The sequence below is a fragment of the Maylandia zebra genome, linkage group LG18 (genome assembly GCF_041146795.1).
Source record: "Maylandia zebra isolate NMK-2024a linkage group LG18, Mzebra_GT3a, whole genome shotgun sequence".
Taxonomy (NCBI): Eukaryota; Metazoa; Chordata; class Actinopteri; order Cichliformes; family Cichlidae; genus Maylandia; species Maylandia zebra.
Genome location: NC_135184.1, coordinates 12,710,642 through 12,836,966, shown reverse-complemented (window position 1 = coordinate 12,836,966; position 126,325 = coordinate 12,710,642). Strand labels below are relative to the sequence as shown.

The following is a 126,325-nucleotide window of genomic DNA, read 5'->3' as shown; positions in this document are numbered from 1 at the left end:
ACCCACAGAGATGCCAATGCCCCAACAGGGCACAATATATTACCGGTAGAAGGACCTTCACTAACTTTAATTATGTCCCTATAGAACGTAATTATATATACTACTATATAGGCCATCACACAACTAACAGTGAGCAGGTCCCTTTCAACTGGTACAGACCAGGTGAAGCATTTTTATCGTAATATATATAAAAGCTGTGTTAAGTTTAAAGCAAACCAAACATTTTCTACTGCTCGAACTTCACACCGAAGCTTTAATCTGGGAAAGCATGGGCTGGCTTTTACAGCCACCAGAAATGCATCCCTATAGAAGGCTGCTGCTGTGACTGGCTGCACCTCCATAAGATAGCCTAGAAGCTCTTTTATATTTAATTTCAATGTGTGAATTGCATCATATTGTTGTTAAATCAGGTTCATCAAACTTTATCTCAAAGGAGAAATTTTTATCAACAAAAAAATGGCATAATTTTAATTGGCCCAACTATTTCTATTATAAGTAGATTAATCTCTTAATCTCTTGGACTGTTAATTATCGTGTATGACTGACGTAGTTCTCATAGAGCACTTTAGCTTCTTACTTTAATCCATTATCACAATCCTGTTTCTGTTGACTAATTGTTTTAGCTCCAAACTAGATCTCCTCAGACTTTGTGTTTTACTGTGAACCAACATGTAAGTTATTTGGTGCTAATTGGCAGAATGGAAAGAAAAGGTAGCTACGTGGAGCATTTATCTCCCTATAAATAGCAGCGTTTAAGGTTTCTGCAGTTGGTTTTTAGGTTGTTGAGGTTGTTTTGCCCCACGTTGCCACATCATACGTCCTCACCTTCCTCCTGCTTGTGCTGCTCCACTGGAACGGCCCCCAGAAAATCTGTAAAACACAAGCAGCAGCCACATTAGCAGCAGCAGAGACGTTCACTGATTAGGAACAGATGTTCCGCTTTACCACAACATCAGGGAAAATGCTGACCCACTAATAAGCCCCCGGGTGAAACACGGCAGGTGCTGGAGCGCCAGGCAACATCCTGCAGATTAAATTCCCCCCTCAACACCAAGCCCCCACCCAGCCCCTAACTTGTATATCGTATAGCTTTGAACCAGCCCAGTGAAATTAATGCAGGTACTGGGGGCCTTCTTAAAGTTTACCTGTAAAACTACAAAGTCAGGCTTCACACAAACTAATTACAGATACACTGTAAAAATGTCTGGTGGGAGGGGAAGGACGTCTCCGGGTCTCTTCTGCTCCTGCTGAGGTTTACAACTACAAGAAAACAGCCAAGTCAGCTGATTATCCCTTAAACTTTCATTAATGTGGAAAATCTTCCAAAGGGGAGGCAGTGATAGATGTGTTTTTTATGACTGCAGAAAGGTTTTGTAGTACTAAAGGGCATCATCATGACAAGCCATTTTACTGCTAAAGAGAGAAGGGTAATGGTGTTCTTATGACTCTGTGGCAGAGATTAACGTGCCCGGGGTTGGACTATACTACCAGGTCAAAATGCTTCTAAAGTATTTTTGCTTAAACCAAAAATAAGGAGAAAAAAAATCAGTACTCAGGTCTTTAATTGAAGTAAAGACACAGAGGAAATCGGAAAATGTAATTTATTTAAACCAAAACATACTTACAGTATCAAAAGTAAAAGTATCGTTATATACATCAATAGACTGTCGGTGTGATAAATAGTTAAAGATATGCTGATGTTAAAAGAGGTCTTTTAGTTGTGTGATCTCTGTGAGGAAAGGAACTATATTTGTCAGACGTTCAGTATGTAATAAAGTAGATGACATCAAGCTTTAGGAGTTTAAAGGGCATCTAGTTCACCTTCACTGGTCTAATTGAAAAATGTTGTATCTGAAATCTCAAAATTAAAAAAACAAAAAAACAAAAACTGATGTAAATGGTTCCTCGACTCATTAAATTCTCAGTGAAATATTTCCTAATATCATAGATGCAATTTATGAAAACTCTCACCTGGTAATAAAACAGCTGCTAACAGGAATCCTGTGCGGATCAGGGAAAGCGACGGTCGCCCAACACGTGCCATTTTCTGTTGTTTCTTTGTGCTTCCTGGGGGAAAAGGCAGTTAACAATATTCAGAGTGTTTGCAGGCTGAACTTCTGGAGACATAGTCTATTATTTCAATACGACAAGAGTCTTATAAGAATTTTATTATTTTTGGGAGGTTTTTTTGTCTTTTTTAAGGCAATTTTTCATGTAACTGATAGATATGGAAATCCTTGAGAAGACAATGCACTTGGAACAAAGAGAGCGCTTTTATTTAACTTTCTGATGCCAAGACAATGGAGAGGATTGAGGACATGCTGTAATAGAGCTTTTCAGAGATTAACGAGAGAAATAAGATGTCACTTCTGAATATCAGAATATCAAATAAAGCAAATGAACTCGACAATTCAAACAGCCAAAAGCTTGAGATGTTCTCTTGGATCGATGCGTGGAGAGCTGCTTAATTACATCTGTTGTTCTCAAAAAGACAGATGGCTTCTAAAAGTTGGACAACCTCACTTTTCTAACAAAGACAAGGCAGATGAGACTACAAGCGACCACTCCAGAATTATGAACTCCAGGGGTTATTATTGGCCCTTACCTGCAAAAGGTGTTGAAGTTGTGGCCTCTTGGTCCAGCAGCTGTCTTGGGAAAGGGGAGGGGGCTCTCTGCACACTGGTTATCTGAGCTGTCTAAACCTTCTACCTCTTTGCTCTCTGTACGGGCCGGACACACACGAAAACATTTTAAAGGCGCTCTCTCGATCATTAAAAACAAAAAGGCATGTGATACAGTTTGCCCGCTCCAGGATTGGCTCCTGTGCTGCCACCCATCCAACCAATAGGGGTCCTGTAATTATGAAAGGTGAGAAGTATGACAGTATAACTGCAAGGTACCATTTAGAGCTTCTTTCCTCACAGTTTTGGAATTTATTTTATTTTAAAATAAAATAAATGGGAAGGTGTGAATGTGAAAGGTAGTGTAAGTGGGGCACTCACAGAGGTAAACCTTAAGAGACTTTAGAGCTTGAGGCACTCCTGGTTTTCCTGGTACTTCCCAAATATACTCTGGAACTAGTAGATAAAATCATCCTCCACTACTAAGGGAATGAGTCTCCTGTGTTTTCTTTTCAAGCTTTCTCTCCCCAGGAACAGCTTTTCCTGCAGAAAATTGACTGCAAATAAAAAATATTTCTACTCTGTTGCGTCAGTGTATTGACTAATGTGTGAGCAATATTTGCAGGATGACAGAACATGACTCATTTCACCTCAGTGACGCAATGCAACATCCAAACAGCAACAGTTGCAGCTCATTTGATAATGTTTGTGAACCTCCCGTGAGTCTGTGGTGTCAAAAGTCTGCACCCAGTCAGCTGTTTTATACTGGATGTGAAATCTGCTGCTGGAGAGAGAAAAAAAAAACCCAGAACCAAATTCCTTCTGCCAACTCTGAATGGAGATTTTAAATCTTACCAACCAGAGTGATGGTAAAAAGGGTGGTTTCATATGTTAAATACACATCTTTTAGATGATTAAAAATGCTTGCTTTTGTTGCACAGGCATATTTTCTGCTCTGAAACAGCACAGAGGAGATGTAAGCCATTAGGACAGGCAGGTCTCATACAGAGAGCTACTAATAAAGTAATCTGCTTCTGCTGTGGAGACAGAGCCATCAGGGCCAGCATGCCAGCAGCACTGCTACATGATCCTGATGCTTGGATCATGCCACGTAGCCGGCACAGCCTGCAGCCTGTGTCAGTGGAATATATATATACTGGATTTGGGAGCTATGGAAACGGGAAAACTGAGCTTAAAAGAGTCAAACAACATAGGAAGCTAAAAAAACAACACAACTCATTGAACTCAGTGTACTTAATTGTACTTTTTAGAAAGCTTTTTAAATAATTTGTGTGTATCCATGACTTTAGGCCCTTTACTTCAATCATTTTTCTGTTTTAGCTAACCCTTAAAAACTGTGACCATCTTCCATTCCAACACATCACTCAGGTGCTCTACTGGATTTGCAATCTGGTTGCTGCTGTGTTAACCTGCTGGAAGCGGCCATTAGAAGATGGATGGGTGCACTGTGGTCATACAGGGATGGACATGATCTGCAGCAATACTCAGGTAGGCTGTGGTGTTTAAATGATGTTTAACTGGTGTACCAAGAAAAGCCCATGGATGCACGGTGGGATCAATCCATGCTTTCATGCCTTTGACATTCAGTTCTGACCCTACCATCCAAACGTGACAGCAGAATTTGACACTCCAATTAAAGTCACCTAAATCGTTTTTCTTACTCATTCTGACATCATATATACATGCTGAAGTGCTATGATTTGCCACCATGTGATTAGATATTCGCTACTTGATATTTGTGTTGAAGCAATTGATTAGGCATACTTAATAAAGTAGCCTGTGATTATATATACATACATAAATATATGTTGACAGAGAGACAGACCGAGACTAAATCAAATTACTAGGTTGCCATTTATTTTCTAAATATTTTCTGCATTCGCACAGTTTGTTCTCAAGGACATGTGACCATCTCGCATGACTGACAGTGACTCAGCCTTGGCTATGATCCATGCAATTTGCACATTTCTGAATTACCAGGTTTGTCACAGTGGGAGGCAAATTGCTGTCCTCTTCATTTTAAAACAGATCTGCCATCACAACAAGTCAATCTCTGTGTCTGTGTGGAAAATATACAGCAACTTAAGAGAAATTTGGGGGGTAGGGGGGTGGGGAGCCAAGAAAGTGCTTCTTGTGAAGAAAAAGCTCATTAAAAAACATAGAGCCATGTTAATGATGATGCCTGTCAGAGGTTTTTACAATACTTTAGCTGTGCTTTGAGTTACTCGTCACACTTAAAGAACAACAGCAAATTTTTGCCATGGTTATTACCACATTTCAAACAGAGTTCATACGTTAATGCAGCACAAGAAAGAAGCACATTAATGGATGAGACGATACCAACAGCTTCAGCTGTTTTAAAGTTATAGCTCAAAGGAGTCGGCGTTTAAATCAAATGAAAGTCTTGAAGCAGTTTTTGGTTAAAACCTTTAACAGGCATTATGTCCGGTTAGAACATTTCTTTTTGCTTCAAATCTATGATTTACTGCGAACATGTAATTTCAGCTTAAAGTATCTTAGTAACGTGAAATCTTGCACAAACATTCCTTTACTGGATGAGGAAAAACATAGATGAGCCCCTTAATTTTTTGGTTTGGTTAACCTTTGGCTCCAGGCACAAATGTGGAAAGAAGGCTTCAGAGGGAGCTGTGAGCTCTCAGCTATTGAATGTAATATACATTAAAATATGACCTTTCGGTCTACATCATCCTGCACACTCTGAAATTCCTAAATATGTATATTTTGCAGTGAGTGGGCAGGATAATCACAAATGTGCAAAGGTGTTTTAATAAAGCTCATGATTTCATTCTGAGACTTTTGTTAGTCACTGTGCCCCTTAAGCCTGTGTTTCATTTCATTTCATTGGAAACTTCTTCAAGCTTGATGTATTTTGCTGCTTAATGCACAATTACCAGTGTCTTGTATATAACTATTGGACATCCCTCTGCTGACAGCACACTTCTCTGTTTTTCTGAATCTGTACAGCCAGCTTTTAAAAACCTACAGTTTGCATTTTGTGTTCTTCAGAAGCTTCTTATCAGTCTCCAACTTGTGCTGAATAGTAATAAAACCACATCATGCTGCTGCCCACCACTGAAAGCATACAGTAGGTGACCTTCAGATCAGCATTCTCATCCATGCTTATATTGAGGTAGTCTCTCTTTATACAGCTAATTTTGGAAATGATAAAATCCACATGACATCCACACTGAGAATAATAACTGCTCTGTTCTCTGTTGCATTGCAGACATTTCTCCAGTCTCTCTCATCTTCTCTATAAAGACTGTAAGTACACACACAGCAGTCTGTGTGTGTACATAAGTATACATGTAAGTGCTTCTCCAAAAGATATCATATCTCTGTGTCTTTATTGGTGTGAACTTTGCCTCAAGCTCCAGTCTCCTCAGATTAGTGAAAAACCTCAATGAAGTCCATTTAGTAAATTGGGTGTCTTTATTAATTAATAATAGAGACACTTGATGATGCAAGAGTCCCAGAGCTTTCATGCTCAAAGGCATGACGTTGAAGGTAATTCATTGCCAGAGTATGCTTTTGGTTGCTGGATTCATTTCAAAATTACAAGCTCACATAATGTAAGTTGATGTTAACATCTGACGGCACAGACTGTTCCTGTTGAGTCCTGTTAATATTTGCTTCTTTGACCGACAGTCATTAGGAGAGGGGATGTCTGATGTGAGAGCTTCACCAAATGTGGAAAAAAATGAGGTGTCTTACATGGATAAACTGCCACTGCTGGAATGAAACAGCTTGCTACATGCTCAAACATTCATTTTGATCGTTCATATCAACAGCTCACCTTTTCCTGTGAAGCCAAAAATAACTGTTATCTGCAGCTGTTGTAGTGTCTGGCTGAAAGTATTGAAGCCATCAATCAAAACAGATTTTTCTAAATGTCACTACAAAGCAAGACGGCGCTGGATACTATTAGACATTGTTTGCTCAGATCTCAGAGCAATCCAAGTACAGCTCAGGAAGGTACTTTTTAAATGTTACTGGTAAAATGTGCACTCAAAGCTTTTTAGTTTGTCAAAACTGTTTGCCATGTACTGGGATGCACTTACACAGTAACATCTCTGGGTAAAATGATGTCAGTATGTATGGAGAAGGTTAACAGTGGGTGCCAATGGCCAGAAAGATGCTTTGGGATATCTTTCAAGAGGTCTAGATAATGATTCTTGGACATAGAACTGTACAAACTCTGTTTTTGCCTTATAAACTGTATTTCCATGAGTGTTTGCACATCTTTCAGTAAACCGCTGCAACTGTTTTTCCTGTTTTCATAGAAGAAATGAGGGGCGCAAGACTGCACATTCCTGTATTAGCTATCCTTGAAAGTCGGCATTCTACTACATGGATTGTGCTAACAATCCAACTTGTGACTGAATACTTTAAATGTGCATCTGTTAAAAATGCCAAGTGTGCCATCAGTACAAAGAAAGAAATCTCAGGGTTGTTTTTGATCAAACAAAGCTTTGCATCAAATGCCCTGCTGATGTTGACTCTTGTTTTTCACTTATGCTGGACCTAGCGTTACTTCACCAGTTCATGTTGTTCATAACCCAGGCTGTCAGCTAGCTGGTACACCTGTTTACATTATCAATACAAAACTACCACCTAAAGTCAAATCCAGTTTTATTTTTTGCCCTAATGTGGAGTACATGTTGTGAGTCTTTGTTGTGATAAGTGCTTAGGAGATGTACTGCATTGTGATTACGTTAGCAGAAGACACAAAATGAGCTCTGGAGTGAGCACAAACGTCACATCATTTGAATTTTCATAGACAGTTAAGGCTTTCTTTTTAAACTTACATTACAAGCCATTCACACATGGGCTGTAAAAGCTGTTAAACTGAGAAAACCTTCAAACATAACCTTTAAACATAATACTGCAAGAAAGCATGTTTTCATTTTTTAAGCACTTTAAGCATCTAGAAAGGCACAATCAGTACTGCTACAAAGTTAATCGTATACGCTGATGTATATACTGGTTTGTATGACTAAAGTTCTACTTTAGAGGTTTTTGACTGTGTTACACCAAAGCAATTGCAGACAATAGGAGACAGATTTAAAACAAGAACAGAATATGATGATGATTTTCATCTTCTTCCTGCTCCTTTTCATGCATGGAAACAGTGTTACTTTAATTGAAAGGAAGGTTGTGTATGGGAAATGAATTACTGCTGTACCATGTGTGAAACAAAAAATTTAATAAATAAATAAATAAATAAATGACACATTGTCATTCAAATCATTTAAGGCATTTTGAACAGCTCATCATTTATTACATGCCATCTGCAACATGTTTATGGGTAACAGCGATTGGTGCCATTTCCTTGTATAGGTGCTGTGTAATTACACCTCTAACAGGTGTTCTCAAGCGCAATGAAACCTGCAATCCAGCTCAGAAGCTGTGAAAGGCATGAACAACATAGAAGCTCATAATTTTAACATACCATATCTCTGCAATGTTAAGAATTTCACAACATCTGGAGGTAGGGGGGTGGGGGGTATAAGGAAACCTGAAACTAAGAGAAATATGGAGGGAAATTATATGTCTTTTGACTGTAAATGGTTGGTTTGCGGGGATAAAACAGTGAAAATATTATCTATTGCTTCTTTGGAATCTGTAATCTCTCATGAAATTACAGAACAGAACGTGTCTCTTTATCAGCCCGGTTCCATGAAGCGAGCTTGCAGATTGATGTTGGTTTGAAGGACTTCAGGGTGATAAAAGTGAAGGATCTGTTAGGTCGTGTACAAAGTTGCCTTCTGGTGGATCTGATCGTTTGTGAGGGCAGAGGTCGGCAGGAGAACCGAATGAGCAAGAACAGGAATATTTGTACATCCTTGATTTCTGCAGGCCAGCCATCCTTATAGTCAACACTCACTAGAACCCAGGTGCTGTTTAGTGGTTAGCAGTTAATGCAGGCAATGCTAAATCTGTCATGAATCCTGGGGGTTTGTGCTTGGGTTTGAGTTTTGTATTTAGAACTCTTGTGTTTGAGGTATTTTGAGTTTTATATTCTCTCAGCAGTTGTTCCTGGTTGATCCATATGTGGGTCCTTGAGTTTTAAGTTTATTTCTACCTCCCCTTTGTACATCTGCTATAATGTGAGGACATTTTTCTGACTGGCTCCACTTGCCTCCTTTAAATAAAGGAGCTAATTCTGTACAATAGAGATGGAAACTTGACAACAGGACACAGTTTTGTTTTTTGGGTTTTTTTACTTTAATTTGTCACCTGCTTATACTTCAAAGTAAACTGGACATGTTTTTGTTCTGGATTCTTAGTTCAAAAACAAGAAATTTACATTAATCTTATGTGAATCTAGATTTTTTTTTTCCTGTAACATCGGCAAGTATCACTAAACTCATAGGCAAAATGAAACCATGACAAGGTTTTTCATACACTGGGCCTTTGTGTGGTTGTTTTGATAAATTAGCCCTACTTCAAAAATCCTATTGTTCAATCCCTGCAAAAAAAGAAAGAAAGAAAGAAAGAAAGAAAGAAAGAAAGAAAGAAAGAAAGAAAGAAAGAAAGAAAGAAAGAAAGAAAGAAAGAAAGAAAAAAAAAAAATCAAACCTTTCCTTGCCCAGAAATTATACTAGACCAGGACCAGGGCTGTAGCTGAGTAGCTTGTATGATTTTTTCTCATTTCAGTCAGGTTTTCATGAACTGCACTTGACTGAAACTACCCTTCTTTTAGGGTAGCTTTCTAGGCTTTCTTATTCAAATACCTCATGACTGCCATCAAGTCTTTGTTAAATGCTAATTCCCTACAGTTAAATTCTGACAACACAGAGATCATCATTGCTCCAGATAGTGAAAACAATGCTTTGGGTCTCTAGGCTCCTTAAATCTAGCTTGCATCATCATCCTGGACAGCTCTGTCTTTAGACTGACTCTCCTCTTCTTTAAGCTGACTCATTCCTCAGTTTTTCATATAGAAGGAGGACTTCAGTGTTATTTTTAAGGTCAATTGATGCAAGCGTTGATTCTTTTTTTCTCACTTGGAATATTGCAGCTCCATATTTACCTGTCGTGTCTTAATGTTTAAAGCTTTGAATGGCAATGGGCTCTAGTGTATTTCTGAACTTTAATTGACCTACTACCTCTTCTAACTGGTCCCTGAGGTCTTCAGAGCAGAGATTTCTGCTGGCGCCTCATACTCGCTTTAAAACACATGGACATCGGGCCTTTTGAGCGGTGGCTTCAAAACTCTGAGTTGCCCTCATTTCGGCATTTTATTGCTTCAGAGGTAGCTTTTTAAAAAAACTGTTAAAGGCATTTCTATTCAGACAGGCATTTGAATAATCTGAGTCTGACCTTCTTCGTGACCTTGCTCATTTACCTGTTTTATTGTTTTTGTTTTTTCCTTTTGACCCAAGTGACCCAATGCCCCTGCTTGTGAAAGGTAATTTATAAATAAACTTTACTTACTTTACAAAGTTTTGGACTGAGTTTCTTCTTTTTTAATTTCTGCCTTGAGAGTCTTACATTTGGTTCCTACCATTCATAATATTGAATTTTTCTGATGTAAAAATAAGAATACCACAGATTTACTACCTTTTTTGGCCTTTTTTCTGACTTAAAGATAAAGAAAGTTTGATTACCTGAGTTTTTGAGGCATTGTGTTTTGTCAACACAGACCTGAACAATTTGCTGTTTTCAAGCATCTCATCAAACAGACACAAACACTGAAATCTTAGAATAAGATGGAAAGCAGTTTTAAGCTAAATCACAGCCATCATAATATAGACAAAACACATGGCCTACAACAAGAGACAGATGACAATGTTTTCCCATGGCCAATGCACCAGTTGCACTACTTGCCCAAAGATATGTAGACAAATTTTACTACTATACCTTGAGTCTTTTCCTTTTTCAAAATAACTTCATACGCTATATTGTGCAAAATAGCTCTGCAAACTTTTCACCTTAACTGGAACTAAAGGGAATCACCAAAACCATGAAAACAGCCACAGGCAAAAGCAGCTGTACACTGTCAGACTGTATCAACCTTTTTCTTAACGGATTAACACGAGCGGCAACAACAAAATTCTATTCATTTCTCCAACCTGTCTAATTCAATTTTAAAGTTGCCAACACAATTTAATCATGCAGGATTAAACATGCGAGAACGTTGCTGTCAAACTAGATTTCTTTTCCTCAAAGAAATCTTTGATACTGCTGTTTTTTAAATTACTCAAATAAATAAAAGCTTCTTGAAAAAAAAAACAACAACTTTAAAGCTTTACAGCAACTACAGCGCAATTGAGTTATTTTTCCACGGAGCTCCTGTAGACTGGATATTTCCTGGCAAATTAGCACAAACTGTCAAAGCAGTTTTATTTCTATGAATGTGAAAGAATGGAGCCAGTGTGACACTGATTGTTCAAATTAATGAACATTTAAAATCCCTTTATAAATGTAGGCTGCGGATTGGGAGCTGCTTCAATGGGGCTGGAGACAGTTAAGTGGAACACGTCTCTATGAGAGGGGAATAAAGACCGCCACACGAAATGAGCCTCATGCAAAGCACATCCACAGAGCTCCTGCTGTGAAGCCTGCGTGGAATCTGTGTCGCATATGGAACGAAGTCGTGGCTGTTTGATGTAGCAGCGCCCCGGGACAGAATTCACGTTAAATTATAAGCCACAGTTTGTAAAAGGGGAAGGCGGGGGACAAGGAATGTTTTGAGGCCAGTAAAGAGATTTCCTGCCGTGGAACAAGCAGCACTCTTGATGCCCAGAGGTGAACGAACATCATGCGCTGCCAGATTCAGTCGGCCCTGACTGACGTGCTCCTCCTCAGTTCTCTTTAAATTACATGACTGGCAAATGCAAACAGTTTTCTGAGAATCGTTACACTAGAAGGTTATCTAATATATTTTTCCAGAACTCCAGACTAATTAAACCGTTTTGGATAATCAATACTGTAATCAGAGGTTCACCCTAACAAATTCTCCGTAAGATCAGACTATGCACTAATCAGAAAAACTGCACAAAATTCAAGAGCTACATCTTAGATTCTATAGGTCTCATTTAGCAGGTTAAAGTTCGGGATGGTACCATTAGAAAAAGACTAAACAAGTATGATTTGTTTGGACAGGTGGTCAGGAGAAAGAAGACAGCAGCACAGCTTTGATTTGCAAAGCTGCATCTGAGTAAGTTCCTTTATGCAGATGAGGCCAGAATGGAGATGTTTGGCCATAATGCACAGCACCACATTTAGCAAAAGCCAAACACAGTATATCAGGATAACCACCAACTGTCTGGGGTGGAGGGGTGATTATTCAGGCTTGTTTTGCAGCCGCGGGGCCTCGGCACCTTACAGTCATGTAGTGGACCATAAACTCCTCTGTAAACCAAAGGATTCCAGAGTCAAATGTGAGGCCATCTGTCTGGCAGCCAAAGCTTGACTGAAATTATGTCATGCAACAGGACAATGATTCCGATCAGACCAGCAAATCAACAACAGAATGGCTGGGAAAAGTAAAGCATCAAGGTCTGTGTGACGCTGAAGCCTGACGTGCCTTTCTGTGAATCTTCCCTTAGCCACTAACAAAAATGTAGTTTCTGGTACAGAGAAGAACCAGTCTGCATTTCATTTATTTCATATTGTGTTATTTTACCACTTAATATTGAAGTGCACATTAAAAGCAGATTTGTTTGCTGCACTGTCTGATACAGAAAATAAGTTCTTTGTTTTCTATTGTCCTCTTCCTCATCCTCTGGGAGTTGCACAGTACTTTATCTAGAAGAATAAAAACAGCATATTGATTTTGTAAATGTTGTATGGGTGATGCGCAAAGACACAGCTAACTGTTGACATATGAACCATTTAAATGAGCAAGTTGGTTGGGAGACAGGAGATGAAAAAACATTTAATATTGATAAACTGTAGTCTGTTCCTTCCACCCACAACATGTGCGACTGGAACAGTGTTGTGAAATATCCATATTTTAGAATTCTATAAATGGGTGGATGCTCGATATAACAAATAAATCAAACTTAAACTATGCATATTTCCAGTTCTTTGACTGATATCATAGTACAGCATGAAGGGCAAAAGGCCTCCTCAGTATCTGGTGGTATGAATTCAGTTTGTCAACCACACACCTCACTGGCCAGGAGGAGATGATTCATACCCTGCAGTCCACCAGGAACAGAGTGCATCATTTTATCTTTTGATTCCAATATAAGCAAAGATTTGTGTGTGTGTGTGTGTGTGTGTGTGTGTGTGTGTGTGTGTGTGTGTGTGTGTGTGTGTACACAAAAACCCACTAGAAGCATGAACTGCCTCTTTATTGGCAGCCAGGTCCATCAGCAGTCCTGTGGTTCCCCCAGCCTGCCAGACAGCAAACATGCAGCTCAGAGGCACAAAGTCAGCCAGCAGCTCACCAGCTGGGCAGCCGCTAACGCTAACAAAGTGTTTAGCTAATGTTGTCTTTATAATTCTACCGTGGTAAAAATCTGCCAGCACAGTCCTTTCTTTTAGTTTCTTTTATATGTGATTATCAGCAAACTAACAAAGCTTTGTTGAATGTTGTTGCTGGATTTCTTTAGTTTTATCACACTGAGTACAGCACAGAGTTTCAATGAAAACAGTTGCTTTTCTAACTTTATTAGGACTCACAGGGATGGATTGTTCATCGATCATCAGCATTAAGCAGTCATCACAAAGCTTTGATTAGTAGTTAGCATTAGCCAAGCTAGCTGCCTGTTCACACACAGCTAGCTGATAATTAGCCACAGTGACCAGCAGCTACATTTTGATGCCACAGTGCACAGGCAGCCAACTCCCAGACAATGTTGGCACAATGGTCGCACTAGAGCATTTGACTAAACACAGTTTGATGCTTCTAAAAATTAATTTTTGTCAACTTTTAGCATGAGCAAAGTAAAGCAACAGGCCTACAACTAAATTTGGCAAAGTGTGACCCCAATGTGAAACTGAATAAGAAGTGAGAGTGTAAATTGCATCCCTGCAAATTCTGCCTTAGCCATTTAGTTCATCTTTTTGCGCATTACTAAAAATGAAGGCAATGGTCTCAATCGTGGTCTGAACGAGATCTGTATCCATCTAATATTGCAGGTACTGCAGTTCCTGGAGTGGCCACTTGAGACTTGCTCCAAAACGGATTTCTGCGGTACAGTCCAACTTCACAGCATTTTTAATAGTTTTTATTATCTGTAGTTAAATTCCCCTTCAGTACAGGGAGTGATTATTGATGTATTTATTGGCTAACATCTGTTTAGATACCATTAAAGATGCAGGTGTTTGATTAACACCTGTATATCGGTTTTCAGTCTGCTAAGCTTCAGCTCTATAGTTCGCGTGACAGAACCAAACTTTTTGGCTGCCAAATTAATTTCCAAGTTCTTTCTGGTTCTGATATTGTTTGGCAGAGCAACTTAAAAAGCTAAAAAAGCTTTTTAGCTTTTTAAGTTGAAGGCTGGAACTGAATCAGAATGGATCAAGGGTGAGAAGAGGGTTCATCTCGTGCTGTGGGCAGAGGTCGTCTCATGTCCTTCGTTCTTTAAGGGCTGCACAAGTGTTGTTCTTTCACTCTTCACAGCCGAATGACTGTAATAAAGAGCTTGAAACTAATGCAACACACTGCTGTCCCTCCCTGTACCTTGTGTCATCTTTATTTTCTTAGTTTCCACTTCGACTCAGTCTTTAATGTATATTGAGCAAAAGACCGAGGGAGCCAGAGGCCTCTGTCAGGACCTATTAGTTATCGAGACACAGCACAAACACAGGAAAAAGAATGACAGTGACTGCGTAGTTTGATTCATGGTATCAAAAATGTAGATGTCCTCCTCGCACAGGCAGGAGAAAGAAACCCCCTCTTTCAACATAAGTCCCTGATCTTTAACAACAGGGAATACTCATTTTAATGTCTTTATTTCCTCAGTTATAAGACGAAGAAAACAGCCAACAACTTCTTCAATTCTACTAATTTTTAATGATTAAAATAAAAAACAGAATCTCTGCTACTGTTCAGTAGAAAACTTTCGTACTTCTTTTGCACATCACTGCTAATCTCATAAGGTTCCTTCGGCCCTGGTTCAGGAAGAAGCAGCAACACCTTGTCAAAGGAGGCTCTTCACCTTTGAAAAGGGTGCCCTTTACAAATTCTCTGACATGCCTGTGCGACACTTTTCACATTTAACAGCATTTTTGTTCTCTCTTTCACTCTGAAGTCAAATATTTCTATGTTCTTCTCAAGCTTTTAAGTGTGTGTGTGCATGATGTTACTGCAGCGATTCAAATGAAAGCCGCTGCAGTGTCTGACCACATAAGCATGACAGAGGAGGAAATGTATATTTTGTGAGGAAGCACTTCAAGCACTGAGAATGAGACCACGGGGAAATTTATAAACACATCTTTCTCTCTCAGTTTTGACCTTCTGCAGTTTTCTCCTCAGATTTTTTTTTAACTAAAATGGGCTTCAGGGTTTGTAAATCTGTAAATCTGACAATGGGGTAAATGGTTTAGTAACAATTACAAAAAGCTTTGCAGATTATGTTTTAATTCTATTGTCTCCTTGGTGCTATAATCTGTTGCATTAAATGTATTCAAATGGTAGAAGGTTACCACAGAAATCTGGTTATGATCTTCATTTTCTGCAGCGCTCAGGCTCTCATGGACCCTCTGCATAATTCTTCTAATTCTTCCCCACAGGGGAACATTTCAGTTATATTAAGCTCATGTCAGGTCAGCACATCAAGCACTTTTTTACTTAAAATAAAAAAGGTAGATATTTACAGAAATGAATCAAATTGAATTGAATTCAATATAGAGAAATGCCTGCTATAAATAACTCGTATTGCTCATCCCTATGCTATTTTTGCTATTTTCACGATTTTCTAAGGCAACATTTGGATAACTTACACTGAAATTTTCCATGTGACACAAACACATTAGGCCTCATTAACTATTTCCTATTTATTTAAAAAGGAACACTGCCGTTTAACATAGTTCCAGTATGGAGCATGCTTCACAGAGAGTTTATGGTCATTGTTTTCAGCCCTTGTTGGGCTTATACTAACACAGCCTGTTCTTACCCTGCTCAAAAAAATAACTGAACTGGTGTGGGAAAATAAACTGAGCATTGAAACCAAAATAGATTTTCTCATATTTAATCAAAGTGGAAGAAATAATAGTACACAGAGGCAACTGACTTCCACAGCATGAACACTAAAAATCACAGTTTAATTCCTTAAACATGCACACTGGCCTGTTTTGTTCTTACCTGTCTTTTATAGCGCTATTCTACGCTGTACATCATAAATTTGCATGCTAATGATTTAAAATGATTCTGAATCCACAGGTTGTGTCGGGTGCCTGCAATCTTCATAAAACCACACACCTGTTTCTATATGTACTCTAGGAAAAACACATTGACTTGTAGCCTCCAATCCTAAGCCCAAAAAGCAGGAGAAAATCCAACTGAAGAAACTGAAATAGCTGAATATTGTTTTCCCTGAGATGCTCAGTGTGGCTCAAGCAAAAGACTGAGAGACTATAAGAAAAAAACAGAATGGTAGAAGTTATTTGTGATAAATGATCGTGTGAAATGTGAAAGTAGCAATATTAAAAGGCAGTCTCTTAAGCAAGACCCAGGAGAGAGCGCTTCACAGTACAACTCGTTTATTAACTCAGGAGCAGATGTCTGCGAGGAGGGCTCAGACAGACAGAGCAGGCGGCAGAGAGATGAGTCACTGGGCGAGAGGTAGATTAATCCAGGTAAGTTGGTTCGCAGATATTCTGCAGACAAAGGTGAGCTTGCAGAGAATAAGAGAGAGCTTACTCACTATGCGCGGGGGGGAGGCTGTGGGAGGGCCAGTTGTTTGCTTTGTGACTGCAGCTGAGGTCATGGGTTGCTGGGTGGGCAAGCAGAAGTTGTGAGTTTTTCAATGAGGGATTCCAGAAGTATTGGACCAGCTCATCAAGGACAGGGAAATGGATCTGAGGATTGAGCCGCTCCTCAGCCACGGCGAGAACGTTGTAAAGTGGAGAGACAAGGACATTACACTCAGGAGCTTAAAGACCACAGGTGAGGCACATTGAGGGATCAGGAGAGCCTGTTTTCCACTCTGATGATGCAGACAATGTTGATGAGGCAGATGTGGAGCAGGTGAGCTTGCTGAAGAGCAGGAGCACAGGACAACACCCAGAGACGGAGCATGGCTGCTCAACCCAACCAAGCCTAGCGTGACAAGGAGCTGGAACAGCAAACCATCCCAAAAGTGTTTAGTTCAAATTCTAAGCATTTTAACTTTCTTTGTGTGTGTTTCTAAGACTGCTAGGACTTTGTGTCTCAAGACTGTGGGTGTGAACTATTTTTCAGGTAAGAAAAATGTTGCTGACAGAGCTGTCCTAATAAAAAGCTCTTACACACCGTTTGCACACAGATTTGTTTGTGTCCAGTGTTTTTATGATTTCAGTGTGGATGCGTTTCATTTTAAAATTATATCAAAGGTTTATCAAACAGCCTCTTGGCAGCTACATAGATCCACAAACAGTGAACATAACTAACGGTTTCATCTGTTGCACAATAAATGTGGTGACTCTGGTCACGTTGAGTTCTCCAGGCTGGCGTCTCTTGTGCCAAGAATTCAGAGCTACTGGGCAGTTCACAGTACAATCATCTCAATGTGCTTGAGATGATTGTACAGTATTAGAGGAGCCCAACCATCACACAGTCCTCTATAACAGGAAAAGTCCTTTGGCAGAACCAGGATCAGGGAGGAGTGCCATCTGCCTCGATTGGTTGGGGGTGATGGGCGGGGGGGAAACAGAAAAGAGGAACACAGAGAGACTGGGAACAAACCGAGAGCAGACAAAAGTTCTCCAGAGTGTCGTTAAGGATCCAACTGCTATAAATAGAAATGGTTTACTGAAAATAACACAAGATTCAACAATAATTTCTGAATGCAGGCCGCAACATGTGCGGTCAGCTCCAAATGTAAGAAATGTTTAAATGTGTCATCAGTGACTTTTACAGAAAGGCAACCGTAAAACAGAAACAATAATTTTATTTTCCGTTGGGTAGTTTAATATTTATTACTGTCCTGTGAAGACCATGTAGGTTTTCCTCCTTCCTCGGCTTGAGTGCTGCACGATGTGCTTAACTTACCAACACTTTAAAAGCTACTTAACACTACATCCCGAAGCCTTGTCGTCACAAAACCTTGATAATGAAGATTAGACAACACGTCTGTTAAGATTATGAATCACAGTCTAATTTGTTTGTTTCCATTTTTCAATTCAACTTGGTTTTATTATTATTTAGCATCAATTCAATCCAACAGTTGCCTCAAAGAATTTTACATTGTGAGGTAAAGAGCCTACAATAATTGTCCACATGCATCTGTGCATGTGTAGAATTACTGTAGTTGACGTTGAAGCTGACTAGCACACTTTTCAGCAGGTAGTGTTGCTTTAGTCTTTAATTGCAAAGAAGCAATAAGAAATCTTTTACAGGATGGGATTTCCACTGTCTTGGTGCTAAGATCATGGATATAGTTCAAGCAAAAAAATAAAATGTTCTCGTGTTTAAAAAAAGTTTCTTGGAGTTTTCAGTGGTTTAGTGGGTAAATTGTGCCTGCATGGAAAAGAAACATGACAATAATAAAAAGAGAGACAGAAAAGAGCATATGAGGTCTTGAATAATCAAGCCTGTCTTATCTTAATGACCTTATAGTACCATATCACCCCATTCTTCAGGATTACTGCTTACCACCCATTATGTATTTATTTATTACTCATTATTAATCTCTATTTTTCTTCCACAGCAAGTCTTTTGTCCCGTCTTCCTCACTGCACCTCCAACCGGTCGAAGCAGATGGCCGCCCCTCCCCGAGCCTGATCCTGCTGAAGGTTTCTTCCTGTTAAAAGGGAGTTTTTCCTTCCTACTGTCGCCACAGCACTTGCTCAAAGAGAGTCGCTTGGGTTTTCTCTGTTTTCTTTGTGTTACTGTAGGGTCTTTACCTAACAAAATAAAGCACCTCGGGGCAACTGCTTTGGTGCTGTATAAATAAAATTGAATTGAACTGAAATGTTCCAGTAGAGTGCAGTAAGTATACATACATGCTTCAGGCAGTTTTTTCAAGTCTTGAAGCTGGCTTGAAAAAAATGCACTAATCCGCAGTGTTTACATATCCATGTGAGTGTCTTAGGCAAGAATAATTCTTTTCACGAATGTTTTTGGAGTAAAGTCATCCTCACTTGGATCCTGGGTCTTGAGATTTGGGGTGTGATTAAAGACTTTGTAGTTCGTATTTTCTTTATCTTTTATCTTGTATTCTGTTTTTTGTTTTTTATTCCATATTTCTTATTTAAAATTTACCTCTGCCCCACCCTTATTGACAATAATTATTACCATATTTTTCAGACCATAAGGCACACTGTCGATCAACGGGTCTGTTTTCATACATAATGCACACCAGATTATAAGGCGCACTAAGGGAAACAAAACAGTCAAATACGTCAAATTTTACTCAACTCATTCTTCTTGCTTCCTCCACTTCCGTACCATTGATTCTTTAATGTTGAATTCTCTCGCAGCTGCTCTATTCCCATGTTGTTGCAGTATATTAATGACTAACCTCATATTGTGGGTGGATGATCTCAGTTATTCTCCTGACTTAACTTTGGTCCATTTCCAGCATCCCGACATGCAATTGCATTTGTCCCTAACCATCACGTTAACTTTTATCAAGTGAAAAATGTTAGCGTTCATCCTCCAGCTTCACTGTGTTTATGTTATGCTAACATAGCTGTGTCGCTAGCGATCACATAGCACATCATTATATACCAGCTAGTCCAACGTCAGTAACCCTACAAATGTCACTGCTGTTTAGTTTTCTGTCTTCATTTATGTTGGAAGAGATGGCAGAGCTGTACGTTTTTATTTTTTCAGAAATCTCTCAGTCAGAACGTGCCATATCATGTTTAGGTGGAAACTAGCGAGCTAACTTCCTGCTGACTTCTAATCCTGACATCCTTTGATGGCTCTTTGATATAGCCCATGATGGTGGAGAGGTCAAAGAAACTGATTATGTTAAGTGTACTTTATACATAAAGCAAGTATCTGTAACTGATTGACTGATTGCTTGATTGTAATCACCTGTAATCTATGGGTGGATGGTTGGGGATCCAGTACTTATTTCACTCAATGATGCCAAAATCAATTTAGATTTTAATGTAATGTTTTTATTCTGGATTTTTGTTGCCTCCATAAAAAATGAATAAACCATAAAATTTAGAGACTGTTCATTTCTTTCTAAGTGAGCAATAATTATTCCCCAAATGTAGATTAGACCTCAAAAAAAAAGCTAAATTTGAATCCAGCCTTTGCACGGTGGAGTACATGAATGTCTCCCCAAGCCCAGTGAAGTTAAATTGTTGTAACAGCATGTGATAGGCATGTTCCTATGGTAACTGAAAGAGTGTGTGGATTAGTTGGATCTTGCACATATTGTATATTGTATATCAAAATGAAAAAGTTCTGTACAAAACTAAAGCAGTATTCATTTAAAGGACTTGCACTACAATGTAAAACCTTCGGTCCTTCACTACACTTAAGAAAGTAAGACCCTTTGAACTCACAGACACAGCAGGGTAAACCACGCTGGTCTGATGCAGACCGTTTTAATTCCAGCACAAGCACAAGAAATCTCTCTGAGCCAACTTTCTGCTAACTTCTGAAATACATTAAATTTAATCAATTCTGTTTTCATGGATGCCTGGATGTTAAACTTAAATGTTGCACCTGGTAAAGCAGCAACCCTGATCATTTTATTAAAGATGAAAGAATTTAGACAGTTTTTAACTCTCAGTGATGCCACAGTGTTTGTTTGACTTTATATATATATATATATATATATATATAGGGATGGGTATCGTTTAGGTTTTATCCGATACCGGTGCCAAATCGGTACTTTTGAAACGGTGCCGGTGCTCAAACGGTGCTCAAACGGTGCTTAAAGAATGGAGAACACAAAATTGGTCCAAAAACCTCTCATGTTCAGCAGTTTTTTGTAAAAAGATAAAAATGTTAGCCTTTTCTGCAGCTATGGGGCATATATGGTATCACTCTTGGCTGGAAGCAATGCTTCAACAATGGAAAAAACATAAACTTTGTCCAAAAACCTCTCATGTTTAACTGTTTCCCACTTTTTCTTTGATCATTTTAGCCTTTTTGGCCAGGGTGAAGGGAATATCTGCCATCAAACAAGAAGACAGCCGCATGTAGCTATGATGATGTTTGCTAGTTCACCTTACATGCATTAATGTAATAACGTGGTTAGCCTACTCAACGTAAATTACACACGAACAACATTAAGCTACTCACGCAGAGAAGAACGGCTGCTGCTGCCATCATCATCCGTCATCATTTCTGCTACACTGGCAGGGCTAGGGGCCAGGACTCTTCTCTTCGTGTTTTTGGGGGATGTTGCTAACTCCGGGTCCGATAACAGGCAACCCACCGCAGTAGATGCGCTCGTGTGAGGTCTCGCAGCAAGCTATCAAATACGGTGCATTTCTGGGCTTTTAAAAAAAACGCTATGCGTCGCCAGGTGTTTAATCGGATTTGAGGTGTTACCTCCTTTGACAGTATCAGCTTAAAGCACTTGTTGCAGGCTGCTGAGTTTGCATCTTTTGCTGTGAAGTACAGCCAGACTTTTGACCGCTTCGCCTTGGGCATTTTTAATCTGTAGCTCTGCTCTAAAAGAACGTACGTACCTGGACCCGCCTACTATCCTCGGAAACGTAAAATGATTGGCTAGAAGTCAGAGGTGTGGACTCGAGTCACATGACTTGGACTCGAGTCAGACTCGATTTTATGACTTTAGACTTGACTTGAAAAAATGTTCTAAGACTTGTGACTTGACTTGGACTTTTACACCAATGACTTGGGACTTGAATTGGACTTGAACCGGTTTACTTGAAAAGACTTGATATTTTACCCCAAATATAAAATTTAACATGCATATTATATAGAGATTGAAAATGTGACGTCATTCACGGGTAGAACCGCAAAGGATTCTGGGAACTCGTGGCAAGCGGTACTAGCACACGCAGGCTTTCAATTAAAATCAGTTATACAGCGATAAAAAGAAACACAAAAATGGCAAGATGCTGTTGTATTATTAACTGCAATAGCCGGTCGCATGACAGCCACGGGAAGCCGACGGGTAAAGAGATCGGTTGTTATCGGATTACGTCGTTGAAGAGAAATTGTTCAAGCCATGTTTCCGAAGTAACACAGACGCGACTGGATTGCAGCCATTCAAAGATCAAATATAACGTCCCAGAACACCCCAGCTCACAGGTTAGTCTGCTCCAAGCATTTACACGAAGGTCAGTGGTTTTTAGTAGTTAATACGTCATTTTCATAACATAATTAGTGATATAGGTTACAAGCAAGTCTGGCGCTGAACAGAAATTGTCGCGCTATGCTCCTTTGTTTATTGTGCATAAATAGTGAATTGTCCTGACACAATATTGCGTTTCGCTTCTGTTATTATGGTACATTGACAAAAACATATACTTTTATTCACAGGATAAAACAGGTTTTTTGTATCACTAATTGCCCAGTACGATTACAGCATACAATATTGTTGTCACTGCTACATTTCTGTGATGCTACCAGAAATTATTTCCACTACTAATTAATTACCGTTGAGCTCAAAGGTCCTATTAATAAACGGTTAACGAATGTGTATTTATGACGACAATTTGTGAGACTGGTAAACTTATGATACGTACGATGGTCTTTACTTTCTACACGGTGCATTTCAAGGTCCTGTACCCATCCGTCGGTAAACTGTACCTGGGCTTGTTGCAGTGACCTGAAGTTACTAAACTTCATGAGTGTATGCACTCACTCCAAGAACCGTATGATTATAAATATGCATATAAATATGCTAAGATGAGATAGCTGACTTCATCTAACTAGCAAATGTTGTCCAGGCTACGTTGGTGATACAGTTTTTTTTAATGTGTATGATATTTTTGTCATGCGATTTTAAAGCTGGTCCTACAACCGCATCCAAGAATAACATGCAGCTTATCTCAGAACTGTCGGTGAAAATTATTCTTGGAGCTAGGTTAAATTGAGCTGCATTTTAAAGAGGTGCAATTTCACAATTTGTGTATATTTTCTAAGTTCACTATTTTGTCATGTGTTGAGAAAAACACAGATTTTAAAATTACATGGTCTAATATTTACATTTAGCATATAACTGCAACATTATTTTTTCACTATTTTTTTTTTTTAAAGACTCGAAAGGACTTGAAATTCAAAGTTTCAGACTTGTGACTTGACTCGGACTTTTACACCAGTGACTTGAGACTCGACTCTGACTTGCCTGACATTACTTGAGACTTGACTTGAGACTTGAGGATAAAGACTTGAGACTTACTTGAGACTTGCAAAACAATGACTTGGTCCCACCTCTGCTAGAAGTGTATCACAGCTCAGGAAAAAAAAGCACCGAAATAAAGCACCGAAATGTGCGCTGCTTTTCGGTCTGGTTACTACCGTTTATGTCAGAACCGGTGCCATGATCACCGGTACCCATCCCTATATATATATATATATATATATATGTATATATATATATATATATGTGTGTGTGTATATGTATATATATATATGTATATATGTATATATATATATATGTATATATATACAGTGGGGCAAAAAAGTATTTAGTCAGCCACCGATTGTGCAAGTTCCCCCACTTAAAATGATGACAGAGGTCAGTAATTTGCACCAGAGGTACACTGCAACTGTGAGAGACAGAATGTGAAAAAAAAAATCCATGAATCCACATGGTAGGATTTGTAAAGAATTTATTCGTAAATTAGGGTGGAAAATAAGTATTTGGTCACCTCAAACAAGGAAAATCTCTGGCTCTCACAGACCTGTAACGTCTTCTGTAAGAAGCTTTTCTGTCCCCCACTCGTTACCTGTATGAATGGCACCTGTTTGAACTCATCATCTGTATAAAAGACACCTGTCCACAGCCTCAGACAGTCAGACTCCAAACTCCGCCATGGCCAAGACCAAAGAGCTTTCGAAGGACACCAGGAAAAGTATTGTAGACCTGCACCAGACTGGGAAGAGTGAATCTACAATAGGCAAGCAGCTTGGTGTGAAAAAATCAACTGTGGGAGCAATCATCAGAAAATGGAAGACATACAAGACCACTGATAATCTCCCTCGATCTGGGGCTCCACGCAAGATCTCATCCCGTGGGGTCAAAATGATCATGAGAACGGTGAGCAAAGATCCCAGAACCACACGGGGGGACCTGGTGAATGACCTGCAGAGAGCTGGGACCAAAGTAACAAAGGTCACCATCAGTAACACACTACAACGGCAGGGAATCAAATCCCGCAGTGCCAGACGTGTTCCGCTGCTGAAGCCAGTGCATGTCCAGGCCCGTCTGAAGTTTGCCAGAGAGCACATGGATGATACAGCAGAGGATTGGGAGAATGTCATGTGGTCAGATGAAACCAAAGTAGAACTTTTTGGTATAAACTCAACTCGTCGTGTTTGGAGGAAGAAGAATACTGAGTTGCATCCCAAGAACACCATACCTACTGTGAAGCATGGGGGTGGAAACATCATGCTATGGGTCTGTTTTTCTGCCAAGGGGACAGGACGACTGATCCGTGTTAAGGACAGAATGAATGGGGCCATGTATCGTGAGATTTTGAGCCAAAACCTCCTTCCATCAGTGAGAACTTTGAAGATGAAACGAGGCTGGGTCTTCCAACATGACAATGATCCAAAACACACCGCCTGGGCAACAAAGGAGTGGCTCCGTAAGAAGCATTTGAAAGTCCTGGAGTGGCCTAGCCAGTCTCCAGACCTCAACCCCATAGAAAATCTGTGGCGGGAGTTGAAAGTCCGTGTTGCTCGGCGACAGCCCCAAAACATCACTGCTCTCGAGAAGATCTGCATGGAGGAATGGGCCAAAATACTACTGTGTGTGCAAACCTGGTAAAGACCTATAGTAAACGTTTGACCTCTGTTATTGCCAACAAAGGTTATGTTACAAAGTATTGAGTTGTATTTTTGTTATTGACCAAATACTTATTTTCCACCCTGATTTACGAATAAATTCTTTACAAATCCTACCATGTGGATTCATGGATTTTTTTTTCACATTCTGTCTCTCACAGTTGAAGTGTACCTCTGGTGCAAATTACTGACCTCTGTCATCATTTTAAGTGGGGGAACTTGCACAATCGGTGGCTGACTAAATACTTTTTTGCCCCACTGTATGTATATATACATATGTATATATGTATATATATATATATATATATATATATACATATGTATATATATATACATATGTATATAAAACACCCAGCACGCCCCTGCGGGCGGTTCATCCTTCAAGCTCGGGTCCTCTACCAGAGGCCTGGGAGCTTGAGGGTCCTGCGCAGTATCTTAGCTGTTCCCAGGACTGCGCTCTTCTGGACAGAGATCTCCGATGTTGTTCTCGGGATCTGCTGGAGCCACTCGCCTAGCTTGGGAGTCACCGCACCTAGTGCTCCGATTACCACGGGGACCACCGTTACCTTCACCCTCCACATCCTCTCGAGCTCTTCTCTGAGCCCTTGGTATTTCTCCAGCTTCTCGTGTTCCTTCTTCCTGATATTGCTGTCATTCGGAACCGCTACATCGATCACTACGGCCGTCTTCTTCTGTTTGTCTACCACCACTATGTCCGGTTGGTTAGCCACCACCATTTTGTCTGTCTGTATCTGGAAGTCCCACAGGATCTTAGCTCGGTCATTCTCCACCACCCTTGGGGGCATCTCCCATTTTGACCTCGGGACTTCCAGGTTATACTCGGCACAGATGTTCCTGTACACTATGCCGGCCACTTGGTTATGGCGTTCCATGTATGCCTTGCCTGCTAGCATCTTGCACCCTGCTGTTATGTGCTGGATTGTCTCTGGGGCATCTTTACACAGCCTGCACCTGGGGTCTTGCCTGGTGTGATAGACCCCAGCCTCTATGGATCTTGTGCTCAGAGCTTGTTCTTGTGCTGCCATGATTAGTGCCTCTGTGCTGTCTTTCAGTCCAGCTTTGTCCAGCCACTGGTAGGATTTCTGGATATCAGCCACCTCCTCTATCTGCCGGTGGTACATACCGTGCAGGGGCCTGTCCTTCCATGATGGTTCCTCGTCTCCCTCCTCTTTCTTGGGTTTCTGCTGCCTGAGGTATTCACTGAGCACTCGGTCAGTTGGGGCCATCTTCCCAATGTATTCTTGGATGTTCCTTGTCTCATCCTGGACTGTGGTGCTGACACTCACCAGTCCCCGGCCCCCTTCCTTCCGCTTAGCGTACAGCCTCAGGGTGCTGGACTTGGGGTGAAACCCTCCATGCATGGTAAGGAGCTTTCATGTCTTTATGTCAGTGGCTTCTAACTCCTCCTTTGGCCAGCCTATTACCCCAGCAGGGTACCTGATCACGGGCAGGGCGTACGTGTTGATGGCCCAGATCTTGTTCTTACCATTCAGCTGACTCCTCAGGACTTGCCTGACCCTCTGCAGGTACTTGGTGGTTGCAGCTTTTCTAGCGGCCTCTTCATGGTTCCCATTTGCCTGCGGGATCCCCAGGTACTTGTAACTGTCCTCTATGTCTGCAATGTTGCCTTCTGGTAGTTCAATCCCCTCAGTTCTGACTACCTTCCCTCTCTTTGTTACCATCCGACTACACTTCTCCAGTCCGAACGACATTCCAATGTCATTGCTGTATAGCCTGGTAGTGTGGATCAGTGAATCGATGTCTCGTTCACTCTTGGCATACAGCTTGATGTCATCCATGTACAGGAGGTGGCTGACAACTGCTCCGTTCCGTAGTCGGTATCCGTAGCCAGTCTTGTTAATGATCTCACTGAGGGGGTTCAGGCCTATGCAGAACAGCAGTGGGGACAGAGCATCTCCTTGGTAGATCCCGCACTTGATGGTGACTTGTGCTATGGGCTTGGAGTTGGCCTCTAGTGTTGTACGCCACATCCCCATTGAGTTCCTGATGAAGGCTCTTAGGGTCCCATTGATCTTGTACAATTCTAGGCATTCCAGTATCCAGCTGTGGGGCATTGAGTCATAGGCCTTCTTGTAATCAATCCAGGCAGTGCACAGGTTGGTCAGTCTGGTCTTGCAGTCTCGGCTGATTGTTCTGTCTACCAGTAGCTGGTGTTTTGCGCCTCTGGTATTCTTGCCAATTCCTTTCTGTGTCCCGCTCATGTATTGACCCATGTGCCTGTTCATCTTAGCCGATATGATGCCTGACAGGAGCTTCCATGTAGTACTGAGGCAGGTTATTGGTCGGTAGTTGGAGGGGACCGGTCCCTTCTTGGGGTCCTTGGGGATCAGGACCGTCCGGCCTTCGGTTGGCCATTCCGGGTGTCTCTCGTTAACTAGCAGCTGGTTCATTTGTGCTGCCAGACGCTCGTAGAGTGCAGTCAGCTTCTTCAGCCAGTAGGCGTGAACCATGTCGGGCCCTGGTGCTGTCCAACTCTTCATACTGGAGACCCTTTCTTGGATATCTGCCACTGTGATGGTTACTGGACCCTGTTCAGGGAGGTCGCTGTGGTCTGCCCTCAGATCCTCTAGCCACTGAGCATTGCCGTTATGGGTTGCGTCCTTCTCCCATATGCTCTTCCAGTATTGCTCCGTCTCCAGCCTTGGTGGTGCTGTTCTCTTATTGTTCCCTTGCCACTGAGAGTACACCTTTGCTGGTTCTGTGGAGAACAGCTTGTTTATTCTCCTGCCTTCTCTCTGGTGTACCTCCTCAAGCGGCTGGCTAGTGCACACATATATATATATATATATATATACATATATATACATATACATATGTATATATGTATATGTATATATATGTATATATATGTATATGTATATATACATATATATACATATACATATATGTATATATACATATACATATATGTATATATACATATATATATATGTATATATATATATATATGTGTGTGTGTGTGTGTGTGTGTGTGTGTGTGTGTGTGTGTGTGTGTTTGTGTGTATACATAAGGTATATTGATAGGTGTCCTGCTCCTGTTTATTATATGTAACACCAGCTACAGATCGAGACATCAGTCACCTTCTATTGCATCATTAATCGTTTTATAATTTGTATTGACTTCAAAAAATTCTACCTACCTTTCAGTTCGCTAGAATCTCTTTTAAGAGGGCAAAACTCACCTCAGTGAAACACACAAAACCCAAGATAAATGAGGACAAACACACAAAAATCAACAGTCTTCAGTCTTTTTAATGGACACCTGGATGTGGTGGGGGATTTTTACATTTGTGAACATGTTCATGCGACCTTCCCAAGGTCAAATTACTCTTAATTTTTTTTTAAGTGTGTTACTTTTTTAGTTAGAGCTAATACCTTTTTCCTTTCAGAGTGCAAAATCCACCTCAGTGGAACGCACAAACAAAACATTCAAGTAAACATTCAAGGTCACCTGAATCACCAGGGTTTAAAACTTTTAAGAACATCTTGATGCAAATACTTTGAATTTCCAGGCCTTTATTCTCATGTTTAGCCTGAAAAAACCCTCCAATGTCTGCCAATAGGAATCTTTAAAACTTGGACATTTTGAAGGTTTATTGAATTGAAATGAATTTCATGTTTTACTAAATAATAGCGGTTTTATTGCTGCTTTTAGTTGAAAATGCCTTTCAGCACGCTTATACAGAACATGTTAAAACACTTAGAAAGCATAAACAGATGGTAAACTTCAAACATCGACACTATTTTAAATATGTAACCTTTAGTTGTCGTCGTTTTACAGATAAAGTAAGACACCTTTCAACTTTCAAATCCGTTTCTGTGTGTATAGAAGGCTTCAGTGCAGCACGCTGACGATTTCATTAAAAACACAGTAAAGATCACATGAAATGAGATTTACTAACTTTTTTTGACACTAATTAGATCCTTCATGTTTTGAGTTTGTGTTCAGATTACTCAGAATCATCTGCTCGCAGCGAATACAACATTTCTCTTAACACGGAAAGTATTCCTCTCAACTTGTACTGTCACAGTCGGTGTTGTGCAAAGTAAAAACTGGAGAAAACAGAGAAACTAGTTGAGTTTATCCTGCTGGAAACAATCACCGTAAATTATTAATCGTAGATTCATCGAGGCAAACAAACACTCGGATAATTTACCCCCTTCTGTCGACATCAACATTATGCTGTGTTGAATTTGTGTTGCCGTGTCGCTGCTCACAGCGTTTTTTCACAGCCCATCTGCCTGCTGGGGATCATCCTGCTCACGTCGATGTTGTTGTTTGCAAAGATCTCTTTGGCTTTCTCAATGGTGGATTCTGGCAGGGTGCGTGTTCGCCCCAGGATCCAGGCGAAGTCGACGTGGAAGAGCCTGAGGATGTCAGTGCATGAATACACCAAGGCCGAATTCACGTAGTCAGTAGACAGGATCCAATAAGGGGAGTAGGGAAGGACTGTGATCAAGACAAAAGTTGTAAGAGTGAAGAGACAAAAGTATCACAGTATTTTATCCTGAAGCTACACATACTGAGAGAAAGTCGTATATCTAATATGTGGCTTATAGAGGCTGATTAACTCATTACATTTCCACTTCATTCTTAACAACTCATAACACAGCCAGTCATTCTCAGTGTTGTCACCAGATGTTGCTCACCGTAGGAATAACTTATTCCCAGCTTGGCTGGATTCTTTATATCCTCTACGACCCCGATCCCTTCGATTTTCTTCATCTCTCCTTTTCTGTTTTATTCCACACAGACAAACTTTATGTTAGACTAAAACGGCTGCACGACATGCAGACATTACCTCCTGGCTCCACGTTTGCACAGATAAATTCAATGGGACTCACAGTATTTCAGAGCTGACCACTCGAATGGAGTTGCTCGTCGTCAAAGTGAAATTGGTTTCAATGCAGCGGCCTTTCTCAAACTGGGCTGGCAGTTTGGCAATTTCAAACCATCTCCCCATGAACTGTGAGGGCAGAAACACGCACAGGTTCAAAGACAACTCAGAGCAATGTGAGTGCAGACTATGAATAAATCTACATACTCTGATATATGGTATGTGTTTTATAAAAACCTACTCTACACCAGTTGAGGAAGTAATTAAACACAATGTTTTGCCAAGTTTCCCCTCTGGGCAAAAGTCTGTCTTCATTTATTCAGTTATTGTACTAATGTATGCACATTTCTATGCTATTAAAGGTACTGAAAAGCTTTACTTACACAATACTTTGGGTACTGAGTTGACTTACAACTATGATTATGCTGAAAATATATATATATATAATATATATATATATATATATATATATATATATATATATATTATAAACTATATAAATAAAAAGTACTTTTAATAGATTAAATTATACTTTTTTCACGTGAAAACAATATATATATTAATAAATTCTTGTTTACCTGTGGTGTAATTATAATTAGTAGTAGTTGTATTTAATTATGTCCATATGCATGTGTCTACCAGCCTCGACTTTTTGGTGCCCACACGATACAGAGACAAATATGATGACAAACACTCCTATCTGCTTCCACCACACACTATTCTGATCTATATCACAAATGCCAGCAATTACTAAACATGTACGTTTTGCTACTTAATAAGAATGTATCATAAACAGTCAGCAAATCTTTGCCATATGAAAATATTTAAACAGAAATCTCTGATAATGTTTGTGGTGTCAGCTTTTTCCTTTTCAAACTGTGCGAGAGAAGAAGGATCTCATGACATTCACGCCTAATGTGTTCAGCGTATTCTACACAGTCTGCACCGTCACTGGTACCTGTTTAAGGCTGAAGGCGGGTTGAACAGCAGGCTCTGGACACGGGCCCCAGTGGGGAACCTGAGCCCTGATGATGGGGAGGGTGAGTGCAAACACCAGAGCCAAAGGTAGCTTCATGGTAAAGATGTGGCTTTATTACCTAAAGAGAGTATGAAAGAAAAGCAGGTAAGGTAACACAAACCAAAAAGAAACATGGCCAACGCAAACAAGATTACTGCTACATCAACTCAGGTAACATTTTTCTTGGCAGAAATAATCTAATATTAACTAATTTATAGTTTAATCCTTCGCATGTATCTCCACAGATTTCTCTTACCTCTGTGTTCCAGTGGTTCAGATATGTGCTCTGTCTTTATCGACTCTGCTGTTTGAGTTGGAGACGTAGTCCTCTGCGAGGTTTTGCAGTTCTGTGTCGTCAATGGGCGTCTTTGTTTAGAGCCAGCTTTATTTCAGACATGAAGTAAGCTATTAGCAAATTGGAGTCATGGGGGACATACCAGGAGAAACGTAATGAATGTAATAAAATAATCTGGATGCCCTCCTGCCCCAGATGGACACAAAAGTATATATTTTGTTTTGTTTTTTATCAGAGGATTGCTTTAAATGACAAGTTCCAAGGTTACATGATTCTGTACACAGACACACAAGTACTTTAAGACAGAAGTGTTGATCCACAAAATACAAGCATGCTATACTCATGTGTGTTTATATGAAAAAAATGTACAAAATGATTAGATTTGATCTGATTTAATAATATCTTGTCTGGCAGAACTGAAACCTTCAGATTTGCTGCATGGCCTCGCAAATGGTCGATGGTTTACATATTTACATTTCCTGCTCTTTAATGACTCTCTGTTTCTCTATAGCACCAACAGCATATAATAGCATTCATGGTTTACACCAAGGGTGTCGAAATCACTGTAATGATTTTGTGGGTTACATTTAGCCTGATTTGGTCTTAAGTGAGCCTGATCACTGAACCTATTCCCTAAAAAAAGACACCTGCAAATTCCTTTTCTTTTAGTGTTAAAAAATTCAAGTACGCATTTTATGAACCATTTATTTATAAAACTGATGATGAATACCCCAAGTGTAATTCATCTTCATTTCTTCTGCACTAAGAAATGCTACTGCCATCAGCACGGCTCTTAGGATGTACACAAAAAAGAAATATTACAGAAAAGTTGCTTATTTCCAGCTTTTATTCTCTTGCTAAAAGGCCAAAATTTTCTGTTGATTCAAACAAGTTTTACTCTCTGAGGTGTTTTATGTTGTTGTTACTGAGACGGCTGTTCAACCAAATCTTTGCCTTTCATTCCTTGTACATGCAGGAACTCAGCAGACACACTTGACACACGGGTTCATCCCACCAGCAAACACTTAACAATGGGCTAAAATGACCTGTTTTGGGCACCTATGCACCTGCAACACCTTCCAAAAAGCACTGAATGATTTTTATTTCATGACAGTAACTTCTCCACCAAAGCTGAATTACATATAGTATCATCATGTTGCCTAGCAACCACCAGCAGTGGGGTAAAATGACCCCTTTTATGTTGCATTTGTGCACCTACTTTATAAAAACCTGGAATCATTTTCATTTCATTGACTTTAATATTAATTTTATCTCTTTATATGCTCACTGGTGCAGCTGGTGCACAATAGTCCCCGTTTCTAATGTGGCTCCTTGGGAAGATTAAGTGCCCACCTCTGTTCACAGCCTCCAGGTGGGCCAGATTTCACGCTTTGGTGGATTGGTTCTTTCCCCCTATGTTTGACATCCCTGGATTAAACTGAAATATCTCAGTGTACTGAATGGATTACCGAATTATCAGTTTGGTGTTATTTATGTTATTTCTCTGTTATTTATGTTATTTCTCTAATTCCTTTCATATTTTATCTATAAAATATCTTGGCTGTATCTTGGTTCTGATTTGCTCAAACGGAAAAGTTGGAACTACTAGACCTCAAGCATGACCTCATGATGATGTCATCATTAGGGAGACCCCTAATTAAAAAGGGGGAAAAAAACAATAGAAAAAGTCTGTGAATATCGACTCCCATCTTTTTTGCTTTCTTACGGTTTCCGTTCAGGCTACAAGCATGTAGCATGTAGCCTGCAGCGTCTAAGGAGGAGTGGACCGTCGAGCTAAAATCTGTTAGAACGTGTTTTGACAGCTTAAATTAACTCGTGTACTTTTTGCATTTTCTTGGTAACATTGACAAACAACTTAAAAACTTAAATCCTTCTGAGTTTGTCTTTGTAACAAAAGATCAAACATACACATACACCCAAAAAACTGGTATTAATAATAATAATGGATTGCATTTATATAGCGCTTTTCGGGGCCCTCAAAGCGCTTTACAATTCCACTATTCATTCACTCTCACATTCACACACTGGTGGAGGCAAGCCACAGTTGTAGCCACAGCTGCCCTGGGGGAGACTGACAGAAGCGAGGCTGCCATATCGCGCCATCGGCCCCTCTAACCATCACCAGTAGGCGGCAGGTGAAGTGTCTTGCCCAAGGACACAACGAGCGAGACTGTCCGAGCTGGGGCTCGAACTGGCAACCTTCCGGTTACTCTTTGAGCCACGATCGCCCACAGTATTGCTGTTATTGTTCTGACTTTCTGAAAAGGATTAATTTTCTCACATGTGCTGATAAAGTAAATAATTTGGCATCTTGACAGTCAGCGCCAAGCCTCTGCCAATCCAGTCAATTGATTTTAATATACACAAGCATCTATGCGGACTTGGTAGGGCTTTTTCTTTATGCTTAAAACATGACGAAAGCAAAAAGAGTTTATCATGAGTATCTCTGGTTATACCCTGACATCTAAATATTTAAAATGCTGCAATATTCTGTTTAAAATTCAAAATAGCTTAAACCAAAAGCTGACAGTTACATCTGATGACGGAAGGCTCCCAGACACGGCGTTCTGGCAACCAACAAGGTTAAATTAAAAAAAGGAAAAGATCAAAAGGCTCAATTTCCAGCTAATACACTTCAGAGAGGAATGACTTGTTAGCTGCACTCAGATGCATCAAAGCCTGTTTTCCCAGGATCAAGGAAATAAGCTCGACTGGTCAGAAGATCAAGGCAAAGAATCAGCCTCACTGGCAAACTAGCAGCAAGACAGAGAGGGAACGCTTCAAAAGGGTGCATTAAAGATGCAGAATGTAAACACTGCAAAGGGACAGGACGTTCTGGATTTGATTGGGTGCACGTGATTTAAAGTTTTTGTTCTGATAATCTGTGGAGGATAATCCAGTTTCTATTTTCTGTCTTGAGTAAACTGGATTGTCTTGAAGTTTTTCTCTCCCTTTTCACTTTTCACTGTTTACTCATCCTAACACATGCACCTTAACCAGCCACTTAAAGGTGGAGACAAACTCACCACCTCTGTGGAAACACCGACCTCACCGACCGACTTCAGCACCTATTATCCCACATACCCACACACGGGTTTTATAGTTCAGCGGGAATTGAAGCATGTTCCTGACACTGTAAAACTGCATGGTAAAAATGTTGTTGCTAAAGCTCAAATTCAAAAAATAAACTTTAAATCAATAAAATACATTTTATGATATTTTACACATGTAGTTAAAACAAGCATCTTGGACTCAGTTTTGAGTTTTGTGGGTTTATGATTTCTTTTGGGGGTTGAGATGTCAGGGCTCTGTGTGCGGGCAGGTGGAAATGTGGATCCAAATGCAGGACTCCCGAGATGAAATGTAACTGAAAACCACAGCTTTTATTGCTGGCATGAAACAAACACAGAAACCAAGCAGGAACACACAGGCAGGATCTGAGGGTACAACACGACACTGGGTTGAGGAAAACACAGGGCTAATACAGGGTGGTAATCAGGGAATGGGTAACAGGAGGGAGACACAGCTGGGAGAAATTGTGGCTAACGAGACAGGAGGAGCAAAGCTGGACACACTGATATAAGACACAATCCTTCAAAATAAAACAGGAAACAATACACAAGGATGCAGACTAGGAAACACAGACTTAACACGGGCAGAACTAAAAATAAACCAGAATAAGCTGGAACATAGAACATCATCATCAAATAGATCAAGAAGATACCCAAAAAATACAAAATCAAACCAAAACATGAAAACTCAAAATACTGGGTCATAACTGACCCAGAACCTTGACATGAGAGAAGGATTTATCATCATCTGTTTAAGATTTCATATTCCCTGCTGCAATTAAATCTCTTTATTAATTTTACCATTAGTCCTGCACTTTAGATGGTGATAGTTTTTTTCTTTCTTCTTCTTTCCCTTCATGTTTCCTTCTGTCTTTCCATGTCTAGGTCACATGTGTGATTCTGTCTTCTGTTTAGTTACTCCCTGCCTTTCTTTGGCGGTCTTTTGTCTCTTGCTCTGTGGATCTAGTTGAACATACACTGTCTCATCATCTCTAATTCGTTCCCACTGTGTCTTTGACCTGTTGTCCCCTGTGCTCATTACCTTGGAGCAGCCACATACTGAACCACCAGCTTACCGATTAGTAGCTGACAGCTTTAGCCACACAATCTCCCGTCTGCATGCCTATCCTATATCCTTGGGCATTATACTGAACCCCAAGTTGCTCTTGGATGCATTCATCGCAGAGTGAATGTTAGAAAGCACTTAGATAGAAAAAGCATTGAAAGAAAGTGCTTGTATAAATGGGCGAATGAGCCATGTTGTATAAAGTGCTGTGAGTGCCCAGGTAGATTAGAAAAGCGCTGTATCAGAACCAGTCCATTTACCATGTTGTGGGAGTTTCCTCTTGTCCTTTGTCATGTTGTCAGTCTCAGCTGCGTGTTGCCGTGGTTCCCGTTTTCACTTTATTCCCTGGTTCAGGCTTTTGGATTATCCTTTGGACTTCATTCTGAAGTACCGGCATTAAAGGCTCGCTTTCTGTTCGACTGCCACTTTGCTTTTACTGTTTGCTCCCTGTAAAACTGAAAGACAAATTTAGTTGGACTTCTTCCAAAATAGATGAGATTGAAATATTTGAAAAGGTAAACTGCTGTTTTTAACTGTGAAATATAATTGGCACTAGTTTTGCTAAAGTTGCAGTTGAACTCACACTGATGTCAGAAGCCGAGCAGAGATTCCTGCTTATTTTATTTTTTTTATTTTTTTATTTTTTGTACACTACCTGCTTTGATGATAATTATGGTAGATTTAGGGCCAATACTATTCCTGAACCTGCTCTGATTGATATTTTGGCCACTTGAGGGCAGCATGAGGAGCCATAGTAAACAAACAGCTGGGTTTATATACAGCACTGACTGCAGAGCTGGATGGTGATGTAATGTGTGGCCATGGTCACATGAAATACTGGCTTACATCTGAGGACGCATCAGAAATGTGCTCAAGCTCATGAGTGTTCAGTGCTTTTAATGTGTTAAAAAGCTGAGCAGTAGACTTGTTTTATAAGAATTGTGTCTTTTATTTTGAAAGGCATTTGTTGTGATGCCTTTTGTGCAGATCTTACAGTTACAAAAGTGAATTTCCGACAATATAAACAATAAGAAAAGAAATCCAACATGACTGCTTTTTTGCCTCTTTTTCTTCTAATGTCATGAGTGACAGCATTACTTTTGTTCATTGCAGAGAAATGCGCTTCTTCAAATGCGTAAGCGTCATCTTCAAACTGCTCACAAATAAATATATTCAGCCCAGAAATTATAAGCTAATAAAAAATTATAATTTGTACCGCATGTTGCTTCTGACGAAGCTTTACCAGAAGCAACATTAATATGATCTGTCAGCATTGCGTGACAGCCGCTGTTATGTGCATTTCATGTCACGCTGGGGCTCCCGCAGCTGTGCACACAAGCATGCTGTGGGTTAAACATGTGGAAGAGAACACACTGCTCTAACTATAGTGCAATGTACATATGCACTATAGTTAGAGCTTGAGAAAATGTCCTTCTGCTGAAGAACAACAAAGCTCACAAATTTACGTGCAAACTTTCACTGCTGTGAAGCCAGTGCTGTATTCAAAAGAGACTTTGTTTTTAAGTTTGGCAACACATCAACATGACTGGGGACTTTTGGTCTAACAGAAAGAGTATTTATTGAGAGGGGACAATATAGTGAGGGAACACAAAACTGAAATCATTTTCTTTGCTTTAATTGACTGAGTTTGTCTAATAGAGAACAATTATATGGTGTGACATTCACATTCAGGGAAGACTAAAACACTGTCAGCCTCCAGGAGAGTTTGGTGTGGGATCTATGTCATGCCTCAGGGCCCTGCATTCAGAGCCTTTGTATGCTTTGACTTCACTCTTCTAGTCTGAAAATCAGTTGAATGATAGAAAACAACCACAAAGAAACACAAATTCAGTTCTGTATATGTGTGACCGAATACGACTGTGTGTGAGTGGGTTGTGGATTAATCAAAGTTTTAATGGCAGCTCAGTCCAAAACCTCGAGCAACAGAAGAACAAACCACAACAAAATCTGTCAGACACACCAAATATTCCTTTGCTGTTGGGCGTCTGTTCTGCTGCAATAAATTGTCTGTTATCATTATTGTGTCCGACACTTTTTCTCTATCATTAATTTCATGAAATAATTAGAATACGGTCACAGAACATGATCTCAAATCTTCCTGAACAATAATTTAAAACTGAAAGTGGTTGCTTCCCGTTGCCGTCGGCTAATTAAGAAATCTGCATGTTTCTTCATGTTAATGAAAATTAAAACAGGCTCGTCATTTCAGGGATTTAATTGGCCTTAAAAAGACTTTTCTCTTTTTTTTTAAGTCTCATGAAGCAGATTCCTTTCATGAAAAATGACCGAATGGAGCATTCACGGCTAAATTAAATTAAACACAAACACCTCGGGGCCAAGTGATAAAAAACTTAATATGTGATATAAGAAAAATAGCAAAGCACCCTTATTTTTATGTATTTAATCAAATGAAAAACAGGATTTTACCAGCACTTATGGTTATTTTGCCTTTATGCAGTTATTAAACAAATGTGTTGTTCACTGCAATCGACACTCCAGAATTGGAGGAATTTGTCTTTGTTATGTGGAAGTGAAATTGTGGAGCTGTAAAGCCTATATATGATAATGTTTAGTGTTTCAAATAGGGAACAAATTAGAAATATGTAGCCTGTTGTTATTCAGATTCCCATCAATAAAGAAGCTGGAGACATAACAGCTGATGACCTGTGGAGATGAAGTGGGATTAATTAACTGTGCACTGCTTCCCACTTTTATTCAAATATGGAAAACCTAAATCATCAAATGTTAATTTTTCCTTTTTTCTGATATACTTTATGTGCAGTGTTGCCAAGTTTGAAAACAACTTATTTGAGACTGGGGAGTGTTTGGTTAAGCTTATACAGTATGTGGTGTCTTTAACATATCAAACATGGCTGAGATGATGATGATGATGATGATGATGATGATGATGATGATGATGATGATGATGATGATGATGATGATGATGAGTTCCACTCTCTGCCAAAACACAAACTAACACAGGTTCACAGGTTATACAGAAAAAAACATCACAGGATCGAGCTTAACTGAACTAAATGAAAACCTTTTTTTTTGAGTAAAGATAAGGTAAATCAGTTAAACTGTGTTTCTTTTATTACTTTATGGAAGAATATCATCATGTTTTGTGGTGCAAGTGTGTAAAAAATCCACCTGTTTTATAACGTTTCCAGAAAACTAGAAAAGATGAGCCCCAGTTTGCTCTGACTTTGGAGAATATTTTTTCAACTCTTGTGTAAAATACTCTAATATTCACCTCCCTCTCAGGTCCGACTGTCATGACAGTAGATGTTAATAACACAGGTGACTTTATTCTTCATAATCAGGTCAAATTTCCTCCAGGACAAGAACATCTTAAATGTGCCTGCTGGCATTAGCACTTAGCTGAGAGAACCACTGTGCCGAGCATCACCAGCTTTTGGACTCTGGTTGGATTGCAAAGAATAAAAGTCTCACAGTTTGATCTTTCAGTCTCAGACGATTTAAATGAACAGCTCTGAATCGAAGTGCAGCTCTGCTGTAAAATGCTTCGGACGGCGGTTTGCAAAACACTTTCTCCAGAGATGTGATGCAATTTTTCTGTCTGAAATGAGACTTGGAATATCTCGAGACAACAGTTTTATTTTCTACAAGGCCAATCACAAAGCAGACTGTAGATAAAAGTAATAATTAATCATTTAATATTCCAAAATGAGCGCAGCAATTTATCACGATACACTGCTGTTTTCAATCATTCTTCTGCTCCATGTAATGATCTCTAAATTTTAAATGTTTTTAATTAGTTTTTCAAGCCCTGCTGCTCCCTGTCTGATTCTTTTATGTAAATCCCTTTTATGACAAACCCGCAAAAACTACGTCAGCCTCAACCCACTTCCTGTCTGAGTGCATTTCAAGGCACTCAAAGCCCTTTGTTAAAGAGATGAAAAGTGAGTCCAGAAGCAGAGAGAGCTGCAGTGGGAGCAAAGCGTCCAGAAAAGCGGGGACACCTGAGCTCGGGTCGTGTTTTTCACACACCTGTGTGTGCTTGGCGAGAGGAGATGCAGTAAGCACCGACCTCATGCTGCACTTTTGTCTGAAGGTGGAAAGACTGACGCTGGCTGCAAAATCTGTTTGATGTCGGATGAGGACACAGACACGCTTCATCTTACACGTCATCTCAGGTTACCTGAAAATAGCCTCTTTAGAGTCTGGGTCATTTCATGATTCAGTATGATGATATGTGTTTTACAACATCCCAGAGAATCTCTGTCAGATGTAGTTCAGTAGATGAAACAAATGTCTGCCTGGACAGAGCCACTCTATCACTAAACCTTTAGCTCCGCTTTAAGGGTGTAAATAAATTTGAATCACTGGTTCTTTTCATACAAATCTTCATTGTGTTTCCTCTCCTTGTTGCATGTTCCCACACTCGGTCTCCTCATTTATGACCTTTCAAGCTGTTGCTGGTCCATGCCTTTGTGCCTTTGTCTGCCACCCTCATAATAATACATATACTGTATTTTGAGCAGTGACTGTGCCCCCCCAGTCTCCTGTGTCTCGTTCCTCTTTTCCTGTGAAACATTTGCAGTTGTGCAGGGCTGCAGTTAGCAAGTATGACTTCCTGGATATCAGTTCTTTTCATTTTTATTTTTATTTTTTTAGTGCCAGGCAGCCTGTTTCCTCTGCAACTGGAGAAGTTTATCATCAGTTTTCTGTCAGAAACAATAATTTCACAGACATGATCTTTTCCATACCAAACCACAGGGTTGTGCCTCTTTTTGTCTGGATTTAATTAAAGTGAAAATTAAAACAGCTAAAAGTCAGACTTTCTTTGTGTCACAGTCACTGGGCCATTGACACACTTTTGGCTTCATCACTGTTTTGTCTTGAGTTTGTTTCTTAGTTGCTGTGTTTAGTTTTTGTTCCCGTTGCTGCTATGTTTATTGTTTATAATATTCCTTCTTTCAGTTTACCTTGCCTCCTTGGTGTTCCCCATGTGTTGTCAAGACTCAGTCAAGGATGTTCCCCTGTTTAGTCACTTCCTGTTTTATTTTTGTAGCCTTGGTCTCGTGCTTTTTCTATTTAATTTTACTTTCCTGTGTCTCATTATCCCTGATTTGTTCCCGTTGTGTCTGCCACCCGTTTGCCCCGTGTGTCACCCTGTGTCAGGGATCCTTTGTTCCCTACTTCCTAGCTCCCCCACATTTATTCCTTCAACTTGAATAAAAGCTTGTTTTCTTTTGACGCCTACCTGTGAGTCAGCATTTGGGGTCCTTTCCTCCATTACTAAATATGCATGAAGTTTCATGCAGGTTAGTGTCTTTAAGGTGCCTCACAGATTAGGAAGGCAGAAAAATATGAAAAATATATATATTTGAGGAACTAACAAATGAAACCATGTTAAGTAAAATCAAGTTTAAAATAACAGCTCAGTTTAAAGTCCAGGTTTGTGTTGTCTCTGTTTCTGTAAAATGTGCAGGAAATTAGGTTTTATGATCACATTTTGGGGAATAAATTTTTTAAAATATTTATAGGTGCAAATATAAGCAGCTGCTAACTTATCATTTTTTGAGTGTAACTTCAGTAATTTTGATTTTCATCTTCATATTTGTTGTCTGTCTTTCAGGAAAAAATAAATGTGAAGGAGGGAGCAGTGATCCAAGAGATCCAACAAACCCAACGATGTGATTACATGACCAACCTGTTACTGTTTGAACAGAGTATTTATTTGAACAGGTGCCAGCGCTCACACTGGCCCCCTATCATGACACAGAGGTGGGACCCATGATCGATAATGAAGTGATGCAAGCATCTGAATCTTTAAAAGAACCTCAGAGGCTGAGTTCTTTCACACAGCTGATTACCTGCAAATAAACAGTCAGTGGCCGTGATTCTTTGTTTCTTCTCTACATTTATTCATTCTTTTCACATCTCAGGCTCTTTCTGTCACTAACTGACACTCACATCATGTTTTGCTCAGTGAACTCCAGCATGAACTCTTGCTGTTTGTTTTTTATTCTCTGCAGGTTGAGGTGAGAAGATGAAGCCTGCACAGGTGGTTGCATTGACTCTACTGTCTGTTGTTGCGATCGGCGCTCAGGTCTTGAGGTTGGGCAAATGTCCCCAGCCTGCTGTTCAGGCCAACTTTGACGCCAACAGGGTGAACACTAAATTTTTTCCTCTTCTACTGTTTATGTTGTGGGACATACAGATGATATCTATACATCTGCTTTTCCTACAAACACAAAATATTAATTACGGGCTCTCCGAATCTCGTGCTTCCTCTGCAGTACATTGGAAAATGGTATGAGATCCATAAGTTACCCACAAGCTTCCAGAAAGGCCAGTGTGCCACTGCTAACTACACCCTGTTGAGTCCTGGAGTCATCGAGGTCCTGAACACTGAGCTTCTGTGAGCAGCTAAAATATTTCCGTTTAGATCTGACACTTTGAAAATGTTTTAATTTTTAAGAAAACTTCTGCATAAACTCAGAAGGACACATGGTCCTTGACATAATTGTAATAATCAGAGGGCTTTTTATTCTTCACACCAACGCTTCATTCTACTAAAAACAGCATTACCGTACAACTGCTTGCTTCTGTTTTTTAAATCCTCGTTCTAGACGTTTTTGCTTCAGATGTTTTCAACGTCCCGGAACAAAACTCATGCCTCATGAACGCGCAGGGTCACTGGCTGAACCTTTGTACTGTTCCAGAGTTATACAAAGAGAGCATTTTGTAGAAAAAAATATATAATTGAAGGAAAGTACACGAGTAGAATTAATTTCTATTTCATGTTTCATTTTATTAGCGATAATGGAACCGTTAACGCCATCGTCGGCTCTGCCAAAGTCAAGAACCCCGCTGAGCCTTCCAAGCTTGAGGTCTCCTTCAACAGTAAGTTGTCATAAATGACTTTCAATTTCAGTCATGACAGATTCAAGTGAGCCACATATCCCTGCTGTTTTCACCTCTCCTGCAGACTCTCCTCCCGGCCCCTACTGGGTTCTGTCTACCGACTACGACGGTCACTCTCTGGTCTACGGCTGCACCGACTACGGCCTGTTCCGTGTGGAGCTGTCCTGGATCCTGAGCAGGAAGCCCACCCTCTCTAAGGAGACCCTCGAGAAGCTCCAAGGCATCCTGTACTCTGTCGGAGTAAGCGTGGAAAACATGGTCCCCACCAACCAGGACGAGACTTACTGCAGCCCAGTTAACCAGTGAACCAGTTAAGGTACGCTCCTACTTCAGCCCACAGGACTGTGAGGCACAATGATTGCATGCAAAGACAATGCAACAATAAAGCTGTGTGAAGAAATTTCATGTTGTCCATTTTGACATTGCAAACACAATCTGCACCTTTTAAAATCTAAAACTAGGATTTAAATTCCAACAATGCCCAGAAGACAAAAGTCCCAATTTCTCTTTCACCTTCAGCACTTTTCTTTTCAACTTTACTTACTGCTGATGGGGCTCGACTCCTTCTTAAAAGCATGTTTTTAGCCTTCTTCCTTTCACTGGTTAATTTCAGAGTTGCAAAGTTAGATGTCAGTCACATGACGTTTTTGTTTTTTTTGTCTTTTTTCCTAATAAAACTTAATGATACACTTTATTTTTATTGCCACTTAAAAAACAAAGTGCTCCATGAAGGAAAACAGACTTTTTTTTTTTTTTAAAAGCCCAATTTCATCTCCATTAAGCAACAGTGAAGGCAAAGAGGATGAGGATGAAACCTAACAAATGAGCAGCTCCAGTTAAAAGATTTAGACATAAAAAAGCAAAAACCTATTCTAGGGAACAAGGTGAAGGAAACTAAAAAAGGAGAGAAAAGTCACTTAAAGCCCAATTTTAAATACTTCATTAATAATGTGTACCCTGACCACCGCTTAAAATCCTTTTTATCCCTTTTTGTCATTCTTGATGTGTGCCACTGACTCCACCCCGGCTCACAGACACAAATGTACCCCAGTTTGATCCCAGCTTCACTAAAGCACAATTTTAAAAATAGAAAATTGCCTTAAATGAATGTATTTATTAGGTGAAATAAAGTTACCCCAAATAAAGTTAATTCACTCTAATGCAGCTGTCCTTAAAGATGTGTGTTGGTTCAGTTGTGTGTCAGTGTCAGCAGCTGTATATTGAGACAGTAAACAAAAGGAATGCAGAGAGAATGGTCCACTTTTATTGGTGCAACAATATAAATATTGACCAAAGAGTTCAAGCAGATATTATATTAAATCAAATCAAATCAAATCAAATCACTTTTATTGTCACATCACATGTGCAGGTACATTGGTACAGCACATGTGAGTGAAATTCTTGTGTGCGAGCTTCACAAGCAACAGAGTTGTGCAAAATACAATAATGTAAACAAGCAAAATACAAGAATGGCTACATCTGAAACTAATAAATATATGTACAATATATAATAGTATATGCATTTCTGGATGTGTATACTAAATATTTTTCTACGTGTGTGTGTGTGTGTGTGTGTGTGTGTGTGTGTGTGTGTGTGTGTGTGTGTGTGTGTGTGTGTGTACACATATTTTACAAATTAAATAGAGTAAACAATAAATAAAATATATAAAATAAATAAAATAAAATATACAGAGTGAGACATGTGCAAAACAGTGGCATTACTGTACAGTATGGAGTGCATAATGTTAAAGTTCCAGTAGTGAAGCTGAGGTGTCTATGACGTGTTCAGCAGTCTGATGGCCTGATGGAAAAAGCTGTCTCTCAGTCTGCTGGTACGGGACCGGATGCTGCAGAACCTCCTTCCTGATGGAAGCAGTCTGAACAGTTTATGGCTGGGGTGACTGGAGTCCTTGATGATCCTCCCCGCTTCCCTCAGGCACCGCTTCCTGTAGATGTCTTGGAGGGAGGGAAGCTCACCTCCAATTATCCGTTCAGAGCACCGCACTACTCGCTGGAGAGCTTTGCAGTTGTAGGCGGTGCTGTTGCCATATCAGGTGGTGATGCATCCAGTGAGGATGCTCTCAATGGCACAGTGATAGAAGGTCCTGAGGATGCGGGGGCTCATGCCGAATCTTTTCAGTCTCCTGAGAAAGAAGAGGCGCTGCTGCGCCTTCTTCACTGTTTTGTTTGTGTGTACTGACCACGTAAGATCCTCAGCCAGATGTACACCAAGGAACCGGAAGCTGCTCACTCTCTCCACAGCAGCGCCGTTGATGGTGATGGGGGTGTGTACTTCTCTGCACCTCCGGAAGTCCACTATCAACTCCTTTGTCTTTGCGACGTTGAGGGTGAGATGGTTGTCTTGACACCAGTGGGTCAGGGCGCTGACCTCCTCCCTGTAAGCCGTCTCATCACCATTGGTGATAAGACCCACCACTGTAGTGTCGTCCGCAAACTTCACAATGATGTTGGAGTTGTTAGTGGCTGTGCAGTCGTAGGTGTAGAGTGAGTATAGGAGAGGGCTCAGTACACACCCCTGTGGAGCACCAGTGTTCAGTGTGACGGGGGATGAGGTGATGCTGCCCAGTCTGACCACCTGGCGTCTGTCAGACAGGAAGCTAAGGATCCAGCTGCAGAGGGAGCTGCTCAGTCCTAGATCCTGCAGTTTCCTGTCCAGCTTCGAGGGAACGATGGTATTGAATGCTGAGCTGTAATCTACAAACAGCATTCTCACATACGTGTCTCTCTTCTCCAGGTGTGACAGGTGTAATATTAGCATATTAATTAATCTTGTATTATATCTGACAGTAGGCCCAATTTTTTTTTTTTTTTTTTTTTATGCATTGACCTATCATGGAGACATTCAGTGATAACCACAGCACATGTTTACTCGTGCATGACTCTGCAGTAATCTCTGTCCTGATTGGTGTCAAGCAGCTTCTCCACACTGGCTCCAAAAGATGACAGGATGCTCTGCAGCTCCTCCAGGGTCTCCTTAGGAAGGCTGGGATTTCTGCTCAGGATCCAGATGAACTCCCCATGTAACGATTCGATTTCAGTACAGCTGTAGACCAGGGCGAAGTTGTCGTAGTCGGTGGACAGAACCCAGTACGGGGAAGGAGGGGTGTCTGAAGGTGTGTAAAAGGGATTTTTGTACAATTCAGCTCTCCAGTTTAAAATGTTTAATATGTGTGTAAAAACAAAAAACAAGGGTCCATACTCTCAAAGAAGGTGACCAGCAGCTTGGCAGGCTCAGATGAACTTGCGGCCTTGGCAGTGCCGTTGATGCTGTCAATGGTACCGTCAGGACTTAAGCAGATAAACAGTTAAAAGTTAGAAAAATACTTTTTATATTCAGACTGTTCAGAGTCAAAGCAACATATTTACTCTTCAAAAGTACTTTTCATTTTATTTAGTATTATTTGTTTGTACATGTAAAATTCAAGTTCTCAGGTCTCAAGTCAGCAGGTGATTTGTCATTTCCTTAAAGGGTGGGCTGATAGTCAGAGAACACCACAGCCATTAACAATCAGACAAGGCTGGGGTGGGGGGGTTCTTTATTAAGTTCATTCATGTAGCGCTTTTCACAGACATGAAAGTCGCAAAGCACTGCACAACAATTAAAACACAATATCAAGAGAGAATCGTGTTAAAACAGAACTGAAAAAAAAAGTGTCAGCAGAAGGCTCGATTAAGCACCACTGACTGCACAGAGTCATTTAAACTGAGCTTGAATGGTAAACTTTTATGGATTGGATTCATTTTAGGATGAATCCATCTTCTCTATAGACTTATTCATTTACTGGTTATACATTATGGTAAAACCTAAACTGTGTCTCACCTAAAATATTTTTCAGATGCAGTCTGAGGTTTGAGGAATAACCATTTATTGTGAATGATATTTTAAATCCAAGAAGAGACTGAAGAGCAGGACTGAGAGGACACAAATCTGTCTGCCCTTCCAGCACCACACACAGCACCATGGATATATCCATATCTTTATCTTTTACATGTATTCCAGAGAAATGGTGCAGGACAAAGACTCTGACTTGTACAAACATTTTTCGGATAACGGATGTTATCCAAAGTGCTCTCAGGCACTGAAGTACTCACAGCAGCTCCTTGTTGAGGACACCAACGACTCCTGGGCTTTGCAGGCTGTAGGTGGCAGTGCTGCACTGGCCCTTCTGGAAGCTGTTCGACAGTCTCTGGATCTCATGCCATTTACCAAGATACTGTAGAGGGAGTTGAATTGGTTTTGTTTGTGAGGCAGATGTGCACACTGGACATCCCAGTTTACCTTAATGAAGATAAATTAAAATACAGCTCAGAGTGAGGAGTTTGGTATTCACCCTTGCAGCATCAAATTTCTCCTGAACAGCAGGCACGGGGCATCTTCCTGGTTTTATAGACTGAGCACCGGCTGCCACAATGGACAGCCAAGTGAGGGAAATCACCTGGATGGCATTCATTTTTCTCCACAACCTGTAAAGAACAATGAAAAAAAGTTTGTCAGCTTTTAAAGATAAAGCATAAACAACAGGGGGTACATGCGGGTGTTACTCACTTGCCTGTTTTACTGGGTAGTAGTGACTCTCTGTGTTTTCATTCAATGTTTATACACCTGCCGTGATCAGCCCCGCCTTGCTATTAGCATGTGAGGTTATTTTGAGGAAGCAGGTATGAGATGCTCAACATCTGGTCCCATTCTCAACTACTCCAGAATTGGGGCCTCAGACAGAAAGAGATTAGTTTCGTGTGAAAGTTAGATAAGTATGCAGAACTTGACTGTTGAATAACAGTTAAAGAAAAATATAGTGGGAACCAAAGGTGATTATGTATAATATAAGATGGCTTCCTTTGCTTGTGTGTGCCCCATCTAGTGACTGGAACTGGTGTGCAGAGGAGATAAGAGGGCTGCAAAGGATTGTCTGAAAACAGCAGGTGCTCTTACTGATTAATCATAACTTAATGATAACAAGTCATCATTCATCATTATTGTATACTACAAAACCTTTTTTCAATTCAATAAAAACAAAAATATTCATAAATACATCTTAACTGCTAAAACATGGGATAATTGCATATGACAAATTTTATGGAAATCGTTTTATGTTTCGGATCTCTGAAAGAAATAAAAATGGCCAATATATTAAATTGTTAAATATCGGTGTTGGTTTTAGTCTTAGAAATCTGTTATTTGTCAGGTTCTATTAACACAATACCATGAATCGGTTTTCATTTTTTTTATTAAATTTGCCGATTTTTTTTAACTTCATCTAATTTGTCATTGCAGAACAACACAGTTTTCTAGTGTACATGTGAAGAGACCTATTTTTGCGGATAGCCTTGACACAACATACCTGATGTGTCACACACAAAACTAACTCTAATCTCCAGATATGCTAAAATAATTGAAACCTTTTTCAATGTTTCCTCCAGTCAGACACACAACAATATCTTTTTTGGATTCATTGTTTAAGTTCAAATGTATAAAATCAGCACATCTTCACAGTTTTTGTTCAGGAACTCCAACACAAACTGTTATTTCAGGGAATCTTGATCCTGAAGAATCCTACTATATCTCACAGTAATCAAGACCTAAACAAGATTTCCACCAGCCACAAAAGACGTAATGCTTCCAACTTAGAGGGATTACGGCTTCAGTACAGTCGTCATTTGGTGTGGAGAAGAAGACAGGAAAGACAGGTGATCCGGACACCAGATTGTTGCTGTAATTAGAAGATGGATGGTGTCTGTACTGACCCAGTGAATTTATAGCCAGACCCGTTTCTTGAGGTTAAACCTGCTCTGATCCCTTTGCCTCACTGTGACTCCATAATACTGGGTGCAAGCAACTTGGACAGAAATCCCTTATAAAAAGCTTACCCCAGGAGATTCCTAAATTAGCGGTTTAGATGTCCTAATGCTTTGTTCTCTTAATTCTTAAGTACTTTATTAATGCTGTTGTTTTTATTTTTTTTTAAAAAGAACTTAGTTGTCTCCCAAATCACTGCTTAAACACACAAGAAATATGCTGACCCAATTAAAAAAAAACATAGGAATACTAAATAATGTTACTTCAGCTGGTTCATCTGATACTCTTAGTTTAGTGTATTTTATCACCTAAAATGATGTATAACACAATATGTTGCATATCATAATAATCTGACAATACTATAATATTGGCCATATTATATTTACATTGCCACAGTGAGTTGACTTTAGTCTCATGAACAACATTAACTAATTGTTATTTACTAACTAATCTTAAATGACTGTTCAGCACAGAAATGAAGCCCAACAATCATGTTTTACAGTCCCGTGGTCTCAGCCTCAGATACTCAACTAAAGTGATGTCATGACAAAAATGAATGACCAACAAAACATTTTTCTCCTTCATTTCTGTCAAACAAAGCTGTATGTAACGTGTCTCGCGGTTCGTGTCATGGTTGCTAGGCAACCTGAACAGCGCGACGAAGCGTATACCGTCCCATTTCACAAGCCTCTCACTTCCGCACTTCTCGTACTTATAGTACGCACCGTACGTAGTACGCGTAGTGCGCGTACTTCAAGCGTGCAGTCTCTTAATTGGGACACAGCCGTTGAGGAGCTAATTTAGCCATTTAAATCAGCTGTGTTGGTTCGAGGACACATCTAAAACCTGCAGGGACACCGGCCCTCGTGGACTGAGATTGCCCAACCCTGGGCTAGTCCATGTTATAGTATTTAACGCAAATAAAAAAGTTTAAAGACAGCCCTGAGAACTCTGGCTAACCCTGAAAGAAAGGTGTGATACACCCAGGACAGGTTCACGAGTCTATCGCAGAGCTCAGATGATACTCAGATAATTATGCATGCTCACATTTACACCTACTAATCAGCTGATGTAACATGCATATCTTTGGACTCTAGGAGATAGCTAGAGTACCCACAGGGTTCTCCTGGTGCCCATGCAGGCACAGGGAGAACATGCAAACTCCACAGAAGAAGTGTTATGTGCAGTTTGAGTGTTATACTAATTAGTACTGCTGTTGTGGAGTGACACAGAACCACTGATGCACCGTGTAAATAAAACTGGGTGCCATCTTTTGCCCACGGCTGAGATTGTTGGTCACACCTATGGTAGGATGAAATTCTCTGGAAGAAACCTTCCTTTACAAGGAAAATGAAGAATTGTCACGTGTTAAACTGATGTTAAATCACTTAAATTGTATTTTTTAAAAACTTGTAATGCAGTTACAATCAGGCTTTATAGTGCAGTGCAATCACTGCTGAGAAGCACTTACACTGATGATGTGACCTCTGCAGTATTGCATGGGAATTTGGTTGATTTAGCACTGTTAAATGTGAGTTTACATTAAAAAATAAAAACCTAACACATTAGTAACATCTCATTGGTGGTGGATTCTAACATTTTTGGTCCACTGTATATAAAAATAAATAGTTAAAAGTCTCTACTTTTCCCTTTTTGCCTTTAACTGATGTATTTGGCATGTATATGATGAGCAGTCAGAGTGCTCAGCTCTCTGGAGGCTCATTGCTTCCTTGCAAAGAGATACAGAAGCACCAGACTGTCCCACTCCATTTAAAATGTCCTACCAACCCACCACCTGTGTCCCTCCACCCCCCACAAACCCCAGGCATTAAGGAAAACATCATTCCTAGAAGTGCAGCTCTATGCTGTAAGCGGCTGGTGAGCACAAACTGTCAGATTAAGAGGTCTGAGAGGATGATCTGGCCAACATTTAGTCGGATTTCTGCCAAATTACCACCAAGCATGTTTGGGTCAGCCCTTTGGCACCCTGTGGAGAGCAATACTTCTGACATTCAAACTAGACATGTGAACAAACAACAAAAACTAGAGCAGTAGGAGGTCTGCAACCTGCGCCATGCAGTTTCCCTGCAGGTGGCCACAGAGCAGCTAAGGACGGGTTGGTCACTTAACTACTGGAAAAGGAAGCTAAGCATTTAGGTGTCTTAACTATGGCCTAAAGTGCTAACAAGGGATTAGTGAGGTGAACGTTGAAAGAGGTTTAGCACTCCATGCTTAGGGCCAGTGCTGCTTCAGTAATTACACATCAGTTGCAAGGTGCAGCAAGCAGTTGGATGGGAGATCATAGTGATGTCAGGGCAGGGAGGGCTTAAAACAGGAGATAAGGCCAGCTAATGGAGATGAAATGAATCAGTATTTAACAGGTCTTTTTTAGTTAAGGCAGTTAGCTGGCAGCAGACTGAACTCAAACCACTTGGCCAGAAGTCTAAGGAGGCCATTTAGTTGGACGTGAAAGAGGGAAAGACGAAGATCTGTGAGCTCGCCAAAAACTTTTTGGGAAACATTTTTAACTTGATTTTAGTTTATTGGCTTTTTCATTTTTCTGGAATTGAGACACCGGCATCTTCAATCTCTGCTCAGCAGTGTGAACCTAAAGGTAGGTGGATGAAAACATCCTCTTTCAGTATTTTACACTCATTGATTTTCTCTGTACGTTCCCATCTAACAGTTTTATGTCTTTAATTGTCACAAACTCAGTGATGTTATAGGACGTCCTGTCTTATGTTTAGTTTTATCCTGTTTTTAATGTCCAGCTTTCTATTGGAATTTGCCGTTCTGCTTTTGCTTTTCTGCCAATGCATTTTGTAAAAGTGTCATATATGAGTAAAGCTACTGTTACCCACAAAACCCACAAAAAATACAAAACTAAATATTAAATATGCTAAATATTGCCATGCATCTTTTTTTCCCGTATGTGGATAATCTAGAGGCCAATACGATTAAAGGACAACCTTGAAATCCAAATAATTAACATGATAACTAGCCCAGATTTTGCATATAGCGCTCACTGAGTATTTCCGGATTGGCTTCTTGCATATTTTTTGCGTTTGCACATATAAATTAATACTCATCCTTTCAATCAACACTTTGTCATGTGAGTTTATGACCACAAGCATTTCTTAAACTAGTGATATCTGCAACTCGGCACTTATTGTCACGAAATCTAATCTGCTTCATGCAACTGACAGTATTTGCATGGCTTTAGCTCATGTGTGTTTTGTGAGGGGATTAGGAAAGGCTAGACAATACTTCTGTCTTGTCTGATATGACCTCCTCAGGGCTCCATCTAAGTTGTCAGCAATTTTTCCCTTTAATTCATGCTTGTAATGAGATTAACCAGGCAACAGTAAATCCAAGGAGTCCAATCCCCGGATTTGGCAGCTGCGGTGTGGCCTCTGCTTGTCAAGGAAATATGACAAGAGTTTCCGTAGCTCACCTTTGACTAAAGTTTCACTTAGAAAAACACTGCGACCACTTCAAATTTGCATGTCTCACTTCAAAAGAAGCCAGTTTTGAAGATTTGTTACTGCAGTAAACTCAGTCTCAGGCTACGAATTCACTTAAGAGACTTAACGTGATCAGAGTGTTAGCTGTTTCCAACAGGCCTTATAAAGGATTCCTCTTAATGGCTCAAGTTCACAGACACTCCAGTTTCTGCCTCTGATGCATCACATTTAAAGAGCAAAGCATTAATTTCAGTAAATATCAGACTCACTGTTTAAAAACACTTTGTGCTGTTCTGCTGAGAATCCTGCAGACTTATTTATACGTCAGCTCAAAAGGATAAATATTGGCTGTGTGTAAAGGCGATGACACTTCAGGCGAGGCTCGGAGCTCAGTGCCCACTCGGGATTTACACGGACATTAATGCCGTGTAAATACATTTCTTCTTATTTGCTGATGGCTGCAGTGACATTGGCAGAGAGGGAGGTGAAGGGGGCATGTGTTCCCGCCACATAGCTCCACATAAACCGATTGCATCCCCAGATTTATCCCCAAGGTGTTTTGGGGACATCCTGGGAGCTAATGGAGACTAATAGGCTTAGCACTTAGGGTGTATTGTCCGGGATGCTTACAGGCAAGGTTTGCTGAGGGTAAAACTCTAAACGTGCGGATTACCTCCAACACATCCCTTTAAAGTGCTGTATAGCCAGGACTTAGCTAATAGGATCCTGAGGGTAGCAGGGGCCTGTGAAGGTGGGGACGGGGGTTGGATGGGGCAGTAGGGAGGACAGTGGGCAGGTCAGCAGATGTAGGTGGCAGACTGTTGCAGAACTAACAGAGGGATTAAAGTCGTCAGATTAGATGGGCTTCACAGGGAACTTGAGAGACTGTGGGTAATGCACAAGTCCTGGGTGCAAATCTAATGGCAGCATTTGACTAGGGGGAGGGTGGTACGGCAGAAATAATATGTCCAAGTGCATGTGCACAGCTTACACATGTCCCTGCACTGGCAGGCTCATCAGTTCAATCAGCAAACCTCATATGAAGAGGTGGTTCTGTGGGGTGAGCATCCATTATTCATGTCTCCAGATGCACACCGGCCCTGGATTAGCAGCGCTGGATTACTGTCGTTTACAGTATCATATTTTGTAATGGGATTTCTGCAGTGTGGAAGGCTAATTGGAGGTCTCTAAGTCGATTGCACTTATCTGCACAAGCTGCTGGTTCAGCCGAGAACAATGCGGGTATCTGGGGTGAGCGCACATGTGAGTGCGCCTCTATCCCTGTACAGGAGGACCAGCAGCATTTGCAAGGACAGAAAAGATGAGAAGAAATCGTCCAGCTGTTTGTTCTGGCCTTCGTACGGGGTTAGGATTTGGATTTAACGGTTCGGGATTGATTTGCATTACGGCGAGGTATTAGCGTTAAGGTAGGTTTAAGATTAATACTTAAGGCCAGGTCTGTGGAAAAGGTGAGGTAAGAGTTATACTTAGCTGTAGTTAAAAAGGTCGCTTACAAGCCGTTTACAAATATTTACATGGTGCTGAAATCACTGCTGCATCTTTGCAGTCATAAAGTATGTAATAACAGACACTAGGCAGAATTTACCTGCAATGTTCAGTAATCAACGTGAGATAGAGAACTGCTGCTCTCTAATGGTGATGTGAGGGAATTACAAAAACGCACCCAGCACTGAGGGGTTTGTAGTTGGCTCAGTTTCAGCTACTGTGAGAAATAATCTTGTGTGATTTTATTTTACCTGCCACGCGAAGCGTTATAGGATCAATGTGTCAAGTAAACTGTCTAGTTTATAGAAATCCTTCAATTGGCTCTCTTTCTTAACAGCATTCAGGTGGAGGTCAAAGGTCGTGAGTGTGTCATGACCCCACGGGAGCAGCTGAGGAAGATGACAGCGCTAGGGGAGCAGGGGTCTTTGGATGAGAAGCACTGGTACCGACTCGTCAATGGGATGTCTGCTGGAGGTGAGGAGGATGAACAGCGTAACAACAAAAACCAAGAAAATATTATTTAACTTTTCAGGTTTTATTTATAGACAGAGTTGATTCTGTATTTGGCAATTTGGGTTCTGTATTTGTATTTGGTGATCAAGCCTGTTTTCCCTCACCTTCCCTCACGCCGTGTTTGCACGTTGGTGGATTGCTCAGTAGCACCTGCAGGCTCCAGCTTTAACAGTCAGTGCATGCGCCAGGTGAAGCAGCTAAAACGGCCTCCCGGTGACCTGTGGTGCTTTTTCACTTCTTGCAGAGCTGAGGCAGAGGCAGGAGCTGATAATGAGGAACCAGATGGCTATGGCACCGCAGATCCTTGCCCAGGGGCAGCAGAGGTTACAGGGGGTCCCTGCACAGTTCGAACCTCGGTTCATGGAGAGGTCAGTAGCTGAATTCTGTCCTAAACTTACAACAATAGTTGTCTGAAAAAGGGCAACCACAAGAAAACGAGTAGAAGAAAATGCTGCAAGAGGTGTCCGTGTAAAAAATCTGCTGCTCTTTTCTGTTCTTTTGGACAATTAAAATGTTTATAAGGCTAAAATAGTCCTCGCAAACCAGCTGTTTTTATATGGAGTTCCAAAATTGGCAAAATGATTATGTATACATTAATTTATGTGCCTAATTTCTTCCCCTCCTTCAAGAGGCATTTTGAAAATCTCTCAGTTAAAACTAAATGTATGTGAAACAGAAATGCATAAAGAAATGTCAGAGAAAATAAAATAATAAATAATTAAGGGGAAATAAATATGAAAACAGTAATTCATAAATACAAATAAATTAATTTTAAAAATGAAACATAAATAGAGTAATACACACTTTGTTTTTGGCCACTTTGGTCCTCCACATTTTGATTCTACAAATATATGCTTTTTAAAGTGTTTTCCAGTTCATAATTTTTCTTCTTTGTTTATTCCTCTTATCAGGGAGTTAGTTCCACCTACCGAGATGGTCCCGTCTGAAGCCAGGCAGATGCACATGGGCCCTCACCTCGGTCCACCTCTGCCTCCTCATGCCAACGTCCTGCCAGGAAGAGGTTTCCCTGCACCAGGTGAGCACCACAGAAATATCGCCTGAGATAATTCCCAAACAGCCTGTCTCGTTTTAATGCGCGGTGATAGGCATTGACAGCCTGTCTGTTTCTTCCTATTTCTCAGCTGGATATGGCTTCTTACCCTCAGAGCCCATGGAAACTGTTGCCCGGCGACAAGAGCTCATTCACAAGCAAAATATAGCCAGGTATTACGTGCCGAAAATCATCATCACCATCATCATCTCACAGAAATTATTCCACCGCACGCTTTGCGTCACTGTTTTTACTGAATGCGACTGAGACTTGATCCCCCCACCCATGCTGCAGCAAGGGTTTTATATCATGGCTCCATCACCACTGCTGCACAAATATGTCTAAAATATTTATATGCACTTCTTTTCAGAATGGAAATGAATGCCATCCTGCATCAGAAGGAGCTGGAGAACGCGCACCAGAAAGGCTTGATGGGAATTGAAAATCCCATGTCATACCCTTCCAACCCCATGATGTTTAGAGGTCGTCAGCGCATGCCAGACGGCCACGATGTCTTCGTCCACCGGCCCACCCTGGATGAACTGCACTCCAACAATATTCTTATGTCAGCCAACCCATATCCAGCAATAAGCACGCTGCACAGAGAGCGGGGGCGCAGAGCAGGTCGGAGGCCAACTGTTCACAAGAGTATGGAGAGCCATGTGTCCAACGTGAAGGGTCAGACTGAAGATAAAAGTGTAGAGCAGAGCCCAGGGGCCGCATCGGGGGAGGAGAAGGAGCTTGAGCCAAAGGGGGACATGGGAGAGGAGTGTGCCACCAGTAAGACACATCATCAGGCCAAAGTAGACCCTGAACTGGCCACCGGAAGCAGGAAAAACTACAAAGATGGGGAGCCAGGCCTCCGGAAAGCCTGCGTGAACAGCCAAGATGGGAGTTCAGATGGAGCCAACAGTGGAACAAATGATAAAGACATATCTAGCCAATGTTCGACGTTCCAGGAGAAATTCATGTATCCTTCCACTGGAGGAACTCTAACAGGGATCCCTTACATGTTCCCAGTCCCTGGAAATGGTTTCCTTCCTCCTGGTGAGTTAAGAAATATTAAATAATAACACTTGTGCTTAAAACTGTGAAATGTTCTGCTGCCAGTTATTTAATATACTTGCATTTTTTGTCTTTAAAGGCCCACCAAATCTCTTTCTAAATGGTGAGGAGGTACCCGAAGACATCAGGAAGTGGACAGTGAATGATGTGTACAACTTTATTAACAGTATTCCCACGTGTTCAGAGTATGCCCAGGTTAGTAGCCTCACATTTTTGTAGTTGCCGCCTCTAAATTCATTCTGTTGTGACTTTCTAATGTTGGGTTATTTTTAATAGACTTTCAAGGACCACATGATTGACGGAGAGACGCTGCCCCTCCTATCAGAGGAGCATTTATTGGATACACTGGGACTGAAGCTGGGGCCAGCTCTTAAGATCCGCTCACAGGTACAAAAACACAGATTCTGACTGGAAATGCAATCCCGAGCTACCAAAGACAGGATTTGAAGGGATTATCTGATGTACGAGGATAAATCTTGAATAAAGGTTTATTTACATGACCGCTTATTTATACAACTCCATGTGAGGAGGTTTTATAAATATCCTTGATGAGTGTTTTATGGGCTTTGTGTGGAAGCTTATTTCCACAAGTGACAAAAGACCATTTTTGCTTTGGGCTATTATCCTAAAATTCTGACTCAATAACTAGAAATTTCAAATTGTCTCAGAAGTTTGAGTCAGTAAGTCAAATTTTTAAGATAATAACCTGAAATTTTGAGTTTTGGCTAACATTTCGTTGTAGTTGTTGTTGTTGTTGCAGAAACAAGCTTCCACAGATTTGAACTGAAGTTACCTCACTTTATTAAAGAGATAAAGTAAAGTTTGTTTAACCAAACATGTCCTTAGTGGAGTACAGCCCCTATTAAAAACCCCAGTTTTTTCTTTACTATGAGAGCTAAAATGTCTACTGTGAAAAAGTTTATTCACTAATTGTATTTCATTCATTCTTATACGCCAATGTCTCAGTTATAGCACAAATTATTTCAATTAACATCTACGTGCTCCTTCCCTCTTGCTCTTCTTCTTCTACAGGTGTCCAGACGTCTTGGTAGCATGTTGTACATGATGAATCTGCCACTCTCCACTGCCCCACTGCAGACCACCCCTGAGAAGCCCGGGGAGCGCTCATCAGAGATCGGCTCTCCCATTAACTGCAACAGTGAGGAGATGGTGGCAAGTCCAAGAGATCCCGATGTCATAAAATCCGCTGACCACCTCCACGACGCAGAAAACAACTCGCCTCCATCTGCCAGCAGTGAGACTGCCTGACCAGTGGAATAATGTAAACCAAAGCAGGGTACAACAGCACGCTTTGGTGAGCTGCTGCTGCCGCTGTGGTGGATTTGTTTACACTGTGCTGAACTGGACTGAAGATCCACATTTCAGGTTCCTGTTGAACGTTTTATACATTTAACAGCAGCAGCTGCAGTGGAGTGAAAGTGATGTGGATTTTAAGATACAGTATCAGACGCTGATAAGGTCCTACATCACTTTTCTTCGCTAGTCTGATTATAGCTTCTTGAATTATTCTTGCAAGCTGCTAAACGCTCCTGTAGGCTGACGTGCAGAGCATAGTAATCATATTTTGGAAATATTTTATAAACAAAATAATGACATATTTAAATATTCTGGATTTTGATGCTTGATACATTTTTTTGCATTTCTTATACTGTAAATAAAGTGGGGGTTTTTCTACACAGGAATCTGCATCTTCTTGTCATCACATGGAATCAATAGGTTGGGCTCAATGAGAATATTGTGTGAAGTTTGCATACATTCGTCATGAGTATTAATTTAATATGTTACTTTGGGGCTTTTTCTTTGATCTCTTTTTTTCAGTTTTAATGACTTGTTTAAAAACAAGAACTGGCTCCTGTAACACCCCAGAGCTACTGAGTCAGGGGAGCACACGCAAACATGTCCTCGCGTGTCGAGGCAGCTTTTAGAACTGACGAAGCTTCTGGAATGAGAGGTTAAATGTTTTTAGGATCAAACAGGAAGGACAGTTGCCTTTAATTCAACCTCTTTAGTGTTTCATGAGTCATGACCTGGATGACTATACAATCATATAACTCCATCATCTATTGTCTGGTGGATGCAAATAGTTGCTGCAACAGTCAAGGCAATTATCTGCTCAATCATTTTCAAGCTGAAAAAAGTCATGTGTTGTTTTTTTGTGAATGGAAATGGGAAGGCTTTAGAGAAAAAGCTTTAGCTGGCAACAGTGTTTGTGTTCCACTCTGGGGCACTATACTTTTCCCAGTTTGCCAGGACTACATTCACATTATTCTGTTATCTTCTCCTTTTTTGGCAGCTCTCTTTAGAGACCCTCACACCAGCCCATCTACCTCCATCTCACCCTGGCCCTAGCAAACTCCTCTGTCACACCATTGCTCTGCATGTCCTCCTTCACTACATCCATGAATTTACTCTGTCGTCTTCCTCTTCTCTTGCTTCCTGGCAATTCCAACATTCGCCATCCAGTTTATCCACTGTCTCCTCTGCAAATGTCCAAACCGTTCAACCTGACTTTCCCTCTGATATGCTAAATTCTAATAAACTCGTCTCTTTCTGTCAGCGCCATCATCTCCAAACCATACATCATAGCAGGTCATACCATGTATTGTTTGTATCCAAATTCTTAATAAAAACACAATAGTTCTATGTAATAGAATTATCCTTATCGGTATTATATCTAATACTGTATTACAAATATATATTATTCAAATATTAAATGTATTAAATTAGATCTTGAATTTTATCAATGGGAAACGAACGTTAGGCTAGTCTCGCGATACTACGTTCTCCATGCGCGTGCGCAGCCTCGAGCACGGATGAGCTGAGTTGGAGGATCATGGCGGAGCGCAGGAGGCACAAGAAGCGGATCCAGGTAACATCAATTTAATTCATAAAAAAAACCCCGGTTCCTGTGGGTCGGGGGGCATGGGTGAAAGTGGGCGCCGGTTTATGACCCACTGCTGGATCTTTGTTGACGGCAGCGTCAGCGCGGGATGCTGCGAGCAGGCGCCAGATGAAGCCAGAGGATGGAAACGGTAGCTAGCGTTAGCAGGCTAGCGAAAACAAACGATAGGATTTGTATTTAACGCGACCTTTCCAAGCTGGTTCTTGTGTGCGCCCCCAGTAGCCATCATGTCTTTGTCTAGACTTCACGATTAGGTCGTTGTAGTGTCTGCTTAGTGGTTCCTGGGGTCGGTTTTCATTTTATCTTGGATTGAACTGGCTGGCTGCAAACGTTGGCTGGCTAAGCTGCGTCAGCTTTAACCAAGCGTGTTTACATAACGTGTGGGAACTTAATTAATGAGTCTATGCAGCGCATCTCCACATAACTGACTGTGCAGCAGACTGCAAATTAGATCGGCTCCAGGAGCAACAGTTTAGAGACGTTACAGGTCACGTTTGCATCACTTGAAATACGCCTGAGGTCATTGTTGGTCTATTTTGCGTGTCCTAAACCAAAACTTCTCAGTTCAGATTTATTTATAAAACTCCTAAACATTAAAACGAGTCATTTCACTGCGATATATATATAATAAAGTTAACACAGCAACCCCATTTGAGCCACACTTTGAGGCAGTGGGGAGGTAAAACAATCCTTTGAAACGGAAGAAAGGTCCTGCGCAGTGTGGACAGGCGGCGGGTCGGGAGAAGATTTGCATTGACAAACAGAAGATGATAATAAGCTCTTGGTAGGTTAGCGGGATCAGTAACAGTTACTCAGTAGGAAACAGGAGAATGGGCAGACGGGGGTGGGGACAAAATCACCTGAAAAGAACACAATGGGGCTCTTATCTAAACTGGATAGAGGTACATGAGATCCAGGTGTGCATAATCGCTATTTAGGGTTGTTTTTGATTTGGTACAATTGTATGGTCATATTAATAATTTTAAAAAAAGAAAAATGTTAACTAGCTTTGTCCAAGTTGAAATAAAGTTCATACAAAGAAAAGGTCCATTTCTTTAAGGTAAAAAAAGAAGAAGAAAAGTTTAATTCTGTTGTCCTGCAGTTTACTTCACAAAGGAACTGGCGAGCAGGCTCACAACTATAAATGAGGAAAACAGTTTGTTTCTTTGGCTGGCTGTAGCATTTTTGTCCTGCAGCGTAAACCACATCGCCTCCTGCAAGTATTTCCACTGCTGCTGAATTTAAAGCGGCTTAGCATATATGGTTAAATATGTTAAAAGTGGAAGAGGGCATGTTAAAATGAGAGTGCATATGATAATCTGTTGGAATATGTTGCAATGTAAAGAGCTCTTACATAAGTTCTGAAAGACTTCCTCTATCAGTCCTTATGGCAGTGGAGCTGAATCAGTCTGTTAGAGAAGCTGCTGCTCCACTGACTGTCGGTGTAGAACTTGGACACAGCAAAAAGTAGTGCAGTGAACTAAGGTGAGCTGTTTTCCCTCAGTAATATAAATATTTGAGGGTCAGATCCCTCTGGGACTCATTTGCCAGGGAGAGAAGTAAGGAGCAGGCGACTGACTGATGGATTGGTGCAGCGTCTGCAGTAATGTGGATGCATTGGTCTGAAAGAGCTGCGTGAGAAATCAACGATGTAGATTTGCTGGTTCATTCTCCATTCACACCCCCACCCATGGCTTGAGTTCTGGGTAATGACTGAAAGAAGACATTGTAGATACAAACAACAAAAGAGTGTCCTCCAAAGACTTTGTCTTTCTAGAGGTTGTCACACTACTCCTCCATATCAATAGGATGCCCCCTGAGGTGGTTCGAGCAGGATGCCTCCGGCCACCTCCTGAGTGAGCTTTTTAGGGTATGTCCAGCCAGATTCGAGACCCCAGGGGAAGATCCAGGACACTGTAGAGCTTGAGTCTCTTGGCTGCCTTGCCCTGGAAGAGGTGTCTGCAGAGAAAGCGGTGTGGCTACCTGTGCTTAAACTGGAGTCCCCCTGGCCTGGATTAGAAAGTGGACTGCATTGGATTATAGTGAGATGTGTCTAATACTTAGATTATTTTCATCAGTGACCACGGGAATCAGTTTAGTCTTGAACAGGTCCATCCTACCTGATAACACTCCATGTGTTTCAGCCAACAGCTCTATTACAGCACATCCTGTTATCTCATTTACGAGCCTGCCAGCCTGCTTTTTATTTTACAGCTTTCAACAGTCAGAATGTCCTGAAGCCAAGACTATTATGTCCGTATACTGGAGTGCTGTTTCCTCCCTTATACTTGATTTAGACTTCTAACTTGCGTAGTAACCAGAAACCCCTTTAAATGTCTACACCGCAACCTTCCACACCATTCGAGTTGTTGTGGTATGCATCGGCCACACGTGTAGTTGCAATTCTCGGGAGGTGCACATCAGGCTACGTAGAAGGTTACAGTGTTGGGTTAAAATGAGTTTCCAGTTACAGAGTAACTTATGACATACATTACCTGGTGAAACATTATTCACACACATGTGGGTCAACAACCAGATGATGCCGTAGTTATCGCTTTTCTTTTTTTAATTATTCAAATGGCATCCCCATTGTGTTTTAATGTTGTTAAATGTATAAATATACAGCTTAAAATGTAAAGTGCTTTTAACTACTGTGCAAAATGTTTAGGTAAAAAAAAATAGCATTTTAGTTCTTCTGCAAAAATCAAAAGTAAATATCTTATTTTAGATTTCTAGACGTTTGTTAGTATCCAAGTGAGTCTGTTAAAACAGCAGAGCAACAGGTAATTGTTGTCGGGAAACAACTGAGCTCCGTTCACATGTTCAGTATAATTTTGCACTCAATTTAAGTAGTCCTATTCACCCATTACAGTGTTAACCACAAATTATGGGATAGCTCAGACAGAACGGCACAGGAGAGAGGAGGGAGACGGGGAGAGCACAGACTCATCTTAGTGGACACAAAGGTGTGGGTTAGAAGCTGAACAGCTAAAAGCTTTTTACTATTTTTATTATTATTTTTAAAAACAGCAAACCGGAGCAGCGGGCTAATAAAGAACTTTAGGAAACTTAAGAGTCGTAGCTTTTGTCCTAAAAATAATTTAAACTCCCCAGTGCATACGTGCTCCTGTAAGCCATGCTGCAATTTTAAGGTCTCTCAGAGTGTATCAGCAGTCCCTTCCAGATTTTCTGCAGAAGCACAAAGGAACAGGCAGGGTGAATGACCAAGAACATAGTGGAGCCTGTAAAGGACACATTTGGCTGGCTTTCCTCGAAATCAGATGACAGTGCAATGAAGACAAATCTCTAGTCAAAGAGAAGTCTGGACAAATGTGGCCCTTAATGCAAAACCAGCAGCCACAAAAAGCTGAGGTGTGTGACTCACCTGTGTTTTAAAAAAAAAAAAAAAACAGGTAGCAGATGGTCTGCTTTGTTCTTGACTTTATGGTTTCACAGCTTTACAGCACAAAGAGCCTGTGTTTTATTCTTGGTGTGGCACACTAGCAGTTAGTGTTTACATACTGAGAGCGGTTCAGTTCACATGGTTAACAGAGAACGGCTGATACTCCAGTGATCAAGCCAGGTAGATCATATAGACGGTGACGCAGGGGCTTCCTGTGTAGCAGTCTCAGGTAACTGAGCTGTGTGTGATGGATACCTGCTTCTCCAAACAAAGGCTTGTTTGATGGCTTCTTTTCCTCTTCATGTTGTGAACCGGAGCAGACTCGACTGGGTGAAGCAGAGCTGAGTACCACTGGCGTGTTTTTCAGTGCTGAGCAGACAGTGCAGATGTTGTGATGAGTTGGAGGAGGGTCTGGATGCTCTGACAGATTTCTGCAGTTTATGAAAATCGCACTAAAAACAGACAGAAGCTCTAGAAGATGAGAGAGCTTCTGCCTTGCTTTTAGTTACCTGTCATGTATGATTACAAGGAATCTAGCTTTTAGTGCAGCTTGATCCCAGACACACTGCTGGTGTATGAGCTTGGGACAGAGAGCATAGCCACAGATGTTAGCACCAGAGGTTGTGTTTGACCTTCTCATCAATGGTTTGTCATTCTGGCAGACAGAGTTGGTTTAAGTCCTGATAAATACGACTTTGTCACATCTGATGAGTCTATCGATTGGTGGCAGTAGCCCAGTTAACCTTACTGTATGAAAAATGAACATTTCTATTTAAGTAGAATCCTACAGCCAACTTCAAATGATGACTTCTATAACAGTGAGGGACACTGACCTCCACCACCTCTAAAACTGAGCTGACCATACTTGATGGGAAATACAGATGGGAAATTAAATTTATGGATGTTGCTTTTAATAAAATTGTCACATTTTCTTGTTAGCTAGAAATCTAGATCACAGGATTTGTGATATACGAGTGCATTGCTTTTACTGGCTCGTAGTCGGTGAGTTGGGAGACTGAACAGATTCATTTGATGCCAGTGTATCTATTCTCAGCTGAATTTCACAAAATATGTGAAATTCATAATTACAATAAATTAGGATAAGGATGTTTTCCTCTTGGTCGCTTGTCTGCATTTCTGTGCCAATTCCTCATTTCACCAGATGGGAAGACTGCATGTGACACGTTTTTTTTCCTCTGCTCTTGCAGGAGGTGAGCGAGCCCACCAAGGAGGAGAAGGCGGTGGCCAAGTACCTTCGGTTTAACTGCCCCACCAAGTCGACAAACATGATGGGCCACCGAGTCGACTACTTCATTGGTTAGTTCTGGCCTGAAGTCTGTGGCCTCTGTCTGCAGAACACACAGATGGAGCAGAGTCTCCGTCACAATTAATACAAACCAGCGCCATGTTGGATGTTGCAGTATTTGTGTGTCACGTTGGTAAAGAGCTGTGAGATTTTCCACATGTTTCTGCTGCAGTTTCACTCACAGACCTGACTGTTCCACACAGTGTTTATGTTTGATTTGTTTTTGTAGCACAGGTGAACCTTTTTGTCAGTTTTGGGAAGTACTGTTGACTCAGTAGTTGTAGGTTGTGCAGGTTGTGACTGCTGAGGTCAGCTTTTCTTCCTATCTCATGACCTTACCAGTTCTTACCTTTGCTGTGGGCTACAGTAGCTCCAGGGCCCAAATGAACATGTTTGAAATAACAGTGTGGCCTATAGCTCATGTTGATTCCAAGATAAACAGCAGCCACTGTCATTACTAAATGTCATCTAATTTTCTACTAGGCCAAAATCTGCAGAGTCACATGATATACGAGTTGCAATTCTCGGTGCAACAGTGCACAACATTCAGTGCAGTTTAATATTGCACTTGTTTTTTGTGTTTGCCTCTATTTATTACTCTACCTATTTATTTCTGTGTGGTTTTACATTTCTCTATGCATTTCTGTTCACTTCAGTCCAATTTTATTTATAAAGCACCAAATCACAACAACAGTCGCCTCACAGTGCTTCATATTTTAAGGTAAAGCGAAAACCCCAACAATCGTTTTGCAAAACAAGGGGGAAAGTGGGCATGACTCAAACCAGATTAGCTCAGCTTTCACTTCTGTTGTTAGAGGAAGGACAAAAACAAAGATGTTTTGGGCAAATTAATGTATAGATGTATGACCTCACATCTGTTCTCATTAGGAGTCATGACTGCATGGATATCAGGTGAACAGGTAAAACTATAGTAAGACTGAACATTTGCCAGGTTCTGTATCCCCTTTTTAACATCTTCATGGTTTTTTTTTTCAAGCTGTTTGATTGATAGATAGATAGATAGATAGATAGATAGATAGTAGTAGGGTGCAACGATATTCGTATTGATATTGAACCATTCGATACAGTGCTTTCGGTTCGGTACGCATATGTATCGAACAATACAAACTTTTTAATTTATTTGATCAACTTTCCTTCTGACGATGCTGTCTGTGTTGAGCGCTCAGTGGATCTGCGCTCGACAGTGCAGCCTAGGCGGAGTAGTCGAACGCAGATTCACTGAGCGCAGGGCAAGCTAGCAAGACAGAAGTTAAGCTCTCCTTGCAACATGGCAAATTGAACCTCCCCCACCCTCATTCAGATCTGGCGTTTGGAACTATTTTGGTTTTCATGTGACGTATGACCCTGAAGGTAAGCGCGTCATGGACAAAAGTAAAACAGTATGTCGGATGTGCCACGCAATGCTCAATTACATGGGTGGGAACTAGTGTGTTAGCGCAGTTAGCTCGTTAACGTGTTGGCCGTCCAGCCCCACGCACGGGGCGATCCGCGGTAGCTGCTCTCGGGGGCTCTAAGTGTTAACGGAGATTTGCCGTGTTGTGGCGTTAATGTCATTTTAACGAGATTAACGCTGACAGCACTAGTGGGAACACAAGGAATATGACTGCACATTTACTCCGACATCATCCTAGTGCAAAGACAAGTGGAAGCAGACAAAAACAACAGTACGCATGCTACAAACTTTACCCGAGTCATTTAGACAGCCGTTAGCACATGATTCTCCTTATGGGGACCTGATATGTTTAATATGCTGCTGAGAGTATAGCCCAGAAGAAGCGGATAGTATAGCTTTTATTTTGGAAAGAGCCATTTCTCTGTAATAAACTCTCTTTTCCAAAGATGAGTGATTTCTCGATCAGATAAATTTATTTTTTTTATTACTTTGTTGTTTCAGCAACATTAAATTCAAAAACTGTACTTTTGAGTTAAAATATATATTTATAATTTTAATAAATGACAAATTAAAAAGACATGAACATTTTTTTTGTATCGAAAAAATATCGAACCGTGACACCAAAGTATCAAACCGAATCGTGAATTTTGTGTATCGTTGCACCCCTAATAGATATAGATAGATAAAATGATGAACAGGAGCCAATATAATTACATCACTTATTTTTAACATAAAAATAGAAAAGGGATTTATCATCTGAATCTGCAGCTTCTTTCAAGTTACTGTTCCAAAGTGACCAAAAAAAGTCAGCAATTAGAAGTTTTTAGTGATGATTACGTTGGACTTCTTCTCGAGTGCCTCCTGCTGTGCCTCATATTGTGTTGATCAATAGCTTGGAAGCAGAAGTTAAGACTGTTTAAGGCTTAAGAGTGTGAAAAATAAAAATCTATGTACTATTTCATGTTAAAGGCCGTCCACATCACTGATGCATGTTGTTGTTGTTGATGTGCCTACTGCTCTGTCTCGTATTGTGTTTATTAATACGTTGAACAGTCCACAGAGTGTTTTGTCATTTCAGTACACCTTCAGTGCTGTGTGTCTGTTGCATCTCCTCATTTAGCCTCCAAGGCTGTGGACTGTCTGCTGGACTCCAAGTGGGCCAAAGCCAAGAAGGGAGAGGAGGCTCTGTTCACCACCAGGGAGTCAGCGGTGGATTACTGCAATAGGTAGCTGCCCCGTGGAACACATCCTACCACACAAGCTAGGTTTTTATCACATAACAGTATATTTTTGCTTCTAGCACTGGCAGTAGAGTTACTAACATGTGGGGTTGCAGCTAACCCTTACTATACATATAAACAAGATGGAAATAACCCCATACAGTAAAGAAGAGCTCAGTGAATACAAATACCAGTGCAAAGGACTAACAAGTTTAAGTAGTGTATATTTCCTGTATTTGTTTCATCATTGATGATGATTTCTTTATTTTGTCTAATATGTTAGAAAGTTAAAAACACCTGCAAATACTTAAATCTGAGAAGCTGGAACCTGAATAAACTTTTTACAGAATTATTTGAATGATAAAAAAAATGCTGAATAACTGATAAAAAAAAGATTATCCATATGCTTATATAAAACCTTTTTATTAACTTAACTATGTTCTAGCACAGCTATCAACTCTTGTAAACTCACCAGTCGTTTTACTTGTCGGTGAATCACACACATCGGTATTTACAGCCTTTCATTATCTGATGTCCTCTTTCTCTATTTGTAGGCTTCTAAAGAAACAGTTCTTCCACCGAGCTCTCAAGGTGATGAAGAAAAAAACAGAGAAGGACACCAAGAAAGAAAAGGAGAAGGAAAAGCCCAAGAGTGACAGCAGCAAAGAAGAGGAGAAAAAGGGGAAGAAGGAGAAAGAGAAGAAGAAAGAACCTGAGGCAGTTGAAACTAAGAAAGAGAAAAGTGTATGTGACCCTCTGAATACAAAATGAAATGTGCCTTATTCACTGGGATAATAACAGTTTACCTTCAGCTGCTTGTTCCCAGGTGGAACCAAAGTTGCATGTTTGTTTCGAGTTACCTTGACCCAGCTGATGGGATCATCCTAACCTGACAGTAAATGGGCAGATATGTTGACTCTGAGAGTTTAAAGTGCGCATAGAGACAGATCTGTAGATGTCCTGGAAAGACGCCCAGTTCAAAGTCATATTTACATGGTGTCTGGTCTATGTTGGCAAAGAGAAAGCATAACTAAGCTGAATGTTAACAACATACCCTGACAATTTAAACTCCACAGTTTAAATTAACTTATAACGGTTCAAATAAAGTCTATTTTTTAAATGTACTTTTGATTTGATCGGACAGGATGACAGTCCTGGGACCCCCAAAAAGAAGAAAGAGGTGAAGAAGAAGTTTAAATTGGAGCCTCACGAAGATCAGCTGTTCCTGGATGGAAATGAGGTGAGTACGTAAATGGTAAATGGCCTGTATTTGTATAGAGCTTTACTTAGTCCGTAAGGACCCCAAAGCACTTTACATTACATTCAGTCATTCACACACACATTCACACACCGGTAATGGCAAGCTACATTGTAGCCACAGCTGCCCTGGGGCGCCCTGACAGAGGTGAGTGCGTTTGCAGGATTGTTAAATCTACACAGGAAGTGCTTGTGAAGTACTCAAAGCGTGCCTCTCTCCTGCAGGTGTACGTGTGGATTTATGATCCCGTCCACTTCAAGACGTTTGCGATGGGTCTGATTCTCGGTAAGTCAGCTGAGTTCTTCTCCTCGACTATCAAAAACAGAATGAAAGAGTTATCTGACACGAATTTTCCTGGTTTTTGTCTTTCAGTTATTGCGGTGATAGCGGCCACACTGTTTCCGTTGTGGCCAGCTGAAATGCGTGTTGGCGTGTATTATCTAAGTGTTGCAGCTGGCTGCTTTGTGGCCAGCATCCTGCTTCTAGCTGTCGGTAAGTGCAAACAGTAATAAAATCATTGGTCCGGGCAGGGATGTGATGAAATTTGTGCCAATACATGTTGTAGATGAGACGCATTTCCACAGCTGAAGACTGTGTTCTGTATTTATTTAGTGAAAACTGTGCCATATGTCAGAGGGAAATCTCCGCAGTTCCCACCCTTTTTCTCCACTTTTGCAATGTAAAAGATATTCTATGAAAAATTAAGGCAGCACATGAACAATTTTAAGTTGGATTTCTGCTGAGATAAGTAGAGGATGGTTCAGGGTCAGCTGATCCAGCAACTATAAGTTTTATCAAAAAGGAAGGTTTGAAGTTTAATCTTAAAAGTAGAAGGTTCTCCCAAATCTAGACTGGGAGCTGGTTCCACCGACGGAGGGGTCTGAAAGCTAAAGGCTCTGCCTCCCATTCTAATTTTAGAAACTGCAGCAGAGGATTGAAAGGGATTCACAAAATAACCCATGGGGACCAAAAGCGGACGGAACCTGATAATTCAATTCAATTCAATTTTATTTATATAGCGCCAAATCACAACATAAGTCGCCTCAAGGCGCTTCATAGATACAGAGAAAAACCCAACAATCATATGACCCCCTATGAGCAAGCACTTTGGCAACAGTGGGAAGGAAAAACTCCCTTTTAACAGGAAGAAACCTCTGGCAGAATCAGGCTCAGGGAGGGGCGGCCATCTGCTGCGACCCGTTGGGGTGAGAGAAGGAAGACAGGATAAAGACATGCTGTGGAAGAGAGACAGAGGTTAATAACAGATATGATTCAATGCAGAGAGGTCTATTAACACATAGTGAGTGAGAAAGGTGACTGGAAAGGAAAAACTCAATGCATCATGGGAATCCCCCGGCAGCCTACGTCTATTGCAGCATAACAAAGGGAGGATTCAGGGTCACCTGGTCCAGCCCTTTTTTAGCAAAAAGGAAAGTTTTAAGCCTAATCTTGAAAGTAGAGATAGTGTCTGTCTCCCGAATCCAAACTGGAAGCTGGTTCCACAGAAGAGGGGCCTGAAAACTGAAGGCTCTGCCTCCCATTCTACTTTTAAATACTCTAGGAACAACAAGTAGGCCTGCAGAGCGAGAGCGAAGTGCTCTAATAGGGTGATATGGTACTACAAGGTCATTAAGATAAGATGGGACCTGATTATTTAAAACCTTGTATGTGAGGTATGTATTAAAGTATGTAATAAACTTTTCTTAGCTTCCAGGAGACTGATTGAGGCAACTACCAATGAGAGCGCAGAATACTGTAAATGGTCATATAGCCTGTTAGTAAATAGAATATAGGGTTGCCTAGGCAACCGTAGCCTGGTGTGTCTGCAAGCAACCAGCTGTCAGCTCTCAGTGTGGACACAGCTTAAGCCTGCAGTCTGAGAACAGTGTCTCATTAGGTTAATATGATACTGTGAGGTCTTTAAGATAAGATCAGGCCTGATCATTCAGGACTGTATGAGGAGAAGGACTTTAAATTGTGGTTTTAACAGGGAGCCAGTGATGAGAAGCTAATGTGGGAGAAATATGGTCTCTCTTTCTCCTCCACTTTTTGATGCCAGGTGTGTGTTAAGTTTATCTCACTGCTTGGTTCCTGTCTCCTCAGCTCGCTGCATTCTCTTCCTCATTATCTGGCTGGTGACTGGCGGGCGCCATCACTTCTGGTTCCTGCCCAACCTGACAGCAGACGTTGGTTTCATCGACTCGTTCAGGCCGCTCTACACCCATGAATACAAGGGACCTCGAGGCAGCGAGAAGAAGGGCACAGACAAGTCAGACGAGAAGGACGGCGGCACTTCCACCAAGGCTCAGAAGTCAGACAGCGACGAGAAGTCGGACAGTGAAAAGAAGGATGGCTACGAGGAAGAGGAGGAGGATGAAGAGGAGAGTAAAGAGGTAGGGCGGGAGGAGGGTAAGGAAGCGGAAGGGGAAGGAACGGAGGAACGCCAGTCAGACACAGACAGCGACCGCCGAGAGGATGAAGGCTCACAGCACAGCAACGGAAACGACTTTGAGATGATCACCAGGGAGGAGCTGGAGCAGCACACGGAGGAGGAGGAGGAAGAAGAGGAAGATGAAGAGACACAAGAAAGGAAAGAACGGTTTGTGAGTGAGACTAAACCTCAGACTGCTCAAACATAAACTTCTTCCAATCCCATCACTCTCTACTTCTCTCTGTCCTTCCCTCCCTCCCTGCTGTGATCCCAGGACCTGCTGGTCCGGCCTCTCTGAGGCTGCAGAGAGGTTCCATCTCTTGTTGTTGAGATCTTCCACTAAAGTACCGAGATAGACGCAACACTGAAAAGTTAACACCCACAACAATGGGGAAACAATGTTTAAAAAGAAGCCTTACGGTGGATCCGTTTCCTCCCACCCAAATGTTATTTATGTATAAATGAAACTGCCACCGGACACATTTGCCTGAGGAATCCATCAGACCAGACCTCCTCCACTTTTTTCTTTTTCTTTGTGTCAGTTCAAACCAATGTCTCTTATTTATATCCCATCAATGGATTCATTTGGATGTTTTGTATGTGAGGTCAGACCTAGAGTAGGTATGAGTTTAAAGAATGATGGTGTTAAACTGACCAGTAAATAAAACACGTTCTGTTTTTTGGCCACCTTTTTGTCATAGGAGCTCTGTATTGTCGGTATAATCCACGGTAGTTCTGGAGAAAGCCAGGAAGCCACTGTTCTCTCACATTTTGTGGTAATTTAGCAAGCCAGCTGTGCCAGGAGCGGCAAGTCTGATAGCTTTCTCAGGCAGCAAAATGACCAGCGGGTCAGCTTTGAAACCTGAACCTCACCAGATGGACCAAAACCTGTAGTTTACTCAAAAGAAAAAAATAAGCAAATCAACTATAATGTGGCTGGATGGAGCTTCTGGACAGCAGAGCGTTCAGCTCTTTGAGGTACTTGCTATTTTCAGTTTGGTTTTTTTTTTTTTAATGGCTTATGATCATAGTGCAATCCTGTACACACTGTGTGAAGTACTTCTAGTTCATGTTTAATAATGTGGGACTCATCTTTAACAGTTAGTGTGAGCAACTGGGATGCAGGGCCTACTTCACTAAAAACAAAAATTGCAACATTTGCTGTACAACTAAAGCAAGGAGAGGTAGAGTCGGCTCATTCATTTGCAAACAGAACCAGATAATAATGTTACGCAAACTCTAGTGCCAAACACAGCTCACGACGACGCACGCTTTAAGAGGGAGAGCTGAGCGCAAGGCGTGTTCGGGTCAATTAGTTTTGTTACTGTCCTGTCAAACTCAACACAACTTTCACAGAGAAAAAGCACAGCACGGTTGTCGTTAGTGTGCAGCTAAACAAAGACTTGTTGGTCTCAATGAAACCGTTTAAAGGCATTTGCAATAGACTCCAACCATGTCGGTCCCCGTCTCGTCTCGCACAAGCCGCCACACAGCAGTTGGCGGGCGTCGCTTTGTGAATCCAGCTGGCGGCTGTGGTGCCACTAACCGTGGTCCAAGCTGTTCCTTCACATTATCTTCTGGCTAGAAATGTCTTAGATGCTGTTTTTAGTCATAGCGAGAAGTTTATTTCAGAATATAAAATAGAAATGTATCATTTATAAATGGATTCTATTGATATATCAGATATATGCATTTACTCAGTCTAAGAATCAAAGTTTGCCCCTGCTTTTCTGTAGGAGGTGTAACTTTAATCCCCAGAGTATCTATTTTTGTTTTTAATATGATCATAAAGTGTACTCATTATTTAAAGGTAACAACAGTGGGAGTCTATTAGATATCAGCATTTTTATCTGTCTTTTTTTTTTTTTAAATACATTTGCCACAAAACTGTTGAACTTGTGACACGGTGGGTTAGTTGTGTGGTGCCATGTGTCTCACAAACAGTGGTCAGTCATTAACTTGAGGTTTGCGTAACACTAACAGTGACCTGCCGGTTCCCCACACACTCTGATGAAGTAATATTTTAAAATAATCCACACAGCTTTCTCTACAACTCTTTTAGTTTCTCCTCTAGCCTTTGTAGTTTGTTGCTTTGTCTGCTGTACTTCCATTTAGCGCTCTAATGACCACGATGTCGTCTTGTTTATGTGGGGGGTTTTTTCTTCCCCAGAAGGGGTAGTGTCTTTTTTTTTTCCCCTTCCTGAGTTGCCAGTGTGTCAGTGGCTGTTCTCTGAATATTGGCATAAATATTTCACAAAAGAGAGAGCAGGGGAAAAAAGATTCTCCCAGTTGTTCTTGACTGTTGCACAGTATCGGTCTGTTGTATATTGTAGTATTACTCTATGCTGCTGCTGCTTCTCATCACGCATTTCCGGGAGAAATAATGAAAGTGGAAAAAAAACTGTAAAACCTCCATGTTTTATCTGTGGTCAAAACAAAAAAAAAAAAGTGTCTTTTGATCACCTAGTTGTCCACATTTGGATTGATATCATTCTCAAGACTGTCTCCTGCAATATTGGAGTATAATTTAATAAAATTGGATGTCTGGAAGTATATATGTATCTTATCATTGCAATAAAAATATAGAAAGCACAATGAGCACTGTGATTTTGTTTCTAATATTAGATCTGTGACCACCAAAAAAAAATTAATTTTTTCCCCCACAAATATTTGCAATACATGTAGCAAAGGCACTGATTAATTTAAAATGTTTTAGTTTAGCCCATCTCTCCTCCTCTTCAAGATCTTTTGACTTCTGGACAGATTATAGGGCAGTGGGGGATTTTTGTGGGATTATTTCTTCAATGTCCTGCTCTGGCCACTCGTTTGAATGTGTGACTCCAACTCAACTTATCCCTCAAACTACCTGACCTTTGTGTCAAGTATCATTGGAGCGAGTAAGCACTACAAATCAGGGACAGAATGGCTTTTTTTTTCACAGATTCCAGAATTTCCAAACCCAAAGAGGGACTGCATTCCCAAGGATCAAACTTCTTCGGTCCTGCCATGAATCTTCTAAGAGAGACCTGAAAGGACCTAATCTGATTGTACGAGCCAGCACGCTCTAGCACATTAAAAAAATACAAGGTGTTTTTGGCCACACCACACCAAATCTTCACCCAATCATCAGATTTGTATGAAAGCTTGTTTCTGCCTTTGAATTAAAAAAAAAAAAAAAAAAAAGTCAGGCAGAACAAAGTTGAAATTTTGAGGTATACCAAATTTGATCTTACCTACTGAACAAGTCAAAATTTTAAGATAAACAAATTTCTATTTCAGTGCCACAAACATTCAATTTTATTTATATAGCGCCAAATCACAACAAAAGTCACCTCAAGGCGCTTCATAGATACAGAGAAAAACCCAACAATCATATGACCCCCTATGAGCAAGCACTTTGGTGACAGTGGAAAAGGAAAAACTCCCTTTTAAAAGGAAGAAACCTCCGGCAGAACCAGGCTCAGGGAGGGGCGGCCATCTGCTGCAACCGGTTGGGGTGAGACATGCTTCCATTAATTTGCTTACCTGCGCTTTAACCCACTTCCTGACAATTAATTTTAAATACCTGGCTCACTGTGTGCAGCGCACCAAAACGTGAAGCAAAACATGGCAAGACTTACATCTAAAAACAGCAGCAGTGCTAACATCAGTCCAGAGAAACAGCAGTGAATGACACGTAATTGTAGAAAATGTGCTTATTGAATGATTTTTACTGGCTAACTAGAACTACTAGTTTTCTCATAAGAGCTAAAAAAAAAAAAACTGATTTGATGAAGGGAGAGTTTGGGTTCACATAAAGATGAAAAAAGGAAAAAAAAATTTGTTTTTTCTTTATTTTTAAGTTTGGCTCCTGCTACATCTTTTAATCATTTCACAATCTGTTGATAACGACGGCGACACAGAAATCTGACTTGCATTATAACTCAGGCTGAGAAGTTTGTAAGGCAGCTGAAACATGAAGTGTTTTACGGTGAGAACAGAAAGCAGGCCGTGAACTCCACAAGACGTTCATAAAGTAGAAAACAATCCCATACAGTCGTCTTTGGTTTACTCCGTGATAGAAATTTCATTTTAAGTCGACTGTTTTCTTAAACTTGCTTCAAACTCCTGTCCTGAAAATATTCAGATATTACATAAATATGACGTTAAATAAATTAATCCTAGATTCTTGTATTTACAAATGTACATTTAAAGGTTGAGTACAAAGAGTATGTTTGCTTCATTTCAGCTTTCAGTGTATCTCTACGTTTATGTCGCTAACATCTAGCACTCTTACACTTATCATTGATGATTGTTTAGTACTCATGAGGAGCTTCGGGTGGTCATCATCATGCAATTGTTAAGATTTTTTTTTTTCCATTCCCGGGTAAGATGAAACATGCTTTCTTTCTGGAAGATACACATAAACTACAGTGTGTATTCACTGGACTGTAATGCGTTGATGACTTGGGGTGCAAATGATCACTGTGCACCGCTGATTTGACGCTGATTTGGTTGCAGACGATTCCTCAGTTCGTCTCTGAACAAACCTGATCCCTTCGTTCTCTCCGGGCTGCTGCAGAGAGCTTCAGGTGAATGTCTTTGAACCCCAACAATACCAGTCAGTTTTCTGTGTCTGACGAGTCAGAGGTGTCTGCGAGTCGGGCCTGCCTCTTGCGTACGTTCCAGTGCAAACACTGAGCCAGACTTTCAAACCAGTCATACACCAGGTCGTGACAACAGATCGATGGCACCGGATAACAGGAGGTCGTGATCTTAATACTGTGGGTAGAAGAACAGACGGAAGAATCATCTTAAAACTGAGGAAAAAAGTATTTGTAGTGAATCTGTTACAGACGTCGACACTTGTGCTTACCAGTCTCCGTGCTGGATCTCCTGCCTCTTCCTGCCATCAAACGACACCCAGGCAGTGTTCCTGGCATCAGGGGACAACGTGATCTGTTTCAAGGAAGGCGAGGACAGACTGTCAGTGTTAGAGTTAAAACAACATCAGCCAGGCGAGCAGCTCCATTTTACTTTTAAAGCATTTTCTAACCAGCACTGACAAACTTACGGATGAGAACAAAGGGCACGTCACTCATTTTGTGAGCATCTGGCCATGAACCAAAGCACCAATGCAAAAACTGCTGTTGTTACCAGATAAAACAAAGTGACTATAATTCAGAGCGGCTGACAGGAACAATTTTATGAAATGTATCCAATATTTCTCATTCAAACCCTTGTTAGAGCTGGTATAAGTAAGAGGGTTACTGGAGTTATTCCACAACGGTGGGGTAAAAATTTAATTAAGATATTTAAGCCTGTAATAAAGTGATGGACAGACCACCAGCCTCACAGCAAGAAGCTTGCTCGTTCGAACCGCCTGACCTGGTACCCGGAGGATTGTGGGTTTTCTCTAACAGTCCAAAGACTTGCATGTTAGGTTACCTGGTGTTTGTTTGTAGATGCCTCCAGACCAGTGTTAATGTCACTGACCAATACATTTCATCAATGGCCTTTTCTTCTGACAAAAACAAAACAATAGCTAAATAAAAACTAATGCACGAGGACAAAAGCTATGATGAAATGTACCGACACTTTTATGAATGAGCTGAAGATAGTCTGTTGAGACGAAATCCAATCAGAACTAATTAATTTGTGTAGAATGGTGGTACACGTTTGGAACAGATCTTCTTGTGCAGTAAGGTTCGACACGCACATTTGTTGTGCCCATAAGACACAGTCTGAGCTGGGTTGGGGGGCGGCCACTAAATAGTACATGGACTGGTTCTTTTATAGCTTTTTTCTACTGTACTTGTTTTATAAACCATGCCTCATTCCCCCATTCATAGAAGCACTTTTTTTCCTATCTAAGATTCACACACTCACTCTCTGGTCGGATCAGAGAACAACTTGGGGTTCATCATCTTGCCCAAAGGTCTATTTTGTAAATCTTGGTGATACCATGTTTCAGAGAGGAGGATTATCTGTAGTACACTCATTGGCTGGTGACTTGTGACTGACATGTCATTAGCGTATGTGCGAACAGCTGCACAGTCAGATGCGACCATTCCTCTGTTCATCTTTTGGTTTTGTTTATTTTAAGCCAAGGTAGCAATGGTGAAAACACTAAAATATAGGCTTCAAAATGGGACTTCACTAACCAGTAGCTGATCTCATGGCAGCTGCATCCTTTATACTGTGTTGGCAGATCGTGTTGATGGCTCTTTTCGCGTTATTTTGGCTCAAGGTGAATACAGTGAGTGAGTTTGGGCTATTAGTGTGGTGTGAAAGCGCACTGTTGTGTGGGGGGGAAAAGATGCTGGATTTCTAGCAATATGGACTTCTATAGATTATGTTAGATTCATAATTGTTGTTTGGCAACATTTAAATATGATTTAGTTTTTTCCTTCCGTCAGCACTGAGAGAACATTTAATATATACAAAACACAATAAAGATGTTTCCAACCTCCTCCTTACCATGAGCTCCACCCCAGCAGGAACCACGATGGGCCTGAAAGAGAGCGAGTGGGGGCAAATGGGAGTGACCATGATGGCGGGGACATTGGGATGGATCATAGAAGCTCCTGCTGCAGCCGCGTACGCCGTGCTGCCTGTAGGTGTGGACACGATCAAACCTGGAGAACAGAGTGAGATGGAGGCAGTTTATAACATTTGCCTTTGAGTTTATTTGTACACAAACACTTTGTTTCAGCTCTAGTAGAAACCGAATCAGTGCTCTGGAAGAAGCACAGACCCACCGTCTCCCTGCACTGAGGTGATGAGTCGTCCATCAAGGTACAAGTCCACGTTGGACAGGTAGGAGGAGGGTCCTCGATCCACCACCACCTCATTCAACACCTGCACATGTACGTGTACACACACACACACACACACACACACACACACACACCATAGATAAGATCAGAAGGCCTAGGGAACTCTGCCATGTTCTTAGAAAGGATATAGATCCTCTCTCCGAATACTGAAGACCCAAAATATGCAACTGCAGTGCCATCTTTTGACCAAATGACACATACTTAACTCATTCACTGCCATTGACGTCTATAGCCGTCAATTGCAGTGAATGAGTCAATGGGTTTAACTCATTCACTGCCAATGGCTGGCAGTGAATGAGTTAATATGAGCAGTTATCTATAAATGTGAATTTAGTGCAGTAAAATGAAAAAGCAAATAAATGTCTTTAGCTCGGGCTCACTAAAACACAGTTAAAAAATAAAACTGTAGCAATGGTTGTGATTTTACAGATCAAGGAAACTGCATATAGACTGTATGGAGACAGCAGAAAAGATTGTATGAACTTGCCAGAGTGTCATGCTGTTAATATCCACATGGTGGTGCTATTTACAACAAAATTAAATCAGTTTGTCCTTTTAAGTTGGCACTAAAATTTCAGCAAAATATCTGGTTGATTTTTCCACCAAACACTCAAACAAGCAAATCTAATAAAAGGAAGCCTCTGGTTGGAGATGAAGGTCTAATAAACAAACTGGTTGTCATGTAAATTGTAAATAAACTCCACACCCATTGAGCAGTAAAACACAGAATAACATATCCATGTGTTCCCTGAAGACAGCCTTAAATCTGCTCAGTGTACTCCATAAAACAATAAACTAGTACATTACAGAAAGAAAAAAGTACAAGCAGACTGACTGCAAACAAATCATGTTCCACACTTCAGTGAGTCTCACAGCCTGCTGCAGCGCCATGCTGTGATGTCTGACAGATATACTGACGTCAGCTGAGCACAACGCAAACATCCTGCTGGGTGCAAGCAGACATGATGTAATGTGAGGTCAAACTGAAGCTCAGGGATCAGAACAATCCGTCACTGTCTTTTATCGATGAGCCTAAAAACTCCAGGGGGGTGAGAGGACTAAGGAGAGGGCTGTGCTTAGAGAGAGAGGCTATGTGTGTGTGTCGTGTTCGCTAGTTACACAGTGTGTCAAACCGAGAACGTCAGGAATCATTAAATATCCATTCGGCACTGACTCCACTGTTGACGCCACAGTATCCTTGGAAACTGGCTCAACAAACATTCATAACATCCGAATTTCTCTCCCGAGCAGCTTTATTATGACTGTTGCCATGGCAACCAAGCTGATGATCCCTCACTGAGCCCTAGACTACACACACATACACACACAGTCAGGTTCCATCATCTTAATGGCGTGCAGGAGTGTGATCGGGAATTAACAAGGAGGCCAAACTGCAGTCCCATGAGCCCAAATATTTACAGGAACTAAGGAACCACAGGAACTTAACTGGGAACTAAGAGGTCCCAGCTGCTGAATCTAAAGGACCTCAGAGAGATTAATCATATGATAGATTTAAAAAGGACTGCATTTTAGAGACCCGCAAGGAAACAGCAACATGGTTGTGGTGCTTTCCTTGGCATCTCAATGATCTCAGGTACAAAAGTTAAACCTAAGGCTTTTAGAGAGTTAACTGGATTTTAAATCAAATAATCAGGTTGTGACTGGAATGTAGACTTTCAGTTTTAACTTAAAAGGTTTAACAAAAGTACTGTTTAAGAATTCATTTTCATACATAGTCTCACATTTTCAGAAGTCCTAATTTTGAAATCCTTCAACATACTGTTGTTTTTTTGCAGGCTGATTGGCTGGTAACCCTATCATCATCATCATCTTCAGGGTTTCCCACAAAAACCTTAGGTGGTTTGTGTTTTAAGATTTCTTTTAAGTGTGTGTTCAGTTAGATAAAGTATTTTATCAGCCTTTTACACAGGTAAAACCTGCCTGAAAAGGTTAGTCAAACTATCAGACGCAGCATTAAAGATGCAGTCACACTGAGTGATAAAAGTGTGTAAACAGCATACTGGAAATACATTTAAGGGCTTTTACTGGTAATTGTATATTTGAGACATTTTGAGACTCACAGACACCCTGATAAATTCAAAGGAGCCATGACTGTGAAAAAGTAAACTGAAAACTCCGCGCATCTGTCTCCAAAGTACACAAACAGCTGAGGGACGCAACGAAGCAATCAGCTAATTAACAGATGCTTCTCTCCTGCCCTGACACTGTTTTTTCACTCTCTTTGACATCAAACTGTTAGGTCGTTCAATGAAGGTTTGTAACCCTTGCCCTCATTATAATATTTTAATTTATCATTTAGTGGCACTGATAACCGCGTGAATAAAAGTTTGCATCAGCCATGTGTCTTCAAGCTAGCCACAAGAGTTTCATCTGTTGCCTGACAGCTGCACACTTTCTTCACACCAGAAACCCCAGAAGGGTTGACTGTGAATGGGTAAATGTGACCTGTGCTGTAGGAACTGAGTGCTTCATAAGAACAGAAAAGCTCATTCTATCCACCTACTAAATTCCTAAAATTATTCTTCAAAATCATGAAAAAGTTCCAGCCTGTAATCTACATTTATGTTTATCTTGAGAATTGTCCAACCATTAATCTGATGATCTGATCATCAGAATGACGTACAATCCACCTCAGCTTCTAAACAAGAACACAAAAGCCAACAAGCTTATTTTTGGGGCGTAAACAGTCCAGCAGCTGATATTCTCACTGACCATTTTAACAAACCTGTAGCTGCAGGGTGACCCTGCCAGCATCAGTGTTGGTGTGTCCATGAGGAAGGAGTCCATTGTGCTCCGGCTGTTGTTGTGGCCCTCCGCTGTACGGCTGCTCTCCTGTTCTCTGAAGCATGTCCTTCACCACCTTCACCTTCAGACGACTGCGCAGAGTGATTGCTGCGTTGCCTGAAAGTCCCCCAAAAATTGCCGATCAGGTAAAAAGTTTCCAATGAAACTATTATTATCCAGAAAGAGCTGCAGTTTACCTTCAAACACTTTGGCTACTTCAGTCTTGTATGACTCAAACTTGAACGGTGTCAGAAAGCCCAGAGAGCCAAGGTGGAATGCCATGACTGGAGGGACACTTCCCTGCGGAAAAGAGAAGGCACGTCATTATGTAAAAATTAAAACCAACTCAGAACAATAGAAATGATCCAACCTATACTTTGAAAAGCTCATCGACAGGAAAACTGTAATTAAATATTCAAGTCCAAGCATTTCTTTTTATATTTTAAACAAACATTAATTCAGAAGAGAAGGAATCTGAAAGATTTGTTATGGTTATAATGCAATTACAATGCAAAATGAACATCTGTTATAATATTACACACACGGCAACTTCTAAAACACAGTGTGTCTTTGATGTGATTCATTTTGCTATTCTGAGTCTGTAACATGAAGGAGCAACAGTCAAATTACTCACCAGGGTTAAAAACGCTACATTAAAATAGAAACAGTGGAAAATGTAAAACTCGCTTTTTTTTTCTTTTATGTCACCGCTACAAAGGTCTTGGCTAACGTCAATAAGGTTTTCTGACATTTAGAAAAAAAAAAAAGAAAAAAAAAATCACAATACCTGGAAGAGCGAAGAGGCGTAAAGCAAAGTCCCGTCGCCACCCAGACAAATGATGAGATCGATGCAGTCGGATATATCATCATAACCTGACGTCACACAAAGTAAGTGCTTAAAAAATACAACAATGTTACTTCAAGCACGAGCCATTAAAAGATTTCCCCCTCATCAGACACTGCCAACATCTTTCATCATATTTACTCAATACTCAGGATCCCTTATTAAAGTTTCACCTTTTGCACTACTTTATAACAGTCACAACACAGATTGTCAGAATATTTCATTAATGGCAGTTTAAGTGTTTTTAATAGAAAAACACATTGGGAAAAAATGCTGCATGGGAGCATCCAATAACATGAATGACAAAGAAACAGCCACCATATGTAGTGAGGTACTGATCCAACACAACATTAACTAGGAAAACAGAGCAGTGGTTCAAACATGCAACATCCTCTCTCTGATAGCAACTCTTCAAACTGAACACGCTTATTTAACAAACAACGACACATCCTTTAAAGTACTACAATATAAGATCCGAGCGCTGGAGCCTATCATAGCTGTCACAGGGCAAGAGGTGGGGTACACCCTGGGCAGGTCTTTCAGATAAAAACCTACATGAAGTAGGGACAATGAGACTAAAGAGCTATAGGAACAAAAAGATGCAAAGCACAAATAAACAGAAAAACCCAACACTGACAACACTACTTCGGCTGTAGCTAATGTAGTTAATGGAAACAATTTAATAAACCCAACAAAAAACAGATCAGGAAAGAAAATTTAGCAAAGCTGCTCTTTATCTTGGTTTGAAGGATGACTTTATAAATAAAGATCATTTAGTTATACTATAAAAAGAAGATGAAATGCAATAGAAACAACACATTGTTATACATGTTTTTTTAACACATCTCCAGTACCCTTTTTATTTTTTTAAACAGAAACACAGGAAATAATGAAAAATGAATGTAAATAATTTTAAATATGTAATCATTCTGAAAGGAAAACTGTAAGTTCAGCAAGTTCTTTGCATTGCTGATGTGGTCATCTTAAGAGTAGAAATAGAATAGCGCTTAGGGTAACATAATCAATAATTCAACACTTCATCTTTGCCATTTTTACACTTTTACTGAAGAATAAACATCAAAAGATTGCACCTTTTACTAAACACAAATATCTGGTCTTCTAATGGTCAAGTTTTGTGTTGCTTTGGGTCTCACCCTCTCTGAAGGTGCAGAGCTGATTACGGATTGAGCCGAACGCCTCGTCCTTCGACAGCGTGGCGTCATCTGCGACCCTGCGCTCCACGTACACCATCATCTGCTTCTCCTGACACAAAAACGCACAACAACAGCCAAAACACACACAGACATCTCTTAAGTGTAAGCCTTTCAAAATAACGTTAAACATGTGCCAAACACATGTAGCTAGCTTAGTGATAGCACCTGTATGGAATGCAAATATGTGGATTCACTGTCCAACACCGACCGTCTGGTTTCACAAAGTACAGCTTTTTTTTTTGTTTTTTTAAAACAAACATCTGGTCACAAGGTGTTGTAACTGCTTGAAACGAGACTATAACTTACATGTCTGGACGCTTTCCTGCATTCTTCTTTATGATTATTTGTTGCTCTTAAGGTCTACAAGTGTGTCAGTGTACACTTGGTTCTTTGCCATGTTTCTCAGTAGGTACATGGGTGAAGTTTACAACTCGCCAACAGACAAAACTGAAGTGAAATCACTTTTTAAAGAGACGGCTCAGCCCAAACTCTACTTTTGTTCTGGCCTATTTTTTGTTATTAATTTATGTATGTTGCCCAATTTTGGAGATACTTGTTGTTAAAAAGAAAAGTCTGTCTTCTCTGAAAGAAAAACAAACAAACACAGTCTGTTGTCCTGGTAAAACACAGACACATGGTAGTGTCCGCTGGATATAAAAGATAATTTAATCAGACCAGGCCACCTTCTTTCGTGGCACTCAGAGCAGTCTGTGCCGCCCTGTGTGATCCGTCAGTATTAATTTGTTCTTTAGCAGCTCTTATGTAGGGCTGGACCATGCAGGCAAGCTTTCCCTGACCACAAACATCAGTAAGCTTCGGGTGCCTTTGTCCTTTTTGCCCCAGGTTACCTGTAGACCCTCAACTCAAACTATCCCAAAACACCTGCCATTTTGGGGATGCTCTAACTCAGCAGCCTAGCATCGAAGCTTTTATCTCGCTGACACATGAACTTTGAAAACTGTCTGATCGCTGCCTGACTAACATACTCTTAACAGCAGACGCGGTAATAACATAATCAGTGTCAGTAGTTTTATTGTTGTGGAAAATGGGAGTGCAGTACATTATCGACTGTATGACACTATAAACGCTGGGTCCTGTACCTCTACTAGAAACCTGCAGAGCTCTTTGAAAGGTTCAGCCAGGCTCTCATCTCTGATTTTCCTGATGACGAGCACATTCACTGGAGGTTTGTTCCAGGTGAGCCTCTGGCTGGCTGGGTCTTGGATGTGCCTGGGACACGGACACAGACGTAGAGAAACAAGTGAATAAACAAACACCTAAAACTACAAACGCCGTCTCTCCGCGGCAGGTTATAAAACACACACAAAAAAGAAGAAATGAACACATATAATATATTTAAATGAGTTTAACGTAACCCTACCACATTGTACTGATAGTTTAGGTCAGTCTGCTTTTGATCCTGACAGACATCAAATGAAGTAAATCCGACTGATACCATGTCTTCTCAATTAAATAAATATGATTCAGTATTCTCAAGGAGCCTAGTCATTCATTAACCGTGATGAATGACTCGGTCACGTTGAGGTCATGTCTGTACAGGCTGGGGTCAAATTCCAAACACAAGAATATATAAAATGCTCTTTTCCTCATCCCTTTACCTTTTATCTCCCTTCTTCTTTGTGTGGCGGATAACAGGCATTGTGCAGGTAAATCTGTCTGTATGCGTGTTCACAAATCAAGGCCAAAGAAACTCTTTACGATCAGGTGACGATCACTATCTGTAGCCCACTTTGTAAGCCTTCCCATCTCAGGTAATATCCAATCACAGCATTCTAAATTTATCTTATCTCATTCAGTTACACAAACTCATCTGTGTCAATGTCCTAACAAACACAAAGTCCGACTCATTCAGCACCCTCATGCTTACATGACTGAAGTTGGGTTGGGAAGAATGCAGGCTTTGGGTCCGAAGTGAGTGGCTGGATACGGTCCATGTAGAAAGTGGGCTCTTCTGTGAGAAGGAAAGACAGTGGAGTCAAGAGAACATCACCTCACGTCCCAAGCAGCAGAGCTGTGCCAGTGGCACGAAGGACCAGCTGGCAACCTGCAGTGCAAACCTCTTAGGAGAACTTTCCGCTGTGTCGCTTGCTGAACTGCAGGGCTCCAAGTGCTCGTGTTGGCCTGGCAACCTCCGGCGCTCAATCTCCCACAGCAGCTGTTCATGATCGCCCCCCCGTCGCTGCGACCTCTTCCCATCCCGTCGTTTCCTTGGTGACTTGGACGAGTGCTCCCTGTGCTTAGAGGCCCTGGGTGACTCTGACATCTGACCGAGCGGGGCGGAGGGTCGCAACATGGCTCTGTCCGGCACTGCTAGGGGCCTCGATGGAGGATTGGTCTCTGAATTTTCCATCCTGCAATCAAGGAACATAAATACTGGGTTTGGATGATTTCTTATAAAAATCAGTCAAACTTGAGTAAAGTTCACATCTGACAACACAGGAATCAGGTGACTGGTTTTGGTACAATAAGCCATTCAAAGTTTTACCCTCATGCTATGAAAATCTTCCAAGTCACAAGATCTTGGAGTACATTTTAAATTACATTAATTTTTCAGGCATTTTTGAGTCCTCATATTATATCATAAGGAATGTCTAATTTTTACCAACATTTAAATACATGCTCATCTTCTAGTCATGATCTCCTAAGTTTAAATACTTTTCCAATATAGTAATTCCCAATGTCCATCAAATTCCTGTGCACTTCAATTGTAATTCTTAAGGTTTATAAACAAAGAAATCTGACTGAGGCAATCAAGTGGGAGGCACTCATTGATTTGAGGTACTCATTACTGAAATACTTAAGAGCCCCCCCCCAAAAAAAGGAAACTATGACAATGCCTGACTATTTGAAATAAAAATCACCCAATGCTTTGTTACGTTATTTATTACTTGGTTCCAGCTTCTCAAAGAGGAGGATTTGCTGCTTTTTATTGTTTTATAAAATTATACATTTCATGTCCTAGGATTGTGACATGTTGAATAGACCACAGGAAGCTTTGCCTATACCAGACTTCTTTCAGCTGCTCCCTTTAGAGGTCACCACAGCAGATAATCAGCCTCCATCTCACCCTGTCCCTAGTATCCTCCTCTGTCACATCAGCCCTTTCTATGGCTTCCTTCTCTGTCCTCAGAATCTTCTCTGAGGTCTTCCGCTGTTCAGCTCCACATTCAACATAATTTGGCCAGTATATCCACTATCACTCTTCTGCATATGTCCAAACCATCTCAGCCTCATCTCTTTGTCTCTAAACCACTTAACCTAAGCCGTCCCTCTGATGTACTCTTTTTTTAATCCTGTCCATCCTGGTCAGTCCCAATGAAAATCCTCACACCTTCAGCTCTGCCTCCTGTCTTATTGTTAGTGCCATCCTCTACCCTATACAGCAACGCCTATACCAGACAGACAGACATTTAAAGGCCAAATAATAATAATAATGATGATGATAAATTATAAAAGCTCAAGAGTCCCACAACGTAATTGTTTTTAAATGTGCCTGATAAAGTAAACCAGTATATGTATGTATTTAGTGAGCAGATAATCCTTCAACCTCAGAGGTTGAAACCTCTAAATGACCCTAACAAATCACAAATAAAACATTTTTACTTGACTGATAAATCGTCTCTGTTCAACTGCAGGTTAATTAGAAAAATAATGACTGATCATTTCAATCATATGGACTTCTCCATCCTAACCGGTGAAATATACGTCAAGAAAACACAGCTGTGCAACTTTCTGTTCAGCCCTCATTTTCCAGCAGTGGCCTTGGGCCCAGTTCGGCTGACATAACCGTCCGTTTATAACACATTGCGCTCGCAGAAATTAAACTAACACACACATAGACACACAAACACCTCAGTACCTGCCGTGACTAACGGCTTTGGAGCCGTTGATCTGTTGACAGCTACCGTTACCTAGCAATGGCTAACCGGCTAACGGGTCCGATCGGCAGTGAAACTTAACAAAGTGAAGCCTTACTGTGTCACAAACACGCGAACGCGCACATGTCGTTACTAATTCACCGCGGCTCGGGAATATTTAGACGGTACCGAGCGTGTATTTTAAAAACGGAAGCGCTGCTATCAAAGAGTACAAGTTGGCACGTTACAGAACGGCGCGTGACCGGGGAGGTGACGTCACCGTTTGTCAGACAGCGCTACAACCCCCGCTCTCTGAGCGTGCTTAAAGCCACAGCGCCACGCCTGCCTCTGCTGGTCAAAGACGGTACTACACCCTCATAATGCACACTAAAAATACACTCACCGGACACTTTATTAGCTACACTTTGATAGTACAGGGTTGGATTCCCTTTTTTCGTTCAGAGCAATCCCAAAATATTCATTACAGATTTTGGTCCATGTTGACATGACAGCATCACACAGCTCCTGCAGATCTGATGGCTTCACATCCATGATGTGAATTTCCTCTTCCACCAAATCCCTAACGTGCTCCGGTGGAGACTATGGAAGACATTTAAATAAAGTGATCATCACAGGTTTAAGAAACCAGTCTGTGATCCCACGTGAGATAAGTGTGAGTTTGCCTCACATTTCATCCACAGCTACCTTCTGTTGGCTCTCATAGGAATTTTTCCTGGGTGTCTGTTGATGTGTCTTCCTGCTCACGCAAAAATAACTTATTTAGTTTTCCTGGTGTTTACACCAACTAACAAACCAACAATCTCTGTATCATCAGCAAAGCCAACATTAAAGACATCAGATGAGCCAGGCCAGCATTCATTAGTATGAGTAGATAAGACTAATGATTTAACATTCCCCTGTGGGGCTCCAGTGTCGGTGCTAATGGTGGGTGATACTTATCTTATTTATCACTCAATGATCTATCATTGAAAAAGGACTCAACCCTTATGATGGCTGCGCTGTCGACCTTTTTCTGTGACCACCTTTGCATTGTGTGGTCTTTCATTATGAAATCCAGATGGAAAGTCCACAAACAGAGCACATACATATGTTTTTGTTTTGGTTCAGATGACAGTGTATTACATGCACCATGTACTCTTCCTTCTTGTGGGTCCAGTATTTTTTTTTTGCATGTCGTTGAGAACACCATTCTCTCAAAAGTTAATGCTACTGGACAATAATCATTTGAAACCCCGTGGTTGTGACGTTTTTGAAGGAGGAGCTATTGATGATGGTTTTACAGGTTCTGGGAACACACTTCTTCCCTCCACACTACCAGTTAATCCATCAGGTCTGGCTGCTTTTCTAATATTGATCTTTCTAAAACGTTGAGTGCTGTAATCACTTGCTTGTCAAGCTTAAGCCGTTCCCTAATTCAGATGCGTTGAAGTGTGATCCTTCAAACCTCCCATATAATTTATTCAGTTCTTTCATCCCCACAAAACCTTTAAGTCACTTTTCCCTCTCTTGCCCTATCATTGTGTACACTCCCTGCTCCATCTGTGTTATCTTTCACTCTATTTTCTGCCTAGACACCTCATCATCACCCAATGATGACGAGGTGTTTGTTTGTTGGTTCAAATCCTCAGAGTAGCATACAGAGCACTGCAATGGCCCACTGCACTCATGGCTGGTTGGGCTCATTTTTACATCATGACTCAGAGGTTGCAAGCTTCCACCTTCAAGCCAAAATTATTCATGTTTTTATTAGTTAGCCTACTGGCATCCACCTGCTGGTAGACTGTTCTTTCCATCTTCCCACTGCCTGTTTCCCACCACCACATGCACAGGTGCTGAGTTTTTCACACCTCTCAGGTCCTGCATATTGCCATGCTGCTTGTCCTGACTCTGTGCTGCACTGCGTGCTCGCCATCCTCTTGAGATTAGCTGCTACATACAGATATCTGTGAATTATCCTCCTTTGAAACCCCAAACTACAGAATAAATTTGCACTCAGTCCGGGAGGAATTTTGTCAACCAAGCTCTGTGTATATTTCTCAACACTTGGACCCCCTCCCTGGTTTTTCTGGCTGTTCTCTTCCTTCTACCCGCAGGAATACCCTCATACCTGGATCCGAACGGGGTCTGGCTGCGTTTCCTCAACAGCCTTCTGATAGCGTCTGCCCAGCCTTGCCTTGGCTGCAGTTCCTCCTGACAGCTTCTGTGGTTGGAGATTTAATTTTAGCCTGGCTGCAGAGGACAAAACATGACTGCACAAAGCATTTTACTAAAGAACCTACATTATAAGAAATAAAAAACAAAAATTTTATTTATTGGAATAATGTGGATTTCCCTGTAACAAACTACAGAGAGGTATTATCTGTTGGCTTAAAACTTTGATCACAATAGCTCAGCTGAATTGTTTATCATTTCCCAGATCTCCAGAGGACCTAGATGATTTTGGTAACTCCCTGACTTTTATGTAGCACCAGTTTGAACTCAAAACCACTGGTGACATTATGCAGGTACAACACCACCAATTATAAAAAGGTAGAACATTCTTTTGTTGAGGTCCAAAAATAGCTGCTGGACACGTATGTCACTCCTGATGTTCTAAAGTGGCGACAGGTTTATTTTAGCATTGATAACTGGAAATGACTGTTTTCTGTATAACTCTATCAGTCTGTCACATCATAGTGGAAGAATTCTGGCCCGTTCCTCTTTACGTTGCTTCACTTCATTAAGAATCACAGGCAGTCATTTATGCACAGCTCTGTTAAGATCTCTCCACAACATTTCAATCAGATTGAGGTCTAGACTTTGACTGGACCACTTACATTTTTCAGCAATTCTGCTGTAGATTTGTTGGAGTTTCGTTGTCCTGTCCCAGTTTGACCCAAGCTTTAGCTGCCAGACAGATGACCTCACATTTGACTTTAGAATACAGAGGAGTTTATGGTCGACTCAATGACTGTGGCTGTAAGACAAGGCCTACTCATCACCCCTCCACCACCGTGCTTGACAGTTGGTATGATGTGTTTGTGCTGATGTGCTGTGTTTAGTTTTTGGCAAACATCTCCACTTTGCTCTCATCTGCCCAAATGAAATTTGTTCAGATGAAGCCATGCTGCCATGTTCTTTTTACAGAGAAGAGGCTTTCCCCAGTTCAGTCCTTTTCTAAATATACTGTCATGAACTTTAACATGTGAACTGAGGCCTGTAGAGCCTGACATATAGCTCTTGGGTGATTTGCACAATCTGACCTTGGGGTGAATTTGCTGAGATGTCCACATATGAATGATGGACTTGTCTGGCCTTATAACCCTCTTTTTTCCTTGGCACTGAGTTAACACACTGACCTGCTTTTACAGAAGAGCTCAGAGTTACTGCTGATCAGTTAATCAAGTGGATCTGATTATCAGCACCGGACTGTTATGTGTAAGGATGTACAGGACCATAAATGTTGGTGAGCTCTATACTTAAAGGCGGTCTAGAAAAAAGACATGACGGATTTTGACACTACAGAACTTTACTTGAATTTGATCCAAGTTCATTGTCTATACAGGGTTTTATTTACAAGATCTGAAATCAGGAAAGGGCAAAAACAGAAAAAAACCAAAAAAACAAACACTAGATACAACTGAGGTATTAGCTAAAAGCATTTACAGGTATGTAATCTTTCTAGTAAATATCTATGATGATAAACAGAGATGCAGTGTCTTCTGCTTAAAAAACATCTTTTTTTTTAATATATATATCACAACATGAGGTAGGAGAACAGTGTCTCAATTCATGCAAGAACAAAAGTCTCATCACACTGTAGTATTGGCAACATAGTATGCAATGGTCATACACAGACACTGTTTCATGTTTCAGAACAGCATCAAGGGGGGGGGGGGGGAGTTGTCTTTTTTCCATCTATAACAGGATGTGTATCAACGAAATCAGGGTATTCTTTTTAGTGACCGGCCATCAGTGTGATCAGCTCTACTTAAAAGGCTAATTACAGCCTGAAGAAAAGAAAAGAGAAAACAAAGAAATCACACACCCAACTACAAATCAAACCACCTTCAAACACTTCAAAGGTCAACTTGTAGCCATTTACAAGTTCTCGTCACATAGGCGAATGGTTATGCAAATCTTGCATTCAAATCTGTTCATGTGGTAAATAAAACACAGCTACCTCCACTTTTTTTTTTCCTTTTTTTTTTTTTTTTTAAGTCAGTTGGGCAAAGTTCACACCTGTAAAAACTGTACAAACTAGATCCAAGTTCTCATAACACAAATGCAAAAAGGCCCAGCACGCCCCATTATTCTTTAGTCCTTTTTTTAATCATTGTGATGTGGTTTAAAAAAGTTAAACAGCGCCCCCATGTGTATAAAATGCAAACTACTCAGAAAGTACAGACCTCCCTTAGATATCTGCTCGTGTGTTGAATTTTTAATATATATATATATATTTATTTTTATATATGTATTGATATATTTTTCAGCTGAAGAGGTAATTAAGTGAATAAAAACTAATACTGATTATATTCTAAGTGAGAAATGACGAGGATAATATATGATCTTAAATCAGGACACAATTGCACGTCCAGAGCTACATGAGCAAGTTTCTCCCGTTTCCCTTTTCAAAGCTGCTGTGCTTCAGTCAGACATTGGAGGCCCACCCACAGACACACACACACACACACACACACACATTCCAAACAAATTAGGCTACAGGTTATACTCTTCATGATCTGACTCTGACTTTATATTCAGCTAGCCTCTGATCCACTCGCGATATAAAACTTGCACACGTTCAATATTCATGCATATGAGCCAACTCAATCTGTGTGTCATGTGCAGGGAAATCTTTTTCTCTTTTTTTGTACATTAAACAGACCGATAGTGGCCCACAGATACAAAAAGTAAAGGGGCAGTAAACCATGCAAAGAAAAGAAAAGAAAAGTTTTCATTTTATCCACAAAGCATTTTCAATTTTGCTCAGAGGAGACAGAAGGGAGGAAAACAGCTTACATTACACAGTAAACAGTCCATTATGATGAAATCCACAAAAAAGTATTTCCATCAGTTCATAAAGAAGGGAGGGGAGTGTGTAACAAAGTAATATTTTCCTATTTTTTGCTGTTGTCCTGCATCGCATCTCAGTAAACCACGTGTTCCACTCCCCCACATCCACACAAAGTCAAGTTCTCACATCAGTTTTCATGAAGAAAGCAAAAAAGAAAAATAAACAAACACTGGGGCTGACTGAAGCCTCGGTTCTGATCCAAATATTATAACCTTTTAAGATTATTTATTTATAAGAACAGTTAATATATTAATGACTACTGTATTTACAAAGTGAATATAAATCTTTTAGTTAATACGTTAAATATTTTCTTTCATAATTTCAATAAAGGTTTAAATGGAACAACAGTAGAGTGTACATTTGTGGCATGGGGGTTGATTTTTACTGGTTTGTGCACCTGCACCTGCTTTTCTGACTGTCAACAAACCACAACTGCCCGCTTCTTCAGCTCTGTCATCGTAAAGGGAAGCTGTGTGAGAAAACAGGATGGAGCACAGTGGAATGTCTATCAATTTGCATTAATGGCAGATGCATTAAGAAAAAAAAGAAAAAAAAAAAAGCTCAGAGTTTAACCGAGGCAAACCACCTCCCACACCCCCCCACACACGATTATTTACACACACACACACACGCACAAGCTCGCTCGCTTAACCGGGATCTTCTTAGTGGCAATAAAAAGCTCCTTTGCCTGGCAACTGACACAAAAGTTTTCTCTTCCTCTCGCTGGACGTCTGTAAGCTCTCCTGGGCTCTGACAAAAAAAACAAAACAAAAAAAGCAAAAACAAAAAAACGCTGCACACCCCCAGCTGATCTCACACAGGAGGTGGATGCACGGGCTGTGTGAGCGAGTGACTGTGGGAGAGGGGGCAGAGAGGGAGGCGCTGGCTGGGAGATCCTGTACAGTCTGGCTCGGGGGTGGGCAGAGGGCCTCAGACAACGGCAGCTGCCCCCGATTCTGACGGCACAAAAAAAAAAAAAAAAAGAAAAAGAAAGAAAAAAAGCCTCCTTCGGTACCGCCGGCAAACGGGCCACCCAGCCTGCCGCAAGGGGTGAGGTGGGGGGAGAGTGTGCTAGTCTTCTGGGCCCTCAATTCTTCCCGCTCTTCCTCTCCCTGCCTGCCCGGTCCTGTTTGTTCAGTCAGGCAGAATAACGGAAAGCAGGACCCAAACCACCCTGGACTAACTGCCTTCACCTGCGACCCACTTCTCACATGCGAGCAGGGTGGGGATACAACGGTCTGCTAACAATAAAGAAGCCTGAAAGCAGAGGGGCAGACTACAACTTTGATCATCTGCTGGGAACTCTGGGGCCATTGTTCTGCATGAATGCCTGCACTGCACCGACGCGATCGAGTGTGTGCAGGCACGTAAGGATGTCGCATGAAGTATAGTAACACGGCACAGCTACCACGCGTGAGGGCTCTGCCTTTCTTCTTTCGGCTCGGCTCGGCCCCCATGTCCAGACGCATTCCTTTCCCAGAGGGATCTGAAGGGGGGGGGGGGCACAAGGAGTGCACAACACTTCTTCAAGCCGAGCCTGAAACAGCAGTGTTTCCTTTCTATCTTGAAGATAGACAGGCTAGAGGTGAAAAAATAAAAACATAAAAATACACAGTGTTAAGGAGTTTCCGAGCAGAGGACAATGGAAGGTGTGCGCTCTTCAGAGGAGATGCGGGGCAACTGGCGGTTCATCTAGCAGACTGTTTGGTCTACATCAGGAGAGCCCAGGTGGCCCAGCAGAGGAGAAAACCAGTCTGTCGCTAGGAGCAGCTGTAGTGCAGGAAACACTACTCCCTAGCTAGCTACCTTGTAGAGATCACACCCAAAAACACTCATTTCAAGTTCAGCATCACTATTGGCATATTTTCATTAAGTCCATTTTTTTTCTTTTTTCTTTTTTTGTACAGTAAAGGTCTTTGTCCCCCATAAAGACTTGATGTTTTCGCATGTTACACAATGTAATAAAATGTCCGTGCAGTTTCCTGCGGTCGCTGGTACTTGGGCTTTACATACAGAAAGACAGAGTAGGGGCACGGGTCAGGCGGCGCCATGTGTTCGGGAGTGCTGGCTGCTGTGCCAGGTAGTAGCGTGATGTGACGTCCTCAAGGAGGAGCGAATCTGTATCCGAAATCTCAAAGTCAAAGTCATTATTAGCTCCAGAAACCAGTAAGCAGGAAGGGAGGGTCGTAGAATATGGATTGGAGAACAGGGAGGGTTGGGGTGGGTTATAGTGAAGGATTGAGTTGGTCTTCAGTGGACCAGTCTTCAGTCTGTGAAGCAGCTATTTGTTCAGTAAAAACTATAAATTAAACCCAACATACATGCCCAAAAACCTTTAAATACTGTTTAAAGAGAGGGAAGTGAAAATTTAAAAAAAAAAAAAAAAATTTTTTCCTTTTTTAAATGATCATTGAATTACAAAAACAAAAGTCAATCCTACACTAAGCAAAAGGGGAGCGTAATGCACAACTTCAAATCAGCCTGAGGAGACGTGATGCTCCTTTCAGCTTTGGGCTGATCTTTTTGTGTCTGTACACTTGGCGGGTGATGAGGAAAGGAATGAGGGGGGGGAGGGGAGGCGCCCGGAGGGGCGGCAGTTACTTTTGGCCAGCCGCTGGGGCCTCTGAGCAGGGTGGGGAGTGGGCGTTAGGGGGTCCGGTGGAGGGAGTAGGAGGAGGAGAGGGGCTGCCTCCCATCGTGCCAGACTGGGCCATCTGCTGCTTCAGTTGGGCAATCGTGCGCTCCAGCTTCTCGCGCGCCTCCCGCTCCATGCGCAGCTCCTCCTGCAGCTCCTGCCGGTCAGCCTCCGCCCGCTCCAGCCTCTGACGCAGGTCGGACAACTGAAAGGAGACACAGAGACGAGCCACATTACTCTCACACATTTCCACATCTAATAGTAATCTGTCAACAGTCTTCATTTCAGATTTTTCTTAGCAGGCCCGCAACTGTTCATTCCTCTGCAAACTACTTTGGTCGTAAATATTTAAAGAAATGTTCCCAACAAATAATTAACTAAAGCCCAACATGACATCATCAAATTGCTGTGGCTTGTTCCGGCAACAGGCCAAAAAAAAACAGTAAAATCCTCATAATCAGGCAGGTGTTAACCATCAAAAACAAACCAACAGAGACCCTGCATTTAGACACATAGTTGGCTCAGAGGCTTTTACAACACACACTGCAAAGTGGTGCAGACAGAATAACTACTGTTGTGTTTTGAGAGCTCTTAAACCATCAGTCAGAGTAACCATTTATTGTATTTTTCCCCTTTTAGCAGTAAACAAAGAAATGTGCACCAAACCTTTAAAAAAAAAAACAAAAAAAAAAACCCCCATGTTGAACTCTCAGAGCCACACAGAAATGTGCACACCCGTTCTCTTAACAAAGGGACAGCTTGATGCCAAAGGCAGGAGGTGGAAGAGCTCAGGCCGATGTAACAGAGATTAAGATTAGGTCTACTGAAACCCAAACAGACGTCTGAGTATGTGCTCCGCACAGACTCACACAGCATCACAGTAAATTCTTTCTATTTGACTGCTACGTTTAATAAGTGCAGCTCCAAATAATTTTACCTAAAAACCTGATTTAATCATGACTCTAGTAACTACAGATCCAAAGATAAATGTTTGTACATACATGCTGATGAAAATGAAAAGAGAACTAATTGTAAATGCTTAGCGAGCTCAACTTTAATATTAATATGCAGAGTGCTGTGTTAAAGTGTGCTTTGTTTCAGTCCCACTGGAGCTTTTCAATCTTAATGTCTTTAAGATAAAAACGCCATATGTTAAGTGATGCAAGCCGGTGAACACACTTTATGTCACGGAGATTCACTCTGATGCAAAAGTCTGTGCATGCATGTGTTCCCCTGTAAGCCCGTACCTGTGCTGTGTAGTGGGCCTCTTGCTGGCGCTGCGCCCCTGGCTCGCAGGCGCAGGCCTGCTGTCGGAGCTGCTCCAGACGGGTTTCCAGCTCCAGCTGCTCCTGGCGGGCCTGGCCGAGCTGCCGTGCCTGCTCGCTGTGCACCGCCTCCAGCTCGCTGCGCAGCTCATGCTGCTCGGCGCTCAGCTCCCGTAGCCTCGCTGCTTCGCCTCCACGCAAAGTCTCCAGCTCCTGGGGGCACAAAGAAAAAGTCACATTTCAGTGACTCCTGCAAATGGTAAATAGACCGATTCGCATATATAGTCTTTCTATCTAATATTCACACTCTGATGAAATTTGGGGGTCCAGGATCTTGCAAGGATACTTTAACATGCAGGCTAGAGCACCCAGCAACCTTCCGACTACTACCTGCTCTACCGCCACATTACAGAAGCTCCACAAGGAGGCTGTTTGCTTCAGTTTGCTTACATTTTATTTCATCAGACATTTTGTCACCAATACTCTTTAATGGTGGCATCTCATTTTAGATTACAAATGCAATTTTCCCCAAATCCCATTAGTGGAGAACATAATTCAACTGTAGATGCAAATGTCACCATAATCTAGTTCAACTCAGTTTCCATGCATCCAAACTGAAATTAAACCCAGGGCTTTAATAATACGCTAAACGAGTGAAACACTGATTTATATGAACTGTTCTGCTGACTTGTGTTAAAAACTGGTGGAACAATCTGATACTGACACGTTCCACGTGATGGGAGGAAGTAATAGAGGGGGTTAGTGGAAGGTGAAGATCACCTCCACATCAAGGACACTTCTAATGGGCGGAAACAGTTATCGGCTCGTTGATCTCGGCCTCGTTTATCTTTCCGACCACCGACTCACCATTTCCAGCTGCAGCTGCTTGTGCAGGGTGGAGTTGAGCTTCTCCTGCTGCCTGCTGTACATCTGCATGATCTCCACAACAATCCTGTCCTTGTCGTCCTCCAGCCCCCCCACCGTCGCCACAACGCCGCTCGTGGCAGAGCTCACGTCCTTAGCTGCTACATCCGTTACCGATGACAACAGCGACGCAGGAGGAGGACGGGGAAGAGGGGTGTGGGCGGTGATGTGGGTGGCTTTCTTGTAGCCTGGGCTGCTCATCTCCATGGAAACTGCCTGGGTTTGGCATTCCCTCTCAGTGGCCGAGTCAGCAGCAGCACATTGGGATTTGGCCTCCCCGGCACCAGCAGCGACAGCAGGCGACGCGTGAAGATCTGAGGAAGGAGGGAGATGAAGAAGATGAAGAAAGAAGTTAAAAAGAAAAAGAAGAAGAAGAATGGTGGGTGAAAGACAGGAAGTGCGAGCCGTGCTAATGCACACTGCCACCCGCGCTTAGTAACACCCTCGCACAACCTCATAAACGCCTGCAATTCTTCCTCAGCACCAGTGCACTCACACAGCGCACAAGTATGGCTCGGCAACAGCTGACGAACCAAACACTCGCCCACAAATTTTCTGTGTGTTTGCCCTCAGACGCACGCAGAATAGAGAGGAATAAAGGGCCATGTGTGGGAGCCGCGCTGCTCTGCGTGGGCTCCTCCACTGTTCAAACCCTGGCTTGTTCCCCTGCTGCGGCCTGGGAGGAGGAGCATCATGGGAAACAGTGGGTAGGGTGGTAATCTCTGGCAGTATCGTAATTTAATTTGATTCCAATCGCTTAAATGAGAAGGAGAAGACTAGTTTCATCTCTAGTTCAGTTCCAGCTGACCTGGTTTTAATGTGGGTGACTGGCTAATAAAAAGGTTAGAATTATTTAAGCACCTCTCTGACAGCTTCCTGTGAGACAACTGTGACGTGACAATGTAATTTGAAATATAACTTGTTTCATAATGACTAAAATTGATATGTATGTGAGAGCTGGAGAGATGTAGAAAAAAAAGAATCAGGTGTTGGGCATCTCTGGATGTTTAGTGCCCAATGTCTCTTTAGCCACTATGTAGGCTAATAAGAAATAGAACTTGGAGGAAAATATGCTATCAAGTGTAAAGTCATCAAAATGAATTAAAAAACAAAAAGCACCAAGAAGCTATAAAGCTCAACAGTGATGCTTAATGTGTTTTCAAATGTGATGTGTGAGTTTCAGAATTTCCACAGCACCGGTGCTTAACGATTCTCTTACATTTTTGATTCTGTGGAGTTAGAAATTCATTTTTTTGAATCTCCCTCAGGCTTGGTGATAGAAACAAAGACTTGCTGTACTTCCAAATTCGTTTGCACTTCATTTATCCACTGAGGTCAAGGTTGTTCATTTGTGGAGTTCTCGCAAAACAAAACAGTGTTTTTAAGGTGGAATTTTTAAAAAAGCAGCCTCTCTGCAGTAATCTTACGATCCCATAAGCCACGAGGAGACTTAACACAAAGGCACAGACTACAGATAGAGTTGTTTTCTTTGCCCAACAACACTTGCGGAAAGTGCCCTAGTGTGCTGCTCTGCTGGGCTTAGCTTCACTCACAAAATACAAGATACAAGATCCAACTGGCACAGTGACACACAAAAACACAAGTGCACAAATGTAGGTTAGGTATGGCAGTGTATTTGAACCATAAGCTCGCAGACAGACAAAAATGATGATGAAGAAGCAGGTGGGGAACAAGAAGAAGATAATGATGAAGAAGGCGAAATGGTGAATGGTGACAAAGACATCAGGAGAACAGAGGGTAATGATCATGCAGCATGTGCGTGACAGGAAACGGGATGCTCTGTACACAGCATGTTGGACCCGGAGAGGACAATCATTTACTGACTCAAACTGGCTAGTGCATGTGTGTGCCTGCACACACACCCAGATCCATGCTCTGAAGTGCACAAATAACAGGCGTGAGTCATTTGGTGGTAGATCAAAAGGAAATAAACAGAGGAGAGAGAGAGACAACCACAAAAGGAAGAGTGAACGGCACAGATATAACAGGGGGAGGAAGGCATTAAATGAGGGGAGAAAATGTTTAAAAAAAGAAAATGATGAAGGGGTAGAAGGCTTGAGATGAAAGAGGCAGAAGAAGGAAGTGCAGGAGCAAACGGAGAACCCGCTCAGAGAGGAGGATGTGGCGACAGCTGATGGGAAGAGAAAGAGGGAGGAGAGACGGACTGGTCGGAGAAGAAAAGAGGAAAATGCCTGAGAGGAATGAAAGAGAGGGAGGGCGACAGCTTGGCAGTCAGACGTGGTGAAATAATGGCATACAGAGAGCATTCCTGTGATTCATCCTCTCTCTCTCTCTGTATAGACGTAGATTATATAAAAATATACAGTACACACACATCTCATTAATGCAGGAAAAACATGAACGCATACACATGAAAACACACACGAGGAGGTCATGGCCGTTTCCACCCCGCCAACACCGAGGTGTCCCCTGAGATACCACAGATGCATCTCTAAATAAAAGCTGAACTGCCAATTTGTCACATGACACTGCACAGCTGTGAATATGGCTCAGTTTTAGGGCAATTTTGATGACACAAAAATGTTTGAAAACTACTGGAATAACCAAATATCGTTCGTACTGAGTGTTTGTGGAAAGCGTTTATACGAGCTCTAGTTTGACAATTTTCAGCTAGAAAATAGTGGAACACAACTTTGTCAGAGATCACACTCCATGTAAATGTTTTTTTTGTCTTGTTATAGCCAAAAAATATGCACTGTTAAAACAGTCTGAATGTGTGTGTGTCTCCAGTCAGTTTTATGCTTTTTAATTAGTCAAACTCCAAGTAACTTTCCATCTTCATGTCTGACACCGTTAATTAAAGAAAGACAATCTGTGTACAGAAACTCTTCCTCTACCTGCCCACTCACGCTGGGTTCTGCAGCTAGACTCAGTGTCTCTGCAGATGTGCAGCTCTTATTAACTGCTGGAGATCTAAGGCCTGTTATTAAATGGATAAACTGGAAGCAATTTCCTGCCTTTTGGCCCATTATCAGCTCTGCCATTTTCAGCTTTTCACTTGAACATAATTACAGAGCGTCAGCTGTTGCTTTTAATTTCACAAGAAGGTCAAGTAAGACAGGGTATGATCTTATTTGTTGTTCTATTTGGCTGATTTGTATGGTTTCCAAAAAGCATGATGAAGTCAGATTATCTTGGCAGCTTTGTGTCGGAGGAAGTCACATCATCTCTGATCAGATTTTTCTTCTCGTTTACACGACAACAAACATGTTCCTGCTCTGCTTATCCAACATCAAATCCCTCAGGCAGAAGGCAACAATAACATGGTCACTAATCCTAATTTGAAGACCAGATTGTGTGTTTAAGTGGTTATAGCATGTATGTTGAGCCATTAAAAAGCTTTACACGCGTCTTTGCTGGTTAATAATTCAGCTCTGCTGGGTGTATTATTACTGACCCATTGGCGGCTCGTCGTGGCCCAGCACTCTGCGACTGTAGTGGTGTTTGAGCAGTGCGCTCAGCATCTCGGGGCTCATCTCTGCCTCCCTTCGCAGTGACACATTGGGAGCCACCATCTTATCATATGTGTACATGTAGTAACTGGAAGAAACAAAAAGAGAAGGCATTTAAGCACTCAAATAAACATCATCTAATTTTGAATCAATTCACAATTTTCTTCATTAACACCAACATTTGTCTGGTTTCTAAATATGTAAGGACTGAATTAAGCATCTGTTCTTTGCCCTTTTATTCTAGGCATACAGGAACTAGCGCCACCTTTTACATAATCTTGTGTTTGAAGCGATGATCGTACCAACAAATTATTGACTCGGCAGCTACTTTAACTAATGTGGCGTTTGCTCTAGCCCAAAGTAAATGGACGCTGGGAAGGCTGCAGGAAAAAAAAACAAACTCATGTTTACAGGATCTCAGCCTAAACACATCTTTTGCATATCACAAATGTTCAAGTAGTGGATGCAACTGGGAGAAAGAGAGATTGTGCTGTGAGATACTCCCAGGCCACTAAACCAACACTGTTTCATGATGGTGTGAAGGGAAGTTAAAGAGAGGGAGAAAAAGAAAGGAGGAGAAGAGAGGAGCTTTGAACCCCTCCCCCATCAGCAGCCCCCTCCAGACAGGGCTGAGGCTGGAACAGTGAACTAGGGTAAGAATGGCAGCTCAGTGGGACTCTGTGCTTCGTTTTCTTCCAGAGCAGACACACAACGCTTGGTCTGTCTGCTCGCCTGAATGAAAACCACTCCTCTACATGAAACGGCTCAGAAGCAACTGAATAATGTAAGCCTGGCTTGTATGTGACAAGTGTAGCACTAATGGATGTTTGCGGCGATCCAGATTCGACTTTAAGTGCTGCGGATGTCTGGCACGACATCCAACTGTTAGGGCGCTGCATTATTACCAACTCTGGGATGCAAAAGACACACTGCAAACTGGTCTTGACTGGTTTGTACGTGTAGCAATCGTGTGATGCTGACAGGTGACCAGAGCTATAATCCCTCCAATTTGTCTGGCCTGGAGTCTGCAGGCCTCCACGCAGTCAGTAAGTCACAGGCAGTCACATGTAGCTATGGCTTTAATCTGGGTCAGATTACTGTGAGCCACATCTAAACAAGAGCTGGTGTCCCCTGGGGATGGAGAGACGGTGGGAGATGCAGAGGGCTTGGAAACGAAATGAGGAAGGAGCGAGTGAGGGAGAGGAGGAGGAGGAGACGAGGGAGTGCAGTCACAAGAAATTAAAAGAAGAGGAAGAAACTGAAGCCAACACAAAACTTAAAAACATACACCTATAATATCTGGCAAGGAGAGTCTTATCTCTTCTCCGTGTTTTTACAGATAACACCAGGCCATCTGGCACAGATTCAGGTATCGATAAGTCCTTAAATAACTGCAGCTTTTAATTTTGTCTAGCACAACCAACTAAAACCATCTTTAAAGTGAATACCACTCGTCTCCTTCAGCAAGATTTAATAGAGTTCTCTACACTGGAAAAATAAAACAATGTGAGGGGCAACAACTGCTTCATTCATTGATTATGCAAGTTAATATTCATAATTTCAGACATTTCAGATTTTTGAACAAAGTCCAAAAATTTTCTAATAACCAGAAAACTCTTCACACATGTTGATTTCCTGCTTTTCTTTTTTTTTTTATATGAAAACACACAGAATATGTTTATTTATGCAGCACACAGTTTTAAAGGCAGCCTGCTGTAGGCTATTAAATTTTCAAAGATGAAACAAATAATCAAGGGAAGAATCTTCTTCATCTTGCTACATCTCTAAAACCACCAAATAAAAGTGGCACTAAGTTTGAGATGGTTAATTAATGCTGTTTATTAACAGGAAAATATTGTGATAATCATCATTTATTAAACCAGAATACCACACGCTCTCTGCTTTTCGACTCCGCTTTATATCTTTGTTGGAGAAATTTGATCTCTTTGGTGCAGTGGAGATCAGAAATATGATAGTTACAAGCCTCAAAGCTTTTACTGGAATAACTGACTTAGGGTTAATAAGGTGTAGTACCTGGGATGGACCAGGGTGGGGTGTCCTGGCTCCTCCTTAATTTCTGAGAAAAGCCGGTTGAACACAAGAGTCGGTGGAGATGCTTTTCCCTGTTGGAAACGCAAACAAATAGATAAATGTGGCACAAAACAAAAAAACAAACAAAAACAAAACTGCACATCTTCCATCCTCATATATTGATTGGTGAACAGCCTTCACAGCGCATTAGATAAATTATTACAAAAGCAATCAGATGCATGAACGTGCACACACACACACACACACACACACACACACACACACACACACACACACAAATACGTGGAGAAAGACAGCGGAAGGAGAAAGAAATGTGCTGCACGTGGCGCTCTTGGAGCCATAATATAGTTAATATGCATGCATACATGTGAAAGGGGGATCATCCATCAGGCATCAGTTGAGACACTGGGCACGTTAGCGGGGGAGGGGGCGAGGAGCAGAGCAGCTTGGTACAACAGAGGAGAAGCATGCCGCTATGAATGAGTGAGCAGGGGGTGTGTCTATCAGTGGGGGGGGGGGGGGGGGGGGGGGTACCTGAGCGTGGAGGAAGGGGGAGGAAAGGAATGGGGGAAGGTGTCACAGGGAGGGAAATGATAACTGACCTTTCTCGCTGGGTCAGCATCAGCCAACTTGTCGCCGGTGGAGCAGATATCTAACGAGGGTTTCCTCACCTGGCTCTCCTCCTCCACCACCTTCTGAAAACAGAAGGAGAGAGAAAGAGAGATGGTGGTCAAATAGACGAGCAAAGACACCCCAAGGTTAAATACAGCAGAGAGCGAGAGGAAGACACAGATGTAGTGCTGCACCGAATACCTTTGTTGGAATAGTCTGAACGACTCAAAATGAGCATTTCCGTCAGGAGGTGTGAGAATGCGAGGAAGCATGCGGAGAGGAGAGAAATTACTCCAGGCACGCAGACGCAGAGGGGGAAAGATGGAGACAAACGGCACTTAAACGATAGGAAATGGAGACGAATGACACTCAAGATGTAAAGGATGGATACAAATGTGTGCAGAAGTAAGTGAACTAGCCTGAGCTGGCCATAATGCAGCTGTGAGGAAAACGAAGGCAGCGAGGAAATGGATAAACCTGGTGTCGCAGCCGAATGAGCCCGTAGTGGAAGGCCTATGACTAAAACAGGAAAAAAAGCCTAGCTGTGAGTCGACGCGGCCTGTTGCTACACGCTTCTGAGCGTGTCAGACATTGGCATACATGCAACGCAGCTGGAATCAAAACACGCGCTGTACAGGAAAATGTACGTTTGTGTTTCCTGTGTCAGCGTCATACCCTCAGAGGATGTTGAGTAAGAACTGCCTGCTGCCTCTAGTTTTGTCTATCTCACCGTTTCGTTTTGGGTTGAGGTTTTTTTTTTTTTATATCCAGGCCACGCTCGGCGAGAGGCCACAAGCTGATGTAGCTGATGCTTATCTGTGACAGGCAGGCCTGACACACATGCTCCGTGCATTTCACAAACATGGTCTACCTAACTGACAGGTAACAGAGACAGCAGAGGAACAACAATGCACAGCATCGCAATGCGAGCCGTTAGGGAGCCCACAGCGACCGACACACAGCAGATTGAGAAGGGAGATGCAGAGAGAAGAGAGATGGTAAGAAGAGGAAGGAGACGAAAGAAGAAGGGGAAGAGAAAAGTGTGAAAGCATCAATAATTGACTTAGTACCCGTTTAAAGCCCGCTATAAAACGTTTATCCACAAAACGCAGACACACAAGCTCTCAGTGAATAATAAACAGGCAGCTTTTCATCAGCTGGACTAAAGGATTTTCCTCTGTGCTGTACCGGCTAAGAGCTTGTGTCATTACCAGCGCTAAACAGCCTCAGAACAATGCCAGCAAATAACTGTGACAGCCACGTATTAGCCGCTTATCATTTATACCGGTCCAGCAGCAGCCTCATTCAGCAGCTTAAGCATGTATTATTTACAAAAAACACAATTATTCACCTGTTACATATTCCACGAAGCACACATGATCATTTTTATTTATCTATTCACCTTCTGTTTCGCTACCTAGAGAAGCCACAGCGTCTTTCTTAAAAGAATTCATGTGGCCCTCGAAGAATTGATGTGACACACGGATACCTCTAAATGCCATCTTACTTGCACATAACAGTCGATACCAACATCTATTTTTAACAGCAATTAATTCACGGCAAGTGAATGTGACCTGTGACTTTATGCTCTGTACCTCCACCTCAAATCACAACTTCTATATTCATCAGCAAAAGAAAACAAAAAAACAAAACTAGTAGTAGTGATTTGCATGAGAGTTTTTCTGAACTGTATGTAGGGGGGATAGTCCCTTATTTACAAGGCCATGCATGAATGAGCATGTTCATGCAAAGGTTAAAAGGCTGGAGCCGTATGTGTGAGCCAGGTGTGGTTGTTAGTCTGTGTGTATACAGACGGGACCTCGATCATTTGTGAATGTTTATGGTTAGTGTGTTTTTGGTTTTTTCCCGTTTCCCCTTCCAGCACTGCAGCACTGAGTGGAGGAGGGGGAAGGGACAGAGTGAACAGCTCAGAAAGAGAGAGGGGTGACAGGGAAGAGACAGAGAGAAGGAGGACTGACAGAAACCACGATGTAACCACTGCAGTGGTGTGGCGGTGAGCTGGGTCTGTCCAATGTAAAGAATGGTGTGTGTGTGTGTGTGTGTGTGTGTGTGTGTGTGTGTGTGTGTGTGTGTGTGTGTGTGTGTCAAACACATACAGAGGGAGCGCGTGGGCCAAACTGATAGTAACGTCAGGTCATACAGAGGTCTTTCATCTGCTTGATCTCTACAACGACAGATGTTTGGCTGCTAAGACGACTGACAGCTCATTAAAGGCTAGGTCTGCACCCTCCTTTGTCTGTGTGTGCATGTGTGTGTGTCTGTATTTGCAAGGACCAATTAGACCTTGAGAGCGAGGACATTACTGGTAAACAAGGACATTTTGGCCAACGCTCATTTTGGGGCTGTTTGAGGGTCAAGACTGTAGGTTTTATGGTTAAGGACAAAGAACAGATTAAGGTCCAGGGTTTTCCCCTCATATCTGACGCCAACTAAAGAAGTCTGGAAATTCCACCAAAGGAAAATCACCAGGAAATAAATAAATAAATAATAAAATTTAAACCCATGGCTTTGCTTCATTAGTTTTGCTTTGTTTTCTAATTTTAAACTACTTATTAAACCGCAGTCGAAAAAGTATCCCAATAAATGTTATCCTATAAAAGCTCATAAGAATTACACCAAAAGGATTATAATTTGATTCAATCTTTCATTTGATCGAGTCACAAAAGTTTCGAAGGTGTGAATTCAAAAATGATTTAAGAATTTAATACAAATCGCTAGGTCTACCTGCAGTACTTTTAGTGCCCACAGAGAGGCCGCAGGCCACACTTTGGCAATCACTGATATACAGTCTGTGTGACTAATGGTGGTTACAGGCATAGTCACCCTTCAAAAGGAAACTCCCAGGGTCTGGGTTTTAGTATAAATGTGAGAAACACCCAGAAAACACAGTAAAAGAACAAGGCTGCAGGTGGGCCATTACTTCTGTATGTTCTGTACCCACACACAGACCAAACAAACATGCACGTGTGTGCGCTACACTAATGGCTGCCTGTCGCTCCCAGTGACTCCTGCATACCTGACAGCTGACGGCTTAACGCCCACCACCCACTCACGCACACACGCACGCACACACCCCTGCTCATTATTCCTGCTGCTCTGCACTCTCTCTTCCTTAATGAATATGTGCCAGTGCAAACGTTTGCACATTTCGGCACTACTACCATTTTCCTCACCTTCCCACCCCCACCTTGCTTTATTAAAAACACACCAAACTGCTACTGGGTCCTAATCTGCAATAACGAAGTACCTCTCTTATCTGGGGTGCCTCTGCAACACACAAACACACAACTAACCCCCTTATGTCTCCAACCCTTTGTCAGGCTGAAGCTCGCCTTATGACAATGTGGATTAGCATTCCACACACTCACTCGGCTGAACTCTGCTCTGTTGATCCTAATCACCAGCAGTCTGCCTGCTGCTGCAGCTTCACGCTGGCTTGTCCCACCACTGTGTAGCTGGATGTAGCCGCAGCCATGTGAACTCACAGTGACCCATTTTTTCAGCATACGTGACATTTCTGCAGCAGACGCTTTAATGGAGTAGAAAGTGGTTTTTCTAATGTGTGTCTGTGTGTCTTTGTAAAGTGCCAGTAAATCAAACTGTAACAAGCGGCACTTTACTACACAGGCACCCATGACTGTACATTAGCATGCACAGTCTGGCAGAGCAAATGTATTTAAGCGATAGCCCACACAGCAAAGGAGCATTTCAATGGGAGCATGGCATTCTCCTGTGAGCAGGGAAAAAAGAAAAGATGCTCTAACTGCGCATTTTTGCAGCTGGTTGAGGTTTTTGTTCATTTTTGCTAGAACCAAGATGAAGTAGATTGCATACCTCGCCACGTTGCCAACGAGCTGCTGCCTGACTGGGGTGAAGGCTGTCAACCTACAAAAGTTGACAGTGAATTTCTTCATACCTGAAGACTGCACTTCAGTTAAGTGAGTCTCCTTCAGCTCATCCTGACAAAACAACAAGCAGAGTCTCTTTTTCCTACTCTTGGTGTAATTTATATGAACCACATATGAACCAACGCAGACTGACACACACACACACACAGCAAACAAGCCCGAGGTCAAGCGCCACTCCACTCCTGTCACGTGGACCCACTAAATGACTGCTGTCTCAGTGCACATAAACACACGTGTGCAGTTACTCTTTGCTATAAATACACATCCGGTCCCCATACATGCATAATAAAACACACACCAGGCTTACCCCTCTAACAAACACATACACATAAGATGGAGCAAACTGGCACTTGCGGTCTCTGTTAGTTAACAAATCTCAGGAAAGTCACAGGTTACTTCAGCTCAAACTTGCACGATAAGCTGACAGAAAACCATTTCAGGAACTTATGTAAAAAGAAGTTACAGCTCATTTCCAGCTCCGTAAACTCTACTGGAGTAGGTCTGCAAAACTCGCAGATCAAAATAATCTCTGTTTATCTTATCACGAGCCTCTCACTGAAATAAGCTGTATTAACTCCTCCTGACTGGCTGCTCATCGCAAACAGAAGGTTTATTTGGGCTTGTGTGCTCACAGCAAAAGCCATGTGAATGCGTGACGACAACAGAATAAAATATACCCACTGTTTGACAATATACAGAGCCAAAAGTAGAAAATCCTACCTGAAACCGAGTGTTTAGAGCAGTCTGAAGCCTGAGCTTTAGGCTCGTAGGGATTATGTGCACATACGCTGACCTCATTATTTCAAAGTCTGACCATGTTTAATATGGGTATCCAGCATTGTAACAGCATATACAGAGAAGAAAATAAGAAAAGCGTAACGTTTCACCTTTAACCTCCTAAGACCTGAACTCTTCCACGGCATGCATTTTTAATTTCTCTTTGATATTTTGTGACCTGATGAATGTAAAGACAAAGAATTACCTGATTTTTTGGTTTTACCTAATTTTTGTTTCTAAGAAAAATGAGAGCCACATATGAGGATATTTATTTAAAATTTCGATAGAACAGTAGCAGTATAATGTCCTCGTAAGTGGATATCAGGCCCTTGTAGAGCAAAATTGAGTATTTTGGTCTAAATACAATAATAATAAATGTGATGTCCACATATGTGGACGCCAGGTCCTAGGAGGTTAAAGTAAACTGTCCCTTTCTGTATTACTGAAAAGCTTTAAAAACAAAAAAGATGCATTACATCATTTTGAGTAATATTTCTCACCATTTTCTAGGAAAGAACAATTACTTGTATTGCAAATAAACATTAGTTGCAATTTTATTACTGAATCCCTTCTTTGCCTTCATTATAAATATTTTGCTCTTTGTTCAGAGAAAACACTACAGATGTGTTAAAACTTTAAAAGCCTGCCCAGGATATAAAAAGCTCATACAAACACAACAGCAAGTCTTGACACGCCTGATCTTATCTAGGCCATAATAAAGAGTGGGCAAGCCTTGATCTGACCTTTCATCCCACAGCAGCAGTGTGTTTGCGTGTTTTTAAAAACCCTTCTGTGCCCTCACACACACGCACAGCTGGGAACCACTCTCTTCACATCTGCTGAAACCGTGACATCAGTTGCTGGGTATGAAAACTGAAAGAAAACCCCAACGAACACCACAACCCATTTCAGGGGACATGAACGTAAGTGCGTCCCCATCCTCCAATCATTCATGTGCCTGGCATTCAGGAGAGGAATGGAGATGCTGAACGGATAGCAGCAGCAGGAGGACGACGACGACAAAATGATGCAGCTTATTCTCCTTTTTCCTCTCAGAGGAGGAAGTGAAAATTGTGTGTGTGCGTGTTTCTTTAGGCAGTCAGAGAGGACTAGGAACACACACGTACGCAGACACACTCGGAGAGACAGTCACACCCTGTCTGTTTCTAGACCACATCCTGTACTGCTGTAGTCGTCAACTGTGTCAAAGATCGAGCAAGAGATACATCGTTTTATATACACTTCCTGGCTGAACTGCAAAAACAAGGCACATTTATTTATCTCTGTAAACTCAAAAATCACCAAACGGCTCAGACTTTTCCACTGTTTTTGATCCTTTAAGTAGGTATGCACAATGTTTAAAGTAGTGTCGAGTGTTTTTATTCACTTCATTTCCCTGTTGTGTTCCAAGGAAACAAAGATGTGTTCTTTACAACAAATAACTGACATATATTAAAATCGTTCAGCTGTACGAGAGATAACCATCGGCCACGGGGTTCTGGCTGATAACTGTGCATCCATAGTTTTTAATAGATCAAACAACATACTGTGCATTTGGGAAAATATAGAAATAATCTGTGGTTGCAGCAACACCACTTTCTCTGTGCAGCTCCCACTCAAATCACAATTTTTTATATCCGTCGACCTCCGCCGTGGTTTAGCCGCTTATCCTTTTGCCTGCAATTAAGATCAGACAACTGTACGCTGGTCTTCTGGGTTTGATTTGGGTTTTACTGGGTGCTCTGGTGGTCCCACCTGGCCCCCATACATAGACACAGACGCTGGAGGGTTTTATATGGAGGTCTTAATCCAGTAAGCCATTTATCCACGGACTGGGAGCCACACTTTGTTTCAGCAGCCAAATCAATAACAGCCCACAGGGGAACCGGGCAGCAAAGTGGGGCAATTAAAGGAATACACTTTTAGTAGAGGCTCTGTGATTAACTCACCATAGTGAAATGAGATCACTTCGAGGTCTGGCTGTTTGGTTCCTGACAAATATCAGTTACATTTTAACTTGAGATACTCGGGAGATTGCTCAACTAAATTTTTCATTCACTTTGGCACTGCAACGGCAGATAAGCGGGAAAGAAAACAGAGCAGGGCACGCATGAGGACAGGTCTGACAGGTGGACGCTGAGACAAACAGGTGACAGAAGGAAACAGGAAATAAAAAAAGGGGGGCAGCCGAGACAAATGAGGAGAAAGAACGACAGCATGTGACTGCTTGTCTGTCTGTGCCTTCCCCCAGACACGCACACACCTGTTCCTCCCCCTTTCCAAACACAAAGAGTAAGACTAAAGCCAGACAAGCACACTGATAAGCCAGACCAGTCATGCTCGACAGACACACACACACACAGGTTCATTCCCAACTTGTGTTTGGCTTCGGGCCTTGAGTACATTTTTGCGCCACAAAGGCACTCTGTCTAGACAGTCATCACATGCACGTCAAACACACACACACACACACACACACACACACACACACACACACACACACACACACACACACAGCTTTTCCTCTCCCTGACAACATGCTGAACTCCTTCCTCTAACAGCTACAGTTCCAGTCAGCCATTTTACAATCCACACACTGCAGCCTTGATTGCGAGAACAAATGGGACCCAGTGGAGAAACGGTTAATGGGCAGTCTATGGCAGAAAATGAAGCGAGTTATAAAAGCCATCTCTCCCCACTAATAAACGCACAATCTACTGTCCACCGACTGTAGCTTTACGGCAGACGGGGGTTTAATTTGGAGAGCGGCAACACTATTTCTCTGGGATTCTTCACATAAAAAAAACAAACAAAAAAACAAACATGTTACAATTTTTCTCAAAAAGGCGCCTCTTGAAGCTCTCTCGATCAATTTTTCTATTCATCTCCCTCCCCCCCTTTCTCCGTTTCTCATGTTTCACCGTCAACTCCCAGGCGGCAGCTTCCAGTGTGTGTTCAAAGCAGTGTATGTGGAGGGTTGTAATGATGTTACCTCATGAATGGACAAATTGTCTGACTGGAATACACTATGTAGGCTGCACAGACTAAGGTAATCCCCACCCCCACACCTCACATACATACAGCCCCTATGACACTGTATATATTATTGTAGAGGGTGAAAAATATACTTCTGGTGAAAATGATTAATTTGCCACTGACTCTGTGGATAAAACCAGTTTTCCTGGGTCAAAATGGGAGGGTGATAGCTGACAGAAAACTGGATTTTTCTGTAATTGTATAGCCCCAAACGACCTGAAATAGTTTAATCGACCAATCCATAATCAAAAAATACCCTGAGAAACAGATAAACCTGTAGATATCTACCTTTCCTTTTACAAGTGATATCGCAACGTTTTGGGCAAAAAGGACAGCTCTATTTTGCTCATTTTCAGCTCTAGTCTTATTCTTGGACTCCACTAGAGTAGCTTTGAATGAGTCAGTCTTATACTGCGTGTTGGTAAAACACATCAGTTCAAGTGTCTATTTTTTTAGCTCCTTTTTCGCTAGCTTTAAACCAGCTTTCTTCTGATTGGCTGCTCCCAGCAAACAGAAGGTTTGAGCAGTTGAGCATTTAAAGCAGTTTAAAGTTTAAAGGCTGAGCATTTGGCTCACAGGGATTACATGCACAAAGTTCATAAATTGAACATTTAGTCATGTTTATTGAGCATCTAGTACTTTTAACAGTATATATATGAAAAAAAAAAAAAAAAGGAAACGGCTCGTAGGTCAAACACCTACAAAAATGTTTGCTGGGTTTCAAATTCTCACCTTTGAAAAAGGTGCAGTACATATAAGAAATCCCTTTGAAATCTGGCACGGTATGCCATATATAATCTTAGCATCCCCAGAAGAAATGATGAAACACACTCAAAGGCATTGTGTGGTTGTTATCCACAGACATTGCATCAGTGGCAAGAAGTACAACTGCATTATGTCACTTGAAATCATCAGCCTGCACTGCAGTGATTAATAGTGATGAACAGACAGTGTGTGTTGCTAAATAATACAATTTTAGCCATAATCACACAGCTGTTTTAGAAAGGAAATATGATTCAGCCTTGTAAAAGAGAGACTGGCTGTAGCATTCGGAGGAAGATCTATGATATCTGAAATGTAATTTAGTTGCTCTCCCTGCTGCAGAGAGACAGAAAAACATTAAAAACAAAACTCCAACCAGGTTCATGTCACGTTCAGAGCAATATTATGCGAGTGTGATGGTTCTGACTCCCATCTACTCAAGGTAAGTCATTAGATTAACGTGATGCATTATAGGCCTGTAGTGAACGTGTCTAGTAACATTCATCCTGGAAATGAGGGTGTGATTTTTTTATTTTTCTAATCTTCACCCGACTCAAACACAGAGGGCAAACTGAACACACGTGAGCTCACCATCACTAGCACAGCAGCTCAGTGCGACACGTTTCCTCTCCAGGGCCCACACCCACCCCCACCCCAGTACGTTAATTATGAAAGCTGTTGGGGGCTCACCTAAGTGAGTCAACCAAGCCAGGAGCCGCAGACATATGCGCACGCGAGTGAGCAGACATCTGATCAAACAGCAGCTCCTTCAAACAGCAAAGGGTAGGAGGATGACGTCGTTTCTGCGAGCAAACTGTCGCGCACCGATGTGCACGCAGACTCGAGCAGACACACTTCGTTCTCCCAGGAGGACACAGCGACTGAGAATGAGGCCAGTGGGCCCTTGTCGTCTCTGTGGATGACTGTACTCATCACGTGAGCTTTACTTGGGCCTGTGTGTGTGTGTGTGTGTGTGACAGAGATTTAACATCTTTAAAAACCAAAAGAGAAACTCTAGAGAAACGTGCCACCATAGGATGCTGTGCAGAGGTAGGTTACTAGTTCAAATCTGTAATTAGGGACAAAGATGCACACACTCTGCTGTTGCCATCAAAAAACACAAATCAGCTGCCTGGTTTTCTATATAAGGGAACTTGGCTTACTATTCATATTGGATGAAACAACTCGGGAGTGCTTGGAGATAGAGGGGAGTGAGAGAGCTGCAGAGAGGACGAGCGTTGCTAAGCAGACTGAAAGCTGAGAGAGGCTGTCAGTAAGCCAGCATTGCACTGCTATCACTACAGAGAGAGAGAGACAGAGAGAGACAAAAAAACAAAATGGAGACACTGCCCGACCCTGTTTCTTTGCAATGAATTACACAGCACCCACTGAAAGGCCTCCTAATGCATGCTGAAGACTGCTTCGAACAGCCGTTCGGTAGCTAAATAGGAAACAATCCTGCATTAATTTATCCCAAATTGTCATTTGAAGAAAAGTCTGGTGAAAAATAGAAACAAATACACTTGCCCTTTTAAGAGGGAAGCAAAGGCAAGTGCCTCACAGTGAAGTAGGTGTTTAAATGAGAGGTTTCAAGGTTTTACTGCAGGAGTCGCCCCTGACTAAAACCTCGTATGCGTACGTATCGATCTGCGGTTTGTTTACTTCTTGCTCAGTTGTAACATGGAATACTGCAGTAAATGTCAGTGCTTGGCTGGCCATCGTTGTCTGCAACAAGGCCAGAGGAAGGCGGGTGGGAAGGAGGAGGGAAGGATAGGGGGGTGGAGAGACATGGAGTAAGGAGGCTATCCCAGTCGCTACAAACAGAAAGCTCCACCTGGCCAAAACGACCCGCAGGGTAAAATCTATCACAGACACATGGAAAAGCAGACAGTTAAATCCAAACTGGCCCTAGGTCCTCTGACTGTTCTGCAGGGAGCTCCGGTCTCATCCATATTACATGCAGGAGCTTGTTTGAAGCCTCCACTGCTCCCTCTCTGCATGGGCAGCTTGGCTTTGCTGTTTGGGCCCCTCAGGCTCGACACCCTCTCCATCTCTCCCTCTCCCCTTCATACAAACACAGCTCCCATAATGCAAATCCATCAGCTCCCGTCATTCTTCCTCCATTTTTCCTCACAAGCTCTGGCTTTCAAAATAACCTTCCGAAGACCTTTGCAAAATTTAAATGTTCTTCCTGAACGTGGTTCACTGAAAAGATGAAACCTGCACATAGAAATCCTCCCGACATTTGGCCAAAGGCTGCTGTTAATTTCCACCCTGTCTGCACCAAGCTTCATGTACCAGAGCCTATGATAGGTGAACTCGATCGCCAGACTTCCTTCATTAACACACAAGACACATTCAATGTCTGATGCAAGGTCTGACAGCAGTCCAAGAAAAGCACAGTTGGGATTGGCAAATCTCATTACGGTTGAGTCAGAGCTCTAAGTGAACACACCTGGGTGCAGATCAAACAGACTGAGTGAGAGACCAGGGCGGTGATAAATCTTTGTCCTGGCTCCACAGTGACGCTGATGAGTGGAGAGCAGACCGCAGCACGGATGGAGCGCCGTGACTCACGCTGCAGGATAGGGTTGGCGTGGTGAGGGGGAGGAAGTGGCTGGTTTCTGGTTGGGTTTGTGTGTGAGAGTCTGGCTGCTTCTCTGACTGAGTATGACCCTTTGACTTCCTTTAAATCACAGACTCTGCACTGTGTCATCCAAACACTAGCCTGTGCTTTCATCGCTCTAATAAAAGATATCACGCAAACACATTCAAAGCCTGTGTCGAGGCTTCTGTCATCCAGCTCCGATGGCACAAACTTTGAGAGTTTTGGGGTTTGAAATTTCAGAGTCAGCCTTCGCTCCTCTGCTGCTTTACAGAATAGAAAATGAGGCAGATTGGATGTCTGCCAGAGCAGCTGACAGAAAAAGGCGACCTTGCCAAAAGATTTGCCATCGGTACACTGTGAAGGCTAGAAATCTTCACTCAGCGTGAGTCACTCTTACGAAGAACTGCTCTGCTTTCGGACTCATCTGGAATCAGGATGCGTTTCAGCCAGCACATTTTGATAGTGATGACAGAGAAAATTTCTGGCATAACAAAGTGCACTTGTCACAGGAATTGGTTAAACTGTAGCCAGACTGTAAACCACAAGGAACTCGTCAGAAGATAAAGTCAAGGGCAATAAGTCTCCATGAAGGTTGAGCCTCCTTTAATAACAAAGTTGTTGGTTTTTTTTTTGTTTTTTTTACATGAAAGCCCAAAAGAAGAGCTGGACACGCAAAGAATAAGTGTCAAACCTTGTAGACACGCCATTTTATTGCTCGGTGGCGATGGAGAGACTTTTCTCTTAGCTTGCGTGCAAGGATGCTGAAGTGCACTCCAAAGCCCCAACCCATGCAACCCTTAATTATGCTCCCATAGCTTAAGTATACTCAAATAAAAACCCATACTATACCTTTTATGGATGCTGTTAAGTAATTAATTGCATCTGGAGGTCAACAACCTCAAGGACTGTCTGCTACTTAGTTTAGGTTGTGAACAGTTGCAGTGGTGCTGTTGGAGATCCAGAGGGAAATCCAGATCCAGGAGTCCTCCATTTACAGTATCTAGATGAGCTGGTTTGGACCCCAGGAGGATATGGTATAAAGAAGACTGTATGTTTGCATATCTAGTGGCTTAAGAAACATCCCAGAGATGGATGAGTCCCATGAGTGTCGTCACTGCAGGTGGGAATAGCGGAGAGATAAACACATCAAGAGAAAATGGGAAGAGAGGAGACTGGGCAAAGCTTAAAATGTCCCTTTTCCCCATCCTTATTAATGCAGTCCATTTCCCAGTTGTTAACTTCACAGATTTGCCCGGAGCAACATCACCCAGGCTCCTGGAGAGAGGAGGATTTACAGGGTATTAGGGCTGCCACAAACGATTATTTTGATAGTCGACTAGTCACCGATTATTTTTGCGATTAGTCGACTAATCAGATCATCATCCATTGGACATAAAACGTACAGCTTATTGCACCAGCAGCATCTGCTCTTATATAACTATCATTAGCTTACAGCTTTAAGTGTTTAAGGTCTGTGCTAACTAAAAATAAAGAAAGACAAGATGATAGTTTATTAAATTTGAATGAAATTTGCAGATTGTTTCAGTGAAGTTTAATAAACTCCTTGCTATCTAAAATATAACAGGACACCGGAGTATATTCTCGAGCATCTCACACTTCTGATAATCAGCTGTCTGCTTGACTTTATTCAGCTGTGTAAAAACTATAACTTTAATCTCAGCCAAACCGATTTACTCAGGAACAAATAAAATACAAAAAAAGCCAAACAATAACATTTTTAAGTTATCTAAGTGACTTATATATCATGTTTAACCTGAGTAGCGAAAGACGGCGGTGGGTTTGAAAACGATTTGCCGGGAGTCCGGTGTTCTCACGGCTCTAGTGACCTAGCCCCCGGCTAGCTAACGAGCTAGTGGGTAACAGACGTCTCCGAAAACGTCGGAGCGCTTTTGAAAATATGCGGTGTCCTGATAAACTGAGCAGATATTTGAGGTTTACACAGCTACATTCTCGCCTGAAAATATGTTAAATGTTTATTTTGTGACCCATAAAGAATAACAAGAGTAATAGTAAAACTAAGTAGCTGCCGCCATTGTTGGAAACTGAGCTGGGCTGCGCTATGAATTCTGGGACAGAGCTACTTCTTCTTCGGGGTTTAACGGCAGCTGACATCCTTGTACATGCAGTGCTGCCATCTTCTGTTTCAGTCCGTTATTACACTCTTAAATCCTGCTACTTATTCCTGCGTCTTTTGTGATCTTACAAAGCTTCAAACGACGCGTCGACTATTAAATCAGTCGTCGACGATTTTGATAGTCGACGTAATCGTGACTAGTCGACTAATCGTGGCAGCCCTACAGGGTATACAGACTGAAAGACTTCTAGAGCAAGCGGTTCACTGTGCTTCAATTTGAGACTCCAAGCTTAAGGTCACAACAAGGCATCGCAACTAGGTTCAGTTTGATAGAGGCAAATGGAGAGAAAATCAAACAGGCAGGAACACACTTGTGTGGAAAAAACAAGTCGTTACCCATCAGGGAAATAAATGGGGATTTATTAGTCAGTATTTCCCCCTGCTTTTCACAGAACTGCAGTACGCATGACTGATATGCGTTTTGGCCAGGATTGCGGTTGGCAGCCCATTGGGATTCAACGACACGCCTTTGATATCCGTTGTTTATCTGCTTGTCTCGGAGATTGGGGCTGTAGGAGAAACTATAACGCTGCCCATATGCCGGGCGTCTACGTGTACTGTCTGATGTGTACATGGTGCTCCTATGGAAAGCGGCGTCTCCGGGGTTCTCCATTTATATCTTCATTAATCACCGTTCCCACCGGGAGGCCGCACAGAGGAGTCTTTCAAATGCAAACGCGTTCTCTCTACTTGCACACAACACACACACAGCCCCTTTACAGTATACCCACCAGCGTAGCAGCTCACAACACGCACAACCTGTCCGGCTGTCTTTCAGGAAGACCTGACAGTGGACAGTTAATCTTCTCGTCAACTGATCGATTAATTAATACCAAAACTCCTCATTATTCTGTTTTCTTCTAAAGCCAACTAAGCAAACGAGTCAGGCGTGTTTTGATCCAGAAACCTCTCTCTGCTTGCATCTTGTTTGAACTCGTAGCCCCACTATTCTCACTTTGTTCTCAATCTCGTTTTCCTCAGAAGCAGCAAACTGGTCTGGCGCCCTGAGGGGGAGCGAGCAAGAGCGCAGTGAACATGCAAATAGGCCATCCGTCGAGGCTTCTTTTAAAAGCCCGCAGGACGTTTAGCGGGGAGGGGCTTGGCAAATGTGTTTAGTCTGTGTGAGTGCTGGCAGACGTGGCAGAGGCTCCGCTGTATCTGGACAGACCTGTCTGTGCTGCCCACTGCTGCGGCAGGCTCACGTCAGGCCCGGAGCAGCACAGTTTCCTCTTATTTTTACTTTATTATCCAAAATAAAGAGCAGCAGCTGTTCCAGCCCAGTGATGGTACATTTCTAAATGTGGGGCTGTGGTGAACGGCACAGGCTGATGAACTGTGGCAGAGGCCTGTGGTCATGTGAAACCTAAAGCTTTAAAGGATGATTCTTATCTATTTCAGACAAAGACTAGGAAGTAATGGTTTGGGCACTCCTCCAGCGAGCTGCAACTCTGTTATAGAGCTATGATACTGGCACTGACCTGACGATGACATACCAGAGGCCCCTCAGCTAAGCCCCTCCTACCTTGAGAGGCCCCTTTTAGGCCTTTTACAACAGGCTGCAAACATGGGCCAAGGCATGGCTCGTTATACACAGACTGTCTCCCACACCAAACTACATACAGGCCTAATAGACTGTAGGTTAGTGTGGGCCAGCGTCCAAAAAGCGGCCGTGTATTCAGTATAAGGGGACAATTGTTCTAAGGAAAATGCACAAACAGACAGAAATATGTGTATGTGTGTCCTTCTTGTTAGCTGGGGAAATACAAGCTAGCAGGCATGTGATTGGCCAATAAAGAGGGCTGTTACAAGCAACATTTGAGGTTGAGGTTAATTTCACGTTGGAAGAAAGGAAATTTGAGGTCAGAGGCCAAACCCCCCACCCCAAATAAATAAATAACTAAAAAGTGGAGCAGTTTTGAGTAAACCATATTCAGGGCAACGTGTCCTGGCTCTAACCTCACATCCTTTCATAGCCTTTACTTCTCTTATTTGCTCAAGTTTCTTGCCCTCAGGCGGTCAAAGATACCGTGTTGCCCGATGCTGCTTCAAATGAATGCATGCGACAGCAGAAGCAGTAGAGAAGTGAACTTGGGACACTGATTCGCATGTCTGAACACAGACAGGAACTTATGTAACACTGGCTGTGCCCTCTGTAAAAAAAAAAAAAAAAAAAAAAGTCTGCTCCTTTCACTCTTCTTGTTTCCTTCTTCCTCCTTCTCCTCTTGATGCACCCTCCCCTGCCACCCACCCCCACTCTATTCAGTGTTCGTGTCACCCGGCAACTCGCCATATCCATCAAGGAGACCCGATCAATAGGCGCTGGCCTTTCTTCCCCATCCACCTCGCAGAAGCGCACAAGTGGTCTTATTGCTTATGTAATGATTGACTTATCGGGTCATTTGGCTGCCTACTTTGCTACTGTTCGCCAATTGGGGCCAGGGAGGGGGCATTGACTGTTTACGGATACATGTGAGAACGTCTGATTTGGGAGAAAGGGGGTAATGGTGAGCAATGGGTGGCAGCGTGAAGACCAGACTGCGGGTCTGAGGGCAGGAATCCAAGAGAAGGCAGGCAGTTTGAATGTCGAGGGGAGGTAGATGAAGAAGGCAGGCGCAGCGAACGATTAGCATGCTCGCCAAAATCCAATTAGACACCGCCCAAGAGAAAGACTGACAAGCAGACAGACAAACAGCCCAGGAGACAGCCAGAGAGTGCAGCTGCACCGGTCTGCGGTAATGAAGTCACTGGTTTCCAAATAGCAAATAGAGGAAGCCAGAAAGATGCAGCTGTCTGCCGTCTGTGCCGCAGCCACTGTGTCAACCCGGCCAGGGAGACAGACAGAGGAAGGCTGTTCTCTCCGTCTGACACTTCTGACTCGGGGCCAGCACAACGCTACAAACAAGGCTGGGGCAAAAAAAAAAAAGGAAAAGCAGCAAACTGCTACACCCACCATGTTGGGGCTGCTCATTAGCGTTAGGAGACAAGCCCAAAATATCAAATCAGATTGCTTCTGCTCTTTCCTCTCTCGCTTATAGTGTAAAAAAAATTTTTAGTAGCATGAGCTTATTTACACAATACATTTGAAAATGGCTTTAAAAATATGAGGAACCATTTTCAATCTAAAGAATGAGCGTCTGTAACAAACCCTGAGGTCAAAATGAAATCATTGTCTGTCGAATACTAAAGTGACTCCGGTGATAAGGTTTCAGCTTGTTGCTGTGTGCGTTGGTTGTGTCTAGTAAACTGTTTACACAGCAGGGATCAGTAGACAGGCTAGCACTGCCTCCAGGCACAAAGCGCCTTTATGGAGCGCAGGTCCTGGAGTTTTTAACTGCACCTTTTTAAGCCAAACAGTCCGAGCAGGATTTGGGACTGGGGGGGGATTCCAGAAAGCTCCCCTCTTGTTTTCTATGAGGTCCCAGAAATCTCTGTTAAAACTGCTTGTAAATGTGCACATTGACACTGTGTGTAAATAAGGGACATTGGGTAACAGTATACATTTGGGGTTAGACCAACACGCACGAAGGCGAGCCATCTTTCTAAAAAGAAGACTCAACTATGAGCTTGCCTGCCTGGCCGTCCACCAACTGGGATGTGGAAACTATGAGTCACGCAGCCAGTGCGGTGGAGGCGGCTGGACACAGAGAGTCTGGAGGATGTTCAGGGTGAGAGACACGTCCGTCTGTTTCGCTTCCTGTTCAGTTAACGCACACTTTCATTACAGGAATACACAAACAGAGAGTGGCTGAATGTGAAGGGAGAGCCCCTGTGTCCTGACTTCAGTACGAGGTCATCGTGTTCCTCCGGTCACTGACCTTTCACACACTCGTAAATCTGTTCAGGAGGGAGTGGTGTGAAGCTTATACTGGCATCCTCTATCAAGTCACCTGCTTCCTGGACACTCTCATGCAAACATCTTTCCAGGAATTTTAGCCATTTGTGACTTTGTCTGTCTCTGTCAACACCAGCATAACTGTTACATAAAATTTCACCACTGCTGTTAACCCTGCAAAAACCATTTCCACTGAAACCAAAACCCCACAAACACCATGTTCTGGTGTTTGTGGGGTTTTAACTAGAAGAAGAAAATGAGAGAGGAAAAAAAACAAAAAAAAAAAACTTTGACTGAGAAAAAAATTAATAAAAAAAAAAATCACCACCTCACAGAGGAGACAGCACCTGAAACTGTGGTGAGACACATGCTCCAGAGGGCCTGGCAATGTGTGAGTGTGTGAGACAGAGAAACAAAGATGTGTCATACTGGCCTACACACACACACACACAGGGGCAATGTGTCTCACACATAAACACACACACCACTGATACTGCGGGACTCATCAGCCCCCTCGACATTAGGTACATGGTGCAGTAGTTTGTGCGCTAGTTTCCCTCTGAGCTACAAAAATGTCTCTGGCTTTCAGAAAGAACGTCTGTGGCTTCCAACATGCATACCGGCTGGGAAGAAGCGAGACAGGAATGTGGTCAGGACGCTGGGCGAGACGGTAGATGCTATTTCCGATGCATTCGCAAAAGGCAAATAATTCCTCTGTCTCGCACACATAAGTTGTGTGTCTTGAGCCGTACAAACCTCACACTCTGCACAAACTCTGCTCAGTCTTGCATGCAACCAGCTGCCAAGTAGTGACATATAAATCCTGACAATGACAGCTAACTTCACCAAAAACATGCATATAGATTTGCGTGTGAGCTAACCAGCCATTCACCCAGAATACAGTGCAAACCGGGGTAGTCCGCTGTGGTCACAGAGAGGTCATGAGACGACATAAACCAGTTAATAGCAGTGAAACGAGCTGGAGTTTCTCCCCCTCCTCCTCTTCTAAACACTGACCTTTCAATAGGATCGCTGTCCTTGTGGCTTCTATATTGCACTGGCATGATTTTTTTTTTCTACACAGCAACTTAAAAAAACAAAAAAAATACATAGGAGCAGTAAAAAAAAAAAAAAAAAAAAAAAAAATCACAATCAAATCAAATATAAACCCATTCCAAAGTGCTGGGAGTGACTAAATAAAGCTAAGTGGTCTGCTGAAAGTTAAAATAAGATAAATTTCTTTTAATAAATGTTGCCAGTCAAAACTATAACGGAAACTAAGCTTCAATTAACTGCACAGCCCTGCTTAACATCGGTTGATGTTCCACTACTGAAAGTGTGGCTTTCAGTACGTGTAGACTGTTCCAACATTCATTTTTTTAAACCAGCCAAAAAGCTCCTAAGCTGTGAACGGCACGAGATTTCCTTTCCATCAGCCATTATCTCAGACTGTGCTGAAAGAATGGAGATGAAGTAAACCTGGGTAAACTGGCCAGTTATTAGTCAGTAAAAAAGGGACCAGCTTATTTCCTTTTTAACTCTGTTTAGCTACAGTTAGTTTCCAGTGTGGGCTTCCCTGTTTCAGTTTAGTTTTTAATAGTTGACAATGTTAGGTTTCAGTTTAGATTTTATTCATTTTACTAGTTAGGTTTATAAAAATGGAGGGCTTTTGCCATGGGCATCTCTCTCAGAAGTACAGATTAGATATTACAATATGAATAAAGCACTTTTTGAAGGCAGCTGACTCGGTCCCATAGACATGTACCCTCATACAGGTAGGTTCCGATACCAAATTTGACTAAACAATAATTCAAACTAAACATTTCCTCTACAGTTAGTTGTAAGTGCAATATTGTGTCACTTAGTTTTCTTTCTTTTCCCTTTAAAAGTCTTTGTTGGCTATAATAACCTTGGTGCTGACAGATAACTCCAGTACCAGAGTTTCAGGGTTGCTTCCTGAGCCTCGCATATTGGCCTTTTGTTCAGTGACATTCCCACCGACCTCCAGGTGACCCGGAGGACAAATGATGCACTTCCCCTTCAGCTGTGGCCAGCTGGCCTTACTTCGTCTGATCAGACCTGCCCAGGCAGATGTCACCACCTGTCCCAGGCCTCAGACACACACACTAGGTCAACACTGGTTTAAGAAAACACCAGCCATTTTATTCAAATGAGCCCAACACACAAAACACAAGTCTGGAAGAGGGCAGGACAGAGGACGTGTCAGCTAGACAAACAAATATGGAGACTTTAATTCAAGAGAAAAGCTTTCACCGGTCAAACAGCAGAATGGTGATGAATGAGGATTTATAGCAAGCAAAGACACACTCAGCTTACACAGGTATCACTAAACAGGTGCACTTACTTTGTCTAGCGACCTCTTGAGCTGATAGTGGAACTTCTCTTTGACTTCGTCCAGCAGCTGCTTGAGTCTGGGCTCCTCCGGGGTCCCCTGGTACTTTCTGGCAAGCTGCAGGTAGCAGGGCCACTTGGCTGAGTCAAAGCCCCAGTGGCAGGTCCTCTTATCAGGTGACTTGTGCGAATGCATGACAAACTTCTGCGGTGAAAAGAGCAACTGGCACTCCACACACTGGATGCAGGGCACCTCGGGCTGGGTGTAGAACTGGGGCACAAAGAGACCCTGGCACTTCCCCAGACACTGGTGCTCCACCTGGAAGCTGGCTTCACTCTCCTTCAGGAGGCCCTGGGCTGACAGCTTACCGCTGGGGTCAGCAGGCAGGGCTGCACCAGGACGCAGCAGAGCGTTGCAGAGCCGCTGTGCATCCGTCAGTGTAATGAGGCCACAGGAAGGCGCGTTGAACGGCAGAATGCCCAGCACCTTTAGGATGTGCAGCTGCTCGGCGTCACAGCGAGAGCAGTAGACGTACAGCTCGTCGCACACGGTGTTGATCTGCTGCAGTGAGAAGTCGCGGAGCACGGAGTTGAGCACCTGGGGCAGGCAGAGCCGCTTCTCGCCCCCAACAACGAAGCAGGAGATGGACTCTCCCTCCAGCAGAGAGTGGGTGAGTTCAGTAGAGCTGTCGCAAGGAACCAGCAAAGGGCCCCCTCCCAAAACAGGAGGGGAGGGCAGGGGGGGCATGCCGGCCTGGGAATGCTCATGGCCCGTACGCGCAGAGAAGGCAGCCGGGCCCCCGAGGGAGCTCTGACTGCTGAGGGTGAACTGGGCCAGTGTGTGTTTAAGCCCAGGGCTCAGGTCCAGGGCTTTAGTAGAGCCCATAATGTGCAGTTCAGCCCGGCCTTCCATGTCCATGTCACAGTCAGGGCGTGGGTCCTCAGTCTGCTCCCTCTTCACCTTGGGAGTTTTGGGGAGGGAGGGCAGGGAGTCCAAGCTGCGACGCTTCAGGTTGATCTCCGCCATCACGCGCTTCTTGATGGGCGCGTCTTCCAGCCGCTCTCTGTACAGCCGTTTCATGTTGCCCTTGAATGAGGTCAAGTCTTTGAAAGGGGTTTTCAGGCTGGTCTGGGTGCTGGCCATATCTAAGCACAGGGTTATTGTCGTTTCTGCGAGCTGACCAAGTTCTCGTATTCCTCTGGGTCTCTTTTCCTCCTTAACTCTTCTCAAATCTTCTGGCGATGAGACACATGCATGATCGTTACTGAAGATTTCTATCGTCTGATCTGTTCCCTGAGCATGAAAACACAAGGAAAAAATAGAAATAAAAAATTAATCACAGTCTTTTCTACCTTTCCTGTAGACAGATGAACAAACTGAAAAAATATCTGGAGCATTAAAGGTTTAATGGTGTCCCTGCGGGGTTGTTGAACAAGTCATCGGCTGTCAGCTTGGCCCGCTATACCAAATGGCCATTACCATACTTCACACAAACACGGGGGTTTTCTTCTTGGCTCTTGTAATTGAACCCCAGAGGAAGAAATTTGCATCCACCAAAGGTTCAAACGAGAAAACTTCTCAGCGCTGAGTGAGAATTTTAACAAGCCAAACCAGTTGACCACACAAGACAAACAGAAATCCTTCTCCACCACCACAACCACCAACACCCTACCTTTACCCCCCTCTCCCCCGTCATTACATTGTTAATGAGCGGCTGATCCACAATGCTCAAAAACATTTCACTTTGCAAATGAAAGTGCCCTTCCCAGCCACATTGTACGCTCCCGTAGGTGTGCTTACCCCACGCTGACCCCATCAACTCCGTGAAAAACAACTGATAAAAGCGTTAACAGCAGTCATCCCCTTCCCTCAATCCTCTCACAGCTTGACATTCAGCACTGTGGAAACCGATGTCCCCCCAATCTCTCTCTCCCTCCGTCTGCCTTTTTTGTTTTTAACTCTCGGATTTTACTAATAAGGTAAACACCGAGCGGCTTTACCGAATTTAAAACGCCTTGTAGTTGGTAATGGCTGAATTATGGTGCTGCAATATGACAGCAAGAGACAGCAGATTCCATGCACTTCGGCTCTGATGATACGCTTTCTGGTGTGGTAACGAAATGCTCTTTCTCTATATATACACGCATAGAGAGAGACACACACACACGCACGCACGCACACACACGCCAAACGGAATTTTTGGCTTGTCAAAAAGGTAAACAGGCAGACTCGGTTAATTAACCACAAGACATGGTTTTGCATGCTTCTGCAAATTTTAGCATCCCGACGTTTTCTCTTTTTTTCCACCGACTGACGAGAAGAAGAAAAAAAGCTGTCGCGGTGCAAAACCTCTGAAACGGGTGGATGTTTGTGGGCGTAATAATGGCAAATACCACCGTGGGCCGATTGGCAAAAACAGCCATAAACACGGCAAAATTCAAATCAGTGGCTGACATAAAGGAGCGTTTGCCCCGATTTTTCTCGTGTTTTTTTTAAACAAATCTATCTCGGTTTGCTTCCCCCAAGACATAAACCGTCTTTTCTCGCGCAGCCTCTCGCCCGAGCTGGACTTATTCACGTCACCCGCACTACTTCTTAGTACCCTTTTTTTTTGGTGCAAGGACACCGCGTATAACGCCAACTATCCCCCTCCTCCTCCAACTCCAGTCTGCAGCCTCTACCTCGCCTCCTCTGCTGGCTCGGCACTGGTATGCAGACAGTGCTGATAATGACATTCACTGTCTGCGATACAGTCTGCTGTGGTGTGGTGAAGGCACCGCGGTTGGGCATTTATGCGCACACGCCGATTTTGGTGAGGGCACGGTGAGGTTTAAACCCGTGGCAATCTCCCCTCTCCAATCCCCCCCAAACACAGGTAGAACACTTGTCACTAAGGGTCAAAACACTTGCAATAGGTGTTTAATATTAAATATATGAGTGCTAGATTATTTAAAATAAGAATATGTTCTGAGTGTAAAAAATGTGCGCATTTGACTGGAAACCCGCTGAGAAGCAGCTCTCGGGTCCTTTAACACTAAATCATCATAGCGCTAGCTAGCCCGACCACCCCAGTCAGCCTTGCTCCGATACAACCGCTCGTATAGCAGTCTGAACAGCTCAGAGGGCTGTGAAGCAGGCTAACCCAGCTCCCGTGAGTACAGACGGGCTCACTTTTGCCCAGTTCCCTCCCCCAGCAGCAATAACAACCAGAGTAAAGCAGGCAGAACCGACTTCAGCGCTCATATACATTGTAAGCATTGACCGCGACCGTTGGGGGGATAAACAGCCACCATATTAAGGCAGGCTAACCCCGCGCAGAGACTAATAAAGCAGGCTTACCGAGAGCACGGAAAGCGTTAACATCACGACTGGCTAACCCCAGATAGACACCGATACGGCAGGCTAAAGCAGATTAGCTTCGCTCCCCTTCACTCCGCTACTCACTGTCGGCCAAACGCAGGAATTCAACCATAATCGTTAATCACCGGCTCGGATTCGCTACTAACAAACCAACCTCCCGTCCCTCCTTAACGGGCCCATTTAACCGGCTCCGTCCTTTGAAACGGCGAGCACTTGCCTGGACGCTGTGTATCGGACGTCCTCACTCTCCCGGGGTCCTCTCAGTACTGGAAAAGCCTGGCGGAGCGTCAACAAGATGCAGCTAGGCTCCACTACAGCGCCGTAACGTCACGCTGCACACGGCCGAGAGGCGGATACGTCACCCGGCTGACGGAAACTATGCGGGGGTGTCTCTCGCCTGTCTCTCCTCCTGTCTGTCGGCTCGCGTGTCTGTCTGTCTCACACAGTCAAACAAACCTCACAGACTGTGTGAGACAGACAGACACGCGAGCCGACAGACAGGAGGAGAGACAGGCGAGAGACACCCCCGCATAGGAGCAGGTAACGCTGCAGAGGCGGCCCCAGCTTTTTAAAAGGGGGGCGTAAGAGCCGGCGGGGGGAGGGGGCAAATCTAACAAACAACTTGAAAAACACCCCCCATACAGATGTGTTAAATACATCCTTTTGTTAAAGAATATTAACAGGTCTGTTCAGTGTATTAAAAAAAGGAAAAAAGAAAGAAAAACTTGTACAACTGTTTTACAAAGTGACTAAACAAGTATTTAGACTGTGAGGTCATATCAGAAATGGCACTAATCTTAACTCCATGTTATCGCCATGTGTAATTATTTATTTTTTTAATTGTTTTTCCAAGTCTTCCTGACATGGGGCAGTTTTCCAATTTCACTGTACTATTGTACTATGTATGACTGTGCAATGACAATAAAGAGTTATCTTATCTTACGTAAAGCAAGTGCACTTGTTTTCAGAATCATATACGTTATTATATTGAATCATCTATATTAATTAATTAATGCTCATTTCACTTTATTGCTGCAGCTTGAGATCATCTTAATAACTAATGTATTATTATGTATTATTATAAATATTAATATTAATAACAATAATAGAGCTCAATGGAGCAGCTCTGTGGCCTGATACAGATGTAATACATATAAGGCAAGGCTGTACAAGAGTTTAAGCATCCTTTTGTACTGAATAACTTGAATAACTGTGGTGAGCATTTATACCCTCTGAGGTATCTTTTGTATAATTTAAAATAATCCAAAGCCATCAATGAAGTAGCTACCATTGACTATAAATACAACCTCAGTCTTTTAAATGCCTAAAATATAATACCATTATTTTGAAAAGGAAGAAAATGTTACACACTAAATAAGAGAAATTATTTTAATACATATTTCTTTATTGTATTTTACTATAAGCCTTATTATAACTATTTGAAAGGGTATGGGAAACTTTTTTTAAAAGGAAACTGGAGTTTATATATCTTGATGCATTCTCAATCATCCAGGTAAGTAAATCTCCAAAGGCTGATTTTGTTCATCTGGACATGAAAACGCTACTTCCAGATGAACAGAGTCAACCTTTGGAGATGGAGTTTATATATTTTTTAAAGTGTCAGCTTTATTTGTTATATAATGTAAGCCATGCTAGTTTGTTATTTCTTCAGAAATTGCACAGGGTTTTCTTTTATTTATTTATTTTTTTCTTGAGTTATATGGATTGCCATGCTTGGATTTAAAGGAAGATTTTTTTTTTCTGCAGTTCCCTGGTTTGACTTACATATATTGCACCAAGTAGACTGAAAGCATAGCCTGTATATAAATGATGGACATAGTCACTCTGCTGCCTTTCACTATTTGGGGAAATTTCATTATGAGTTTATGAGTTCAGCATTTTCATCACCACCTTGTTCCTTTGAAATTAGATGTGGTGAGAGAGGGATAGATGCAACTGTGAAACCACCCCCTTGTTTGCTAATTAGCATATCCTCAACAATCATACTTACAATTCAAAATAAGGATGACCAGTCTACAACAGTTCAGAGCAAAAAGACCTGAGGACAATTTTCACATAGACTTCTATATAATTGGAACTTGGGATCATTACTTGCTAGCTATAACGCTACAATCATGTTTCATACTATGTATGAGCTGATCTGTGCTGGACTACTATGTAAAACCAAAAACTTGGTGACAGTTGGAAGAAAAAACCCTCTTTTAACAGAACAGAAAGAAATACTCAATTCTGGCTTTCAAATGTCAATGCCTCTTGAGTATCTAAGAAGAATATTAAAACGTAAACAGCAGGATAGCTCTAAACACATCTCAACACACCAAGTGGCAAAATGCTGCCTCCTGGATGTGAAAGTCTTAATTAAATTTTATGGAAGGTAATTATAAAATGTAACTTTAAGTAAAAGCCATAATTGGATGCCGGATTGGAGTCTTTGCTAGGCCTGTTCTGGCCCTCGAGCCTTATGTTTGACCCCTCTGAGCTAGACAATTGAAACTTGGACACAGTTGGGTGTTCCACTA

General features: G+C 42.0%; 8 protein-coding genes across 13 annotated transcripts in view; 3 read left to right on the top strand and 5 right to left on the bottom strand.

The window, feature by feature from the left end:
- Positions 1–2,740, bottom strand: part of and2 (actinodin2) — a 7,912-nt gene extending 5,172 nt beyond the window's left edge. Inside the window, exons 1-3 of the mRNA XM_004555357.2 lie at positions 2,606–2,740; positions 1,972–2,067; positions 826–870 (exon numbers count right to left, since the gene is read on the bottom strand). Coding sequence (XP_004555414.1) covers positions 826–870; positions 1,972–2,044 — 118 coding nt within the window. The 5' untranslated portion in view covers positions 2,045–2,067; positions 2,606–2,740. The remainder of the gene's footprint in view (positions 1–825; positions 871–1,971; positions 2,068–2,605) is intronic.
- Positions 2,741–27,993: 25,253 nt separating this feature from the next.
- On the bottom strand, positions 27,994–30,987 carry apoda.1 (apolipoprotein Da, duplicate 1). Its single transcript, XM_004555356.4, has 5 exons — positions 30,872–30,987; positions 30,556–30,694; positions 29,605–29,726; positions 29,410–29,495; positions 27,994–29,209 (listed from the first exon to the last, which is right to left on the bottom strand). The coding sequence occupies exons 2-5, from the start codon at positions 30,670–30,672 to the stop codon at positions 28,974–28,976; spliced, it is 561 nt and encodes a 186-aa protein (XP_004555413.1). The 5' UTR covers positions 30,673–30,694; positions 30,872–30,987; the 3' UTR covers positions 27,994–28,973.
- A 10,115-nt stretch (positions 30,988–41,102) lies between these two features.
- Positions 41,103–42,364, top strand: LOC101484420 (apolipoprotein D-like). Its single transcript, XM_004555355.3, has 4 exons — positions 41,103–41,225; positions 41,356–41,477; positions 41,877–41,962; positions 42,048–42,364. The coding sequence occupies exons 1-4, from the start codon at positions 41,106–41,108 to the stop codon at positions 42,287–42,289; spliced, it is 570 nt and encodes a 189-aa protein (XP_004555412.3). The 5' UTR covers positions 41,103–41,105; the 3' UTR covers positions 42,290–42,364.
- A 2,413-nt stretch (positions 42,365–44,777) lies between these two features.
- Positions 44,778–46,843, bottom strand: LOC101468501 (apolipoprotein D-like). The gene is made up of 4 exons (XM_076876762.1): positions 46,336–46,843; positions 46,097–46,218; positions 45,204–45,292; positions 44,778–45,111 (listed from the first exon to the last, which is right to left on the bottom strand). The coding sequence occupies exons 1-4, from the start codon at positions 46,453–46,455 to the stop codon at positions 44,870–44,872; spliced, it is 573 nt and encodes a 190-aa protein (XP_076732877.1). The 5' UTR covers positions 46,456–46,843; the 3' UTR covers positions 44,778–44,869.
- Positions 46,844–50,073: 3,230 nt separating this feature from the next.
- Positions 50,074–57,095, top strand: samd7 (sterile alpha motif domain containing 7). 2 transcript variants are annotated; one of them, XM_004555354.4, is made up of 9 exons: positions 50,074–50,415; positions 53,109–53,245; positions 53,529–53,652; positions 54,196–54,320; positions 54,427–54,508; positions 54,706–55,382; positions 55,480–55,595; positions 55,677–55,787; positions 56,433–57,095. In XM_004555354.4, exons 2-9 carry the CDS (start codon positions 53,143–53,145, stop codon positions 56,667–56,669), a joined length of 1,575 nt encoding a protein of 524 aa, XP_004555411.2. In that variant the 5' UTR covers positions 50,074–50,415; positions 53,109–53,142; the 3' UTR covers positions 56,670–57,095. The 2 variants fall into 2 exon arrangements, with proteins under 2 accessions (XP_004555411.2, XP_076732985.1); XM_076876870.1 differs by lacking the exon at positions 50,074–50,415 and adding an exon at positions 52,159–52,692.
- Positions 57,096–58,189: 1,094 nt separating this feature from the next.
- Positions 58,190–71,218, top strand: sec62 (SEC62 homolog, preprotein translocation factor). Its single transcript, XM_004555353.3, has 8 exons — positions 58,190–58,290; positions 62,935–63,043; positions 65,567–65,672; positions 66,221–66,410; positions 66,811–66,906; positions 67,149–67,209; positions 67,297–67,416; positions 69,028–71,218. Exons 1-8 carry the CDS (start codon positions 58,255–58,257, stop codon positions 69,561–69,563), a joined length of 1,254 nt encoding a protein of 417 aa, XP_004555410.1. The 5' UTR covers positions 58,190–58,254; the 3' UTR covers positions 69,564–71,218.
- A 1,956-nt stretch (positions 71,219–73,174) lies between these two features.
- Positions 73,175–85,216, bottom strand: nadkb (NAD kinase b). 4 transcript variants are annotated; one of them, XM_004555350.4, is made up of 12 exons: positions 84,917–85,216; positions 83,115–83,408; positions 82,925–83,008; positions 82,137–82,266; positions 80,977–81,085; positions 79,766–79,851; positions 79,176–79,278; positions 78,920–79,095; positions 76,096–76,195; positions 75,815–75,972; positions 74,211–74,293; positions 73,175–74,116 (listed from the first exon to the last, which is right to left on the bottom strand). In XM_004555350.4, exons 2-12 carry the CDS (start codon positions 83,405–83,407, stop codon positions 73,957–73,959), a joined length of 1,482 nt encoding a protein of 493 aa, XP_004555407.1. In that variant the 5' UTR covers position 83,408; positions 84,917–85,216; the 3' UTR covers positions 73,175–73,956. The 4 variants fall into 4 exon arrangements, with proteins under 4 accessions (XP_004555407.1, XP_004555408.1, XP_076733106.1 ...); XM_004555351.4 differs by having other exon boundaries at positions 85,033–85,216; XM_076876991.1 differs by lacking the exon at positions 84,917–85,216 and adding an exon at positions 84,125–84,316.
- A 3,209-nt stretch (positions 85,217–88,425) lies between these two features.
- On the bottom strand, positions 88,426–124,163 carry skila (SKI-like proto-oncogene a). 2 transcript variants are annotated; one of them, XM_076877095.1, is made up of 8 exons: positions 124,003–124,163; positions 120,438–121,718; positions 100,964–101,056; positions 100,344–100,432; positions 98,255–98,397; positions 94,759–95,129; positions 93,874–94,104; positions 88,426–92,831 (listed from the first exon to the last, which is right to left on the bottom strand). In XM_076877095.1, exons 2-8 carry the CDS (start codon positions 121,566–121,568, stop codon positions 92,589–92,591), a joined length of 2,301 nt encoding a protein of 766 aa, XP_076733210.1. In that variant the 5' UTR covers positions 121,569–121,718; positions 124,003–124,163; the 3' UTR covers positions 88,426–92,588. The 2 variants fall into 2 exon arrangements, with proteins under 2 accessions (XP_076733210.1, XP_076733211.1); XM_076877096.1 differs by lacking the exon at positions 124,003–124,163 and adding an exon at positions 122,426–123,226.
- Between the last annotated feature and the right edge of the window lie 2,162 nt (positions 124,164–126,325).

What these genes read in the sequence shown, in the direction of transcription:
- LOC101468501 (XM_076876762.1), bottom strand. Translation starts at nt 46,455, where the DNA reads ATGAATGCCATCCAGGTGATTTCCCTCACTTGGCTGTCCATTGTGGCA. An exon ending in AGAAATTTGATGCTGCAAGG is followed by an intron (nt 46,219 to 46,335) that starts GTGAATACCAAA and finishes CTCCCTCTACAG; the next exon opens with TATCTTGGTAAATGGCATGA. An exon ending in GCTGGTCACCTTCTTTGAGA is followed by an intron (nt 45,112 to 45,203) that starts GTATGGACCCTT and finishes ACACACCTTCAG; the next exon opens with ACACCCCTCCTTCCCCGTAC.
- sec62 (XM_004555353.3), top strand. Translation starts at nt 58,255, where the DNA reads ATGGCGGAGCGCAGGAGGCACAAGAAGCGGATCCAG. An exon ending in GGCACAAGAAGCGGATCCAG is followed by an intron (nt 58,291 to 62,934) that starts GTAACATCAATT and finishes CTGCTCTTGCAG; the next exon opens with GAGGTGAGCGAGCCCACCAA. An exon ending in CCGAGTCGACTACTTCATTG is followed by an intron (nt 63,044 to 65,566) that starts GTTAGTTCTGGC and finishes CTCCTCATTTAG; the next exon opens with CCTCCAAGGCTGTGGACTGT.
- skila (XM_076877095.1), bottom strand. Translation starts at nt 121,568, where the DNA reads ATGGCCAGCACCCAGACCAGCCTGAAAACCCCTTTCAAAGACTTGACC. An exon ending in AGCAGCTGCAGCTGGAAATG is followed by an intron (nt 94,105 to 94,758) that starts GTGAGTCGGTGG and finishes TTGTGCCCCCAG; the next exon opens with GAGCTGGAGACTTTGCGTGG. An exon ending in AGGCCCACTACACAGCACAG is followed by an intron (nt 92,832 to 93,873) that starts GTACGGGCTTAC and finishes GTCTCCTTTCAG; the next exon opens with TTGTCCGACCTGCGTCAGAG.
- LOC101484420 (XM_004555355.3), top strand. Translation starts at nt 41,106, where the DNA reads ATGAAGCCTGCACAGGTGGTTGCATTGACTCTACTGTCTGTTGTTGCG. An exon ending in CCAACTTTGACGCCAACAGG is followed by an intron (nt 41,226 to 41,355) that starts GTGAACACTAAA and finishes CTTCCTCTGCAG; the next exon opens with TACATTGGAAAATGGTATGA. An exon ending in GTCCTGAACACTGAGCTTCT is followed by an intron (nt 41,478 to 41,876) that starts GTGAGCAGCTAA and finishes TCATTTTATTAG; the next exon opens with CGATAATGGAACCGTTAACG.
- apoda.1 (XM_004555356.4), bottom strand. Translation starts at nt 30,672, where the DNA reads ATGAAGCTACCTTTGGCTCTGGTGTTTGCACTCACCCTCCCCATCATC. An exon ending in GTGGTCAGCTCTGAAATACT is followed by an intron (nt 29,496 to 29,604) that starts GTGAGTCCCATT and finishes GGAATAAAACAG; the next exon opens with AAAAGGAGAGATGAAGAAAA. An exon ending in GGGAATAAGTTATTCCTACG is followed by an intron (nt 29,210 to 29,409) that starts GTGAGCAACATC and finishes TCTTGATCACAG; the next exon opens with TCCTTCCCTACTCCCCTTAT.
- nadkb (XM_004555350.4), bottom strand. Translation starts at nt 83,407, where the DNA reads ATGGAAAATTCAGAGACCAATCCTCCATCGAGGCCCCTAGCAGTGCCG. An exon ending in ACGCCTCTTCGCTCTTCCAG is followed by an intron (nt 79,279 to 79,765) that starts GTATTGTGATTT and finishes TCTTTTCCGCAG; the next exon opens with GGAAGTGTCCCTCCAGTCAT. An exon ending in GAGATCCAGCACGGAGACTG is followed by an intron (nt 74,117 to 74,210) that starts GTAAGCACAAGT and finishes TTCTACCCACAG; the next exon opens with TATTAAGATCACGACCTCCT.
- samd7 (XM_004555354.4), top strand. Translation starts at nt 53,143, where the DNA reads ATGACCCCACGGGAGCAGCTGAGGAAGATGACAGCGCTAGGGGAGCAG. An exon ending in AAATGGTTTCCTTCCTCCTG is followed by an intron (nt 55,383 to 55,479) that starts GTGAGTTAAGAA and finishes TTGTCTTTAAAG; the next exon opens with GCCCACCAAATCTCTTTCTA. An exon ending in CGTGTTCAGAGTATGCCCAG is followed by an intron (nt 55,596 to 55,676) that starts GTTAGTAGCCTC and finishes TATTTTTAATAG; the next exon opens with ACTTTCAAGGACCACATGAT.